This window comes from Toxotes jaculatrix, chromosome 18, assembly GCF_017976425.1.
Source record: "Toxotes jaculatrix isolate fToxJac2 chromosome 18, fToxJac2.pri, whole genome shotgun sequence".
In the NCBI taxonomy this organism is placed as follows: Eukaryota; Metazoa; Chordata; class Actinopteri; family Toxotidae; genus Toxotes; species Toxotes jaculatrix.
Window position 1 is genome coordinate 12,663,635 of NC_054411.1, and position 144,179 is coordinate 12,807,813.

Sequence of the window (144,179 nt, forward strand, 5' to 3'; positions counted from 1 at the left end):
TTTTCTTTTTTTTTGGTAGCTTGGACTGGTTATTTTCAGTGGTTTCACAGCAGCAGTCAAAAAACACTGGGCCATTCCCTTTAACTTTGTACAATTTTATGAAATGCATACTAATGATATAATCATGGTCACTGGCAGCAATGCACACATGCAGATCAAAATACAAAGATATGTACAAATGTGAATTGTACACTCTTAAGGTGTGATCAGACTGAACTCAAAGCAAATTTCAGAGGCAGCGTGATTGCATACAAATTCATTGTGGTTGGTGGACACAGGTTTGCTCATGGCGGCGAGAAGCAAAAAAAAAGCGTCCCCTCGTATTTAAAATGCTGAAACTTGAACAAAAAAATGTGTGCTTATCCCGAGCTGTTGAACTCCATTTCACAAACATATGGAGATGAGGAGGTAAAAAAAACAAAAAACAAAAAAAAACTTGTGGAGACAATTTATAGAAACAACTTGAGTTTCTGGTAAGTTTTGTCAGTGTGAGTCAAAGCTGTAGCACACACATACTGTACAAAGGCACGCTCTGCTCACACACACACACACACAGAGTTGGTGGATCGTTAGCTAGTTTCATCTAACATCTGGTGCATTGCTTGTTTGTAGCGTAGAAACACGGAGCGCAAAAACGCCCCCGCAGTCAAATCTGTGCGAATAAAGCGAGGCGAGAATTCGCTTTGATTTCAGTCTGAGCACACCTTTACAGCTATCTTTAAAATTTTACTAGTGGTTTTTACCCCCCGACCTGAGTTCAATAACCTTATTTGTTCACGTCGTCCAATTGCAGCCCATCTCTCTACTGATTGGTCTCTGAGAGGGCAGAGGTGCTATCTGATTGGTTTGAAGTTCAGACAAGTAGAAGAAAAAACAGACAGTAATGAATACTGTTGTATTCTGAGGAGATAAAAATCACATTGACATCATTTACTCAGGGCATACACATAGAACATTTATTGCTGTGTAGTCAGGCTTTAACCTTTGATGCCATATTCAGTGACACAAGGATTTGTCTCAGAAAGATAGGAGGACGTATCTTTGAAGCTAAAACAGCCCTTGGTTGCTTCGTGTTTTCCCTCTTCAACCTTTAAACTCAGGTAACCTCACTGACAAACAGGACACTTCAGGAAAAGGCAGTCACTTCACCTGAAGTCATAAACACACACACACACACACACACACACACACACCCTCACACACATAACTGTCTTCACTTGCTCATTAATACCCAACACCATATGATAGAACATAGTCATCAAAGTGATTTTGCATGATAAAAAAAAAGATCAAACCCTCGGATTTTCTCACATCACCTCATTCTTTTTGAGAAATTAAAAAAAGCAAGGTAATGATCGAAACACTAGGGGGTACAACAGTCTACCTCTAGAAATCAGGCTTAAAGATGAGCATCTCCTTTTCGGATGGAGTAATTAATCAAGTGGCAGAAGCCAAAATAAGTTTGCATTAAAAGATGCAAAGTTATGTTCATAGTTACAGTGTCAGCTTTTGATATCAAAGTATGGTGTGGTGAAAGGGTTGCTACAACATACTGTATGTGTGTGAAGAGATGGGGAAGAGAAGATGAGTGCATCAAGGTGTCATTTCAAGAAAAAACACACTGTATTGCAATCCCAGAACCATGCTCAAGGAACACTAATGTGTCCATAGTCGATATGTTGTGGTGTAACTCTCAAATTAAAGCTTTCGTAGAGATGGTTTAAGCTATTAGTTTTCTTTTTTTTTTTTTTTTTTTTTTTTTTTTTTTTTAGCATAGGAGGCTAAAAAGCAAACAACGCTCCCTGTGTGCAGCCAGGAATGTCTGTAAGCTATAAAGCGATCCTCATGTGCTGAGTGAATATGGCTGTTCCCATCACTGGTTGTCCTCTGGGACTCCAACATCTGGAAAAAAACAAAAAACAAAACAAAAAGCAAAAAAAAAAAAAAAAAAAAAAAGGAAAAAACATGAGGAACCAGTGTTCCCAAAGAGAAATGTGCTGGAGGGAACAATCACTTCAGCGCACAAAGTCTGTTTGAAATTTTTTGCTTCGTTGTTTTATACACTGTCCTCACCTTTAAAAAATGTTATAAAACTGGAAGCCACTGGCAGACAAAGAGTCCTAGGACAACAAGTCAAAGATACCGGATGGGTTAAATTAAATAGGGACAAAGTAACGGCAACACTTGCACGTGCCTATTCTCTTTTCTACAAAAATAGTGGAATAGAAATCACATGGTTATCACCCAACATTGACATCTTGATACACTTCTTGTATATAGATAAAAATCTTGGTTAAATGCAATTCCGTCATGCAGTCAAGGTTCCTCGCAACTCTTGTGGTTTTGTTCGTTCATCTTAAATCCTTAAGCTCGGTGAGAAGAGATGGTGTCAAAAGGAGTGTGCTTGACGTCACTTTCTTAAGTAGCTGTGAACCATGTTTCTGGTGCACACGAGGCTGCAGCCCCCACTATTCTTTCTTCTGATGGGGTTCGTAAAGCTCCATCCCACCTCGCTCTTTTTTTTTTTTTTCCATAATGCTCACTTCTTCATGTTTGAGTGAGTGAGAGATGCTGGAGATAGGAAAGAAAAATAACCAATTTCACAAATCACTCCATGTACGACTATACCTCAGCAATCTGTCAATTTCTTTTCATCTTTCCGCTGCCACTCAAGACCAAGTTGACAGAGGCACAAAGCTTTGATCAGTCACTACCTGTCTCCTGTTTTGAAAATACAGAGGTAAGGTGAAGTGATGAGAATGATTTAATTCATGCCGTGGATACCTGAGGCAGTGCTCTCACACACAAACGCGCACCACGAGCACACACTCTTGAACTCTCCTCCACCTCACATTTTACTCTGATCTCAGCAGAAGGTCTTGTGCCAGAGTGAGTAGGACCTGTTGTCTCCGTCTGCCAGAGCAGATGGACATTAGATCCGCTTTCTGCTTTCCCAGCCAAACAAATGACCTGCCTTCTCCTTTTCCGGCCCTACTTCCGCCTTGATATATTCCGCCATCTCTGAGCCTCCGCCCACTTACTTGCTGCACTGCCTCTGAGACATAAACGAGTCAAAACAGTCTCTGCTAGCGTGGAAAGCTATTTCAGTTTGGGTGCTTCTAGTTTTGCATTTATAACCTCAGTGAACCCGAGCCGACACGGATACAAGAAAACTACAGTAGAGCAACAACAAGACTCTTTCGTGTGTCTTTGAGTTTAAGCTCTTTTGTCTCTGCTCCTGCTGACTCCCTGATATGAATGAGCCTCCTGGTCTTCCAATGTGAGCAGAACCATCCACGGTCTTCTCTACAGGTACAGCCCCTAAGAGGGTGTAAGGACCTATCTTTAGCTCTGGGGCCTTAACTCTGCAGGCCACTCCCTCAGCAGCAGACCATAACCAAGACCACTCCCCTAGGTAGCACAAAATAGGACATGGGCTTGTCACAAATGTATAGAAAGGGGGTTTAAGGGGAAAGATGAGGGTTTGGTTTTGGAATACAGGACATCATGTGTCATCAAGCCTCTCTCTCACTGATGGGAGCAGAGAGAGTGAGAGGGACAGCAATGGGTTTAGATCCAAGGAATGGAGAGACAAAGCAAGAGTAAACAGTAGGTTTCATCTGTTTTTCCGACAAGGCCCTACTGTTGTTTGGCTTGAGCTCTTCCCTTTGAATCCTTGCTCCCCATCTCCTATTTCCCCTCTTCCGTCTCCTCTTCTTGTATCAACTAATACCCCTGTCCAGGGGTTGGCCAAGAAGCCCTGGGGGTCCATAAGCTCCAGGCCCAGAATCTCCCTGCGGCCCTCCTTGCCCCGGGACGACAGCAACATAGCCCCTTGGTCCAGGCTGCCTGTGCTGTTGCACTTCTTCACTGCTCCTCCCGGGTACACCAGGGAGCTGGGTGACAGCAGCGATGTCAGCGACAAGCTGCTCAGTGTCTCTGACAAGTGTTCACTGTTGCCCGCTTGGCTGGAGCCACAACCACCAATGGACGATCCAATGCCTATACCCAGGTCCTCATCTGAAGGGTCGATTGAGTCGTCTCGCGTGTAGCCCGGGCTGGTGCTCCCTCGACCGCTGCTCTGGCTCCGCTGGTGGCCCCTGGTGGCCTGGAGGGTTAGGGCTGATGAGGGGCTCGGCCTTGGTCTCTGGGCCTGGACCGGGGAGGAAAGGATAGTCCTGTCTTCAGGCAACGGGAGCGGGCAAGCGAGCGGTAAGGGAGCTGTCGGCAGCAGCAGCTCCAAGTTCTGTGGCGGAGAGATGCTGAAGCTCAGTCCTTCTTCCATGGTGGTCTGGAGGCTGCCTTCAGAGCTACCTGTAGCAAGGGATGAGTCACTGTGGGAGGGGTACTGAGGAGAGAGGGGAGGAGCGGGAGTGGAGAAAGAAAGACAAACACATGAATACAACTGTTTTTATTTATTAGGGAAGAACATGTAGCATTATGTACAGAACACAATGGAATTTATATTCATTCATTCATTCTACCGCTTCATCCGTCAGGGTCGCAGGGGAGCTGGAGCCTATCCCAGCTGACTATGGGCGAGAGGCGGGGTACACCCTGGACTGGTCATGGAATTTATATGGTATCTACAATTCTGGTTACAAAACAGTTTTCATAATGATTTCATATATTATCATCTGTTGTCAGAGACCAAACTTCAAGATATTTCTCATTCAGATGAGAAGACAAACACCTCTTTTGCTTATGCTTTAACATCAGTCTAATTACTTATTCAAGCCTACACATCCATAAAACCTTGCAACCATGTATTTGTCGTGCCTCACTTTCCTTTCACTTTTTTTATATTGCCCTTCTCTTCCCCTCCCCGCCTCACCTGTGTGCAGAGCATCTTGCTATGGGCTCCCGGCGAGCGGAGCGAAGCCCAGGAGGCTGGGGAGGTCAGCCTAAGGCCCCTTGTCAACCTCAGGCTCCTACTGCGGGGAGGTGCTGGGATGACTGCTCCTGCAGGGTGGAAGAACTCTGCAGGCAGATGGAAGAGAGGAGAAATGCCACTGGCTCCTCCTTCTCCTTCTTTGTTTCTTTCCTTGTTGCTGCTGCTGCTGGACACACCACCTTGAGGAGGGAATACACGCTTTCCAATTCTATCCTGACGTAAATTCATGTGTTGTTTCCAATTTTCTAGTGAAAAATTCTTTGCGACGGAGAGGGATGTTTTTTTTCATCTCAGCAATGTACATGGATGCATCTAAATTTCCTATATTTATCTGAAGCAATACCAGTTGAGTAGCTAATATGGCAGCAAGCCAAGCACATAAGATGTCGTGAGTGAGTGCCTCTTCCATCGCAGATGAACTGGCATCAGTCCTTTACAATTTACAATATTTTTCTATGTTTAACAAAACCATACTGTATTTTTCTGAAGCAAGTCATCTAAGAATATATATATATATAAATTTATATTATATTAATTTTATACTATTAATTTATCCCATCACTGTATTTGACATACAGTGCGACAAGCAAACAACAGCAAGAAATCAAATTAGAACTGATAGTGTGTGTAACTTTTTGGGATTTACTCACCAGGGCTGCACTGAGGTGAACACATACGTGGTTGGTGTGTTTGCATCTCCATCTCCTGTAGCGTGGCCTCCATCTCAGCACCAGTGCAGAGGGCCCTGCAGGACTGGTCCAGGCCCTGCACCTGGCTCTGCACCACCGTCTGAGTCTGGTAGCCTCCTACATGACTCCCTCCACCTCCTGCCTCCTCAGAGCTGCGGGAGTCACTGCTGCATCTTCCCTGGAAGAGAAAATATGATCTGACATTGAAGAGAAGGTCTTTTAAACAGAAATATCCAGGATGGATGAATGTGTGTCTTTTTCCTCCACATTTAAAAAAGAAATTAGACATGTAGGGGTGGTTAAATTAAAAAAAAAAAAAAGACAATTCCTGGTTCAGACCAAGCCTGAGAGAAAATGAGCACTGAAAAATCAGACCCTCAGGCATACTGCAGCTATCAAACACGGCCTCTAATTCACATCATCCCTCAGGCTTTTTATTTTAGTGCTAGTGAAGGGTTTGGAAGCTGATTATGAGCCAAAAGAGCCAGTTATTGTCATGTTAATGTTACATATTGTAACAATAAACGTTTGGTTATACATTTGTGAATGTGTGTGTGATGGCTGCAACAGCTGAGAGCGAGAAGCCGGCAGCAGACTAAGGCAGGAGTTCAGCTTTATAAGCTTTTACCTCATATGTTTTAATTACCATCATGTAGGGAATGCAGAACCACTGAGTGCGTGTTTGTGCATGTGTGTGTGTATGTGTGGCTGTGTGGGCACACTTTTGTGCTTTCATTAGTGTATTGTACCTCTGAGTCATTGAGTCCTATCCCCTGAACAGTCCCCTTTCAAATAGCCAGCCACCCACACCCATACAAAACCTCAAACAGCCTTGGCATACATGCTTCATGTGATACACGCGCACGCACGCACGCACGCACACACACACACACACACACACACACACACAAACATTTGTTTAACAAACACTGTGCACTGCATTCAGGAAGTATTCAGTCTTCTTCACTTTTTTCACATTTTGTTATGTTGCAGGCTTAGAATTATTTAAATTATTATTTTTTTCCCCCTCATCAATCTACACTCACTGCTCCATTATGATAAACTGAAAACAGAATTCTAGACTTTGGTGCAATTTTTAAAAAAAGGAAAAAGTAAAATATCACATTGACATAAGTTTTCAGTCCCTTTGCTACGACACTTGAAGGTGTCTCGATGGTCACTCTGGCCGGGCTCCTGAGATTCCTGTGTGGCGTCGGAGACGGAGAGATCAGTTCATCTCCTCAGTGAAAGACACATGAAAGCCTGCTTGGAGTGTGCAAAAAGAACCTAAAGGACTCACACTGTGAGAAACAAGATTCTCTGGTCTGATGAAACCAAATGTCATGTCTGGGCGAAACCATGCACTGCTCATTTGCTGCTCAACACCATCCCAACAGTGAAACATGGTGGTGGCAGTATCATGTTGTGGGGGCAGGGACAGGGAGACTGGTCAGGGTTGAGGGAAAGATGAACAGAGCAAAGTGAAAAAGACAGCCTGGTCCAGAGACCTCAAGACCTCAGAAGATTCACCTTCCAACAGGACAATGACCCTAAGCATACACCCAAGACAACACAGGTATGTCTTAGTGGCAACTCTGTTCCAATCCAACCTGACAGAGCTCGAGAGGATCTGCAAAGAAGAATGGCTGAGAATGAATGGCTGCTTCATCTATGTACTGAGTAAGGGGTCTGAATATTTATGTTGATGTCATATTGTAAAAAATTCACTTTGTCATCATAGAGTACGTAGTGTAGATTAAGGAGTGAAAAAAAATTAAATTATGTGAAAAAAGTGAAGGGGTCTGAATACTTCCTGAATGCACTGTAAAATCCCTAACCTTAGATCCCTTCTCACCTTCTCTCTTTCCCTCTTTCTCTTTCCCTTTCCCTCTCTTTTTCCCATCCTCTAATGAGCAGTGGTTCACGGCCATGCTTGGTGACTGCAGGCTTATCTGGCTATCCAGAACCAAGGAGCATTACCCCATTACAGAAGAGGATATCTAGGAAAGACGGATGATAAGGAATGGAGATAGAAGGGCTAGAGGGAGCTGCAGAGAAGGTGTGCAATTACCAGAGGGGTAACAGTGAGAAAGGAGAAGCATGAAAGATAAAGTCGAAAGGGGGAGAGCAAGAGAGGGAGGCACGAGAGCCACCCAGGATAGCAACCGGGGGGGCCTGGTAGAAAGATTTATTCATGAGAAGGTCTATGGTGGATAGAGACTGTGGATTCTTCAAAGACAAGATAGTTACCACTGATACACAGAGAGAAAGAGGGAAAAAAAGGGCTTTTGGAACCTAAGGTTTATATCTGTAACTCACAAGAGAGCCCGCAGCACAGCCATGAAAAAGATTTCATAATGGTCATTTGTTTTGTGCTTCCTGCAATGAATAGAAAAAAATCTCGGTGAGCCTCTGCCATTGTTTGTGCTTACCCTCTTGGGGGGAGTAGGAGTAGCAAGTGCCGGTGAACTGTGCATGTCAAGTACAAAGTAGTGGGCACAGCAGAAGTTAACCTCCGTGAATTTGTGGTGCAATTGGTATTTTTAGTGGTCAGTGTTGTTTTTTTTTTTTTTTCTAAAGCTGTTTTTCAACAAAGAAGTTACACCAGCTGGCTTGAAATTCTGTGTAAAGACAAGCAGTACAAGCTGGTATATAGCCCAACTAAATTAAAGCAGCCGCTTACTCCCTGTTTTTCTGTCTCACACACACACACATAAACAAAGTACACACTACTTCTGTGAAATCACCCATTTTTAAAAAGAAATCTGTTTTAATCTAAAATTGTAATTGTAATGTCCACACACGGTTCATTTCATTTTGACCTCACAGAGAATGAGATCTGCTAAGCAGTTTTCCAAATCTCCTCTCCAAACTTCACTCCACTTGTACCCACCTTGCCCTCTCGCACCAGCAGCTGGTAGGCAGTATGTTCGTCCAGACTGAGGTCGTCTGGCAGGGCAGGGGATGAGGACTTGTCTGACAGTTGCTCCGACTTCAGCGACGCCTGCTCAATCTCTGCCATCCTGATCTGCTGTAAGGAATTGACCTCAGTTATTCACGTCTCAGAAAGATCGGGAATGGGAACAGCTACAGTTTAAAATTTCCCGGAAAGACAGTTCATCATTGCTCAGATTGATGATTTGTGATATTTTCAAGAGTTCATAACAACCATGACTTCAGCATTAGAAATATTTGTATACTTAGATATAAAATTTATTTTAAAAAATCAGTCTGTTTTGAGCACGTCTTGCATGGTTTGTTTCCACAGTGTCTCTCATAGGCCAACATGAGCCACACAGATAAGATAGGTAAAACCTCCACCGAGCTTCGATATGCTTCACCAGATGTTGACAATTCAAAGCGGCCATAATGCCATGGCACCTGTCTGTAAAGAGAGCAGGGTGAGAGATTTCAAGAAGTAATAACATTGCTTTGTCATCATCAACTGAACAAACCTTTCTCAGTGCCACAAAAATATGTAAAGAGCGAGGCTGAATGAGAGGCGGGACGCCGATATCCAAGCAGTGCGTATACAGAAGGCGCATGATTTAATGTTTCTGTGAATGTGTGTGCACCTGCAGTATTTGTATGTATGTGTAAGACAGCGGTGAGATGCTTTTTGTTTCCATTGGGGAGTGGTGTTGCAGTGGCACCAGATCCTCATAATTCTGCCCCTATAGCTAACTGTGTGTGTTTTCAAACACAACTATTCATTAAAATGTTGTTGCTGTGTGTACGGTAATGGTGTCTCATAGTGCTTGTGATACTCTCACAACCGTACAGCAATCCTAAAGAGACAACACCACCGAACACAGGATAATTGGGAAGCGAAGATAATTGCTCCGACTGTTACCACCTCCTGCTCACACTTGTTCTCCCACTCACATTGGCTTCAGCTAAGTTTGTTTCATCAAGACTGCAGGTAACTCAGCCCATATGGCTATTGAACTGCTTTTGAATTACCGCTGCATGAGCCTCCTGTAAGCTCGAGCTTCTCGGCTGATGCTCTCTTCTCTACACCTTCCCCCGTGCAGCACTTTTTTTGTGCACAGTTTCAAAACACACTGCAAACAGTGAGCTGGAGTGGAATTTCAGGGTTCTGGGTGTGCCATGACGCGCTCAAGCAGTGTTTCGTTGAAGAGTCACAGAAACAAATGGCCAGAGAGAGAGAGAGGAATTAAAAAAGGATACTTAAAAAAAAAGGAACAAGTGAAATTCAATGGAGTGAGGCCTGGTAAGGATATATTAACACGTGCCCTTAGATGAGAAAGAGATTCATACAGAAAGATTCATGGCTGATATGCAGCTCAAGCCTCCAAGGAGGGAGAGAGAGAGAGAAGTGGAATGAGGCAAGGCAAAGAAGCAAGGCAGAAGCAGAGCAATGTAATTCTTCAATTTAAAGGAACACTTTACAGTTTTTCTGTTTTATCTCCATATATCAGCCCCTCGCTAATGCTACTATGTCACAAATCCATATTTGCTGACTTGCTGTGTGGCTCAGCAGCAGGTTGTAAATAGCTCTAAAAAGGTCCCTGCGAGTCATCAGTTGATACATTCTTCGGCAGGTAGTGGAAAGCACACGCTTTCTCTTCCTGTTTTCTTGGCTGTGCCTCCAGGGACAATGAAGCAGACACTATGGGTTTAGGAAGAGTTGGTACACAGTTGCTTCCAAGGTATCTGCAGAGATACTGAAGGCTTCGCTAACAAGATAGGGGACTCAGGTGGGAGCCAATTGAAAGTGCCCGCTGCAGCCTGAGCGGTGAGGCAAGGCATTCTTATTCAGCGCCGCTGGGAGGCAACGAGAGGAGAAGATTGTGCGACTGAGCAAGAAAACAAGCGTGACTAATATCTCATGGCCTCATCGCATGACTCATGCTAGTCAGGACATAGTAAGCATATGCAGTATCATTTATGGTAACATTCAAAACACGCACACCAGCAGTCAGATGGTAAAACTCACATGCACATATTGGCACACGTCCTGCTCCTCCTTCTTGCTGTCTGCCACAGGTTTGTTCATACTACCAGAGTCACATGTATTTTAATGCTCCTGTCATAGCTGCATCAAAGCAGTATCAAATGTGTTTGCACAATACATGACATCTGTATAATTCTCCTACTTATTACTCTTCTGTACTGTGCCTTTTGCCTTAAATTCAGGTGAGGTGTAATCATTACTGCCTAGTGACATAGTATTATGTTACATTTGGTTTGAATTTAGCAGTATAAGGTTTTATTTTACAACAGTTTGAAACAGCTTTACCAAGCTGAGTGTGCTTTGCTATAGTTTAGACCAGGGGTCTTCAATGTTTTTCAGGCCAAGGACCCCAAAACTGATGGAGAGATGGAGCAGGGACCCTCAAGGTAGCACCCTTCCAAAAATAGTGTCAGTGGAAATGATGGTCATGCATGCTTGAGGACTGTCTTTCTATGATTGCAAATGAATCCATTGAACTGTTCCCTACTCAGTTGCAGTCAGTCTCAAGCTGTGGCTGAGCCTTAGTCCTGATTAGGCAGTTACTTGATGAATATTTCCACTGGCACACACACTGCACCCAGGTGTCCCCGCTGTATATTCCTGTCCCTTTAAACACAATAACATTGTACATAATTCTCAGCAGTCAAAGACTCATCTGTCTGAAAATGGCACACACCCACACAAGCTCTCTCTCGCACACAAACAAACTAACACACAATGTGCAAGTCTGGTGGTTAAAGAACAAGGGAAATTGAAGGAGAACAACACTGGATCAGATACAGTAAATCGGAAATAGATAGCCAGCGATACCCAGAGGAGCAGAGGGACAGATGGAAAGAGGAAGCATGTAAAAGAGGGAGGAAAGATTGATGCTTTGACAGCATCTGCAGACAGGCAGCTGAGCAAGACTGACAGGTGAGGAGGTGTAGAGCCCAGTTATTGCTTCTTCTGAGCTGACCCGCTGCACTTTGTCATTGTGATGGACAACAACGGCACAGGACAGTAGATTTGTGAGTGCGTGTTTATGCACCTCCTGTGTACAAAATACCCCAAAACAGAAGCACAAATAAGGGTAAGTGTTGGTGCGTGCCTGCATGCATGCATATCAGGGATGGTTGCATGAGTGTACGCATGCAGTGGGCCTCATTAATCCACATTTCTGCACGTATGGAAAGTTATTATCTCAGGCTGATACCGTGTTTAATTAAGGACTGAAATTCCCTGTTATATTGCAACATAATAGCACATCCAGTGGTTGACATGATTTATAAAGCATGAACTTTAACAACACTTTCCATACAGACTGCTTTGTGTGATGAATGAAACCCTGTGTGTGTGTGTGTGTATATGTTCATGAAAGTACATGCAAGTGCATGTTGTTGTGTGTGTTTCTGTTGCAAATCTACAAGCATGCAATATGGTCCCAAACCAGGGTTGTATCGGTGTGTGTGTGTGTGTGTGTGTGTATATATATATATATATATATATATATATATATATATATATATATATATATATACTGTATGTTGGCGTACACTGTTACTTGTATATTTCTGCATGGGCATGAATATGTATGCTAAGGAAGGTCCATGTTTCTCAGTGGTATATTTCTAAATTCACACCTATTTGCATCCAGTATGAATTTATTTCAAACCGTCCCTAAAGTACATTTCCATCAAGCACCTGGGGCCATATTTACCAAGCATCTCAAAGAATCACTCCTAACTTGCCCAGACTTCTCAGAATCATCATCCATCATCCATATTTGCTTCTGCTTTCAAAAAATGTTTGTAGTTTCAAGCACAGGAGTAAAGGCATTTTGTTAGACAATCATCCTATCACAGAGATCAAATGTGTTGCACCTGCAGGTTACTTTGCTTTCACCTTCTGTCCAGTTCATCCCAAACCAGCAGCATGGGGTCTAAGTCTGAAGAGTGTGCCGGTCTTCCATCATGTGAAGCCACCGTCTTCTCCGTGTTCTTCTAATGGGTTGGGTCATTATCTTCCTGTAGGATGAACCAACCAGTCTGTCTTCCTTTGTTACTTTGCTATTTCCCTCCATTCTGAGAGCAATATACAGTCATTGTGGGTAGTTGGGGCATCTATAGGAGTTGTCTGCATTAAATTTCAAGGCTTCATTTACTTGCATTGCAGCAGGAAAATGCTAAGTTAATCAATTTCTTAATCCTTAAAAAAGCTTTTCTATGAAATATACACAGTTTTTAGTATGTGGTGACCTAAACCTTTCTTTTTTCTTACCTTAGGCAGTTTACTGCTTTACATTTGTAGCATTTAAGGTTATTCACTGGACCTGAACTGCTTAAAATCAATAAAAACTGAAAAAGTGGGGGTGTTCTACAACTTTTGATCAGTAGTTTAAATATATTATTTTTAGTATTCACTTTGTCCACAAAGCTGCTCCTACTCTGCAGAAAACAAAATCTGGAAAGTTATTTGACAACATGAAACTGCAGGTGCAACGACAATGACGATTCTGGCCCCTCACTTCTGTTCCCTCTCACTCACTGAGCGCAGCTGTCAATCCAGAAAATAACAGCAACAGCGAGCAGGGAGGACCGCAGAATCACCTGCGACTCTTTTCAATGGAAAGGATTATTTTTGCCCCAAAATTACTAGATTTGTTGCTAGGTTTAGTTTTGCTAAAGGGGTCATAGAAGTGAACAAGTCTGGCGACCTGGGTGCTGAGTTGGCAACACTGAGGTCGTATGAACAGCCATCCTGCTCTGAGTTTAGAATATCTTTGATGCTAGTGAAATATTCTGTGTAATTCATAGAAGCGACTTTGATATGTTTGATAAATATGGACCTCTTTGGGTGCAGCTTGCCACTCACAGTGCTCATTTTAAAAATGTATACAATCTATCCATGACACTGTAAGGTGGTTAGTGTAGAGTTTGGATAGTTGTCAGCCAGATGTTTAACCAAAAAAAAAATGGATGCCTGTGTTTCTCTTATAAATTGAACATCTGGAGCTGTTGTCCTGATCAGGTGTATGTGTGTGTGCTCATGTGTGGTCAGGGTGGTACCTCTTGTGGGTGGCCCTTGTAGTCTTTGCAGATGGGTGGAGGAGAGGAGTAGTGGTGGAAGACAGAACCGGAGAGGTTGTCGATCATCAGCATCTCCCCCTCTAACGTATCCTTGATCAGGAGAGATACACTGTCCAGCCACTGGCTCTCCTGGAACACATACACACGTACACACACGTACACACACACAGACACATACACACAGGACGCAGGCCGGCAGACCAGTATTGCACGCAGGCGCAAACATGTGCACATGCGGACATGCGAGGACAAAGAACACGCAGGGAAATGCATACACCATTGTAAGGGATTTTTTAAAAAAGTCTGTGTGGACACGCAGGTATGCTTTTACACTTTCTTATGTACTCACACACAAATGCACACAGCCACACGTGCATATTCTCCCACACATATGTAAGTTTCAGATTGTGCAGCCTTAATCTATGAGATTCCTCAACAAAAAGAAAAAAAGAAAAAAGCATCTCAAACACTTTCGTCGTGTCGGATATAACGTACAAATAAACCAGAACAAATCCCCCTCTCATACTCTGTTGGCCTTTAGGGCGAAACACTGTTCTCTTTTGGAAAACAGTTCCTCAATAATATGACTCCAAACCCTCATTAGCCAAGTAACACATAATTTTACTATCAAAGCCTTGAGCACTGAGAGTGGTGCAATTACATTTGATATATCACCTCAATTAGGCTGTTCAATACCTTGTTGAAACAATTTAAGATTTAAGCATTCGCTTTGTGCTCTGGGTATTATTAGGTTTAAAGTAATTTAGACTGAATCAGTCAGGGCTTTTTCTGTGACTTAAATGATCCCTACTTGCTTGAATCTCATCTGCCAGATTGGTTTTCCCAGAAACCAATCTGGCAGCAAAAGGAAACTACTGACAGAAAAAGGAAACTACTTTAAAAATGATTTCTGTGGTTCTTGGCAGGGCACTGTATTTCACAATGAACTGGATGCATTGTGCCTGTAGCACATTCATAACAGCCAAAATAACTGTATTACATCAGCAGATATGTCCCAAAAGATACTGTGAAACAAGGTCACTCCCCTTCAATCCCCACACAAGCCTATTTTCAAAACACATTTCAACAACATTGCTTATAGGACTATACTTAGATCAGTTATGCAAACACACACTTCTGACTCACACTCTTATATTACAATCACTCCTGGCTCATATTTTGAAAATGAGGGGGCTAAGAATTCAAGAAGCAGGTTACTGTACTCCCAGCAATATAAATGTACCTACATCATGCTGGTTTATGAAACAGTGTTGCGGTGCCACATTTTGGCTCAAAGACAAACTGACTGTGCCATATCCAGCTCTTTTAATACATGCAAGTATAAAAGCCGCACTACTTCTTCTTTTCTTTCTCTCACATTCTCGCAGGCAGTCCAGTCCCAAGATAGTTCATTCTGTGTAGGTGGAGAGCTTGATATAAAAATAATGTTTGATTGACTGTGGTGGCCTATGTGCTGCCCTCCATTAATAACTGTATTAGTGGACAACAATAGGGCCCGTCTACAGGGAATGGAAGTTGAGAGAGAGAGGAGAGAGCTGAAATTAATTACTGCCTGTATTTGACTGTCACTGGCTCAGCTATTATCTCTCCTCTCTTATTCCCTTACTCTTGCTCCCTCTGTGTGTGTGTGTGTGTGTGGACTTCCTACAATGTCTCCTCTGGTCCCTGCACAATATATTACTAGTTTTTCCCCATACAGTCAAACGTGACTTCTTTATTGTGTAATGTGGCACATTATAGAATATTCCAGGCGTAGCTGCAATCTTTCTTGAACTCAGTCTCTGTACATCATCACACCTTGTCTCTTCTATTAACACTCCCTGAGTATGCAGCCATCAATTTTATGGATGACTAAAGAAATCTGAGATCATAAAACTTGTTTTTATTTGTTTGGGTCTGTTTATAAAAAAATTAAAAGAAAATAAATCTTATTTACTGGAAATTCCAGTAATAGTATCAATGGGCTGAGATATACCAAAAGTTTGGAGCGCAAACCACGACATGTCACAGTGTTTAGGTTTGTACACTTCTTTCACATAAGCCTTGTTCAACTGCACACACTCACTCACACACACACGCACACACACTCAAACCCCAGCACCTGTAATCTGAATAAACTGCACCGGTCTACCAGCATCACTTAAGAGGCAGAGAGAGGGAGATGGAGATAGATGGAGAGAGAGAGAGAGAGAGAGAGAGAGAGAGAGAGAGAGAGAGAGAGAGAGAGAGAGAGAGAGAGAGAGAGAGGGAGGGGCTGCCAGTGTGTTCTCCCTGGTCTGCATTAAGTTCCTCTGTCAGCCAACACTGAGCTAAAAATGGCTCCATGAAGCCAAGTTTAGATCTACAAAGGTGAAGCTCCTCATGACAGCCGATGAGTCACCTTTATGTGTGTTTCTTGGTAGAAATCTCAGACTATCATTAGCGATTTCATAATGGAAGCGCGTGTCTGTGCTGTCTGACTACAAATGAGAGACCATCGACTCTCACACACACCGACGTGGGCAGTGAAATTATCTTTTCGAAAATGTAACCTGTGCATGTGCGTCTACAAGCTCACGTGGTCTCGTGCAAGTGCTTAAAGGTTAATAAAGCCTAAATGAAAAAAGCCTAATTGAGTAGGCGATTACAGTTGCTTGTCTCTCCTTGCTCACAATACGGGTTGCTATGACTACAGTAAAGGAAGGCAAAAACATAATTCAAAAAGGTAAAATGAAAATATATGGCCCAGCCTTGACTTTCATGTGCCTAAAATCACTTTGGTAGTTTGGTTTCATTTTGGAAAATGCCTTTAATTCCAGCCCAGTGTTATTACATTCATATTAATTGGTTTCTTAACACAATTCCACTTGTGCAGTGTTGCCATTAAGGAACAGCTTAGTGTCTCTTTCTGCCTTTCCTTTTTCTTCCCCCTCTTTGAGTAAATGTTTAACCTTCCTTGCCCTATCTTGCTTCTCAAAAAAAATCTGTAAAAGGAAAAGAACAAAAGTACAAATGAATTATACAAAGAGATTGGTAAAATGACCGAGTGTAATCACCCAACGCGGCTGTCAGTCAATTTCTCAAAAAAAAAAAGAAAGAGAGCAATGACTGTCTCCCATGCCAGCACCATTCAAACACTACAGAGAAATCACTGCCATATTGTTTACTCTTTTGTATTCTTCCAGCTTGTGCATCAAATATGTAATTTTCTCTGCTTGACCTAATGCATTTATGCTGTGCAAAGAGAAGCAAACTGACAGAAAACCAGAGACATAGAAAGAATACTTACAAGTAGGGATGTCTCTATTACTTCTTTTGCCCCGAATCCCAATTTGAATCATTTAGTATTTTATAGTATATATATAAAGAGATATATATGTAGATAGTATATATAGTATTTTACCTACTGATGACTGTTTGCAGTCCAAATTTGTATTTACCTAAAAAATAAATATTTTCCTACATACTCAGCCAAAAGTAAGTAAAAAATAAATTGATGAAGCAAATTAGTACAGAAAATTATATACTCTATGTTTGGATATGTTTGAGAGTAAGAGAGCAGCAGACTCACTAAATGACAATCTGGTCTGCATTGTGCTTTCCGTGGTTTCCTACTATATATCGTACAGTGCCCTGAAGTGATTTTTATAATGTTTTTGGAAAGAAAAGTGTCGAAGTGGACGCTGCAGGAAAGTGTTGATAATATTGGCGCAACTTCTCTTTCTCCTGATTGCAGACAAAACACAGAAACTCAATTGCAGATTCCAACCGACAGCAGCACTTTAGAGGCATCAGACACCTGGAAAGTTTTGCTAAAACGGGCACAAACATCTTTTTTAATTAATTTTTTTGGCCCAAGCATTTTAAATCCCTTGCTGGCACATATTGTCATTTTACCAGAAACTGCTGGCCACTGTTGATATCAGTTTGCCGATGACTTGCTTACAGTGCGATGCTTTAGGCAACTGTTGCATAGTTTTAAAAGACGACAAAGAAGAATTACAGCTGAGACACAACTGGGATACAGTAAAAAACAGAGTGGAATGAATGTGGCTTTTCATATGAACCGTCAAGAAAAAACAAAAAAAAAAGCAATGATCGGCCTGATCCTGATGCTGCAGATTGGCTTGAGACATCCCTACTTGCTGAAACAAACATACATGCACACCCTCCACCCACACACACACACACTAAAAGACCGAGCATTCAAAACAGGCCTTTCACCCTGCCAGCAAACAAACATAAGAATACTTGCGCACTCTCTCTCTCCCTTTGCTCTCTGTCTCTTACACACACACAAATACACATACTTACTTGTGCTGGTGAGTACAGGGTCCGGCTGGAGTTGCGGGAGTTGTATTGTCCTTGGTGTGCAGTGGCTGCTGTGTGTCGCATCTTCCTCACTCCTTCTCCCTTCTCTCCTTTGGCATCTCCTCTCTCCCTCCCTCCTGCTGTGCCTCCGGGCCCTGATCCAGCAGCAACTAGTCCTTTCTCTGCCCCCCCACCCCCGCAACTGGGGGCGCCCATGCAACAGAGGGTGCCCTGGGCCAGCTCCAGCTCAATTTCTGCATCCATCTCCGCCTCCTCTTGGGCCTCCTTGTTGGAGTCGTCCAGGTGCTTCATCAGCACGGCCACCACCACGTTGATGAGCACGAACTGGGCGGTGAGCACGAAGGAGACAAAGTACATGGGCGAGATAAACTGAAGGCTTGGATTGCAGGCATAGTCCACATCGGTGCCGTGGTCTGGTGGGCACTCCCGCAATGTGTCCTGGTGTCACAAAGGCAGATCATGAGGAAAGAGATCATGAAACTATAGTTTTGTGTGGTTTGTGAACGATGGCTGTGAGCTCTGCTACACCCCAACTGCACCAAAATTGGTATTTACATAAAAATGATAAAGCACCTTTAAGATAATAATAGAATAGATTTAGCTTCTGTTAACAAGGCTCTCTGTGTGCCTGACAACTTGTATAATAATTCACCATGCACTTAATTATTTTGCTTCTATGCAAAACAACAGCAGGCATTGTTTTTTTCATCTAGAACATTATTCTGTTGGGTTTCCACTCTGGTTAACTTGTTCACAGTGGAGTTCAGTCAGAGCAGAACCAAAGTGACAAGTGTTTTCTGGAGGAAGTACACACATTTCACCCAGGCTGTGACCCCACATAACAATTTCAGCCCTCTGAGCTGAAGCTGGTCTTTTCTATCTAATTTGGCATGACATTTACACACGGTGCTCCTTCAGACAACATCTCCCTTTTCTGCCTTCACTCTCTTGCCATCATATTTCTTTACATATTTTTCTTCTTTCCTCATCCAAATCTGTACTCTCTCACATCGTCTCTCTAATGCTACTTCCCCCCTTTTCCATTTTTTTTTCTGTAATTTTCCCTTCACAGAGGTAAAAGCATAATAACTGGTCAGTACTGCTGACTCCTTTCCCTTCGTCTCATGCACCTCTTCTTACAGTTCGCTCGCTTGTGCCTTCTTTCCTCCCCGCTGCCCTCTTACCTATCATCCTCTGCCTTATTATTTTCTCTCTTCTTTATCGTCACTGCATGACTAATTACCACTCTGACTCACCTGCTTCTTACTAAACCAAAGCAGGTCTACCTCTCTCACAGCCCAGGTAGTAATTTGACGGCTAAAATGACAGAGATTAACTCTGAGAGGTAGCATCTGTGGCCCGCTGGCCCACTACCATCCACACTGCCTGTATCCAGTGTGTGTTTAATGGTCCACGCCCGACACACTCCAGCATAATCTCTATTCCCCTCGCAGCCTAGGTGTGCGGAGGAGTGGTGATAGCTGTTGATGGTAGCGGATGTGTGTTCAGGAGAAATTGGTGCTTTGTGTCTGCGTGTGCAATGAGGCACAGTCACTCCCCTACCCATCAGTAAGGAAATCTGTAACCCTGGTGCTGAGCAAGCACATTTCCTTTTCATCAGCAGCTATCACTAGAGTAAAAGATAAGGTGCATGAGAGAAATAAAGGAAGGGTTTACCTGGTCTCTCTTCAGTGTTTGGTCTACGTTGTAATTTGTTTTCTAATACAAATTCTAATCTGTATGAAGCTTGTCTGAACTGTAAAGTAAACATCAGGCTATGGCTATGAACACTACGCTTTAGAAAACAGAAATGAGAGCTCTATCTAACTGGTTCAAACCTTCCAAATGCATTAAATCTGAGTGAATGAGTATCCAATTGAATGTAACTATGTACCTTCATGATGCCATTCCAGTTGTCGCCCGTGGAGACTTGAAACAAGGTAAGGAAGGCCATGCCAAAGTTCTCAAAGGTAGCGTGACGACTCATTCCTTCACATGGGTAGTCTTCATTGCAAACTGAGGATGAGAGCGGAGGGAGTGGATGAAGGGAGAGTTGAAGTTATTAGGTCCCAGATGAGAAATAGGTGAAAGGATAAGAGAGAGAGGAAATGATGCTGGCTTGTGAATATGAACACTCAACACCTCACGTCATTGCTCCCAAAAACTTGTACCCCTTCTGTCGCTAAGCTGTCTGAATCACTGTCCAAACAAGCCAACACACTGTTATCAAATAAGTAGCGATGTGGCCAAACATTACTTGTCTTTGAGCTTATATCCCAAGATAATCTTTGAAATGGCCTCAAGAAAGCGACATTTGCATTTGCCACTAATCCTTTCTCCTGCCAAGCTCCAATAGGAGGCAATGCTGCCACTGGCTGCAGCTGCAGCACACAAGGGAAATGTGACAATTTGGAAGACATATCTTCCAACTTCAATGTGGATATTTTAGGACAGTACTTATTTATCAGAATACTGCAGAGTGGGTTGATTCCCTAATGGCTGTCTGACTGCAGGAGAGAGAACTGATGAAAAAGAATACGTGATGGAGAGGAAATAGGGAGATTTTCATAGTAAAGTTGGTACAAGTCCTGATGCTTTTATGTGCACAAGCTGAGTGTACGATAATGAGCACACAAAACTCTGAGCTACGATTTTATTTACCTATTAGGACAGACATGTTTATTTTTAACTGCTTTACACTTTCTTCATAGTGATGTGTGGACAATATGCACCTCGGTAAGTTGGTATAATCCTTTCATCATATTACCACAGATATATGATGAAAGGATTAATCCAACTAGTGAAAGAGCTTATGTACATTATCACATATATGGTGTATATTTAGTGTCCTGCCAGAAACAGGATAATATACAGTTTCTCAAAAGTTTTCAGATTAGCACTGAGATCATTTATCCAATCACATTGGATAAATATTCATAAATTGCCAAATATAATAATGCAGTGAGTATATGGATTCTCTATATAGATCTGTACTTTAAAAAAGAATACCATCTTATATAACTTGTTTAACATCATTTATATGAGGTATTTGGATATTTTACACTCACCAAGTTCTCCAAAAAGCTCTACTCCTAAGGCGGCGTAGATGAAAAACAGCAGCATGAAGAGCAGGCCCAGGTTACCCACCTGCAACACGCACGCGCACACACACACACACACGCACGCACACACACACACACACGCATATGTCGTAAACCACCTCACAGCATTCTAGCATCTGAAACGACAAAGTACTCCCTAAACACCATTGTGGCTAGGTTTTATGCTCTGTCTAGCTTGTAAAGTCAATATCTGGTGCACAAGACTTGTTCTTTTTTTTAGTGGGTTAAAGTTATGGTTTCTTTTCTTTTAAGCACTGCTATTGAACACATCAGCAAGAAATATAATACGAGTGTGTGCATGAAACTGGTCACACAGGATCGTGACTTATTTCTAGTCCCCTCCCATATCACTTTGTTTGGTTCTTCAAACTATGACACAACTTCCTCTGAGACTTTAATACAACTGAACCCCTGATGCTGTTGTTAATTTCCAAGTTTGGGGACTTGGCTCAGCTCCACCACAAAAACAACGCTCTGTTACCACAACAACGTAATGATGATGATGATATTGCACGGTAAACAAATCTAATCCCTTTACAGGGATACACAATCCAGTCTCCTATTCACTGTCTTTAACATGCTGCTAACAACACAGCTCTGCTGGGAGTGAGGATATGCAATGACAAGTGGTTAATATGAATGTGTTCTAAGGAGAGGCTTAGATTACTTCACCTGTGTTTCAGGGAAAAACAGACTTTGGAAATCTGCTGTTTACTTTGTAGAGTCTAGGGGTCTAGCAATAGTGCGTCAACATTATGACAATTACAGAGCTTGTTCTAAAGAGATTACACTTAAGCTATTATGCAAATAGAGTTTATTAAAATATATTATGTTGAGATACGCATGGCAGAGGCTTTCTGGCTCTACTTGAAAGTGGACAGGGCTATAAAGATGTCTAGTTGTAGAGGAAGCATCACGGTGAAAAGGAGAGTTTGCAGGGAAAGCTCTCAGTGAATAGGAGCCAAGTTAGACAATTGTGTCTGTGATTGAATTTAGGTTGCATCAAATTGGACTGCAATGAGATTCCAGAGCCAGCAAAAGAAACACGTTGTTGGTATCTCTGCGTGTGTGTCCTGCCCTCATTAAAAACTCACTGAGGAAATCAGTAAGAACTTCAGATTTAAGCCTGTCAAAGGCTTTTACATAAATGGACTAATATGACTAACCTGGTTAGTCATATCAGTGCATGCATATAACACAATGAACATTATAAAAATATTAAAATGCACGACTGATACAGGCAAATATGCCCCATTACATGAGCGACAGTCTGACGAGTCCCTTTGGACTGGAAGTAATGGAGGTAATTGCCATATGAGCTTTCAGTTGGAATGTTGTAGTAATAGCAGGTGTGATTGTTATGGGGTTTGTCTCAAGTCTGTCTCTAGGTTAATAGTAAGGACGAATGCACTTTGAGAAAGACAAGTTTTACTAGGAGGGAATTAATAGTGTATTCTATACAAATGTATCTGACAATAATTCACCCTAAAGGAGGTTTCTCAGCCTTTCCCAGAAATCAAATAAAAGAAATGGCTTGTCTTTAGTGCCAACATAATATAAGTCATTAGTGTTAGTGAAGGCTGTGCTGCAGACATCTTGCATCACATGGGGAGGGGAGGATAACAGAGGATGCTTGTGGGTGAAATGACTTTGTCTCACTTCGTCTTTGTCGAGACAAGCCATGAAAATGCATTTCTCTTACCATTTCAGCAACCTATTAAGCTCACCCATCCGTTTAGTGTCAGTGTATGGATCCCTCATTGCATCTCCATGTCCTGTCATGGCCTATTAGATATATAAACTGCTTGTGGAACTTGTGAAGCACTCACATCATGTTTAATCTTAGAAATTATTATTCTAGCAGACATCTGTCCCTGTGTGTCACGATAGCTCTATTCATATTCCTTGCTTTCTTATATGAGTAGCAGTGTATAGCTTGTTCCTTTGTTCAGTTGTATCCTGAAGCCTTTGTTGAAATGTCAATCCTGTCCTCAATATCCTATGTGATGTAATGAAGAGAAGCTGGCAGCTTGCCATTTCATTTTCACAGTGAAATATAATGCCTCAGGTTAAATCTCTCGCCAGGTGTAAGACTTTCACTCTTTCAGTACCTCAATATGCACATACACTCATACACACAGTTGTAGACCTCCTGGAACTGTTTAATTAGCCCCAGTTTTAATTACCTCCCCTGGTGCCCTTGGGATAGAGCAAAGGGCTCAGTGTTAATGAGAGAGGGATCAATAGAAAAGAAAGACAAGGAATCTGTTCTTCCTCACCTCTGCCTGCCCTCCTTTCACCACACCACCTGTTTCCCTCTGTTTGCCTCGTCTTATTTTTGATGGTCAATGGGTCAGACTGTGTGTGTGTGTGTGTCTGTGTCCCTGCATGTCCATAAATAAGGCTGTACACCTGTCTTTGCACCTAACCTGTCTGTCTGGAAAATTGGCTTTTTTTTACCTGAATATTTTAGCATTTTGGAAAACACACACATTCACTTTCTTGCTTGACATGGATGAAAAGGTTGATAACCCATTCATGACTGTATGGTAAAAGCTGGAGCCACTAGCCAGTTAGTTCAGTTTGGTTTTTATACATACAGTACGTTTTTGTACAGATTAAACCAACAAGGTGATGGCACCCTGGGGCATACCACACAACCACAACATCCAAGGTGTGGAGCAAAGTATGATATATAAACATTGGGACACATAAAAATGACATAGCATTAACCTCATATAAGCCAAACAGCATCATTTAAATATAAATCAAATATTATATACACATAACATAACTTTACCTTTGTTTGGTTTCTAATTCATTAAATTATGCTATATAGCATTCACAGAACATCTCAAGTCAGTTAGAACAATACGCAAAGATGCATTCTGGGAACTTTCTAGGGAGTTGAAGTTTCATTGCGCTGAAATGATTTTGACACTGGCACGGCCTTGAAACTGTCGGACTCTGTGGACAGTTCACCACCAAATGGACTACAGACTGGTTTAAGAAGCTCCTACTGTTTCTAGCACACTGTGGTCTCAGTGGGAGTCTGGGTACTCTCTATGGTACTGAAAGTGAAAACAAGCCAAAGCCTGTGCATGCGTGTATATGTATGTATGTATGTATGTGTGCACATGTGTGTGGCAGTCTACCAGTCTGTTGTATGAATGAGTCATCTATTAGAGCTGCCTACAGGCCAACAGAAAAAGAGAAGGGGACCGGGGGGGGCTCGTATCACCCTGGCTATTGCCTGAGATTGGCCAACTCTCTCTCTGGGAGTGTGGAGTGTGTCTGTGAGGAAAAAAAAGAGGGAAAGACAATGTGTGTGTGTGTGTGTGTGTACCTGAGGCAGGGCTTGGACCACTGTATCCAATAGGGCTCTCATTCCTGTCGCCATCTTCAGCAGCTTCAGCACTGTGTGTGTATGTGAGAGAGAAAGAGAGTGAGAGAGAAATTCTGTGGGCATTTAGGGGGAAATCCCCTCAGGTTCAATTACAGACTAAATGAGAAACAAACTGTGGAAAGGTCACTTCTTAATTTACACCCTGTGTAAAACACACACACACGCACACACACACAACACAACAGCACTTTAGACATTAGCTGCTATGCTACAGCTAACTGATGTGTAAAGGTTACTTACAGTTTAAGCAGTTATCTTTTAACATACCAAGAGAACCCAATTTAAACTGCACTTACATAACACTCAAAGCTCTTTACACTACATGCCATTCACACATATACTTGTACACACACTCACTCAAACACTCACATACTGACAGTACAGCCATCAGGGCAATTTGGGGTTCAGTATCTTTCCCAAGTGCACTTTGACTTGGGGATCGAACCACCGACCTTCCAATTAGTTGACAACATGCTGTACCTCCTGAGCAACTGCCACCAATGAATCAATATTCTAGCTCACTGAAAGGATGTACAGGAAGCACAGGTGGGACAGGACTTGTGTGTGAGTATTTCACAAAAGCATAGTTAATGTACCTCGTGCTATCCTCAGTACTCTCATAATCCTGATGATGGTGGGGTTGATGGGCAGGGCAGCACTGATCTCAATCTCCTCCAAGGTGATGCCCATCACTGACAGAAGCACAATGGCCAGGTCCAACTGGTTCCACCTAGCACAAGCACGCACATACATATACATACGCTCATGTGATGGAGCAAGGTACACAAAGGAATAGGCACCACATGCAGATACAAAGCAAATTTAAACACAAAATGATGACAAGATTAAGTCACACTTACAAAGCTATAGCTGTTCACTTGTTGACTCTGACTGCAAATAATGCAGTAAGGACTCTAATTTCTGAGCCTTTCAATATAATGAGGTATGGAGCAAATTATTAGTTACCTTTCAAAATGTTATTCTCGGCCGTAAAAGCCCTTAATACATCAGGCCTGTAGAAATGACTGTCAAACAATTTCTTTTTAAGGTTTGAGGACAGATGAGAGATAGATGTTGCCAAGTAAGATAAAAATGGTAGAGAATCAAAGAGTCTGAAGCCACCATAGTACATGTGACATCTGACTTAAGACCAAGTATTTTGTCCTGATGAAACTATACCACTTCAGCAAGCTTCCTGAGATGTTAATCCCTTGTCACCTCACTTTGCTTCAGGAGGTCATGTAGTCCTCATTTATGTTCTGACTTAGTGGCAGATGCTCTTTTGTAAAAGTGTCTGTTTTCTCAAAGAAAACTCACACAATTTTCTATGGGAAACAGTAAATCAGGTCAGCTTTTGCCATACATAGGCTCTATTTGGGCAGCCCGCCCATGTACTGAGTGGGCACAAGAGGCTTCTCTGAGCGCAGCCACCTAACTAGCATCTATCAATAGCCTGCATGTGAAGAGTTTAGGGGACATCTGTAAATTGTGGCCACAGAAAATAACCTGGGTTACACTCTCCCCCTTTAAACTGCATGAGTCTCTGCATGCACATCGGTAACACGCGGCGCCACCCACCACCACAAGTAATTTCTCAGCCTGTGGGAAACACTGCAGGTGAACATCTGATCTGAGATCCCATAGCAAGGCACCCTGTGCTAAAACATTTGCCAATTCCTTTTATCAGAATGCTTGCCAAACTCTCTTACTTAAAATCACAATGACAGCAGAGTATCAATCACCACCCATGACTTATTATCATCATGCATATGGTTTCCCTCTATTGTCAGGGCCTGTCTGACTGTGGATCGACTTCTTTTTTTTTCACATTTTTATTCCAGGCAAAAGAAGTTGCATCTCCCTCTGTGGTTGCAGTCTTACAGCCTTTTAAGACTGAGGATGGCTGCTGCCTTTGTTCATGAATACAAAAGCACACAGAATAAGACATCATGTTCCTTAATCACTTAAAACACACCAAAGTCATAGGAGCAATCTAGCTCACCTTATGAAAATGCTCCAGTTACACATTTAAAGGTTGAATTAAATATGTTTTGGACTTTTCTTTATCCTTCCCTGTCAGCCTCAGAACTTTTTGGTCTGGCACACATAAAGGATACACAAACACACATACATCTATGCAAGCAAACTCTGACAAAATGCAGCTCTGCTTGTGGCACATGTGGCAGTGTGTTTGTAAGTTACCTGGTACTCCAATGACCCAGTTGTAAAGTTGGCCTGAGAGCCACCCCAGATTATAAATCACACTATGCACAATGACTGCTCATGGCTGTTGCTGACACGACATAAAAAGAGACAAAGTGCCAGCTGATAACTGTGTGATAAATTCTCTCTATATCCGTCCATCTCTTTCTCATTTCATCATTCATTTGTCCTCTTCCTTTTTTGTCTTTGATCAGTCCAGCTTGCCCTTCGATATATTATCTGTCTCTTCCCTGTGTCTCTCTCCCCATCTCCCACCTTATCTCTCTTGCCCTAACCATTTCTCCTTATCCTCTCTCTCCTTTCTCTTCACTCACTAAAATAGGTCAATGACATTAAACTACCATCAGTGTAATATAAGCTCCTAAATCTGTTTCTGCCTTTAATTAGTCACCACATGTCCCTGAAAAGAATAAGACATCAGTCTCGTCACTGTACACATTTAGGTGAGTGACGAATCAATTAGTCTGGGCTCTGAGTGAATGACTGTGGGAGTGAACAGACCGGTGCTGAGGAGTGTTTCCTGCAGAGGTCACACAAAGGTCTTAACAGTAAGTTGGAAAAATGGAAAGTGCAGTGGTGTCACACCAGCAGAGAACGAACAGACAATTAGGCTTTGTTAAGCAGAATGAGGGTGTAGTTAAACATTTTTTTTTTCCAATTAGACAGACATTATTTCACTCAAACTAATACAATGAAAAACTCTACGCATGAAAGGACTGTCATTTTCAGATGAACGTTTTATTTAATTAATTTTATTAATTGTAAGTGGATTATAGTTTACATTTGCATTATGGAATAACTTGAGAGAATAATGGAACTAAAGGCTGACTTGGTGGTGGCCAAAGAAGCTAATTACTATAAAGAAAACTTTCGCTTCTTACTTAATAAAGAGGACGTTTCTGTTTTCTTTGACAGAAGCGATGATGTGCGATAACTGTCGTGAAATCCGGATTTGCACCACAGTATGGTTTAGTCAACTTAATAACAGAACACATCAGAGCCAGCTCACATACTTAAACATATTTCATAATCCTCTATATCGTTAAAGCTGTGATTCGCTATTCCATTTATAATGATCAAAGCAAAAGGATTTGTACAGCTATTACACTTTGAACTAAATAACTGTTTATTGTGGCACTATTTATATTATATGTTAATTCGCGAGATTTCGACATGTGCCTAGAGCTGTGTTAGTCGCTTGAATGTTTAATTTTTCACATCAAAGATGAGATGTGTGACAAATGAAAGGAAAAACCAACGTAAAGTGTCTTATTAAGGTGTTGGGCCATCATGTGCTGCTGTGCCTTGGCATTGATCCTACAAGTCTTTGGACTCTATTGGAGGGACGGACACCATTCTTCCAAAAGTCCCATTTGGTGTTTTGATGATGATGATGATGATAGAGAGCGCTGTCTAAAACGTTGGTCCAAAATCTCCCATGGGTGTTCAATTGGTTTGAGATCTGGTGACTGCGAAGGCCACAGCATATGACGCACCACATTTTCATACTCATCACACCATTCAGTGACCCCTCAGTCAGAGGGCCACTGTGGGGGTCAAGGATTCAGGCCTGTACCGTCCTCTTGGTGTACGCCACATATGCACTTGTCCATTTTGCAAGAATATGATGAAGGATGACTCATCACATCCAACAGACTATGATTAGATTTTAATTGCTTAATTTTACCATGTAGTGCACAAAAAAGCACCTTCATTCATTGGGTCTCTCCGCTCATTTGTTCAGGTTTTTGATTTAATTTGTCACCTGTCTGTATGTGATAAGTAACTTTGCAAAGTAGACAAAAACATAGAGATACTTTTTTCTTTTAATTTTTAGTGACATTAAATCTCTTCATGTTTTGAAATATAATTCTCATTTTGCAGTATCTAGTGAAAAGGGTGCTTGCATTTTCAGGCTAGACACTAAAAAGGCTGTAAGAAAACAGGTGATTGACAATCATCATGCTGCTTTTCCTACAGGTTCAGTACAGCCGACTGCTGAACAGGAGATTAACCCATCTGCCTGTGTACATAGTGTGACAAATAAGCACAGATACACTTACATGCAGACAGAAAGGGAAACTCTCATACACAATCACACTGCCAACACACAAGGTATAAGTACACACTGTACCTGTCTTTGAAGAAGCGGCGAAAGCCGAAGGCGATGAGTTTCAGTACTGCTTCCAGCACAAAAGTGGAGGTGAAGAAATAGTTGCAGTACTTCAGGGCGAGATCCAGAGACTGGAAAGAGAGAGGAAAAAAAGTGTGTGTGTGTGTGTGTGTGTGTGATGTGGTAGGATGAAGCATCAGCAGCATCAGCAGGGAGAAACTGTAGAACTGCAGTTGGTCCCATTGTTTGCAGAGTAAAATCAAGCATGCCAGAGGCAGAAACAGAGCATCCTCCATTCATAGCACCACAAACACACACATTACGTCCCCTAAAAACACATATTTTTAAGCTAAACTGTATTTGCAGGGTATTAAAATATTCCTGAGGCTAGCATGTTTTAAATGTATTTAAGATCCAGTCCAGCTTCCTGTTACTGCAGAGCCTAGAGATTATTTTGCTTTCTCTTTTCATAAATAGAGCTGTAGCTTCTAACAAGTGGGAGGCTGCCAAATGTCAGGACCAACAGCTGACAAATGCAGCCAAGACCTGTGATATTTATCTGATGCTCGGTCAGTTTGAGAAAGCTCGCTCCATTTTAAAGGTCAAATGGGCATCTTATCTCAAGGATAATCACTTTTCTCTCCCTCACAAAAACGCTATCAGGCTTTTGAAAGTCCATTCATCGCACATGAACGGACAGATACACGTACTGTACGGCTAACAGCAGTCCGACAGCAGCCCATGTCAAATCAGCAGTGCAATCACAGCTCCTTTGTATGGACTGCATCTACTCACAACACATGCTACAGAGCCTGAACACAGTTTCACTGTGGTGGACCAGTCAGTGGTATTACTGTGTCTCTTTAAGATGCTACTGTCTGGAGAAGGGCGAGCTTCATGTAAAAACTGCAGCAACAAAAACGGAGAAGTGAGAGAGAAGTTGCACAGCTCTCTAAATGCTTACATAAATTCAAGAACAATGCACAACTGGGGCTGCGCCCACTGCACTCCCAGAACACACATCTTCGCACACACAGGTACTGTAAACACTCCCTCTTACGTGAGGCTGATTGTAGTGCTCTAAGGACATGGTGATGACGTTGATGCAGATGATGAAGGTGATGATGAGGTCCAGGTAGTGGTTTGTGCACAGTGTGTGGATCATCAGGCGCATGTGACCATAGCTGGCATAGTAGGGCAGCTTGTGGGCTTCTGTTGGTAGAAAATTGTATTAATGAAGCTTTTCAACAAAAGACATTTTTGTTTGTTGCACATAATGAGGGGTGTTTTCTGATGTTCTAGTTAAAGAAAGTATAATTTACTCTCTGCAGTGATTGAAAATACTTCTCATTATATATGTTTAAATCTATATGCTATTACAATTAGGTCCATTACATTTAAGTTAATTCCAAACAACAAACTGCTCTTGTTGCTACTAGATAGGTACAGCAGATCGTATGTATATATCATGTGGAGCAGAGGATTTTTCCATAGAAGTCCTGCTCTACACTGAGCACTTGGACATGCAGCATTTAAAAGCGGTGATCAAGCAGAAATTACTATCAAAAGAAAAAAAAAAAATCTCAAATTGCAGAGCACATTAGTAATTATGACACTTTCTGTTTGTGCGTTTATTATTATCTGTCTGTCTCTGTCTTTCTACAGCACAGATTTTCATCAGTGTTGATCACAACTCCACACGATAATGAAAAATGATTCCCGTGATGTGTCATAGTAACAATAGGGGAAGAGTAAGCTTTTCAAGTCCTTATATTCAGGCACTTTGTGTTTTGTATAATTGTATCTCGTTGTTTAATGAGGGTAATCATTTATCATCTGATCTTACCCATTCTTACTCTATAAAACCTCACGTGCCCCTGTGTTTTTTTCTCTCTCTGTTTTCAGCCACTTCCATACTCTATACCCCTCTCTTCTCAGTCCACTCTCTTACTCCTCCTCTTCTTTTCCATGCGCCGCTGACGCTTCTCCTCACGCCTCTTGGCCTCCTCCACCTCCTGGTGCTGGCGGCATTTGTGGAAGTTTTCCACCACCACGCCAACAAACATGTTAAGGACAAAGAAGCTGACGATGAGAAGGAAGGAGATAAAATACAGCAGCATCCATGGGTTGTTGTTGGTCACCGGCTGGGGTTGAAGTGGTGTGTTTGTTCATGATGTGATTTGATACAAAATGATGTGATGTGAAAGAAGGAGGTACAAAACAAAACAGATGAGAGGGAAGGAGAAAAAGAGTTAGCCAGATAAAAAATGTAAGACTTACATTTTTGGATGGTGAAGATTTTGCCTCAGCATTTTCTTTGTATGAAAAATTGTTGTTGTACAACTTGTACCTGTTGGTCCACACCCACAGCATCCAGGCCGTGATACATGATGTTAACCCAGCCGTCCTTGGAGGCGAGTACAAACAGGGACATCAGAGCCTGGATAAGAGAAGGTAGAGAACAGGGAGAAAATTTTTTATGCTTATTTTATAGAGAAAAATCCTTTTAAAAAAATGTTCTGCTTGGCACTCCTTTAAGAAATATAAAGCACATCAGATGAGCAGGTAACACTCAAATGACACTAACCTGTCCCAGGTTGTCAAAGTTGTACTTATGGTGAACCCACTTGTAGTTGGCTTGCAGACAGTCAGACTTGTTGGTGATGTTTTTGACATCCGGACCGAAGCAGTAGAAGAACTTGCCTTTAAACAGCTGTCAGTGGAAGAACAGTGACACCACACTTTTGTTGCAGTACGAGCACAAAAAAAACTGAGAAATAAGCCTTCACTGCGCACTCCGATGAGATGAAAGGATGCTCTTGAGTGAAATAATGAGCTGGTCAAAGATCCCACCAGCTGAAAATTTTGTGCAGCGATGAAAGAAGCAGGATGACAATGAGAGTTTACCGTACTTAAGAGAGAGAAAAACAGAAATGCATAAGTGCTTCAAAGCTATTAAGAAGGAAAGGAAGGGAGAGAATTAGATTTTTTTTCAAAAATGACAGTAATGGGGAGAAAACCAGACTGCACAAAAATAATAAATTTACAGATTCCATGCAAATTGCATGCTTCCTACCTGTACCCCGAGAATGCCAAAGATGATGAAGAAAGCACAGCAGATGAGGACAATGTTGCCGATGGGTTTGAGAGAAGTGATGAGGGTCTCCACCACCAGCTTCAGACCTGGAGCTCTGCTAATCACCCTGAGGAAGGTAGAGAAGTAACAGGAGAAACAAGTCAGAACAAAAACCAGTACCTGAAACAGAAACAGAGGGAGTAACAAACAGAAAAGTTACAGTTTACTTTGTATAAAATACATTTCTGAAAATATTTGCTTGTATTCTAAGTAACTTTTTAGGTGCTGCTGATTTATTTCATGAAAATTATGTAAATGATGTGTGTTATTGCTCCATTTCGGCTTTTTTAAAACCATTTAACCTCAAAGACTAGAGCATCAGTGGAGAGAAATATATTTACTTTTTGCTTGTTTTCCATATATTTATTCCTAACTGTCTGGCCAGAAGGAAAATTGAAGAGGATATAACTGATTACGTATGGCAAAGTTATTTTCTGCTGCTGAGACTGTTAAACAGTAAAAAAAAATATGGTACATATTAAAAAAAAAAAATCCTGTAGTTCTTTGTCCATACCTGAGGGGACGCAATGTTCTGAGCAACCTGAGTACTCTAAGCACCCCCAGGATCTTGGCCCCACCCGCCATGGACACAACAATGTCAATCAAAGACACAAAAACCAGGAAGCCATCTAGAATGTTCCAGCTGCTCCGGAGGTAAGCTTGTTCCCCCATATACAGACCCATGGAAACCACCTGGAGATGAGAGAGAAAAGAGGTGAAGCAGCATATTAGAATGTGGACTACACTCATCACACTCCAGCTTAAACACAATCTATAAAAGTCTTCCTGCCTCTTCGGTTCTGTTAAATGAACTGTCAAATGTAAAAAAATACAAAAAAAACAAATGTGTTGCACAAAGAATAACAAGGTGAAACTGAAAGAACCAGACGAGGAGAGTCATCAGCAGGTGTAGCACAAAAGTCTGTGTTACACGACACATAAATAACATGTTCTCACCTGGCTGCTGAGACAACAATGTGCCTGACAAGTACACACACTCATTCAGATGTATGTACACACCTCTTCAAGCAACACCTGTTTTGGCTACAGAGCACTCAGAGCAGACTTTATCTCTCACACACACACAGCATGTACACACACACATACACACAACAGCTAATTAGAAAAAGAAAAAAAGAGCACACAGTAAATGGTGTGTGTGACATTATCAACAACAGGTTAATAATGACACACACTTACAGTACAACTGACTCATATATACTGACATACTAATGAGTAAGGAGTACATAGGTACCGGTGTGTTTGATATCCAGGGGTACAGAAATAATGTGAAATCATTTGACATACGATGGTCTTTTCGTCCTCTGTGAGTTCAACAGTGAGAGATGGGTGTTGTACAGACATTATGTTACACACATGCATTCAGCTGGATTCGGTGTTTGGCTGAGCAGCAGTGGGAACATTGCACCAGCCATTTAAAAAAAAAAAAAAAAAAAAAAAAAAAAAAAAATCTGCCACTGACATTTGAAGCTATTTGCCAAGATGCTGTGGGGGTTAGCGGGCAAACATATCAAGATGGTTGAAAGATCAGTGCTTGGCAAACATCTTAGGTCTGAATGCCAAAATGTAAACTGAATGTACAACACTTGCAAACTTGCAGCGCACACTTGTGTTTTGAGTTCACAATTCAATTATCCTGAAAGTGTCTATTTTGTGTTGAGGAATAAAATAGGAAATAGCATTGCTTATTATTTACAACTACAATCATTAGAACTAGTTCATGTACTTTGGAGTATGCTACTTTGTGTTTGAAGCTGCCTCATGAAATAACGCTCTAAAAAGCTGTGCACCATGCTGACCAATTCTTCAGCCCTGCTGTGCTGTGCTGTCTTTTTTTTTTTGGCTACATCTTGTACACAGCACCAAACCTCACGCTGGAGTCCTATGGAGAGATTAATGCTACACAATCACACACACACCAACACACATTGTGGAGATACACACGGCTCAGACAGACAGAGACATGGTGGGAGACATGCACGGCTTGGCCAGGGGGCTGACAAGTCTGTGGCTCATTGACGGGCTGTGATTGGTTAATAATTGATTGCGGGAGTGCATAATTGATGGCCCACTTGTGCTAGAGCCTTTCGCAGAGAGTACAGAGACAGTGGCAGAGGGAGGGAGGGTGAACAAATAAAATAAAGGAAGGCTGGAGAAACAAGAAAGGCAGAGAGTCTGAAAAAGGACTGATGAGAACAGAGGGACCCTAAGGAAGTGGAAACACAGACTTAAAAAAAGAAGCAGTCAACATTGGAGCTGTGTGGGGGAGTGCTGGAGATGGACCGCATCCATAAGAGAAGACTAGCCATTAATTAATGACATTGCTTAATTGCTCTATTCTCCAAAGGAACATGGGAACTGCCATGAAAGACGGGGAGGGAAGGGGCTGGGCTTTGGGAGCACTGAGGCGAAGACAATTCAGTGAGAGAGACAAACAGGGAGACACTGGAAGAGACAGAGAGATTAAAAAAAAAAGATGCCTCTGTGTAGCATGGCCACACACTACACTCCGGACTCATTGGCGGTAATAGAGACACAGGTTGTAAAATGTTACCTTGAGTGTCATCTCGCCCACAAAGATGGCAGTAAAGATGTAGTTGGAGATGGTGAGAAAGACTCTTTCCTGGACAGACAAACAGGAGGGGGAGAGAGAGGGTTGTCAGTCAGAGAGAGAAAGTGGAGATGGGGCAACAGTAGTAAACGCTTACTTACTGCACCTTTTAGATAATAAAACTGAATTCATCCTCTGAGAATACAAAAATCTACCACACAAAAACTGCAGACAGGAGCTGCAGCTTCTAACACAAACAAACACACATGCCCATTTCAGATGGATTTACCAGGCTGCCCTGTAATATCTTGGGCCTCTCCAGAGCTACTGTGATGCAGTTGGAGAAGATGAAGGCCAACACCACATAGTCAAACAGCTTATGGGCGATGATGGACTGGCACATCTGTCTGAATCTGGAGAGGAGGGGAGAAGAATGAAAAGAAGCTGAAAAAAGGGGGAACAATATGTAGACGCAAGGTCACCCTCTGTCCAAATACAATTTAAAACCTTCTTCCATCCAATCAGAACAGGAGCCAAGTTCCCTGACAGTGCACGGGAGTTCCCTTGTATCATGGTGAGTAAATGGCCTCATTCAGCCCCTGTTTACATTGCTCCTAATTCAAAACAAATTACATTAACAACACTCTCAGAAGCAGCAGACTCCTGAGTGGAGTGCTCTGCTGGGAGAACAAAATAGAGAGATAAGACAGAAACAGAAAAAGGGAGAGGGGGAGAGAGGGAGAGAGAGAGAGAGAGAGAGAGAGAGAGAGAGAGAGAGAGAGAAAGAGATGGGACATATAAATACTGAATATGCATTTCAAAACTTAGCATGTGACACTATGTACTGCCAAAAAGCAATTAAATATCTCCGCTGCAGTGTTTATTGGAACGGATGAAAAGAAACAGAATGAATCAACTAGGAGAGGGATCGAATTTATTCTAAACTATTTTGGAACACACATGGAGGCATTTAAATGCCTCTTATTTAAATACTCAACTGTGTCTATTCAAAGCCTTCCTCTGCAGACTGTGACACAACATCAGTACATGTTAATGCCAAATTTAATGAATTGCCTGTGGTATTAAATTTACCCCCCGAGGCCTGTTTCTTTGTCTAACAGGAGGGGACAGGGTATAAAATACCCCTTTGTTATTCGCAAGGTGGCGATCAATACTCTAATATAGTCCTTCTCTGAGGAAGCTTGGCAAACTGTCCTTCCTATTGATGAGGCGGGGAACAGAATCTTCCAATCCATCCTTGATATTGCTTAGGTGAGATATGTCTTGTGGCCAACTGATAATGTATGTGAGAGAGGATGTGGAGACTTGAGCTACAAAACAGCCCACATTTTGAGTCAACACACTTTTTGATGAAATCACCCCAGCACTAAATGCACTGAATACAACAGATCTGATTAAAAAAGGAAAAAAGTGTTAGCGGGGAGGAGACGATGGTGACTCACTTGTTCTGTGGGGAGAATAGGAAGACAGACCAATCCTCTCTGGTCTCACACCAGTCTGGTCTATACGCTTCTAACATCTTCTGGATGCGGAAGCACAAACTCTGCAACAAATACATATATCAACACACATCATGCACACAAGCAGTGCCCATACACCATGCACAATCTGACCATGAAGTAAACACGAACAGACGCACAGAATTGGAAAGAGAAACTTCCTGTTTAGACAACCCTATCTGAATTATTCACGAAAGTGAAGCACTTCTATAGCAACAGCTCGGAGCATCTCCCAACATTACCATCTGTATAGCTCTCTCCCCCGCTGTCTAAATAGTCCTTTCTAATTAACCTTGTTTCTCTCGTACACAGACTTGTTTACAATGAAAACAATGGGACTCCCATGAGGCCCAGGTGATAGGGAGAGCAGGCTTTATACAAAGTACTTGAAGATCCTACACAAGAGAGCAGGAGATTATTGCATGTGTAAAATCTTGTAGTTTAACACGAAAGCTAATGGTTCGGTTATTGAGAATCACAAGGCTAGATTGTATTTCTTTGTTCTTTTTAGACGTTGTTACAACTGCTTTAGTGATACTTATCTGCATCTCTGGATGCAGACTGTGTATCATACAAAAGTAGTATGATTGCATAATCTTACTTCACTTGTTCACCAAGCTTGCCCTAATGCTATTACTGTTTAAAATTCTCCCTCCTACACACTCATTAACGTTAACCTACATAGTCAATGTCATCATCCAGGTCCTCCCGGTCCTTGCTGCGTGCGTTAACCTGGGGGAAGACGTCAGATATCAGTTGACTCTGAGGGTTTGCCCCTCCAGGTTGCTCAGTTTGGTGTCTAGTGGAGGGCTGGAGAAGCTGAGACAGTGGTGTCTTCCCATTACAGTCTTGGTGGACCCCCCCTAAGCCACCCAGACTTTCCAGCCCACCGCCACCACCTCCACTGATTACCATCCCCCCAGAGAAGCTCTTCTTCCTGTGCTGAGCATGGAGCGTCATGGGGGGCAGCGGGTGGTGTGGTGGCGGTGGAGGGTGTGGGGGTCCTGGGACCTGCAGCAGGTGGGGCAGCTCTAGCGATAGAGCTCTGCGGTCTCTCCTGGGCACAAAGTGGCCTGGGAGCATAGGATGGGGAAGGTGAAGAGAGTGAGTAGCAACAGCAGGAGGGGAGAGAAGAGATTCCTCCTCATCTGGGTGTCCATGATGGAGGTGCTGGTGCGGGGATGAGGAAGCACGGGGACCACGGATGCGAAGGCTTCCTCCGACCACGCCTCCCAGACCACCCAGGCCATAGCCATAGAAGGACCTTGCAGAGGTGGGGGTGAAGCCTGGACTAGATGTGGGAGATGAAGAAGAACAGTGGCGGCCGCCTCCAAGGCTGTTCCAGCTGGAACGACGGGCCCACAAGGCCTGAGGCTGGGGAGACAGTGGGCGTCCCCAGTTGTGGTAACCCCGACCTGGATACTGAAGAGAAGAGACAGAGAGGGAGAAGGACAACCACACACATCACATAATGATGGACTAAAGAGGAATGTAATCACATGCTCTCATCCCATACTACATTTTAATCTCTTGCTCAACGTGAAACTTGGAGGAACCTCTATGAGAGCAGCCCATGTTTGAACTCTTCATCAACTAGGTGCAGTAGCATTTAATTAGCTAATCAAACAGTTGAAGTGAAAAATTTGCTGTCGCATATTACTGTCTTTCAAATTAAAGGGCAATGGAAAATGATATGCCACTGATTAAATGCCATTTTGGCATCTATGAACACAGGCATGTGATCTAACACATACGTTTCAAAGAAATTACCCATAATATTCCTTTCACACAGTTTCAATCACACCACAACGCAATGACCACTCAGTCAACCAGCACATAACAAACAACCCAGCAGCTATGTGTTTTCCAGCCTCTGTCATAACAGTTACTTTCACTTACCACAGCCCTCTGCTCCAGGTTGGCCCTGCCAAGAGAAATAACACTGTTCTTCCTGGAGCCAAGAGCAAAGGTCAGCCTCTCTCCTGGAAACAGACCGGCAGGCAGCGAGGACAAGTCCAGGTGTCCGTTTGGGGTCAGTGTACAGATCTTTGGGTCTGTAGGGAAGAGGGAGTGGAAAGAAAAAGATATAAGAAAGGACTGATAAGAAGGAGGAAGAGAGTTAAGATGGATGAGTGGTGAAAACACTCACAACAAGAATGAAAGAAAGAATGAAACAAGACTTTCACTCCCTTTGTTTGCTCCTTCGCAGTTGCGGCCACATAAACAGAACTTTGTATTCTCCATCACTGCACACCATAAATGTCCTGAAACAATGTTACGGCCAGCTCAGAGAGTCAGAGGAAGGTTTAATTTACACTAAATCACCTCAGAGGAGCCAGAGAGGAGCATGTAAAAAGTGTCTGCCAGTGGTTTGCCCATTCGCAAACACGTCTCTCAGTGAACCAGGCTTCAAGGAACATTAACATTCCTAACGTGTTTCATTCAGGTAAACTGACATTTAAAAGGTGCATTTAGTCTCAGGAGAACTGTGATCAGGCACCATCAGAGGCCTCCTTAATGCGCCTCTAAATGTTGCTCTATGCAGCATGACGCTTTGGCTGGTCTTTGGTGAGTTCACTTTTGTTATGTCTACAGGGAGAGGAGGGGAGAGGAGTGGATGGAGAAGTGGCATCAGTCATACATTATTTAAAGTCTGTTCAGCTTACATTTCAGACTGACGCTTAGCAATGTTTGTTGTGGAAATCGGCCAACAGGCAACATTTTTGCTGCCCGAGGCACAACAATACAGCTGGTAACTTTCCAGGTTAGAAGATTGGTTACATGGTGCCCTTTTACTCCATCAGATGTGAGTATTTACAAAGGTAATGGCGTGAGAAATTCATAACTCTAGGATTAACCTAAAAACAATTTTCCATGTTTGCATTGCTTTTATAATTCAGTTGTAAAGCTGTAACTGAAAAGTCATTAATACACATTAGTATACACTGGCCATGCAACAAACCAGATCTAGAGGTGAAATGAATGTGTGAACTTGAGAAGAACGTGAGAAGAAAATAAATCTTTATTAAACCAAAAATTGTTAATTAAACAAAAAAAGTGTAAAGCTGTTAGAGGCATTTAATACCTGAGAGATGCAGAGTGTCTTTCTGCTTATCGTTCTCCTCAAAATTACAGGAAGACCTGTCATCGTCTGAGTAAGAGCGGTTTGCATCACCCTGTAACGGGCACGGTGATGAGGGAGAAAGAGATAGAGAAAGAAGCAGAGAAGGAGGAGGCGAGCATTGCAGGGCATTAGAGGAGGTAAAGAAGCAGAGAGTGGGAGAAAGAGTAAAACAACACTTTCATTCCTATGCATGTATTACTTTAAAGATAAGACTATATATACATGATTCAACCCACAAGAATTGAATAACTAAACAAACAGCTGTGTCAGAGCTAGTTTACCCATTGAGCAGTTGATTAATTTGCTTTTTTCAGAGTCTATACTCTCTAATGCCCTAAACCCAGTTTACTACCTAAGTCTTACCTCAGCTTGGAAACCCTCAACCAAGATGGCAACCAATAAATTGAAGAGCACATAGTTTCCAAATGTCATAAGAGCCACAAAGTAGAGAGCAGCACAGGGCGAAGTGGAGGCCATGCCATTGTAGAGCACCATGTTCCAGTCCTCCTGAGTCAGAATCTACAACAAATACACACACAGAGTGGAGCAGGAAGGCACACCTATGGTATATGAACACACAAATGTGGATACAGGCTAAATGTTGACAAACACATCTGTTTAGGTCATGAAACCAACGTGCTGAAAGTGTGTGTTACCTGAAAGACGGTGACAATGGCCCAGAGCAGGGAGTCAAAGTTCTTCCTGTCAGGCACTGTATCTCCTGCCTCTGTCTTCAGGCTGAACTTACAACCAAATATATGCATTCCCAGGATACTGCAACAAACACACACACACACATACAAAAAATAATTCAATCGCACATGCTGTCGTAGGATAAGAATATAGTGCAATTATGTTGTTGAATTGTAGGCTGAAAAGACTCAGCAGGATTTAATTATGTCATGGTCTATATGTGAAGATTCACAGAGCATGTGTTCAAAAGTGAAATAAAACAGATTTACTATTAACAAAAGCTACAGAGTGAAAGAGAGAAGAGTACCAATTTCCTATCATAGCTTGACAGCAAATCATTAATAAACAAACTTTATGTCTTTTCATGTACAACTATATACACACACATGCATTCAGATGAAGACAGTCATAAGGGTACCCACATACACAAAACATATAACCAATACAATATTCTATTCCCTTTTTCATTCAGCACTTTTTTTTTTCGGTCCTCCTCTATCCCATTTCCCTCTCACTTGTTTCCTTTTACCTTCACCCATTTGTATGTGGTCATGAAACCCAGTCAATACCGTTCATATTCTCATTCATCACTGGTTTCTATAGAGCAATTATGGAGAGGATCTAAAAGTTAAAGTCTTAGCTGAGTGGCACTATACATTAACTGTTCCCTAAAAGCTTCAGTGTCTAGATGTACAGGCCAAATGCCACTTGCTCAGGATGGAATTAGCTGGCTAAAAGCTCTGATGCCATTTGTCTTGTTTTTGATTGCCGTGCTGCAAGGGTAAAGAAGCTGGCTGGCAGGTATGCCTATACACACACATAAGGGGTCACAAACACACATGCACACAAAAAAAAGAAGCAGGTTGGGGTGGAATTGGAGGGAAAACAGAGCACGAGTATGTGTGTGTGTGTATGTAACTATGTATGTATGTACGTACGTGTGTGTGTGTGCGCTGGGGGAGGTTAACAAGAGGAGCAATTAGCCTGAATGATTATGTTCCTGTAAATTATAGATTTCAGAATCCGCATAGCAATATTCACTTAGGCCCAATGTAAATGCTGTATTTCATCTTTAAATGTTACATGTAATTTAGAGGGTAATTTTGAAATTATTAGGACAACTCACCCTCTCCATTATTTTTCAATTTTACGGTCGACACGCTGGAATAAATTGGTGTGATTCTTTACTGAATTCATGCAAAACCATTGCTAATGGTGTACTACTACTACTAACAACATTTACAGTCAAAAGCAAAAATATTCATGCCAGTTTAAAATTAAACCAATTTATCACTCTGCCGGCACAATTTGAGATCAGTCTCTATCTGTCGCTTTATTGTATTCACTGTTCTTTGGCCTGAGGCCTGTCTGTCTTATTTAATGGAATATCAAATGTTTGATGCCGTCAAATACACTGCTGTCACACAACCAAGTTAAGGTACTCATAGCCTTCATAGCAGGAGCAATGCTGGAGAAGGAGGAAGGTCAAAGAGGAAATGCTTAACACAGATGAGACACGGTTCGGGCAAAAATGGGGATGGAGTGGAGGACTCTAACAATTGGAAGTTAATCCTATTATTTTGTACAAACTGTGTTCAGGCTGCCTGCACCATGCTAAACTACTTTACTTTGTCTTAATCTGGTAATATTCTATCATAGCTTTTATTTTTGTATTCAAACTTGTGGAATGGCAACAAAACAACCCGTCTGTTAGACTACCAGGCACAGTACTGCACAGTGCACATATATATGTACATTATGGGCATTTACACAAAGACATACATACATACATATACACCACGGCCTCTCCGACTCCACAGATTCTTATATACACTTTCCAGTTCTCGATTTTTGCTTCTTCTGTTTTTTCTCTGTGCCATATTTCACATAGATGAATGACCCTCTGCCCCTCTGTTACCTGAAGATGAAGATGAAGAGCATGAGCAGCATACAGAAGGTGGCCACATTGTCCATCGTCTTCATCAGCACCACCAGCTGCCGCCTCAGCGCAGGCATGAACCTCACCAGCTTAATGACCCTCAGCAGCCTGAAGGTCCTCAGCACTGACAGACCGCCGTCTGCCTGGCCGATGATCTCACACACACTAGGGTGCGTGTCGAATTGCATGGACGCGTACATGTGTGTATAACAGCGTGAGAGAGAGAGAAAGTGAGAAATTGGAGGATGTGGAGAAATGGAAAGGAAAAAAGAGAGAAAAAAACGTGTATTGGAATAATCAGGGAATGTGGGGAGAGTTAGGTTTAAAAAATAAAAATAAAATCAATAGAAAGGAGGGAAAGACCAGATAAGAGAAGATTAGATAAGAGGACAAGTCAGTCTTTTAGACTAAATAACACTACTGCACATTTTTAGTCTATAACCATACATAATCCATACTGGGGTGATAAGGAATATCGCTGCGTTTTACATAGTTTATCCCCCTGCTTCTAGACAGTTACTATTTTAAACATTTGTTACATAAAAAAATCAGTGTAGTTAAATGCAAAGCTTCATGGGGAATATACCAAAAAAGATGTACTGGAACAGCTACCAGAGTTATTTACTGGACAGTAGGGACATGTCCAGAACAGGCCACACTGTTCTGATGAAACGTGTTTTGTAGTGAACATTGGAGCGATTTGAAGCTCCACATGACAGGATCTGGATATAGTTTTGGGATATACTTTGTTATAAGAGCTGAACTGATTAGCTGATTGACAGAAAATTAATCTGTGACTGTTCTAATAAGCGATTAATTGCTTGCTTTCAAGCAAAAATGCCAATGATTCCCACGTTCCAGCTTCTGTAATGTTGGGATTTTCTGTTTTCTCTCGTTTCATAGCAAATTGAATAACTTTGGGTTTTGTTCTGCTAAATGGACAAAACGGATATTTGAAGACACCATCTTGAAATTATAAAGGGTAATTTTCAATCTTTTCTTATATACATTGTGTGAATATTATTACTGATTTATTAAAGTTTATCATATTTGCTGGCTACATGGCAGCCTAACTTAACAATTAGCAGCCATTTTGTTTATTACAGACCTGATGATGACAATGATGCCATCAAAGATGTTGTAGGGGTTCCTCAGGTACTCAAAGAAGCCAAAAGCAGTCAGCTTGAGGATCATCTCCAGTGTGAACATGCTGGTGAAGACAATGTTGCAGATCTCCAGGACATTGGTCAGCTCTTCAGGCTGGGTGGAGGGGGGGGGGGGGGGGGGGGGGGGTGTCACAGAAAGAGAAAAACAAAGTTAAAAGAGGAAGTAAGATGTGGAAGTGGGAACAGACAAGAGTGGCACAAAGAATGGTCGGGAAAAGATAAGACGGGTGAGAGGTGCAAACCTTCCAAGTTAAAAACAGAGCAGTGATAGACAGAGAGAGGCAGGTACAGACAAAGAGATAAAACGCAGTTGATATTAAACCACTGCTTTGAAATCACAGCTATCGCAACAAAAGATGTGGAAGCCACTGCAAAGAAAACAACTGTGTACGCATCACATTTCTCCACGCGTGTTGAAAACGCTGTCACTCAAACTGTCAGTCACTGGAAAAGAGAAACCTCCCCCACCTGGCAAATAAAATTAACACACACACCTTATCACAGATGCACAACAGATAGAGAGGAAGGGAACAGACTGAAAAACAGGGAAACAAATGTGTTTTTTTCTTTTTGTTTTTTAACCAAAGCCGTTTAAGTGAAACTGTAAAGGAAAAAAAAAATGTCACATGAGCATATATGGAAAGCAAAATGAGAAAGGGGCTGGAGAGTGTGTAGTGTATGTGTAGCACATGGTGTCAAACACTGGCTGAATAGGAAAGCATGTTATCTGGAACTGGCAAAGGAACACACACACACACACACACACACACACACAAAAACCAAATGCACACTCATGCTCCAGTCAATCCTGGGTTTATTTGCATTTGTATGTGCGTGTGCACGAGCAGACTCCCATTATACAAGTGTACTTTGTGTATGTGTGTGTGACTGAATGTCTGTTATGCACGATATGGATCAGATGCTTTCTCTGATACCCCCTGTGAATTTCAGTTTCAAAGCCAGCAGAGAAATAGCCAACTAGCCCCTGCCAAAGTTAGCAAACCATGTCAGAGAAAAAAACACACACTCAGTCCTCCCCTCCTCTAATCCGCTTTTTCTCCCAATCTATCTCCCTCCCCCTAGTTCTCCATCCCTTTTTCTTTCTGTTTTCGGAGTCTCATTATCAGGCAGAGCCATCTCTTCCCAATCAATATCCTCCTGTCGATCACAAGAGGGAGAATGGGAGAGGAAGAACCCAGCTGAAGGAGAGGAAAAAGAGGAGAAAGCAGAGGGATTGTCTGGGAATAGATGAAGACGATGGGTGAGGAGGAGAGAAAGGTGCTTGATTAAAGGTATGGAAGAGCAAGAACAATGAAAGGGATGAAAGGAAAGAAAATAAGCTCACAAAACCAGAGTAAATCTCATGAGCTCGGTTTTAACCACGGCATTTCAGTCTGGAAAACATCTGCTGAGACTCGTCTGAGCTCGGTAGCCAGAAACTGGACCGATCACTGGACTACAGAGCGGTTTAGATGATCGTGAAGCAAATGCTTAATGAGCATGGTGCTAATACAACTTAGGAGGAAGGTAGGGAAGTACATAGGAAGTACATAATGCAGGGATAAATGTACACAGAAGCACAGACACAAACAAGTTTGATCCCTTTTCAGTTAGCTCTAACCTTGACCTATGTCCAGAACTCCCTCTCTAGTCCAAAGTACAAACACAGGATATGAGATTTATTGCTATTGACAGAACCATCACATCCCTTGACATCACAGTTTAATTCAGACAAAATACCATCATCCCTCTCGCTCCTTGCTCTCTCCCTCCTCTCTGCTTTCCTTCTTCTTGCCCCATTACCTTTCATTCCCTAACCATGTTTCTCCTCATTTTCTTGTGCCTGTTCTCTACCATGTTACTTTCCACCCGTTCCTTTACTATCCATCTCCTAAATAATATTTCATATTTTATCCAGCCACACAAACGTCCTCTCTCCGTTTCTCTCTCGAAACGTGCCCTGAGTCAGCGTGTGAATGTCTCTTGAATATGAATGAATGAGCTACAACTTCCAAGCCTGAATTCCAATGTGCCAATTTCTTTTCCTCTCAAAAATATCCAGGCACGCACACACGTAACATGAATGCAAATAGGCAGAGCGTCTTTAAACTTGCTAATGTGTCGCATCATTCGAAGAATTGGTGAGTAGTAATCTAGAATACATATAAAAAAAAATCTGGATCCTCAAAGGTCACAGTCAAAAATTGCAAGGTCATACCTACTCAGAACAATATGCATTTCTTCATGTGACCATCTTTCTTTAACAGGGTGTGGTGCAACTGAGGCAGCTCTGTGGTTAGTCATTTTTCAGGGAGAAGCACATCAGTTTCAGAGTTCCAGTTTTAGAATAAAATTGCATTAGGTAACACTTTTCTACTGCAGAGCAGAAATAGACACTTGTATCACTGCTTTTGCGCCAAGCTGTGGAAATTGTGGAGGGAGAAAGACTCAAAAGACAGACAGACAGAGAGAGAGAGACAAAGCTTCTGTGAGTGTGTGTGCATGAAAATGTGTGCGTGTGTTTCTGGATACACGTCTACTTTGAAACGCACACACTCACTCACGCACAGAATCACACAGGGAGTTGAGCTGAAAACTGCTGTGTAACCGGCGTCTGCCTCGCTCTTCCCCTCTCACTTGTCTCCTCCTCTTCCTTCCCCCCACAACCCTCGTTTATTTTTAGAGTCTTCAGAGATGAGAGAAAGCAGCGACTCTGTACACTGTCAAAGAGTGAGTGGGTGGATGAGAGAGAGAGGGAAGGGAGAGAGAGAAAAGTGGGGAGACGGAGGGTGAAACTAAGGGAGGTAAAACAGAGTCAGAGAGTAGATGAGACACTTGGGGTAAGGCGGGAAGGACGGAAGGAAGGAAGACAGTGAGGAACAAAGGAACAAGCGCGGGAATGTGCAAAGCGTAGCTGCACAGAGGGATTTATAGGGAAAATAGGGGAGAGAGGTGGAAGTAAAATTAGCAAGGGAGAGAGTAGAGGAGAAAGACAGAAAAAAGTGAGGAGAGAAAACAGAATGACGCTAGAGAGAGAGAGATGAAGGAAAAAGAAAAAGCTGTTTTATGTAACAGCTTGTGAGTGTATGTGCCTGCATGTGTTCCTGTCGGTGCATGCGCAATATTTACAAAAAAAAGAAGGTCCTTGTTTATGTGCATGCACACGCCGGACACAAACAAATGTGTACTGTGTATATGTGCCTGTGCTTGTATGTATTTGTGTTGGTATGCATGCGTGCGTGAGTACTCTTGGCAGGCTTCTCCCGCTCTCGCACTCAGACACCTGCCTTGTCTGCCTCTGAGGAGACTGGCCAATGTTAAAAGCCAGCTGGGTTTTGTCTACCGCTAGGCTAAATGTTTACACCTCTGTCAGGAAACTGCATGGCAGCGATGCTCCCCTCCCACACTCATCCTTCTGAATGTCATGTGCTATTATGATATTTCCAGCAGCAATGCTTCATCAGCAGTGATAGTGGTTTATCTACTGAGGCTGTGGTGATTTGTGGGAGTGAGAGGGGAGCGAGAAATGATTACGCTAACACACTCTATTGACACTATGGTATGTCAGTCTAGGCAACGCATATTCCTACAGTGAAAGCAAGGACTATTGTATTTACCAGATTCCAAAATATTCCCTATATTCCCAGTCTCTGATAAAGATCTGGAACCAGAAATGACTAAAAACACTGAATACTGAGTGTACATTCTCAGAAAAATATTTCCATCAATAAAACACCATCCTGCTATACTCACGCAACACTCTCTCTGCAGAAATTTCACAACAAAAGCAAGGAGATCATGGCCTCTGAATCACTAGTATGCTTCTAATGTAAAACACATGGAAGAAGTGTTGAGTTTGCAGCCCACAGCAACAACAGCAAATTAAGACGGCGAATGGAAGCAGGTGTGAAAACACGGAGGCTTCTAACTCAAATTTGATCAAATATATTTGTAAATAGAAATTATCACTGGATAAACAGTAACAATGTTTGTGTGACAGCACTGATGATAACACATGGTTACCTGGTTATGATGCTCGATGCCCATGCTGATGGTGTTGATGAGAATAGCGATCATGATGCCCCTGCTGAAGTACTTGCTCTCCACAATGCCCCAAAGTTTCCTCCTCATATCATTCCAAATGTCCTTACAATGTCCAAAGCATGTCCTCCTCCTCTTCCTCTCCCCATCTCCCCTCTCCTCTAAGTGGTTCTCCTCCTTGCCCGTCTCTTTCACAGCATCCTCCTCATCTTCTTCCTCGTTGGCAGAGTCTCCCACGGCCCTTGCCCCGTCTTTCAGTGACAGTGAACATATAGGGCAGTCCTCGGGACTTTGAGGAACAGACAGACTGATGGAGTTGGCTAGTGGCTGAGAGCCGTGGTCCTGCTTGCTTTGGTGTGGACAATGGGATGCTAGAGAGAGGCAGAGACAGGAGTAAAGAATAGGAGACACTTCAGTTTTAGATTTAAACATTCTTTTGCAAAAAGTTGCATACGCTGACCACAGAAACCAATATTCAGAGTGTGGAATAGCAAGTAAAATCTGAGAAATGAGATGAGAAGATACATTAAATATACACTATGTTTTGGACAGTACAAGCTTGACCTTTCAAAAAATAAACACTGCAAATCACCGTAAAATCACGTCTGTCAAAATGCAGCCATACCTGTAATCATACTCAGTTTGTGGAGAGACCACATTTCATTTCGCCATCCAGCATTCAGATGGTCATGTTTTTTCAAGTGACTAAACCATATTCAGCTCTTACACAATTCCACATGTTGTCTGAAAAAGTCACTGTCAAATGTTACATAAATAAGACAGACAGATGTCATTCTCTGAGCCCCCCTTCTTTCTGCCCACTCACATCTTGGGTGCCTCGAATGATGCCGCTCTCCGTTCACATGCCCTCCACCTCGCCTGTTACTCCTGCCTCCACCAGCTGGTGGGGGCTTGCCCCTCAGCGTGTAGTAGAGAGCTGCTGATCTCCTCTTAGCCTTGCGGAGGACATGGCAGACCAGCTGGAAGATCTCCTCGTAGCAATCTCCCGGCTCAGCCATGCTGGCCAGGGTGGAGGAGGACAGACACTGTGCCCTTTGCTCCTGCATCAGCTGGTGTTCCCGCTGTTTGGTCTCTGAGAACTGGGTGGCGATGACCACCAGGCACAGGTTGATCATGAAGAATGATCCAATCTGGATAGATGTGGAGCAACAAACAGAAAGTTAGATTATGCAGGGATTTAAAACTTGGTGGGTGAGTTGAGATATACAGTACATGAAGTAAGATAAAGCTAGTGCAACTAATGGAAAATTACTGCAGGGAACATGAGCTAATCTAGCATTTATTTTGCCAAGATAATGAACTATTTCTGTGGAAAAGAGAGGGGCTTAGGAGCTAATGCAGAAATCAAGATTAAAAAAAACTTAACCGAGAGGCATTCCTAAATAAAACAATAAGTAGCAGAGCAGTGCTGTATTTAAATAATAAGTCTATGGCTAAAAATGAGCAAGAATGAAATGTGTCGAGAACTGTGATGTTCCATGGTAAATACAGACTTGTTTTTCATTAAGCTCATACACTTAGAGATTCTAATAATGTGTGCCAATCCCCTTGTAGAAATGTTAGCACACATGCTAAAGGTCTCTGAGGGCTGGCTTCCCACCAAACCAGGGCTGATTGGAGCAGACAGACAGAGCCAACACATGCCCAAAGCACAGTTCAGCGTGTGGCTATCTTCCTCTTTTTCTTCTTTTATTTCTCTGACTCTGACTTGACTCAACTTTCCCTTGCACCCCGACTCCAACCCCTAATTTTCTCATGCCCAAGTGCCCATTTCGTACATTTCTTTACCAAATAGTACCCCTATTTTCTCCTGATTTTTTTTTTTTTCTCACAAAAGAGCTTTAATTTTCTTATTATGAGTCAAAATGGGGGTTCAGGAGGGGAAGAGATGGGTGTGCACTGTGAATGGTACGTGTTGGCTGACCCTTTTAGTGGCAGTAATGGGAATCACTACAGGACTGCTGAAATGGCTTTTATTGGACTTCTCCGAGCTGGTTACGGAACAATGATTAGATCAATAACGGCTAATGCTGAACAACTCAAAAACCAGACTGTTGGATGGATAGAGCAGCTTGTAGCTGACTGTCGGTTTTTCTCATTACAAATCTGAACATGTACCACCCCCCCCCCCCCCATTCTCCTCGGACAAAGCCCTCGGACAGACACAGATGGAGAACGTACACAGATGTGCAAATACACCTAGAAGGTGTAAACATTTGGAGCAGGAGCACTCAATAAAACATCCACAAGTACAAAAATCCATACTTAATGACCCTGCACCTATCGACCTCCGCCAATAGTGATCAAAGATGCAGAACAAGGTGAAGGAGAGAGCGAAGAAGCTGGGAGGAATGAGAAGGAAGAGACCCCAGAGATATTCACACAGACAGAAAGAGAGAGAAACTATATATGGGAGGGATGTGTGTGTGTGTGTGTGCGGGGAGAGGGAGGAGAGATACCCATCTGTGGCCCGTGGGTCAAAGCAGGTCTGCAGGTGTGTGGGGCTTTGATTTCCCTCCAGGCTTGCATCTGTGTGAGTGTGTGTGTGTGTCTGTTCTGTGATTCTGATCAGTAGACAGCTTTGCGCATAATCAGGTAGGGCGGCCCAATATCACGCATTCAGATGATCACTGCATTATGCATGCATGCAAACACTCACTGAGCCACACACACACATACACTGACAAAAGTATGTGTGATCACACTCAGATACACAAATTAAGATGGCAGGCTTAGCTTACAACTGATCATATGTGTCTATGTGCCTCCATGCAGCAGCTGTCACATACATTTACGTGTGTACATATTCTTTCTTTCTCTGAAACACACACGCACAAACCCACATAGAAACACAATCACCTAATAATTGCCCTCTTGGCAGCACTTAGCTCTAAGACACTCTAGTCCATTTACTCACACTCTTCAATGTGACACCAATATAGACACTTAGGTTACACACTTGACAGTATATCAAAGTACCAAGCTGATAGAGATGAGACTGTGTTTGACACTGTGGAGGTCAAACTTCTCTTTGTCTCTGACTTTTATATCCAAGAACACAACACTCATAGGATCAACTATCAAGCTTTAAAGAACGGAGTACTGTAACGAAACGACACACATCTACACACACACACACGAGGAAAGAAAGAGACAAGTAAAACAGAAAAAGAGAAAGGACTACAAAGGGAAAATAATGAGCGAGTCAAGGTGACCCTGACTGTGTGAACAGCACCTCAAGGGCCCATGGAAGCGCCTGACCGAAAACTTCTCAAAGTGGCAACAACTCTTCCAAGGACCTCTGACTACAAGTTGCCAAACAAACCGAAGCCTTGCAAGGAGGCTCAAAGGGGGCAACACGTGTGTGTCAATCAATCGTGTACCACAGGGCAAGCAGTGTGTTGCTAGGTTAGGTGTTCTGCAAGCTTCTGAGCTCTGTGTAGTGAACTTGAAAGCAGTTCTTGGTCAGTTCTTAGAGTTTACTTCTTGAGTTGTATTAGAAGCAGTATAACTGTAGTACAGGGTTGTACTATCTAACACGGCATGAGACTGTGATCACTGGAGCAGCATAAACCAGGCAAAAGTGATTGCGCTGTAATGTGACACCATGTCAGCTATCTTCCAAAAGGTGCTTACACCAGCAATGCCAACCTCAGGTCGAATCTGCCAAAAAGGGGATGAAATTTACAGCTGCACTCATGATTCCAATTATCACCTCGGCCAAACAAGGCCCATGCTGTGAGTATGAAGTAGGTGGCAAAGAAATGTTTTGTAAGGCAGGCCTTGCATTCCAAAGTTTTGTTCCCTCTAATTTATAGTGTAGTTCAGAAATTGTAGGATGCCTGATTAGTGTGTTTGTATTCCGTGTTTTCATCTTCTTCACTCGCCTTGCCCTCATTCATTTACTCACACTTGTTTTTCTTCTCCATAATTTTGTAGCTCTCCTCTTTCTCCTCTTTTCACCTGTTGTTTTCTTGATTTCATTTTAAAGCTTTACAAATGGCTGTATGTTTTATAGCCTTCACCTGCTGGTGGGAAAGTGCAACATCTGGGACTTCTATTGTACGCCTGCTGCTACACAGAGTGACTGAAAGCCATTTTACATCAGCTGTCGAACGTGAATGTGAAATTAAACAACGTCTTTTTTTGTGCTGCCATCTGGCACTGGATGCAAAAAAAAACCTGACCTAGCTCTTGCATGCAGTGTGCATATAGTACTTCTTCCTTTTGGACATACATTTTCTGGGCTGTCCTCGCACCTCTTCTCTCCCTCTTTTCATGCTCACCACCACAGATAAATTTACGTAACATCCACCTCCTTCCCTTCCTCCCGCAGACATTGATTGTGGACAGTCCTTTATGCTACTATTGATTTTCACAAGTCTATTAACACTTCAATGTGCCACTCAGGAAATATCCTCATTCAATTTATTGATAGCAGGAGACCACTGATGTCCACATATATTGGAAATGTTATAAGGGACTTTTATCTACAGAGCGTATAACTACAGTTAAATTTCACTTCTCATTTATTCATTGTTTAATCATCAAAACACATTGTACAATGGAGTAGTGATAAATGTTACTTACAATGATGAGTAAGATGAAGTAGATGAAGTTGTAGAAGGAGTGGGCATCCATTACATAGTACATGATCTCTACCCAGCCCTCCAGAGTGATCACCTTGGAGGAAAGATTTGACTGAGTGTTAACATTTACAAGTTAAAGACATAAGAAAAACTTGTGCCAGGGCCCGCTCAGCAGAACTGCAAAACAAGCAAGCGTATTACTTATAAAATATTTATGTACTATTGCAGCATAGTTTATATCACTATTAGATCCATCATACCTGAAAAATTACAATCCAGGCGTAGACAATGTTGTCAAAGTTAATAGCACCCTTGTGAGGGTTACTATTCCCTGTGTGGCATCGAGTGTAATACTGATTCCAGTTGATGCACAGACCCATTGCTTCACCAGCACCACTGCCGTTGGCCAGCGGCTCAGGACTCAGGCCCAGAGCCTGTCTGTGGAGTGCGTCCTCCTTATCCAGGCAGCACGTGCGGCCTCCTTCGCGTCTCGCCGGCACATCAGTACATGACATGATGCCATTATCAGACACCAGGGAGCAGATGAAGGGCCGTTCATCGTCCTCTTCTGGCTGATAGTACGGAGCTGGCAGAGCCATGCCTGAAGACCTGGGGTAAGGACAAGGTAAGAATCTAAGTTAATTAGTCGTGGAATAGAATCTGTATAAATGATGTAGTACATAATAGATTTCAATCATGTTTCATTATTTCATTTGGGGAGTTTCATGAGAATTTCAGTGAAGAGAGAGAGTCAAGAGGGAGTAAGAGCGGGGATATGAAATGAGCGACGCTGTATAGTGCAGTCACTGAAGTAAATTCCCGGAAGTACTCAACCAAGCCTGTGGGATAAATGCATCATTGAAGGCAGACAGGAGAATAAGGAAATGCAAATGATCCTGCATGTATAGGGAGTATATATGCTCTCTATTCTGTTACATGTACACACAAGTATGTCCTTATATTATACACTTCTTCTCCTTTTTTTCCCATCCATCTCTTCAAACCCTTTTTTCTCAAAAAAACATACATACACACTAGAGAGAATGAGATCCATATATATGAAGTACATGTGTGAGTGAGAGAAAAGCCTGACCTAGTAGTGAACTGGCAAACACCGCCCAAAGCTAGTGGTGCGCAGCAGAAGGTGTGCTGATAGGTGTGGTAAACAGGGGTGGGGTCATGAGATGTTCAGGACATGACAAGATGAGCGTCCTGAGGAGAAATCAAGCAGCTTCTAGCTGGTAACATTTAGTCCTTTATTTCTCAGTTTGGAGAAGAAAAGCAGGTGTTAAATTGACTCTGAAGTTTGTTTTTGAAACTACTCTATTAAACTTTGTTAGACTGAGTCAGTGAACCAGAGGATTAGAATTAATTGTGTATTGCTTATTTGCAGTTGGCTTTGCCAAGGAGGAGGATCACTAAAACCTACAGCAACACCGCTCACATTTTTATTTTGTTTGCTCCTGTCTGGTAATGTTAAAACCAATGCATCCATTTTGAACACCCTACGTAACACTGGTGAGTGTGTTCCAAACAGCTAACAGTGCATTATGGGACTTTTTTGCACAATTTATATCCAAACATTTGCCTTCAATGTCTCAGAACTACTCAAACAAGACAGAAAAGGCAGCATTCTTTTGCAGCAATTCTACCAATGTTTTACTCAATGCTCCACCACTTCCCTAAAAAAAAAAAATAATTAAATAAAAGCAGAGATTTGCTACAAGTTGGCATCACTGAACATGATCCAGGTATCCAACAGGGGAATTGGGGTTAGGTTTGTAGCAATAAGCCTATCCCTACAAAGCCGTGCAAATAAATAATTGGTCTGGTCTCGACAAAGCAGTAATAACAAGTGAGCTCCGCCATTTGGAACAGGAACTGCTCCGCGCTGCTGCCCTGATTACCCTGCTCAACACAGGGACCTAAATCGACTGGGACTGTGATAGGTGGAGATAATTCATACATCACTTTCTGAGATGCAAAATTATGTTCAGAAGTGTAGGATTTTAATGAGTTCTTAGAGGTCACTGGAAGAGGAGAGGGGAGCTCTGGAAATGAACAAGTCCGAATTTCTTCTAAATGGAAACAACACATATTATAATTTCATCATCATGTTCTTATTCAGAGCAAAATCAAGCTCTTTCCATGTATACATCAGGATTTTCAGGGGATGTCCTGATACAGGAGTAGCTGTCTAATCTGTCATCACAGACACAGGCAAAACAAAAATGAAAAGGGTATTTACTAAGCCAACTAACCAACTGACAAGCACATCATTGGAGATGAGTATGTTTTATGTTGAGCACCAGATAACAAATTATTTAATCATGTAAACTAAGTCATGTGGAAAGCAGAAAAACAGATTACACTCTGATGCATATACACCTGCTACACACGTACACACACCTTACATGAAGTCATTCACTGCCTTTAAGTGCCCCTCGTGAGTGCGTGAGTTAGTCAGTCAGTGAGTGAGTGTCTTTGGTTGATTCCTGCCAAATTTAATGACACACATCTGAATCTAACTGATTGCCACCATCTGAAGGTCCTCATCATTTCCCGAGATGTCACCCATACCTCTCAGTTTTAATGGCATGCCAAACAGTCTTTCACTTCAGGTCCACCTGGGGACTTGCACTTACCTCCCACTGTGGATTTATTTAAAGGCTGCCATTGGAATAGTTACGTGCTGATTGAACTATTATGAGTATATAAATTTATACATTCAAATATATATATATTTATATTGTGTGTGTGTGTGTATGAAGGCAAAGGCAAACTACTGCTGAAATGATTTAAATACAAATAGTAATATGACAACACAAATGGAATTAAACCAATGCAAAAAAACCCAAACAAACACAAAAACACTGCTGAGAAGAGGAAAAAACCCATTTGTGAGCCAGTCAGTAAGGCCTATTATGTGTGTGTGATCTGACATGACTATGGAGTAAATGAGGGCAGGGTGTGGATGCTCATACCAAGGTCTGGGCCTGGGGTGGACAAAAATAGACCCTCTCCATCAACAGGCCCATTACTGAACACACACATTCAGGGTCACTCGACCTTCAGTATTTACTCATTGCACTGTCTCTGTCTGTCACTTCAGCCCTCCTTTTTCTGGCTCTCTGTTGGTCTTTTTCTCACACCATTTCTCTGTATGTATCAGTCGCCCCTCTCGTTTTCCTCACACTTCCTTTCTTCATGGGGAGTCTTATCAGGAAAAAGCTGGCTTAAAGCAAATAACATATAATGCACACACTGCTTACCCTAATATATTGCATGTACTTCAAGAATGGACACAGTACAACCTGGCCTTATAGAGCATTTAACACCTGAAGTTTTTTTACTCCCTCTTAATGCTCTTGTGCTCTTTCTTTCTTCCCTGCCTTTGTTCTCCTTTTCAAGCTACTTTCTTTGTCCTATAATTCTTCTTCTCCTTTCTTCTCTCTTTATGATTGACCCTACTCCTCACTCCTCTCATTTCCACTCATCTCCCCCTTTCCTCTCCTCTCTAATTCTCTTGATCCTACCCTGTCTCCTCCAGTCAATATCGGGATAGATAGTGCTGACATATATAGCAGTAGAATTTCTCCTTTTTACCTCGGTCACAAGCCGCTCTCGCAACACACACGCATGCACACTAATTCCAGGATCGATAGTTACAGTGGCCATATTGGGCTGTACCACTTTCTATTGAGAGTAGCTTAGAAACAATTTATTGATTTGGTGGCACAACAAAGTTTGCGGGTAAACACTGAGACACACTGAGCTTATACTGACTTACAGTAGAGTTTATGCAATCCAATGGAGGACAGAAAGGACTGACAACAGAGATGGACATAAAGAATATCGAGAGAGGTTTTCAGCGACTTTCAAACTGGTGCTTTGCTAACAGAGCTAAAGTGGCGAAAGGGATAAAGACTTCAGAAACAGAAAGAGGGAAAGAAAAAGTGAACGGGAGAAAAACGGCCCCTGTCAGAGTAGTGGAGCATGAATGAAGGCTGTTGCCCCCCTGCTGGTGACTTGGCATTGCACAGCATGGCACAGCAAAACCTGGCATCACACTGAGAAAACACCTGCCAATGGAGAGCGAGACGGAGGGAAGGATTAAGGCTACAGAGCAGCAGAAAAAAAAAAGAAATAGTTCCCAGCAATGTTATTAAGTGAAACTCTGGGACAGTTGGGAAGGGAAGACTGGTTTGAAAAAGCATGGCAAAAAAAGTAAGATACAACATATTAAAACAGATATAGTGAGGGGGACCGTGTGTAATAGTTTCAAATTGGAAATAAAAAAGAATTAAAAGAAATGAAAGGGGGCCACATATGGTTAAAATTCTGAAAAGGGAAATAGGGGGGTAATTGGAGACTTGGTAGAAAAATAAAAGAAGAAGGAACAAAGGTGAGAACAAGGTGGATTTAGGCATGAAAAGAGAAAGGTAGAGATCAAAAGAAGGAGGGTGTAAAATGGCAAAGTGAATGCTGCACTCGACTGCGACACTTAGCCCACTCTATTATAACCTCTCAGAGAGCTAATGTTAGCCCTTTACTTAGCATAATAGTCCTCAAGCGCTAACTCACTAGGACCTTTCTAATTAAGTACTCAAGCACCCTGACTAACCTGAATAATATGCTAACACAATGCTTTAAAATAGCATGCAAAATAATACTTTGCTTAAATATTAAGCAATCCTGAGTTCAGTGTGAGATCGCTGCTAAAACTCCGCTGTTGCAAAGATGTGGGAGCTCAGAGAGTATCAACCACTACACTGGCAGAAAATTGTTTTCTACAGTTGGCTACAGACCTCCCAATTAAATAAAACATCCTTTTGTTTCAGCCCATCTCAGAAAATCAAAGTGGAGTCCTCAGTTTGTCCTGCTAATCACTATATCAGCCTTTAGCCCACTGAAGATACAGTAAATGTTGGAAACACTGATTAAAGTAACCTCATGAAGTGATTACTGTAGAGATTGTTGAGTAAATGTCGGCTCTCAACTTCAAGGGGACAAAACGGGCAGGACAGTGCTAGCTGGCGGACACGTCGTCCTCTTTCATCTGGCTATTAGATCTGTCATTAGTATACACTGTTTCAGCATAACCAGAGACAGTGCACAGAGGCACAGAGTAGTATACACTGTTTATATACATATTACAACACGCACATCAGGGGTATGCGTCTTCCTAGCGAGATGATGCCAGCATAAAAAAAAAAAAAGAAACAGAGAATGCCATGAAATAAAACACAGAATACTGGTGAATGTCACTCACACACACAGACACAGCAGGTGATGCTGCCATGTAGGGTCATGAATATGGAGGCATGCAGCTGGAATCTAATCATGTTCTTAGTTGCAAACTGGAAAAAATAGTACTGTTACTGTTGGATTGACAGAGGAGTAGGAAGAGTCACTGCAAGGCAGAGTTTGCTAATGCATTTACTAAAGTCAAATACATTAACATAATAGTACATATTAACATATGAAATACATGTGAATGGAATAAATTATCCATCAAGAGAAAATTGAATGCTCACATTCAAACTGCAGACATTTTACAAACGGGTAATACAGATAAAAGATTTATTACTATAATATGGTTTTTCCACAAGTATGACATGATGAAATGGAGAAAAATGGGAAGCATAGTCTATGAGCGCAGTGCCACGGTCTCTGTCCTTCTTCATAAATTTCAATTTTGTGGCACATCAGCTTCTTTTTTATCCACAGACGCATTAGCACAACACATACACACATAAAATGTATATACTGAAGTGTGGAGTTTAACTCACAGGGTGAAGTTCTCCTCAGGATAGCAGCGGTTCCTCAGCAGCCCCGCCCACAGCTGCACGCCGATGATGCCGAAGATGAAGAAGACGAAGAAGCAGAGCAGCAGCACATTGCCCAGCATGGGAAGAGTGTCTAGCAGCAGGTTCACCAGGATTCGCATACCTGTGTATTTTAACAGGTCAATCAATCGATCAATAATAGATTACCACAGGTTTATACTATTGATTAAAAAAATGGGTTTTACCATTTGCATATAGATTGCCTCATCAGTGGCTGATAGTGGTCATATATTTTACCTTATGAATGCAACTAGTGAATGTAGTAGCACTGGTACTAATACATTCAAAGTATCCCTGCCTCCCAGAAATTATACTTGCAAACGAATAAATTGCTGTTTTGAAGGTAACGTGATTGATGTCTGGATTATGTTCATTGCAGTTTTTTTTCATGAGTCCACAAGGATCTTATTTGCTTATTCTGCTGCTCAGAAATCACAGGGAGGTAGTCGGGCTAGACGGTAAGCTCACAAAATGCAGGACTTTGACTCCAGGGACTGTGAACTGAGTCGGGCATTTGTTATGGTTTAAGCTCCTAAAAAACATACTGGTTAAGGGTATGGAAATATTTTGTTAGAGGTTAAATATTAGAAAAGTAAACACATCCTGTAGCTTCATCAGTCCTGAGTTTTTCAGTATTTAACCACAATCTACAATGTTTACTAACCTAAGCCAACTTCTCTCTTCTCTCTTTCAAAAGTATTTGCTGTTGCAATTTAACAGCATTTAAACATCATTTCTAGAGGACAGAGTTGTTTAAAAGCATTCGCCACACTTTTTGTTTTTGGACGGTAGTTCAAATTCTGCTTTTGACAGCAAAGTGACTTGAAAGCACATTTCAAGAACAACAAAGAAGTGGGAAAAAGGCACAGGGATGTATTGCACACACACAGAGGCATGGTGGTTCAGAAGTGGAAGTGAACAGCCTCTCCAGAGGAGGCAGTATGTTAGACAAACACATCTGAGGCAGTACTGGGAGACCAAAATAGGTATGTTGTACAGGAGCTGTTCCCAAACAGAAACAACTTTAAAGGTAGAATATCACACAGTCGACCACACACGCAGACTCACATTTACTAACTACCACCGGCCCCATGAACACAGAATGTGTAATTGGGCTACATGAGGTCTCATTCATGATTAGATGAAACCTAATTGCAGAAACACAAGCATGTCCCCTGTCGAAAAATGATGACCTCATCTCTTGTGGCTGTGTCTGTCCCGCAGTGATGACATATTGAGATGGTGATTAGCGGAACATACTGACAGCTGATTGGACTAACGAGAGAGAGAGAGGTGAGACCCTCTGATGCCACAGCAACAACCCCCTACGGACACCTTACAGAGGTGTGTGTGCGAGCATGGTTTTGTTTTATTACAAGTATGACTATGCGAGTGTGTGTCTCTATTTGTGTGTGCATTTGTGTTTTTCAGTGCCATACTGGGATTTGTGAATGACGACTCAACAGTAGGTTAATGTGTCATAAACATAACAGTGCATCTAAACTGCCAACAGGTTGAATGACAGAAGAGAAGCTGAGAGAGAGAGAGAGAGAGAGAGAGAGAGAGAGAGAGAGAGAGAGAGAGAGAGAGAGAGAGAGAGAGCAATGAGGATGATGTTCCCACAATATTTACAAAGATGCAAATATTTGCAGTTCACTCACTACAAAGACACAAAACCATGTAAACACAAATACTGACAGTAAAAAACCCCCCAAAAAAATATGTATAAACATTAAACCCCATTAAAGAACAGTCTCCCATTCTCTAAGTGCTAATCAATCACTCCCTTTTGATTTTTACTACATCCAGATTAGTGATTAAATTCCCATTTAGAGTGTGTGCTTACATTTAGAGGTTCATTTATCAATGCCGTGTGTATCTGCATGTGTGGAATGAACTGACGGTGAACAGTTTACTTGTCATTCGTGGTCAAACTGCAGTCTGCACCTTCTGCCAAACTTTTGTGATAATGTTTTTTTTATAGACATGAAATTCAGCCCTCAAATTAGCAAAGCTCTTTGTAGAGAAACATGCTGTGAATGACAGTTTGCCAAGGCATTAATGTGTGCATCTAATCTTTCTTGGATGAGAAAAAAAAAAAATCAAACTGAAATTTTGAAATTTATGGAAATTTTATCTCAATGGCGCAGTGGAAAGAATTTTTCTTGAGGTGAGTGTGCGCCCGTCTTCCTCCGCTAATTTGTCTCGTCAACTGGTATTAAATGGAAAGCAGTAGCGTTGCTGGTGTGTATGTGTCTCTGGTGGCGGCTGGAGGCAAGTCTAAATGTGTTTGTTCCCCAGGGTCCTTGTCATTAGGCCACTGTTCCATTAGGGCTAATTGGGTGAAGAGAGGGAGAGATGGATGGCGGGAGAGGCATTGAGAACGAGAATGAGACAGGGCCTGAGGGTGTGCCGAAAAATAGAGAGGGCCAAAATAAGAAAGAAAGAGAGAAAGAAAGAAAGAAAGAAAGAGAGAAAGATCGTAAATATTTAAAAAAAAAAAAGAAAAACAAACCACAGAGAAAAGAAACTGTTGTATTTGCGTAAATCAATCTTTTTCTCATCTTTTTCTGCTTTACCTTGTTTTTTTTTCCTCTTTCTCCCTCGCCTTCTCTACCTTTCGCCATCCCTCTCCCCTCCTGGTGACTGTGCCAGTTTGCCAACTCCTGCTGCTCCCAGATAAAGATGGATGCCTCCTCTTGCGCCACAGTGGAAACACATTTACAGCTACCTGCCTGTGCTATTCACCATAGACCAGGAGAGTTCTCTCCTCTTTTCTTCTTCCTCCTTTAAGTTTCTGCGGTGTTTATTTGTCTTTCCCACTCCTGTTCTGTCTAGCGCTTCCTCTATCTCACACCAATTTCATCAAAAAGCCTAACACAACAGCGCACACACTCACAGACACACATATTACAGGACTATTATCAGCCATTTTGTTTTGAGGGTTACAAATTGAGGTGTGTGAGGGGTCAAGATGTGCTCATGCTCCCTGTGTAACTGTGGGAAAAGTAGCAATCCAACAAAACAAGGAACAAATAGCTTTGTCCCCATGCTTCCTCACCTCTAATGGGGTCACAGATAGGGGACGGAATCAGGCTACCACATACTCATTACGAGTAGCTGACCGATAACAACGTAAACAATAACAGTAAGGCTACATCACACACACACACACACACACACAACACACACACAAGAGTAGGCCCATGCACACACATCTTTACTACACACACATATATATGCATTTATCTGCTGTATCAACTTTGCATATGCTAACAAACCCATGTATCTGGAGAGTAGCGCTATGATGCATAATCATCTCGAGAAAAGCAGATTTGTTTACAATCTGTTCACTTGTCCCTGAAACACTGCACACACTCTGCTGCACACAATATCTTCTAATCACACCACTTGAAGAGTAATGCAGGTAAAATCCATATTTTCTGAGTACTGCTACTGTGGCTGTCTGAAATATTGGGCTGAGCGGGTTCCTTGATGATGGCTCCATCTGAAAGGTAACTTTCAATTACACTAAATACAAAGAATCTGCCATGATTGGACCCTTAGGTGGAGAGAATAAAATGGCTAAGAATTTGCTCAAGGCAGAAGAAAAGCTATAAAATTTGGATTTGTGTGTACATATCTGTCTCAGAAATCTGTATTTAAAAAACACAGAGGTTATTTACAGGGGAGTGTTGAAAACATACTGAAAAAACAAAACAAAAGGATATATACCGGTAAGCTAAAAAAGTTATATTATAAGGTGAAAAAGAATTTAGGAATGTATAGAAATGTTTCACATGTAACAGTCCTGCAGTCAATTAAGCAACAGATCACGTATCTCACATTTAGACATAAAACATATCTACTCTATTTGCTTTCTCTCTGTGCCTCGATGTTCCTACTAATGCCATTATCCAGCTCTGAAATGAACCTTATTAGCTGCTCTGCCCAAATAGATTTATTCACAGTTTCATTGGTGGGGCCACTTTTTCTCTCCTTCCACAGTGTGGTGGGAGAGAATATCTTTATATCTTATATTTTGATAAAAGAAAATTACTGTCCACAGTTACTAGAAAGGTGTCCGTGTCCTACAGTATCTGTCCCCAAGGTCCAAACCGAATTAGGCAACAAGGCTTTCATGCAATCAGCTCCATCTGCTGCGGACTTCATGATTATTTAAAAGTAGAGACAGTCTCTGTGTCACTAGTCACTTAGATCTACCACTTACATCTAAGAAAAAAGTATAAAATTGTTTCAACTTTTTTATAATCATGAGGTGTTTTTGTATATATATATGTGTGTGTGAACAGAAAATTTACCAAATTAATTTACAAAATAAAAAAAAGAATTTCTAACTACTTATCTGAAACTTACCCCTACCATTACCCACAATTAGCATTAGCTGCTAATGCTTGGATAACTGCTAAAGAGCTACACCTAAGAGATGAAACCAGTCTGAACCTGGCTTGGGCAGGCTAATTGGTGCTTACAATGATTAAGAGCTGCCTGTTAGGGCAGCAGGACAAAAAAATCAATAGAAGTTAAAAAGTTTGGCCAAGAACTGAGTTTTAGATGAAAGGAGCAGGGTTATGGTCACGGACTGATCAGTGAAGCAGCATTAATGTGGTGGTTTGTAAATCTGATAAAGCTGTGAGTCAGGGCCTGAATGGGCTGTGTGATTAAGCATAAGATGAATGTTTAATGATCCCCATGGGGAACAGGTGGCAAGTGGATGCACAAAAAAGCCAGAGATGTAATACATATACATGAATTTTCATGCAGATGCATTATGTGGACTGACAGACGCACATAGGCACAAAGAGAAACACAGCACAAACACACAGAAAACAGGCTGCGCAGACACATGAGAGCATACTTACAAGTGTGATTTGCACTCACAAACAAACACACAAAACCTTAAAATGTTCTCACTTGGCACTCTGTTGATGGCTTTGAGCGGCCTTAGGACCCGCACCGTCCGAATGGCTGACAGGTTAATATTCTGCAGGTCCAGTGAGTACTCTACCATCCTGGATAAAAATATAGAGAGAAGGAAAGAGAGGAAAAGAGAGAAAGGATACATCATTTAACCTTTCTGTAGTTACCTGGGTGAGCTGTTCAAAATATGACAAATAAAAAGGATTACAGTGGCTCCAGCTGGACAAGAGGGCCCAGCTCATGATTCAACAACAGTGGTCACTGTTTGATCCAGTCTCACCTGTCTCCTCCCAGAGCTGTGGGAGTATGGAAAATGTACTGCACAGAGTGGAAGGAGGTGGGGGGATAAAGTAACAAAGCATCAAAAGGGGAGAATAACATGAAAGAGAGGTGAGGAAGAGAAAAAGAGAGGGGAAGAAGAAGGATTCATTCTATTCTAAGTGCTGCCTGCAGGATGTTGTGGCTCAGTCAGAGCCTGGCATCTGTTAGCAAGTCATTTCCACAGCATGGCTAAGCTGTTTGTGCCCCGAAACCCAAACCACTTTCACAGGAGAATGGCCACGTTTTGCTGTGCGTGTGTGTATGTGTGTGAAAGAAGTGTGTGTGTATGTTTCAACATGCCACACTTACACTACATGATCATAATCGTCGGCACAGAGATAGCGGAAAACGAGTGACTGAGTTTTACAGTATATGTGTAATAAATGAGATCATAAATGCCATTGAGTGCGTGGATATGTGTGCGCAAATGGTTCACATTGTGCAATAATAGTTAAATGAGCTTGTGTACGTCTGCGCACAGAACTGAGGTGCCAGGGACTACGACAGTGTTGGGACAGCATGACACCAACAGCAGCAGCACCGCCACCACCAACACAAGCTAATAACACCCAAAGCACAGCTACTGGCTTTGACAAAACAAACCAAGCTCACAGTCTCTCACATAGATGGATTTATGAACCATGTCATTTACAATAATGTGATACTTTATTGATCCCACAGGGAAGCTCTTTCCATTTGCCCTTCACCACAGCACAGAGTCATCAACAGAGCAGCACCCCAGCTCACACTTGAGTGGGATTATTTGTTGTAACAAGGGTTTGAACTGCTGTACAGCTGACATGCTCTAATCACAAACAATTTATATAGTACTGAAACCTTTAAAGCCACGATAAATTTGTAGGCACGTGAGGCTGCTAGATCCCTCGTCTTGGACTTGCGGAAATAGCCAAATTCTGCTGTTCTTACAGTAAAGCTCACGAGTCCCACACTTGAAAGGATGCATCTTTGCGAGGGCGTGTGAGCTCGTCGCAGACTAATTTTCTCTTCCCCGCGTAGTCGAAAGTGCAGAAATGCCACACAGCAGCTTGATGAAAATGTCACAGAACAGAGAAGAGCACAACAGCTGTTTTGGGGCCAGGCGTTTTCCGGCTGGGCATAGTGGTGTTATTACAACCTGCCTCCAACACAATAGTATCTGAGCTGGCTCTAATGATTTGATGTGGGATGTCGGGAGACTGAACAGAAGGCTAAAATGTCAAAAGAGAGTTTTGAAACAATTAAAACATTAATGTTCCCCTCTGAGCTTAAGGCACAAACACTTCATGTGTTTTTTTAAGTTGCATGCTCAGGTTAAAGGGTGAGTGATAAACTGTTAGATAGATGACCTACAAAAGCATTAACAGTTGCATGGGATATTGCGCAGACATTGTTTCGTTAGTGATCCAATTGCATCTGGAGGACAGACAGAGCAGTGAATAAAGTGAAAGCGAGAACACAATATCACAGATGTGCCTGCACGTGTCTGTGCACGCACTGTGTGTACGCATGTGTGCGCTCTACACAAGTGACTCTTCCTGTACACATCAATCAGGACGCTGTGTTTGGGAGGGTAATTAGTGGACTGCCGCAAGCATCCTTTTTATGATTGTTCTCTATTTTTCACATTCCCTTTTTGCTTGTGACACCTTCATCTCATTCATGCTTTTATGTGACTACTGAGTGTGTATGTGTGCATGTTTATATCAACATGAAATGCAGAGCTAAAGGAGAAACCTAAGGTAGACCTAGTGAGAAGAGTTCAGAGGCCCCTTTTAACATGAGAGTCTTGAATCTAGACATGTAAAATCTGTAGAGACTTAACTGTCAAATTACCAATGTGCCTTCATCAAAGTTTGGATTGAAGCTCTGTGTCAAGAAATAAGTTTTTCTACATCACTGGCATAAAAAACACCATCCTTACCTTATACAGTTGAAAAAGAAATACGCTCAGCTGTAAAGATCTCCTAAGAACTTCAACTTGAACTACAACTGCAGTGTTGTCTTGCTCCTTAGTATGTTAGATATATACAAACATCAGTCGGTCAGTCTTGCTGGGAGAAAGTCTTTTATCCTTTATTTGACCTGGACACACATAAGGGGACATCCTGCAATTTTTTAGTTATTGTTGCAGATACCAGACGGGCTAGGAAACATAAGCCTTCAGTGCAGTGGGTTAGGCTAAAATCAAATACATAGAATATAAAATAAAACAGACTCCAGGTGGCACTTTGTGTGTGGCAGGGTTATGGAGCAAAAGCATGAGACCCCCTTCAGAGTCTGCTCATCTGAGCATGTGAAAAATAAAGAGAGAGAGAGAGGGCAGAGGAAGGTGACAGAGCAAGGTGGTGCCTGTGGGTAAGAGACGTGGAGCTCTTAGCAGACTGTCGGCTGTGATTTGGCCTGGCAAGGCTGGCACTGCCCTCTGCAATTAGCCTAGACGCTAATCTAATGGATGCTGCCAAGAGGAAAATGTAGACCGAGGCGTTCACACAAACGCATATACAACAAACACAGACGTGCACATACACAGATTAAACAAACTCAAAATGCATAAGCTGACAGACTGTAATCTGTGTGTGTAATTCTGTGCCACAGAAACACTTACACACACACACACACTCACAAACTAGGAACATCCACTGGGCATAAACTGATTCAGCTCAAATGAAGATGAATGTCCCTCCACCTACCCTGGTAAGTCTGTTTCAGTGCTTTTCTTTGTCTGCTATTATACCAGCCACTCTCCCTATCCATCTCTCTCTCACATAAACACACACACACACACACACACACACAAACTTGCTTTATCACATGTCTAAGCCTCTCATCTCACTTCCTTCACAGCAGGTGTTTGGGCAGGTGTGTTTGCTTTTGTTTTGTGCACATGCATCCATCTAGAGTGTGTGTGTGTGTATCCATTTTCTGCAACAACACCATGTGCGATGGACACTTTGCACAATTTGAACTTACGCAACACAACATACGACGATGGATGTGTATGTTTTTGTGGGCCGGTGTTATGAATGTTTCAGCAGGGGGTGTATCTCACAAACCTGCTTTTGAATTCCCTGTTTCCATCTTTTGTTCCTTCACTTCTTTCTCTTCTCCTGTCTGCCTACCAAACAGTTTTACTCCCAAATCAAATCATGTATGCAAGTCCAAAGCACCAAAACAACATCTGTGCCATCTAGTCCCTGGATTCGAGTGTTAAGCAGTGTTCTGGTGTTTATTAACGTGGAGGGATTCTAAAAATTATAATACATTATCTTCTTTACATTTTCACCCAACGTTGGTTTTGTCACCCAACTTTGACACAAATTCCAATTTAGCAAAATATGCAAAAGTTGCCTGTAAGTAAATTAAAAATTATTAAAATTTATAATTTTAGTTAAATTCAGAATCATCTTAACACAGTTTTATGAATGATTATTATTTAATAAACAACTTCATTAACAGCAAAGGTCTAGAATGGTACTGTATGAACTTTACTGACCTGCAAATTAGTGGATGAAGAATGGAATTGAATGACACTGTTTTGCTCAGATCCGTAGTTTCGTTCCGCCAGCGTTTTACTTCTACTCTGTTTAGTGTTCACACTGATGTATTACAAACAAATCAGGAGCTGTAAACGTGAAGTCACATGGGCTGACAGGTTACTCCTACATTAGACAATTTTGGTGACCTGTCATCCTCTATCATCGGCGCTACCCAGACTCGCAAAAAGAAAATGTCTGGAGTGAATGAGCATCATGCTGCATTTAACAACACTTGACAGCTTTATTAATCTTAGCGCTTAAAAAAAAACAATGCCCAAATAGTCAGATATACTGTAAGCTGTAGTTGAGACTGGCTGGGAGTAATATTGTCAGAGTGCTACAATCAGAGCAGGGAAACAATAAATCCTGTCATCACAGACAAGTTCCATACTTACTAAACCCTCAATATATATATATATCAAGATATATTATAGAATTATAGAATTAAAGTACAAATGAACTAATTCAGTCATTAACTTTAATTACATTTACAATATTTGAAGTTTATGGCAGGATAAAGGAAGATGTTGACTTATTTTACTCTCTATTATGCCTTGATTTCAAAAATGAATGCTACAGCAGCAACATTCCCTAAACAACATGACATGCAAACCTTATAATTAATGCTGACACTGATAAAGTTGCTTACCCAGCCATGACGATGAAGAAGTCCAGCCTGTTCCAGGTGTCTCCCAGGTAACAGCGACGGCCAAAGATCCCTAGAGCCACCATCTTTACCACCATCTCCAATGCAAAGAAGATGTAGATGAATGCATCAAAGGCCTACGAGAAGACAGAGGGAGATAGGGTTGGAGGGAAGTGAGGAAAAGAAGGCATAAAAGATGCATTTGAGATATTTTGCTTGAATCATATGAGCCAGACATCTCTTCCCTTTCATGTGTTCATGAAATTAGTAGGCTCAAAATGTTGTCAAAGCTCCCTCTGTTTTTTCCAACTCAGTTTCTTAGAGAAGCACTTTTCATGTCTGGTGAGAACAAACTGTCCAGATTAAAAAAAAAAAAAAACACACACACACACTCCTTAGTTGATAACAGTAAGGCTGCAGAAAAAGAAAGTATGATTTTGTTTGAAAGCACCACACACAATGACTGACTGTGAAACAAAATGGCACACATGGCCTGAAGCACGCGTGCACACTTCTCAAGACTCAAGTGGTTTTTTTTGGTTCTGACCATGTATCTATTCAAACACCTCAAAACAATCCATGACCTGCTATTTTCCACATTTCAAAGACACATTTTAAGTGTTTAAGTTCACACTCCACAGCAGACTCATCCCAAAGCTCACAGGACCTGTCTACTTAGTTATTTTCCATCTAACTGTCCTTTTAAGCACCACAGATTATGATCTAATCGCACACTAACAGAAGGATATGTGGTGCTCAAGACTGATTTGACTATGAAAGCACTGGTGACTACTACAGGACCTAAAATGCAAGAATGTTCATCCATCTAAACTGATTTTCAAACACCTACAGATATGGTAGCAGCTCGAGCCGGCGAGAGTCTCAAAGTAACACAAAATTATAAGGCTGACATACCAATATACCCAAATACAATCTTTAACTGACAGGTTGAAGTAACACAATTTGTAGAGAAAATATGAAGAAGTTTTTCAAAGATCACAAGGACTCTCCAGCTGAATGCCGCTCTAGGCTGCTACAGCGCAGTAAGCACGCCCTGAGAATAGTTTGTGCTCTCAACAAATCACAAGCCACAAACCAATACACAAGGCTGCAATGGGAAAACAATTTTCCACAAGTACTTTAAGGTTATTACCTTTTTCAGGTTTCGGGCAAAAGTTAAATGTCAAACTAGAGACTCAACAATAACCCACAGCAGGCTGGAAAACACTGGTATGTGGTGCATTTGGACAACCAGCAGTAATAAGCTTCAGCTGGAGAAGAGCACTGATGAACTACTGCAGGATATTGTTTTCACATTCAATGAGACAAATGGTGCATGAAGTCTTGTGGATTTATTCATGTTGCAGCACTCGAAGTAGCACTGGATGTTTTGAACAAATGTTTGTTTGGGTTTTTTTTGTTCAAGATAGAAATAGCAAGAGTCAAGAGATGGGATAAACAATGACCTATTCTCTATCTCTGCATGTGTGGTCCATATTATTTGTTATTTATAGGGATCAAATCTCTTAAAGCAGATACAAAATCTCCTCCACTTGTGAGTGTGAATGTATACATGTGTTCTTTTTTTTTTTGCACTGTGTGCGCATGGCTATGTGTGTGTGTGTGTGTGTATGTGTGTGTGTGTATGACACTTGCGTTACAATGCACGTGAAGCCGACATGTGTGTTCCATCCCTGCTCATTCACTCACACATTACACAAAGCCCAACACAAGCATCAGCTCTAACACAGCCAGCATACAGAGCTGGCAGCATGCAATGGGAAAGATGAGAAGATCAGTTTCACATGCTGTTTAAATGATGTTTTGATAAATAATGCAGCCTGCGTGCTTCACATGTAATCCGACATTGGCTGCACCAGTCGGATCCCTGTCGCACTCTGCGCTGAGTGAAAGGGGAATGAATTCATCATTGTTATTTGTCACTACCGCCAGCTTCCTCTTCAGTCAGCCTATCAGGTTTCATCGTCAACATGATTTGTAAGGAGGCTGAGGCTGTCTTGTGATGGGCCCTTTCATGATTTGAAATAGGAGCTGGTGTGGAAACTACTTCATATTCTGTCACGGTGCCGCTTATTTGGCAGGAGGAGAGGACGTGGTAAGTAGGTCATCAGGATTTTAATGGTACCGTTTAAAATAAAATAATGTAGGTGTCTCTTACTCTACTTGTGGAATGAGTGACTGATGAGATTAATCAGGGTATCAAAGCAAAGGCGCCATGAGGACAAATGTTCATTTCACACTGACAGACAAACAGGACAGGAAAAAGAATACCTGACACAGTCATTCTACAAAGTGTCTGTGGGTTTTCTGAACATCAGAAGCTCTATTAAAAAGCTTGAACGGGTGCTGATTTGAAGGTATAATGAGTCCTGTTCCATCCGAATCCATTTTAGGTAGAATAACAACTTTCCATTTGAGAGAAATGACTATGCAAATAAAGACAGGAGTTAATCAGGGCTGACTGGAGAGGACCTCCACTTCCATAGGTACAATTTCCATCATCACTCACAGCTTCTGGCTGTGAGTTTGTTCATTTCTGGTGCTTAAAAATAAAATATCTATTAAACACTAAAAAGGAATTCTTGATATTTTCAACCTGTTTCCACTTATCCCATCCAATGCAAAAAACAATATGCCACTTGCCCAGGATAATCTACAATCCCTGATATTAACAGCTTTCATAGCGACTATTTACTGACTCACCCTTAAGTTTTGACATCTTACTTCTCAGTGTAGTTACTATTTTGAGTAACCTATGTATTAATTTGGTTCATTGAACACAATTATATATCATAGCCCCGTGCCATATAGTCTGGATATGAGTTTTACTGTACTTTTAGGTATTAACCAAGGTGTAGCACATAATGGTGTACCACATGCCCCCTGTCCCCCACCCTACACTGAGGCTCACAATCCTTGAGGCTCTACATTCCAATTTAACCCCTGCAAACAGAACAGATCCTGTGGTAATGTATATGGCTATTGCTGTGTCTCTTTCCTCCAGGAAGTGTGATGGGGATACTGTATTTCACAGAGGGCCAGAGAAGCATGTGAGGGCCACTCTAACTATCCAAGCCTTGTCAGCGAAATCCCTCCTGTTACCATTAGCAACCAAGAGAACAGGACCCAGCACACTACCTGGGGAGTCGTTATGCTTGTTAGAGAGACAAAAGGTGGATGAAGGGAGAGAGAGAGGGTGTGTAGGATGGGAGAATGGGAACACAGGGAGGAGGAAGTTGGTACTAGATGGGGAGTTAGGACGAGGGAGAAGCAGGAAGATGAGTGGCACAGTTTAAAACAGCAGTGAATGCTTATTTGAAATGTCTGCACAATGAAGTGAAAATCCGCTGAGATAAATCAGCCTATTATAGTTTGGTCTGGGGGGTTCTACTGGATATTACAATCCACCCTAACATGTGGTAGGAAAGTGAGATATGACAGTACAATCGGTCAACATAGCAACAGCATGGAAAAAAACCAGCAACAGAAACCTCACATGCAGGTTATCGTAGACAGATTTTCAATGTCAATGGACGTTAAAAATCGCCGACAAAGAGCAGGAGAGGCAGAATTAGGTTGGTCTTGTCACACCTGAAATTGAGCCTGCCAAATTTACTTCAGTGAAAAGCAATTACAATCCCAGAGGTACACACCGAGTCGTCAGCCAGTTGGCAAATCACCCAGTCAGCAACACATAACCCACATCAGCCTAACACGGCTTACAAACAGAAACAAAAAGGGAAACATTAGCAATCTGGCAAAAAAAAAAAAAACCTAATACAATAATCTGTAGTCTAACAAAAGGGTATAAATTATGAGAATAGAGCTCAACCTGTTATTAACACAAAGTCCACAAGCAATAGTAAGGCAAGAACATGAAGACATTTTCTTCATTTTTCAAGGATTTTGCTTCATGACAAGTCATCTTCAGAATGAGGTGCACTGTCTCCTGTTATGCGAAAGCCTTGATAATTTAGAAAATAATATTAAAGTAGTCCCACGGGGGCCGGCTGTGCATAAACTACAGAGGGAAATGTCTGAGGACAGCTGTGGTATAGCAACAATCAAATGGTAAACCAGTTTTGAAATTCCGACACAGATCAAAAGCTTCACCAAGACAGAGCTAAGAGAGTGATTTAAACAATAAATTCCATCAAGACCGGAATAAAAGCCTTGCTGGCTGTAATATTTGTGGCCATCCACTACCATAATTTCAAGCGCTGGCACCTGTCTCCACAAGTATATTCTCATCACGAAGTGACAAAATCACATGCGGCTCCACAAGACTATATTAAAACAAAATAAGTCCCAATTCTCTGCTCAGAGAGCAGGAGAGAATATAAACCTTCCAGGAGGGAAATACTCTAGCTGCACTGTGTCTGCATCAAAGATTGAAGAACAGTGACAAGAAGAGTGGTGAGCTGCTCTGAGTTTATGTCAAATAATTGATCGTTCTGTCCTATCTCTTCATCAGCATGCTGACATGTTGTTGCACACACACACACACACACACACACACACACACAGGGCTCTGCCTTACCTGCAGTATCTGGCAGCGGTCTGAAGTGCAGTCGATGTTCTCACAGGGCTGGTACATGCCCAGTGTCACACAGTTGAGCAGGATCACCATGATGCTAATCCTCTCGAACCACGTATTAACAGGGCATGGGTTAAGGAGCACTGCAGCTGAGGAGGAATACACAGCCATGCACTTACTGTATGTGCTTCAAGTGGTAGAATAAAAGGTGGCTAAACCCATACGTACTTCAGATCCTCTATCGTGAAGGCTGTAATGGATGGGATGATGGACATATCAGTATGGTTTTTATACATCAGTGTTTGGCATAACTGAAATCTGTGATTTTTACAGAAGAGCTTTGACTAATGTAAACATCTATTAAACATTGCAAGTAAACAACCATTTTAAATGAGATGTTGAGTAGTGTTAGTTCCCTTAAATGATCCGTCAGTCATTTAATAGCAGTTTTCAATCCTTCGTTTTGATTTAGTTCCTGTAATGAATTTAAAACACATGTTCATTAATTAGTAAGTGAAAAAACAAAAGCATGCAGTCAGTACAGCTGTTATTTTGCTGGTCAACAATTTAATTTAAGCTGCTCATCCACTATCATTGAGTTAATATGGATAAAATGTTATAATTATCAATTATCGTTCATTACCAATTACTTTAAAAGACATTTTTGTATGCAGTGTAATACAACCACAGAGGTTTCTTTGAAAACAATTCTGAATGTCAAAAAAGAAAAAATATAACATTTATCTGAGACTGTCTTAAAAACACAGTGTCGTACAGTCATCACCATCTTCACCATTTTGTGAATATTTGGCACCTTTACTTCGTTTGACCAAAGAACGAACAAAGTATAGACACAGACAGATTCACTTCACACATTCCGGTCTATGCATACAGTAAGTGACTCATTCACAGAAGCGTGTACGTAACACATCGTGCCAGCTAAAAGGTCACGCAGCTGCCACTTTGCCAATGAGCAATTTATCAATGAAAATGAAGATGAGAGAAATTTTCCAGCCAACCTACATGAGTGCATGAGTCACAAACCCAGACTCATGACAGAGTAAATGCTACTGCCTAAGTCTGCCAAGTGAGAGGACTACTTCTTTTTTTATTTTTAACATGTATTTGAAATGATGAAAGATACAGTAGTATGGACAAAAAAAAATCAAAACAGTGCCAGTGCAATTAAAGCTTAAACCACTGTTTTCCAAGCATATTTCCCCAATGTATTTGATTTATAACCAGCTCCCCTTAAATAAAATAAAATAAAATCTCCCTAAGATACTCAGCATTTGCTAATTTCATTCTGCTCATCAGTGAAGACTCTCTTCAGTAGGAAAAAAAGTCACCATTCAAGGTATTTGTGGTATTTTTACTTAAAAATATAAAGTGCTGAGTGGTATGCATGAAAGTTTTTCCTGAATTTCTTTCAAAATAAAAAAATCTGATGAAATTCTTTAGAACATTATCAACATTTTAAAAGACTTGCCCACAGAAATGATAACACCGGAGAGAGAGGTAACTCTCTGTTGCGTGACATCTTATTTCAGTGGGTAAACTCTATTTGAACCTGCCTCGCACAGAGGCACACTTAATTTCTAATTCAGCTGCTCTCCTAAGGACACAAGATAAAACCTAAAACACAAAAAAAAACAACAGTAATTTGAAGTGATTTTTTGTACAGCTCAAGGATCCTCTACAGAAATCTTACATGCGCTTTTAAGAAAATCTGTGCAACACAAACACACACACGCACACATATTCACTATTTCCTTTCATCCAGGGATTATGTGGTTGCAAACATCTTTGTTATTCATTTTCTTCAATATGTCTCTCTCCTTCACGCAGACTGACACTTGCATACACACACATGCACACGCCCACACATACATACACATCATACTCTCCATTAATCTGTATGTCTCGCCCTCCTGCTAGCTTCTCGCCGCTGTCTCTGCTATCACTTTAGCACTGCTCTCTGGGGTAACACAGTGAAATGGGGAGAAATAATAGCATCATGATGATGTGTGGCAAGAAATACTTATATTCAGTCTCCCTGCCTACTCTTTGGTTTCCTCATCTAACCACAACCCCCTTCTGTGAAAAAAGGATCTATCCCCCTTCGGGTTACAGTGGTTTTTCTTTTCTTTTCAGCAACTTGTCTTCCTCAGTATCATTTCAATTTCCCAGGTGTCACCACTCTTCCCTTTTCTTTCTATATCTGCTTTTTCTCAGCTTTTCATTCACTCCCTGGTGTGTCAGAGAAAACGATGGACAGTTTCGCCCTCCCAGCAAAAACAAACGCAAACACTTTGGGACACATTATACCTCGACAGGCAATGAAAAATCAATCAGGTCTGTGTGTGTATAAATGTGCGTGCATGCGTGAAGATGTGTGTGTGTGTGTGTTTATGCGTGTGTGTAGTACTCCCATAGCGCAACTAAAGAACCTGCCCTGAGGTTCTGTATTAGCAAAGCAAGAGCCAAGAACAGAGGCATGGTATGAATTTGCACAGAAAGAAGGAGTGAGACAGACTGTCTGAGAGAAAAAAGGAAAACAAGAAAAGAAAATAAACACATATACAAAAAGCATGTAAGAAGACTTGTTTGGGACTTAGCTATAAACAAATACAAGACTGGAGACAAAGGACAGAAGCTATGCCGGTGAACAAAACAGTGCATGTTTTGAACTTCCTCAGTGATCCCTTCATAGCTTAGAGTCTACAACACAAACAGTTGCAGAGCAGCTCGGGTGAAAACGCACAACTTCCTCCATGCTACTTCATTACACGCAAAGCACCACCCCTCACACCCCTATGAACTCCTCACCTTCAAAACCATCAAAGCCAACAAAACAAAACAGTATCAGCAGCATCTGCACTGACATGTGAAGTGAATCAGCGCTGGTTGGAGTTCAGTTTCTTCGTCATACTGACCCCAAACCTTTCCCCTCCCCAGGGAGATGAAGCAGCAGCCGACTGACTCACGCCCAGCTGATTCCAGAGCGCTGGTCATGTCACTCCCTAATCATGTTGGGGCGGGCGCTAACTGAGTCTGACAGCAAGGATGCTTTGAGGAGAAAGGAAGGGAGGCGTGCTGTTATGGAGCTTTAGTATTTAATTTGATTGTTCTTTTAGAGCCATTACTTGTGGGATTTTTGCCTTTAAAATGTTCAGGTATCTATGCAGAGACCATCCACGTGTGACTGAGAGGTTCAGCTTGCATCTTTATGTCTCTGTCTATTCCTCTCCTCAGCATCACATCTTCTCTCCGTCTTCCCTTGTTCCTGTGTGTCTAATCTTCTTAGGGTGCGGACAGGACCTCCCCTCTGTCTTTTCTCTCTTTTCATCTTTTCCCTCTTCTTCTTCTCTGCGTCTCTACCTATTTTTATGCCTGTCTCTCTGCATCAATACAGATTTTGTCAGACACTTGCCCTCCTCTTTCATCCTTTTTTTTTCTACTTGGGACTTTCTTACTTTATAAAGCTCTCTGTCTCCCTTTTTTGACAAAACATTTAAGGATCTTCACTTTGTGTCGCTGATTCTCTTTTTGTCTACTTATCTGCCTTTGTGATGCATCCAAATAGTAAGAAAAAGGCAGAGCTAAGGAGCCCCCAGTTTGACCTTATTTTCCACACCTTCAGTAGGAAAACCTCTTCAGAAAAAACACATTATTCTAATAATTGAAATGTAGAAACGGAGGGCTCTGGTGCAAAAACCAATTTATTACCTGAGTGCATTTCTTATTTATTTTGTCCCCACGAAAATGATGTATTCCCTCCTGAGTGCAGCATTTAAACATTTTACAGTAGCAGTCTTAAAACTGAGGTTAATTATAATATGCTAAATATTTAACCTTTTCACCCCAATTTTACCCATTTTCCTCCCTTTTGAGACTCATCAGGCTGACGTGCCAGATATTTATTTTTTGGACCAGCTATACTCTTATATGTTATGTGAGTATGACTAGATATTCTGCAAGGATTCATTCATCATGAACAGGGCATGTTTTGCACAATGCTTTTTTTGTGCCTATAAGCCAAAAGGTTCACCACTGATATTATTATATAAACAGACACAGGGAACATCCATGTTCACAGGATACTGTATTCCTTTATACTGTGAAAGAATGTGTGTGTGTGTGTGTGTGTGTGTGTGTAGTTTAAAAAATAGCAATGTCTTCACATTTGTTTGTATGCTGTTTGTGAATGTTCAACCAGACTGACAAGCCATATAAACACTGTGGCCCATAAAGTTGGAATAAAAAACATTTTACCTCTTCTCATGAAATGTGATTGTGAATTGGGACTATGTGATTTATTCTTTATAGATAAAGTGCATATCTTCTCAAAACTTTATTGATCAATCTGTTCCAGAGTGATTGCTGGTGTGTATAAATAGGAATAAAAAGAGGAATGTGTCTGAAGACAAAACGATTCCAACTTTTTGGGCAACAGTGTATATATACAGTGTAATTGGCATAAATACATGGTGGTTAATAATCCAACTGATTGAGCTTTTAATAGCAAGTGAGAGTGAAGGCAACATTTTTGTGTACTCGAATGACTCAAATGTCTTGCTAAAAACTTACAAAGTGTTAACACTTGAATGAGAACATGAGCACGACATAAAAACAGACAATGAAAACATTTAAATAATCCACAAAAGCCCAGTGTAAAGCATACTGTGCACAGGCCTGATTAAATGACACAAACAATGTTATGTAATCCATGGAACATGTAGGAATGACTCCATTAAATGGATGCACCAAATCAACAGCTGTGTGTGTGTGTGCATGTGCATGTGTGCTTGTTAAGAACAGGATGACTCATGACTGAATGAGATCTCTGTAATTTACAATGAGGCTTTTCGACAGAGCTACCCTCCTTAGTGCCTGCGTGTGTGTGTGTGTGTGTGTGTGTGCGTGTGTGTTCCTGTGAAAACCCTCAGGATCAGTCTCATTCAGAGTGAATCAAAATGACATTCTGCTTCTCACTGTGGCACTGGAGCCTGTGCCTGTCTCTTCTCCCAGTGAGAACACACCATGATAGGTCACACACTGTTACACACACACACACACACACACTCGTGTAGTCCCAGTAAACCAGTGCAGCATTCTTGCCCTTGAGAAAACATACACAAAACAGTCTCACACACACATATCCTCCTACACCACCACGTTTGTGACAATCACTGTCCCATCTTGTTGTATGTGTTTTCAAATTCACTGTCTCCAAAAAAATCCGTAGTTGTGGCGTGTGTCACAACGTCAGCTGCCTGTGTGTGACACAGAGAGAAAGGTCCCAGCTGCTGGAGGAAGGATCCGTCAGTGTGACTGAGTGATGTCCAGGTAAAGCACTGTTCAAGCTGATACAGAGTGTGTTTGTGCGCTGTCCTTGGCACCACAGAGTCACACTTTTTGTTTTGACTCTATAACTGCTGTACTGCGCCCTTCCCTCTCTCCCTGTCACCCCCTTGCTCTGTGTCCCTCTCCATGATGAGGTGCTGAGGCAGACTCCCAGGGATCTCTCCCACCGACTTCTCTGCAGTCATCCCTCTTCTTATCCCACTTAATTTCCTAGCACCTTTTGGGAAAATTGATCAATGAGTCTTTCTATGTTTCTGTCTCAATGGCTTGCATATGGCTTTATTTCAGTCTGACCCCTCTGGTTAAGTGGCCCCATTTTCTCTTGCCTGTTAGTCCACAAGGCTTTTCTGTCCATCCTTTCACAGTGTCTGGCAGCTCTCATTGTTGTGCCTTAATATTTTCTGCTGATTCCTTACTGTATCCACAGAATTTCACCTTTTCCAAAAGTGAGTAGTCATTTGCTAACAAACAACTGAGGAAGACGAAACTTGTGGTCCAACTAAAATTTGCACACCCCTCACTATCTATGCAAACAACTGTGCAAGTGTTTTCGGTTAACCTTTAAGAATGACAGAACATAATGCCAGAGAGTTCATGATGTTCTCAACAAAGTCTTTCCCTCTGCATGCACACAGTGGAGCACCTAGAACAACAAGTAAACCACCATCTTAAAAGCCTCAAGCAAACTGTGTTATACTGTATGTTCTGTAAGTGCTGCTATGCTTGTCTCAGCAAATCTAACTTTCACTTTGCCAGCTCCAGAAAAAGTTTACTTGTGAGGATGTACTCACACTCTCATACACATTTTCTGGCCCTACCATTCAAAACACTATTTAAAATTTGAGGGATTATATTTTTGCATATTTCCACTGCGCTAAAATCCGTCTTTGCTCAATAACAATGTTGGCAGTCTTTAAGATAAGACCTTTTCTCAAAATACAAGGGCTTTTTGAAAAGTGTGTGTCAAGCAGTGGATGGAATTTAGTCACAGATGCCAAAGAACCACATTTGCTTTCCAATGCCATAAAAAAAAATAGCAGGCTATTAAAAGAAGCTTGCATTATAACCTGAGTATCACGTAGTGTTGTAAAACAGGGCTTAGTGCAGAGTGTACGGCATGATGTTAATATCATCTCACTGCTCCTATTCAAGGAAAAGCACACTCTACTTCACTGTGAAGTGCATAATGTAAAGTCAAGGTCTAATGCTTAATGCATGGGTATGTCGGTTATATACGTATTTGTATATGTACATTTTTACACAGTTTAATGTTTTCCCACAGTAATGTAGCTAAAATCTATGATAAGGAATAAAGAGAGGGTATAGATGGGTATAAAGCAAACAAGGTAGGTAAATTGGTAACTTTGATATTAAATTTACCAAAATAAAGGTGATGGAAAAATGACTGAAATCATTTGCTTGTTCTTAAACTGTAACTCAGTTTTGCTGAAAACTGGCTTGATTTCATTATATTGTTCATCAAAGCTCTGTAGTGATGTGCGAGTATTTATTGTTTGCTCTGGCACATGTCAATAATAGCCACGAAATAAAACATCTCAGTAACTTCCTCAAGTCTCCTCTCATGACTAGCCTTGACGCCCAAAGTCATTTGTCACATTTCAGACTGGTGTAATCATTCTCGACTGTTTTTGAGTAAAGCCTGTGTGATTTCGACAAGTACGTGAAGCCGCTCTGTGTAATGGTAAAAGATAAAAGAAAAGTTTTTGCAGCATAAAATTGGTTAGTTTTCTCTAATTACTGTTTTATATCCTGTAGCTGTTAAAACTGAATGAATGGCCAGTGATGAATAGTAAAATAGAAATGTGATGAATAGTAAAAGCTTCAATCAAATCAAGGCTGCTTTTATTAAATTCTGCCTTTATTAACTTAAGTTTGCATTTTATTGAATTACCCATGTCTTTGAAACAAGATAAAAGTTAAGAAATTTAATTAAGTCAATTTACTTTCATCAGTGTTTTCTGTAATTTCTGAGTCACCTCTCACACAAGGGCTTGGAAGTTTAACAGTCAAGATAACTGTAAGCATCACTAGCTGCTGTTTTATTACTCTGTAAACATGCAGTTTAGAGCAAAAGTGCACATAATGTCATGTCAGCATATGCTCAGCAATATGGGGACATGTGGGCTGTGTTTGTGGTTACTTTGAATATAAAAGTAGAATACACAGTCTGTGTTGGCCCTGCGATTGACTGGCGACCAGTCCAGGGTGTACCCCGCCTGTCGCCCATAGTCAGCTGGGATAGGCTCCAGCTACACGCGACCCTGAGGGATCAAGCGGTATAGAAGATGAATGAATGAATGAATACACAGTCTGGTTTATAGCTTGGCTGCCAGCAGAAACGAGTGAAGAAGTTCCTTATCTGTTTCTGTATAATCAGTGAAGGCACGCTCCACTGATAAGCAATGGACATTGAAAAAGACAGCAAATATTGGGTGTTTTAAATGGCTCCAAATGTGGTGTGTAGTGGTGCTCCCCTACCCCTAGTCTCACAGCTGATAAACACTCTGTAAGACAATTTCAGCATCCTCTTCAGAGTTTTACGACAGGAAAATAAGCAAATGCAAAACGGTTCAATGGTTCAACGACTCATTACAGAATCAAAGAATCCTGCAACGTACTTTAATAATTGCAATCTCTTACGCACAAGCACACAGATGCACATACAGACACACATATGGCCAAGACAGAAAGAAACAGAGACAGACGAACACGCAGTGCCAACCACAGAGCCTGACATGGCCTGCAGAGACCTGGAGCACCTCTCAAGACAAGCCTATGGCCTGTAACCAAGGCAACGAGAGCAGACGGGTTGCCTTCAGCCACCGAGACAACACAAACTGCGTGTGTCAATATTCATGTGTGTGTGTGTGTGTGTGTGTATGTCTGAACGTGGTTTTTTTTTGTGTGTGTGTGTGGTGTTTGCACCAACACATCCATGTGGAAAAATGTAAAACATATGAGTTGTTAATTGTGCACAAGTTTGCAGTTATGCACAGTGTCTGCATTTACAGACAGGGATGATTACATTCTCATCCATATATGGGCATCTGAAAGCTCACGGAGTGTGTGTGTGTCCGGTGTGTGTGACTGTGTATCTGTCTTTCTCCTCATATCAGCTCAGCACAGCAGGTGCCTTGCTCCAGTACATTGCTGCCGCTAGTGAAGCTGAATGTATTGCAGACACCATGGGAAATATAAGCCAATACTTTCTGTGCTTGTGTGTGTGTGTGAAGGAGAGAGAGAGAGAGATAGAGAAAGAACAACATGACTCAGTGAGACGGAGAGAGGAGGGAACTGAAAGACAGACAGAAGGAAACCAATATAAACTGAGAGTACAGAGGGGTGAATGTCAGTAAGAGTGCAAAAGCGAGCGAAAAAATTTGACAAAAAGGCGTGCACAGGGAAAAAAGAGCAAGGTGGGAAGAGAAGGAGAAACAGATAGAGGCTAGAGAGTTTGGTGGGTCAATAGATAGCAGCACACGCAATGTACTCACAAGTCATTAGTTTGAATTCAACACAGGGTCAGAGTATTGGAAACAGGCGGAAGGAGAGAGAGAAGAAGAGAAAGAGATGCGATGACAGGGCTATGCTGCTGACATCTGCAGGGACTAGTCAGACTCTGATGTGACAAGCGACCATCCTCACCAGCGCTCAACCTCCCTCCGGCCATCTGTCTTTCTCTCCGTCCATAATATATTCTATCTCTTGTCACAAGTAAAATCCTTGCATTTGCAAAAAAAAAGAAAGAAAAAATCAGCTATTACATACTGAGTGCTCATCAAGGAACACCACTGACAATCATGTACGCCTCCAAATGCAAGAACTATTTGAACCCCTTTAGTTTTTCATAGCAACTTGACTGGTCACATGTGGTGACGCCATCTGCTCTGTGATCTCTCAACCGACTTCCCACCTCCCTGCAGCCACAATGACAGCAAGTGAATGTCAGAGGAGCAGTGCCGGACATTGTTCGCTCCTTACTGGTATCTAGAGATCAGAAGCATCGGTTGTCTTCAACGCTATTAACACTCAGAGACACAACAAACAAGAAAAGCCTTTCAGATGGGTAAATTTGCATCGCAAATTGTTGCTATTAAATAGATTGACAATCCTATTAGAGCCTGGCATGTATCCCTCACCACCTCTCACTCCTCATTCATCCATGGGTCCGCTCTCAACTAGTCTCAGCATGTGGAACATGGAGCTCACAAATCAACTTGAAGCGTGTGTCCCAGATCAGAAGCCAGTTGATACATCTGTGCAGGAATCGATGCAGAACCTACGTCGCACCCTACGCAAGTGGCCTACAATGTTTTGAGCATTTATACTTGTGCACAGTTTCTATGCTACGTTGAGCTTCTCTGTGTACTTCAAACAATGAAAATGAAATTGAGAGGATCATGTTGGAGTTGGAGTTAAATGCTGAGCAACAGTTACTTTTACTGAAATTCCTGCAACACCAAAATACGTCAACTGAGGCAGAAGGAGGGTGAATATTCTGTGCTCGTCTGGCCACTGAGAGACATGCTACCAAGCAGACCAGTCACAGCTGTTGTGGTCTACGTCACTGTGATGTGTAGTTACATTATTTGGGAGGTGCATGTGAGGCCATGGCTTATGGTATTCCGTACCAATGGCATCGAGTCTGTGCAGAAGTATAAACTGTGTTTAACTACGCAACTGCGTCTCAGAGCCTCACGTACAACCTCTGATGGAGAAATTTAACTCAGACCCTCACTGACCTTTGTGGACCCTTGCATACCTGCAGATTTGGAAAATAAGACACTAGCTTTATTCTGCACTTCAACACAACATCATAGAGCGCCACGCTTGTCCCCTCTCTTTTGAACAACCAGTGTATCGCTCAGTATGCCACACATATGAATACCACAAACTATCATAAATCATCTCCATTTGAAGTATTTTGTTGCCTGTAGGAAAATTCCTGATGGAAAAACATCTACTTTTGACAATGGGTGCTCAAATGCACAAACTTTGTTGTCCCTGAGGCTAGACTCATCTCATTTGAGGACAGAGTTGCAAGTTAATGTGCTTCCGTGCACAACATAATTACCCATCCTGTACTTTAAATAAAAAGAGAAAGAGAACAGATTGATAGACCAGATACTAACAGGCAGACAGTCCACAGTCATATATGTCAAGTCGAACATTTGATCTGTGGGCTGCAGGTGCTTTCTTTAAGAGCACAGCCTCCAAACAATTAATCACACCTTTTAAAACTGACAAACCTGCCATGCAAAAGATCACATGCCTAAATTTTGCCATCTGTTCAAACGTGTAATGTTTTCTTTTTCAGTCTGTTCATCAGCCCTTTTTAATGACTTACTTGTCTAACAGCAACCAAGAGAAAAAAGGGGGGAAAAAAAAGAGCAGCATAATCATGACAGTAATTCTGGGGTGAGTCTAACTTGTAGAAAGTCTTTCTGGGAAGCTTGTAGCTTACAGAGTTCCTCAGGGGCCGCATAATGCGACACAAGTCAGTGTGGAAATCTCTCCATATGGCCTCATAATCTGTGCTCTCAGTTTTGAAAACTGTGATTAATTTACTAGTCTGTGTTCTTTCAGTGACTGCCAGCAGCAAAATTTCATTATATTACTCAAGATGGACTGGACTAAGCAGAACTAGAATACTGTATTTAAATAATTCTAGCTAGAATAATACTGTGAATAGGGCGATTCCATTAAATCTGCCACATTTGATAAGAAAACAGGCTATATGTTTTTTATTGATATCTTATTGATATCTTGATAGGACATATACAGTCGACACATTATCAGATTACTTAATTCCTTGGCAGCATGTATATGATGTGTGAACTGTATTAGATTTCCGGTTTTCCCCTCAGCGGTACACAAACAAAACCCTCTGAACTGGCAGAGGGGAGCGAGGATAACAGAGATCAGAAGGAGGAGATGGGGATGAAGAGAATCTGGTTGAGGAGGGAGCTATAAGCCCTCATCTCTCTCATCTCTTCATCCATATTTCAACAGGGGTCTAATGGGCTGACATGATCTCTTGTTACAAACAGAGGGAGAAAAAGGACTGAGGGCTCAGTAAGCGAAGGAAGCAAGAGAGATGGGCTCAGCTGTGGCAGCGACTGAAAGACAATTCTGGTTCCGGTGTGAGTTTCTGCTCTTTTCTTTACAATTTCCATCTTTCTGATATTTACATGCAGTGGGAAGTCCGATTTTTTTTTTATTCCCACAGAGCAGGAAAGCCCAAAAACTGATCTATACTAAATATGAACAAGAAAAAAAGTCAGTCTTTGGATCATTTTTACCAGGCAGCATAAATACAGCCTAAATGATTAGAGTACTGTAGTGTATACACACAAACAGGCCGGCGTGACTTAAAGAAAGAAAGTTCTCTCATTCGTACACAAGCTCAGTTGTCTGCTCTTCAAACCACAGGGGTACAGCTTGAACTTTTAGATTTTTTTTTCTTCACTTTCTTTCTGTCTTTTCATTCTGGCAATCGATTTCCTCATGATTGGTTAGGCTCCCCGAGTATACGCCTCTAATTGCAGGCATGGAGAGTGGATCCCTGAGCTTCACAGGTGTTTCATGAAAGGAGAACAAACAAGCCGAGAGTAGCACGGTAGATGAATGAGGCGACACGGTGTGGGAGCGAGTGTGAGAGTCAGCGAGACAGAGGGAGAGAGAGACACTAAGAACAAAAAGAATTATTAATAAGATGTGATGCAGCCATTTGTGATGCTAATTTTCGAGCAGAAAGGTGAAAGTCTCACTGTCTTTCTTTCTCTCTTAATACTTTCCTGAGTTGACTGTTTTGTGTCTTGGAAGTGTTGAAGTGCAAATAGCTTCTCTTAATCTCAAGTGAGTTTTTTGTGGACCGCAATCAACTTGTGTCCACAGCACACACATGACATGGGTGATGACACCTTTTTTTCACATTCCCTTTCCCTAAGCTAAACTAACCTGTCCACACTCTTCCCTTTATGAACTTGAAGTTTCTATTTTATCAGGGGATCAAATGACTCAAATGAAAGTGAGTTTACCAGACATCTACTGAATCCACCACCATACAAGCCAAGAGTTTCGTCACTGGCATTAAATAATGCAAAGCGTGTCTGGGGATGACGGGAGAATTCATTCTGTCTTTGACGTGGCACGGTTCTTACTGGCACTGAGAAGATGTTCATGATGTGCAAACATGCCCTGCAAAAGCTGCGTAGCAGAGGTAAAGATTAATAATTTAAAAATAAAGGTTTAACAACAGCCAGCATCTTGTATTACTACACGTATGCATATGAAAGTATGAGAATGAGATATTTTAATTAATTGTTTTTAAACAGAATCTTCCTCCTCAGAAAGGCCATTACAACACATGAGAATACTGCACTCTATTGTAGAGTCTCACACAGAAGTGCTATGTGGTTTTTCCTGTACCCCACAAACATTTTATTGTAAACCAGCAGAGGTTACTGTGGACTCTAGGTGATGCCAGAGGAAAGAAGTTCTATTGTGGCCTAAATTTCACCCCAGGCTCAGCAGAGCTGCTGTGATAGCTTCCACTCTGCTCCTGCTCTTGCAGCAGTCTCTCTGCCAGCCCTTCCCCCCTCCAAAAAAAAAATAAAAGAAGTCAAAAAAAGAAGTCAGTTCCATCTCCCCAAGAATAAGCCACCAGGCACAGCAGCTCAGGGATACAGAGTGACTGACAGCTAACATGACTGACAGATTGTACCCCTTCATAGCTGGATGCATATGGAGTAAAGCTCCATAAATCTCCAAAAATATAACATACTGCAGAAGTCGCAGAAGTGAGATGTTACAGTGTTCTTCAAAATGTTCTGATAAGAAATGCCAACATCCATTCAATCATAGGTTCTGTGTTGAAGTTTTTATTGCGCTTTATCATTATTACTGTTAAAAGTGACCACAGTCACTGTAAAATGTTCTTGCCCATTCAAACTGAACACTAAAGCAAGAATCATGCACACACACACGTACTCACATCTATCGTACATCATTTCCATTTTCTCTGTCCTTGTTTTCTTTGACCTCACCTTTCTGCTCTCCACCACCCTCCTCCTCCTTTCTTTCAAGTTATGAAGAGGCGACTTTGTGAGCCTGCCTTTTATCTTTCTGAAGGATTTCTGTCTGATTGATGGGGTAACAAAACTCTGAAACACTATCTCTGTTTTCTTCTTAGTTTTAAACTATGTAAATAAAGTCAAGGTTTATCTTTTTAATTTAAAAAAACTGAATACGGTATTACAGTAGTATAATGAAGAGACTGATTATGCACTGACTCAGTGTTTCATCAAAAAAAAGCCTTTCAATGAGTAAAATGATTTAATAGCCTTTAACTCTTCAGCCCCACAACTAACTGAAAACGAACCTGAATCTTAGTTTGTTTCCTTACTGTGAAATATTATCACTTCTGGGAATTCCTATTTCTTCTATCAACACACTACAAGGATATTTGATCTGTTGAAAGCAGGTACACATACACAAACACACATGCACAACTGGTCATCACCTGTGTCACCACAAACCGGAATTATTCTATTATATTTTCCTCAGTTGGTTCACTTCAGAAAATTATTTTGCAGCGAGCGTGGAAGAAAGTCTGCAGGTCCAGCGGTTAGTTCGCAGGGAGCGCTGAACCCTGCAAGTTCATGTCCCACTAAGCGGTTTTGCCATGACTCGTCTTTGTTATTTGTTTGCAAGTAAACTTTGCTGAGAACTTTGTTTTTTTTTTTTTTATGAAGGGCTCAGAGGGTGAACAAGGTACTCCACCAAGTCTGTGCCCTCTATTCCCTGGCTCTCTCCTCTCCGGTCCCTCATTTTTTGTTCTTATCAGACTACTACAATATTAATTCACATGTGCTGAAAGACTGAAATGAAAGAGAAGAAGGGACTCAATAATGCATAGCACCTTCTTCTGTATCACTATCTTCAGGTGAAGCTTGTATAAAATTAGGACATTGAAATTAAGAACAAGTTTGACTGGCTAAAGTCTAAGTTTACTTTTTTATTGGCTGAGAAAGTTTCTTCCTCGGTGCAGTTGGTTGGAATAAGTTTGTCTTTATCTCCAGTATGTGTGAGTGTTTGGACTGGTGGAAAGTCCCTTGCAGGCATGTCAGCACAGCAGGAGAGCCAATGTTCCTGTCTTTATTAATTACTACCTGACACACACACACACACACACTTGCTCACACATACACACATTTTCCTCCACTGAACTACTCCACAAAACACACGCAATTACACTTTGATTCAAACACACACCTGTCTTCAACAACGTCTCCTTTTTTATTTCTGCAGTAACTGCACACACATACTGTACAGAGAAGCAACAGGAAGCTAGTAATTTGTCCCAAATCCCCTCTGCACTTACTCATGCTTGGTTAGGCCAGAAAGGGGAAGCAGCAGATGAAGCAGAATGACGAGCCAAGGTTCTAGCCTCAGCTAGAGGCTGCTAGCATTACCCGGCAAAAACCTTAGTTTACTAGAAGCATGACATTACATGACATGTTATATTTATAGAGATCACATTTGTTTCTCTGTTTCTCTGTGGGGCCACATAGAACCAAAAGAACAAAGAAACATGTCAAACAGTTGTTTAACTTTGCATTATTCATTCGCCTAGATTAGCAGTGACACTGGCTGCTGTATGTCGCTCCCAGCTCTCATAACTATCATTTGTAATGCTTCCAAGCTTCTCCGCAGGGCTGACCCTTATTCTCATTTTCATTACCATCATATAAGAGTCAAATGGCCATTCCCTCATTTTAATGTGCCTGATAATCACACCACTTGTGAAGGGCACAATGTGACCACAGCTGCCAACTCTCTCTCCGCCAGAATGACAACTCCAACAAAATGATGAAAAAAGTGGGCAGGACAGTGGCCAGTGAATTTACCTACCAAATATTAAGACTAAACATGGTACACTGACAGTGAGGCATTTTAACATCGGCAGTTTGTCAGTAAGTCCTTGGGGCGGTTATGGAAAGCTTGACAGGGAAATCACATGCAAGATGCTCTCCCGTCTCTCAGCCATCAAGGTGCCCTTGTACAAGGCATGTAAACCTTAACAGCTCCAGTGGTCCTGTTAGTTATTGGCACAAGTCTGCGTCTGTACTGGGCAGCTCCAAAGTGTGAGTATGCGGCTGTCAAATTGTAAAGCACAACAATACTGAAAAATGACTGCAGGCTCAGAAAACTGCTCTCTGTGTATTAAAGTTGTAAAATAAGAAATAGACCCACATCATTAATCATTAAACAGAGGCACATTCAACAGCTACAGTGCCCAATAAGACACAGACAGAATACAACTGCTGCAATAATCATTCCACTGATGTCATTATTGACCTGTCTGAACTGAGAACGATAGAAAAATTGAGGAATTGTAAGACGTGACAGGGAATGTGTCCACCCTTTGCCAACCATTTCAATGAAAAATAACAGGGTTCGTCTTTAATCCCATAATCCAACTTCAAATATGGCAGCAGTTGCAAAAAGCCCATTGAAGATCAAGACGCAGTGACACAAAAATGAAGATGAAGACACAAAAGAACTTTTCTCCCCTTCTCCTATCATTCCATTTGTTTAAATAGGAGCAATTTCAGTCATGGTATTGCTTTATCTTTCTTTTTCCTCTCTACCTCTCTCAGGCAGTTTCGTCGTTCTCTGGCTGTGCTGGGGCTAAATCCTCCCCTGAGGCGATGTGAGAGTTCGTGGGGTAACAGGAGAGCACTGAGTGTGTCTCAGTATCTACAAATGACTGAACCACACTGCTAAAAATTTGAAAAGCAGTCATATGTGACCATCACTTCTCAGGGCTCTTTTGGTGCATGAGCAAGGCTTGAAACACAGTCCTGATATTACCTGGGAATTAAAGTTAACTAAATACCACATAAACATGCACATCTAAAGTAAAAACCAAGGTCAAAATACCACAGGTGGTTGTCACGTCATTTACATTCCAAATCACTTATGAAATAAAAAATTAAAATAGAGAAAAGTGCTTGTAAGTCGCAGAAAAGATAGCATTGTAATGCAGCCTACATTAGCTCACCAGTTAGCTAAAGCATAACCAAGGTCAGTCGTTGCAGCTCAACTGGTTCCATTGATATTAATAGGCACTGGCAGTGACTGCACCCTGTGGGATCACATCTCTGCAGGTTGGCAGGCTCAGGTATGAGCAAGCACAATAACACACAAGCTGGCGCACACATTCACACACGTCAACACACACACACACAAAAAAACATACACACACTGGAGCAGACGTGCACGGATATAAACACACACACCGTTCATACATGCTTTCATGTGAACACACAGGAACATAGAGGGGCTGAGGAGATGCAGCCACAAATTAAACGCAGATCGCTGTATCTTTTCATCGCTGAGGCAGTTAGGATCAACTAAAGCCTGGTGGTGTATTGTTTTAGACTTTAACTGCATATAATACACAACATCCCATCATTTGGAGCTTTAAATGGATGAACTGCTGCTTGTCACTGTTAATACTAAATGCAATGTGTATGCGCCAAGTTTCTAATCTTAATAAAGCTTAAATCATACTAATAACCTTTCTAACCTAGTCCTCAAGTGGCCTCACATGACATGATGGACACCAATGGAAATGTAGCAAATTATACCCCACACGATACCAGTGTTGTCCCAATTTACCATGACATCTGCTCACTTCCTTGCCGATGGCTCTGTGAGTGATGTCTGTCACGCTCACACCCGTTGCCCCTTTTTCTGTTACACCTTCTTCCATCTGCTGAACTTTGTCTCACAGATAGCTGAAGCAACTGTAACTCAAAGAAAGAGAGAAATGGAGGATGGAAGAGATGAAGAGTGACAAAACTGGGCAAGCGATAAAGTAAAAGAGAGAGAGAGAGAGATGGAGACCCTATTCATCACATGTGGCAAGGAAGCAAATTCAGCACATTCCTGGGAGTAGCTAGCACATCAGCAGCAACTCTGTCCTCTAATTAATGTCCTACTAAAGAAATATCTCCATTTACTGAACCCTTTGTGTTTAGTGTTTAAGCTATTTTGGTTTAATTTATACTGTGGATTGTACAATTAGACTGAGAGAGACACTGATGGCATTGGAATTCTACCAACATTATTGATTCTCTTGCCTCATTTATAAAATTAGCATGCAATTTGTGTGTGGATAAGAAAAAATGCCAGTATATAATAATAATAATAATAATAATAATAAAGTGTAAAGGCAAACAAAATGAACTGCAATCAATTAGAATGCTATTGGATCAGCCAGATTGTATCTAGAGGTCGTCCGGCTTTCATTGTGATTGGATCCAAGCCAGGTGTGAATGCAATCAGTACAGTGACCACATTCTCAGGAAGAAAACTGGCCTGACACGTTAAAAGATCAGCTAACTCTGCCTCAAAAAGCCATCAAAAAGCTGCAGACAGCTACTTCCTCAAGAAAAGAAAAACAAAGTAGAGTCCATACAGCAGCATCGCTTCCCTCAACCTAGGACACTCCGCTGCCTCTGCCTGTCACACACTTAGATAACAATGTGGACAAAATTCAGATAATGAGAACGCCTATTAACACCAGGCAGAAATGCAAAAGTCAGGAGAAGACCTGTGGAAGTGATCTTTTGATGAAGAGGAAACCAGTTTGGATTAAAGGGTCATTGCAAACAGCATCAAAATTATGTGCACAAACCAAAAGCAGAGGCATACTCAACGGGAACAATTAAAAAACATCCAAGTCCATCAGTTTTTGCGCACTCTGACATACAGTAGATATTAAATGGGAAACCAATACACAGAATGCTCTCTGTCACTTAGGTGTATGAACCAACATAACAGGTACTCACACACTTGTGCTGGCCTTGCGACTGTACAAGGTCTTGTAGTGCTGCAGGCATGTTCTAATCAATAACTTGTTGAAATACTAAATGACGAGAGGCATGGCAAGAAGAGTGTTAGGCACAATGGAGGTGTGTGTGCATGTTTCTGCAGCAAATACAACAACACACACACGCGCTTGTAAAATGAGCATATCCACATAACATTAAATGGGCAGTTCAATGTTAATTGTGACACACAGAGAAAAAAATAATAATGAAAGAGGGTGTGGGATGAGGAGCGGAAGTGGAAAACGCGTGAGTGAAACAGATGGAGTGGAAACAAATGTATTGTGATAACATCATTTAAACAGTGCTTGGCTCTCTGAGGGCCCTGGCTGTCTTTGCACTCCCGCTCACACTCGTTTGACTGGGAAAATGGCCAAAAGGACACACGCTCACACTCGCTCTCACCCCCCTCCCCCCCCCCTCTCTCTCTCCTTCCCCTGCCAAGAGACTAAATTGTACAGAATTGTGCTGTCGAGTCTCATTTGTGAGAGAAATAGCACACCGGGTATTACTTGAAGACAGCGGGTTGTTTGGTGAGTTCTGATGAATCATCTTATTTCTGTGTGTGTAGGTTCAGGTCATAATGTATGACGAAGAAAATGTGTGTGTCTGTGATCGCCTGAAAAAAAGTATGTGTGAAAGAATGTACTGTAAGTTGGAGTGTGGTCAGCACACATGAACTCACGCTCAACCACACACAAGTGACCCTACTACGAACCCTAATTGATGTTATCAGTGGCCTTTATTGCAGTAGGTTTTTAAAAAGAACAGGAAGAGGAGCTGACATGTCAGCCATTTTACCCAAACATGAGTCAGGGCAGGGTTCAGTCCAGTGAACCAAACTGTGGGTGAGAAAACACATATTCTTCCTTTTTTTTCTACGTAACAGGATCAGCTCAGAGGCCAGGGTTGGACCAGCATGCCTGTCTTCATAGTACGTCTTCAGCATCTGATGTCATAAAGACAGTAAAGTGTAAAAAAGAGCGTTGAATGGCAATGTTCATTTTGTTTATCTGCATAAACTGATTTTCAGTTATTTAAATAAAATACTACTTATTTCTGTTTTTCTTGCCAAGTTAGTGGTTCACAGTTTCACATTTGTGTCACAGTCCCTGTCGCTGCCAACACCTCTGTTTGCCTGGGGAGCGTGTAAAATGTCATGTGCCTGCTTCCACACACATGGGGTCACCAGACAAGGAGGATTTTTACTAGGAGAGTGTAACACGCTCAGAAACTCGAGCAGTTTACCTGTTAACCTAAAAACGTGCCCTGGCAGTATAGGAGTCTGGTGTAAACACAATTTAGCATACTTATTTTTTTACTTGTTGACTGACTATTTTACATAAGAAGCATGGAAAAATGCCATTCTTTCTCTCTTCCTCTCTCCCTGAACCATTTACCCCGTCACCACATCACTGCATTTATTACTCCTTTGTACCTCCTTTCACTTTCCCTTTCCTCTTCCTCCCTCCTCCCCCGATTGAGCAGGTTGTGACTCAGGTGCTGATTCTGTTACATGACAGTCTACAGAGTTTTAGAAGAAACTTACCAACTCAGCTGCTTGGGGAAAACATCAAAAGCTGTACAGTTATAGACGTGTGTGTGTGTGTCTGTGTGTATATGTGTGTGTGTTAGTAAGTTTAAAGCTGATATTTAATGACCTAAGCCCCAAGGCTCATTTGAGCTGCAGATACCAGCAGTCAACTTATGTCCAAACATCTGGGTGGTCACACACACACACGGACACACATATGCACACTCTCTCTCTCTCTCTATCACACACACACGGGCTGAGCTTTTATCATTGGCCAGAGGAAGGGTTTTAGTATCCGCCCTGACAGCTGCCGCCTACACATCAACAAACACACCACAGCCAGTGGAAAAACACTGGAGAAGGATTTAGGCCGAGTATGATCCATATGTGTGTAACATATATCTGACAGCTTGGATTATGTGTATATATGAGAGTGAGAAAAGTGAGAGAGAGTTGCACATATTTGTTTGTGTGCGTGAGTGTGTGTGTGTGTGTGTGTGTGCGAGACAGTGACAAAGCAGGGCCATTTCAGCAGGTCCCAAGCGGTCACTAACTCTTTCCCCTCTCTTTCCTCACCTCTCTCTCTCTCTACCTGTCTCTTTTTCTCTCTTTGATACTCCCTCCATCTTAAGCTCCACTCTCTTCTCTCACCCTCTCATCAACCTGTCAACAGCCCACCCTCACCCCCCTTTACCATCCTGTTTCTGTCTTTCTCCTTCCAGAGCTGACAGAGCAATAAGGGAATACGCCCAGGAGAGAGTAAGGGTCACTGGACAGAAGTCAGGTAAATGTCGTGGGTCAGTGTTGAAAGTGTGTGTTGTGGATATATCATCTTTCCACCAGGTCAAAGTGTGCAGATAGAATCACTAAATCACCAAGGTGTGAAGTGAGCCTGCTACACTAATCTGGATCATTCCACTCAGTGTACAAAATATTATATCCAGCTCCCCCTTCCATGAAACGCACATCTCATCTCAATTCAAGGCAGAAATATATTATATTAATATTTTTGTGGCAGTAGTCATTCATGTTTTGACATTGCGCTGCGCCTCCATTTTCTGTTTTGACCCTGTAATGCATTCCTGCAAAGTTTAGTCAGAGACACCTGCGTCAAGAAACTGACCGTTTATAAAACTGTTATATTGTTAGGTTTGGCTGAAAAGGCCTGAGCATATCAGGAAAGTGACAGCGAGAAGTATCAGGTTATAATGGCTGAAATGTGCACCTGCATGAATATGACAGGATGTCACGAACCATAGCTGCTTCAACTGATCCAGTGAGTATGAAGCATGTATGTCAATCAACTAATACAAGTGTGACTTCAGTGCCCTGACTGAACTAATCTCAGTCATTCTAATATTTGTTATATCCTGTGAGCTAGTGTCACAAATTATTGAATAAGTAAATACTGAAATATAAATAACAAACCAGCAACATGGAATTATTTCACTCGGCTGTCATTTTGAAACTAAAATATATTTATACATATTTTATACTGGCTGATCTATGATCTTTCACAGCAGAGCTACAGAAATTTAGATAATAGAAGCAGGAGGATGAATATTAAAATAAGTGAAAAATATTTTTCCTATTTCAGTCCCTGCTCCACACATTTCTTTCAACGTTAAAATCAAATGCACACAGCCATAAAATGTCATCACAGCATATTCTATCACCATCACATGTATTTTGTATTAGCTCCACCAGATTAGACAAAAAAATATGAGCATGGTTTGTAACTGTCCTCTGGAGCGACACATGATCTGATTTGCTCTCTATCAGCAGGAGGACATCATTTTATCTGTCTCTTCCAAAGCTGTCAAACTGATCTGGTTGAGGTCTGATTAGGTTGAGGCACAGGAACAACTTGTTTAGGTTTAGAGAAAGATCACGATTTGGGTTCAAATAAATTTTTGGACATGGTTAGGGGAATCATTATGGTCACTGTAAACAGAGACCAATGTTGACTGTCGGTTTGTCACTCTATAATAACATCACCTTACTGCCGCTTTGCTTTCATCATAATTACTATAGCAGGAAGACGTCTTTGTCACTTACTTGAAGGTGTTGTTTTAGTGGGACTTAAAATGACTCATGTTGTTGTTCTTTGGAGGACAGTCCTATTTCATGCCTTTGGTCCTCCAATCTTTTGTGTAAGATTTCTGTGTGCCGCTCTTTTATAACTTCATTTAGTCCCTCTTCCTGTTACTAAGACCTTTTGTCTTTTTTTGTCCTGATCTCAGTGTTACTCTGCCCTCCCTCCCACTCTCCGTCTCTCTCCCTTTCACTGCGGAAGAGGTCTGAAGTTGCAGTCACCAGAGCAATTAGAGACTTCATGTTCCTCCTCACTGTCAAGAGGAAACAAGGATACACACATACACACGACACTTGCGCGCACACACCCTCCGTCCTCTGCCGTCCTCTGTTCTGACAGGCACTGGGCAAAAGTTCACTCTGCCACCGTGCTAACTATCTCCCTTTCTCTTCTTCTCCTTTTTCCTCCTTCACACTGTCTCCTTCTCACGCTCTGCCTTTTCAAGAAAAGTGCTAACTAGCAATCTCTCACTTCTTCCCCTTCTTTCCCTGCCCGCCTCTCCAAGGGCCATCATCCTTCTCTTTCGTCTCCATCTTTTCCCTTCCTCTTTTATCTGTCTTTCAGAGAGAAGTTACAAGGTTGTCCTTCACTCAGTGTCTTCCTTTTGTGCCTCCCTGTGTTTCTGCACAATAATTACCCCTTCTCATCCACCGACTCCAATTTTCTCTCCCCTCCCTTTTTCCTCATTGGTTTATCTCTTTCCTGCTCATCGCATACTCATTTCTTTCATTTCACATTACAGCGTGTTACATATGTCTGCAGTAAATTTCTAGGCATTTGCCATGCTTACTTGGCCAACACAGAGTTGCTTCAGTGCAAAACGAATATTGCAGAACTTAATTTAGCATCTCCAATGTGTCTATTTCTATTCTGAGGAAAATGAACTGAAAAGAGCATTAACTCAAAAAGGGGAGATGCTGATTGTCAAGAGAAATTCACAATAAGCTTCTTTGCGAAGTCATATTACATCAACACAATAGGCTTTCCAAAAAAAAAAAAAAAAAAAACCCTCCTTGACTTGCATACTCATCTCAGACTTTTCTCCAACTATTAGGCAGTCTTGAAATGATGCCACATTGTAATATCAGAGTGCCTTGAAGAAATTAAATTCCTCCATCTGTCAGCCTGGTGAAACTCGCTTTGATCTCTCCCAGGTGATCGCCGGCTTGGCCATAAGCCTCCTACTCTCTTTTCATCAGCGGAGACTTCAAATGGCAATCTTATATCACAACCATTGTGGTCTTGTGGGCAGTAGCATGTCATTCATCTTCTGTGAACTGCGGTGAGGGCACCATTACACATTACAGCTGGAGGAAAGTGAATCATGGACTACTTTATGCATACTGCATGCTGGAATTTTGTGTGCACTGTTGAAGTGAATGTCAATCACCCACTGAGGCTCTGGTGAGGGAAACGCTGTGCTGTTTGACCATCTGAAATGTGCTGGACGGTTTCCATGACTTTACCTCTAACAGGTAAAGGATGTGTTTGTAGGGCTCTCATCTGAGCTAGGCATAATTGTCACCCATGAATTTGTAACATGACGGTCATATGCCTCATATAGCATGGACACAAAGACAGGTACTCTACTCAAAGGCCCTAAAAGGGCATGTGATCTGCTGGTCTCCTTGATATTATAATGAGTCTTCTTGGTCTGCTAATGTGCTCATAAGTATTCATTACCGAAGGGTAGACCTCAAAGCCTGCACAGCAAGTGGGCAAATGGTTCATGCTGGAACATACTGATGATCAATCAAAACGCAGAATATTCATAAACATCCCTTCTGACTCAAGCGATCATCACACTTCCTACAAACGTACAAAACTGGACTGGAAGTGTTGCCAGGGTTCATAATAGCCATTTGTTCTTCTTTATAAAACATTGTGTTCTTTGACACGATCTCTATGGAGCCCTGTTAGGAATTACCTTAAGTTTATAAATCTCTCATCTAAAGTACAGTGTGCAAAAGTTGCCCGTGCACTTTAAAAAGTACCATTGATTCTTCACGTCGTGAATCATTTGGTGAGAGGCTTTGCTTTCTCTCCACAAATCCTGAATATCATTTAAGAATTAGTCTCCCTCTCTTTGTAATCAAAATATTATGTTTGTGTACAGCAATACTTTTAATGGCCCAAAAGCATGCAACAAGAGTTTCCTATTAATTGTTTTTACAGCATTAGCCACAGGCAAAACAGAGCAGAATGTTTTCTGAAAAGACAAAATTTATTCTACAAAACAAGGACAGACTGTGAGCTGTCACATTTGATTTATTAGTAATTCTGTCTGCTGGCAGTTTTGCTTCCTGGTGTATCAAGACGGGAATATTTGGAGTAGAATAATTATTGCTTTGCTTATCTGTAACTGTCTTTACAGCTGCCTATAAGAACTACAGAATTCAAATTCAGACTCATAGCATGTACACTTTTGTTGCTTTTGTTCATGACCTTCTGTTTTAAGGACAATGCCACCAAGGGTTACTCTTCTGTTCCGAAGGAGTAAAAGAAGCAAAATACAAGTCAGAGTGCTTATTAAATATTTTAAGCTGTGAACTAACTTTAAGCACCGGCCCGTCACTGATTTATCTCCACACTGCAATTGGTAAATTATAGCATTTTTTAACCAGACAAACTTACTAGATGAATTTTCCAGAATGTTTACTTTCTAAAAAAAAAATTTGCAATTCAGGATTCAATACAGTTCTTATGCATAGAGCTAAAATCTTTCTCATTCTGAGTCAGTATGCCAGAATCACCATTTAGAAAGCAGATACAAGGCTACGAGTGGTAGAGGTTAGGTTTTTTGGGGGGGAGTGATTATTATGCAGAGGAAGAAAGATATGATATTTTTTTTGAAAAGTACAACATAAGATAGGAAGCAAATCTGCAGTCATGATTGAAGAGGGAAAAAAAACAGTTGCTGACTGCTTGTCCAGAAGTACTTTCTCATCCAGACTTCATTTTGATCCGTGAAATGTGGGATATGCATGTACTCCATAGCATCATGTAGCTGCAGTCTGATAATTGTCTGTTTGAACTGAGATGGGGAGGTGGGTATGTTGACTTAAATCATCAGAGATATGAACAAGTTGCTGGCCTCACACTGAACTCTGATATCTGCCACTAACATCTTCCTCCTGACTGCAGACTAGTAAAGGTCCGTTCCTCACTTGACCAGGCAGCAATTCAGTCATGATCGCTTCGTTTCAGGCTCCTTACTGTGCTCAATGTAACTTTCCCCAATCATGTATCCATGGATTTGAGGAAAACTGCATCTGAAAATTTCATATCTGTTCAGGAGAGTTTTAAGGAGGTCGGAAGCAAAGAACAGACTCACTGCAGTGCAGAATGACTCATACAATTTAGCACTTTGTGGATAATAGATGAGAAATAGCAAACTACAAAGCACTCACTTGGATAAAATGTACCCTGCAGTTAGTGGTGATGGAGCCATTAAATGACTTATTAAATTCTCTCAAGAGTCCCAGTTTGTGTAAAGCAATACTTCTGAGTTGAGCTAACATAAAAAGGAAGACATGATTCTTTTATAAGTTAAAAAATAAGGCGGCAAGAGTGTGATGATGACAGGCGGAAAACAAAAAGAGAATAAAAAAATAAAATGTATTTCTTCGTGCTTGTGTGCGTGCAAGCATGTGTTTGCGTGTGTGTATGCACGTGATTTTCTGTTTGTGCACCTCTGACATTTATCTGCGCGGTTTATCCAAAAGCAATCTGGCCTGCTGTTGCTGAGTTCAGATAAATAGGCACTGGTGTTTAAAGTATTGCTGCAATACGCAGCATATAGTATAACACAGTGCCAAAACAGTAGGTGGATAATGTCAGGCAGCCATCTGAATGCAATTCTCCTCAAAGAATGTGACATTGAACCAACCCATAACACAATTATGGCTGCAATTCAAGAATACTGTCTACATAATCCATAATCCAATAGCGGTGGAGAGAGATAACGCAACACACACACACACACACACACACACAGAGGCATGTTTGTACACATGTTTTGATACATGCACATAGTGTGCATGTGGATGTAAAGTACACATACACACACAGATACCTGCAAAAGCATTTAACACATGTAAATAACAATCATACACACCTCCATTTCACTGCTAGATAAACAGCATAACAAATACATGTGAGAAATAAAGCACAGAGGGGACAGCTTAGGCTAACTGTTCAGACCACAGGGGGAAGAAGTCAGCATGCACGCACACACACATACACACACAGACACACACACAGACACAGTAATTTACTGTTTCCATGACGGGTGATGTGCAGAGCTGCAGATGGTTGTGAGACTGTTCACAAACATGCTGCATTTCAGTGAAGAGGACACATGACATCTCAGTTCTCATCTCATCATTTCAGTGATGCAAAAAAAAAAAAAACCCTTCTGAGGAGGGCTGCTTAGGCAAATTTTGCTAGTTGTCCAATCTGTCTTTGAAAAAACATGAATTTGATTCAGAGATTCTTGGCAAATGATTGCATTAGTTGTGTGAAATCCTGGTGTCCTTTTAGAGAACAAGGAAATGAAACAAACAAAATGAGATGCGTGAGTAACATAATGTGGCAGTGCACATCCTCTGTTAGCACTCCTCTTTGTCTTTTAACATTTAAAAAAACATGAACTTCGAGCTGCCTTCATATAAAAAGCACATGTTCGGTGCAATCTAACCACTATGAAAGAGTAATGCATGTGAAAGAGGTCACGCAGAGTGTGTATGCACAGAGGCTTGGTACTACAGTAGTCATTAGAGTCACTTTAAGCCCTTCACTTTCCTCTGCTCGTCCCCTCTCATCTTTTTCTTCCTCTCTCAGACAGAACAGGTGTTAATGGAGTTTAGGCTAAACCTGAAGGAGAGGAGGAAAGGGAGCAAGGGAAGGAAAGAAGGAGGGACAAAGTGAGAAAGAGTGACGACAGAGAGGGGATCATTAGAATCAGTATTGGTACTTGTATTAACACGGGGATTTATTTTGGAAGCATAAGCGTTAATATTCTAATACGTTTTATTTATCCTTAACAGAGGTTTGTCTCATTAATGTTTGCACCTCTTTTATAAAGAAGACTTTCCCTGGGGTAAAAGGACAACAGTTCATACTTGAAGCAGAGGCTCATTAAAATAAGTGGAACACTCACATTATTGCACAAGATGAAGGCATAAATGGAAATTTGGGATAAGACGACATCTTAAGGAAGGAGGGAGAGGGATGCGTACAATCATAAATGGAGTGAATGAATCTGTGAGAGAGAAGAAAATAGAAAGTAAAGCAAAGCAAAAAAGAAGAAATGACAGAAAAGAGGCAGGAGAACAAGCTGAAGATAAAAGAACGACACAAAGGCACAATGTCGCTCTGAATTAAAGACAGACTTTTGATGTTCTTTAATAATACATTTGTCAAAACAAGGGGAACAACCATTCAACATCTACACACGCACACATCCATCAAGTGACACACCTCACAGCGAGTATCACTGCGAAAGAAAAGACATAAATCTACCATGTAGCCCCACAGCAACTTTTCCAACTAGAACCACAGAAAGCAGAAAGACAGGAAGCAAAAGTTGAGGGAAAAGAAAAAGAATAAGAAAACCACAGACAGAGAAAGTGAGAAGGTGAGAGAGAGAAGGTGATGTGTCCCAGGTGTGTGCTCTATCCTCAGCAGTAGTTAAGAGCGAGGCACGGCAACGCCTCAGCCATCCGTCACCATGGAGATAACAAGCTGTCAGGGCCAGAGAGGATCATGGGCCACAGAGGCCGGTCACTCTGCTTGAACACCACAGGAGCCAATCAGAGGAGAAGAGGAGAGGGTGAGATAATGCGAAGAGAAGGATAGTTACTGGCATCAAGCCCTTGGGTGGAAAAGAGAAAAAGAAACCAACCGCAAAGAACTGACATTCGGGGGAATAGGATGACAAGAGAGGTGCAAAACACATGAGAGTGGCGGGACAACACTACAGAAAGACATAGACAGGAAGAGGAAAGAAAATATGGTAAAGTGCATGCAAGTGTAATGGTGTTTGGGCGGGTAAAGAAAAAGGACTGTGCCCTGAGCCATATATCAATCAATGCTCTGCTTCTAAACAACTCACGCGCCCATCCCAGCACATTTCCTTTATGAAATGCTGTATACTGAAATAAGGCTAATTACCCTTGCAATTCCTTTTTTGAAAATACAGCTTTAAACCACCACAGTTCAATGTATCTACTTTGCAATTATAACTACAGTTTAGGAATCTGGAGCAAGTAGTGCAGAAAAGGTGCAATGGTAGAAGAAGTCCTAAAAAAAACAAAAAAAATGGTAATTTAAAAACTAAAGACTATTGCTCTTTACAATGTTGAATTTTATCAATGGTTTATACGACATGACAAAACTAAAATATTCAAAAGCTTGAAGCTTTAAACTCCACAGAAAATATCGTACCTTCCAATAAGTCAGCACATGACAAATGCAGTAAACTGCTATCTATCTTTCTCTTTTTGTGTTATGAGTAACTGTTGACAGGTCAGGTTTCACTGAATGCAGTTAATTGAAGAATAAAGCCTTAACAAGTTACTCTTCACCACGAAAGTAAGACACAATGCAGCTGACTGACTGACTGGACCTAATCCACTGTGCACACTGAATTATAGCCTCTTCTATCCATTCGGTACAATGACCGAGTGAATGCTGTGACCCCTTGATTATTTAGCCTATTAAATTCACTGCAGTCCAGAAGAGGAGATGCTGATGAAGTGTGGCGCTGAAGAGGAACAACTTAAAAGCAACTGTAATCAACACATACTCTTCAGAAGGGCGAAGATTTCACATCGAGAAGGTGGAGGAACAACTGACGGCACCCAGGTAGGACTGGCTGTGCCACTGCCTATGTGTATGCATGTATCTGTCAGCAATGGAAGAAGAATTACTCAGTTCCTTTACTTTGGTAAAAAATAAGCAACACCACATTGTAGAGAGACTCTGTTGAAAGTCCTGCATTCAAAACTTTAATTAAATAAAAGTACATAAGAATTGTACCATAAAACTACTCTTTAAGTAAAACAAATAAAAGAACTTGTTATGCAGAATGGCCCATTTCAGAATAATATAATAATATATGATTGTATACACGTACCAGACTAGTACACAGAATTGTGCCCTTGAAGGCACTATAATGAATCCATCAAAGGTGACAGGGACTGCATCCGGACACACATCTGATCTCTAATCAGTATTGACGGGAGTGAAATAACAGCTGTTGAAGTATCTCTGTAAGTACGAATAAAGCCGAGCAGAGAGCAGAACTTTGATTTAAATAAACAGGTAGAAAACTGGAAACTGAGCCTGCAGGGCACATTTAGCACATTTCACTTATCTGTCGTGCCTGACACGACCCGCATACATTAGTTGTGTATACTGCTGTGTACTTCTATGCCAGTACAGACTGCTCTATTACAAAGATGGGGAAGAAGGAGGAAGATCAGAGTAATTACATCAAATTTGTGTTCATGTTTATTTAAAAAAAAGGGGGGGGGGATGAGAAGACATGAATAAAAGAGTTTGAAAACTGAGAGAATGAACAGGGCTTATCTATACTGTATGATATGTACAGAGTGTGCACTCTGAAGAGCAAGAACAATAGTGAGGGAGAAGAAGTGTGTGGGGTGCAATATAGAGAGGTGCTCCAGGTGCTCTGCTGCAGGCAAGCGTGGGTGAACATCATTGTGTGTGTGTGTGTGTGTTGTACTGAAGGCCTTTCACTGCTACTGAGTGGTGGACAGGATTATGAGCATAAGCAAAACACAGATGACGTGAAATGAGGCCATAACAACTGTGAAGTCTTTGAAACAAACAAAAATGTGCTGTGTTCATATCTGGTCAGCACATAAGCGATCCAACGCATCCATATATGCAGCGCTGTCAACAATCAACAGACACACAAACACAAATGGGTACAAATCGCTGCCCCAGTTTAAGTCCCCCACACACAGGAGATGTACACACACATGCTCCCAGTCCTACAAACCATGTGAATACACTGCCATGCCACACACACACACGGGCACTCACACACATGCGCTTCAGGAAGCTTCAAAACTGTCTATACTAACACAGTCACAGTAGGCAACAGTAACACCTCACCACCATGGTGACCAAGGTGTGTGTGTGTGTGTGTGTGTGTGTGTGATTCCACCAGAGGAAACTCACCTCAGCTACAGCATCAACAGCCTTCCCTCAAACCACCACACACACATGCTCAGGCTTTTTCACCTTTCTCACACTCACTTTATATTTTTCTCACACATTCTCCCCCTCCCTTTATCTGTCTCTCTCTGTCTCTCGCTCTCTCTCTCACACACACACACACACAGATGTGTCTCTCTATATTTTAACATGCTTACAGTTTGAGCCACCATGAGTGTCCAGCAACCAATGAGCTGCAACAGAAGCTCAGGCGATGTGAAATAAGATTTGGAGTGTATGTGTGTGTGTGTGTGTGTGTGTGTGCACCAGCATGTTTGTACCCTGTGGCGTGGGGGCCAATTGACAGTAGCAGAGCTCAGCCATTAGGAAGCAGTGTAAAATCCTCCTGAAACCTCTTTTCCCTCAAACATCAAAGACGGAGTCTGAAAGGCAAACAGAAAGTCTCGCTGTCCAGTTTTGCGCGTCCGACTGCCTACACAATCATTAAGATTTTGTCGTCACCCCACCATCATTCTTTCCCTCAGTTTTCTTTTCATAGTTCACTGCAGTCTGTTGTAGTCTGTCATTTGTAGGTCCGAAGATTTCACTCTACCTAAATAGTAGTCTATCTAGTGGCTCTGTTCCCTCTTGCTTTAAGCAGTCCATGGTTCATCCTATGATCAAAAAGCCCAACACTGATGGTGGCTCTAAGCAAGTTGCCATTCTTGTCCAAAATCATGGAAAAAAAATTACTTAATTTCAGCACCTGTCCTTCCTTCCTTCCTTCTGCCTTTTAGTCAGGTTTCAGGGCACGTCACAGCGCAGAGTCAGCTTCACTTAAAGCTTCTAATGACCTGCTGCTGTCTCTTGACTCTGGGAAATGAGCCACACTAATTTTAATAGACCTTAGCTACCGCCATCAGTACTACTGACCACAGTATATTCCCGAACCACCCTTGTGCATCAGGTTGGTATCCAGTGTAGGGCTCTCTAGTGGCTCACCTCCTACCTAACAGGTAGATCTTTTTCTGTCAAATATGGAGACATCTTCTCCTCGTCTGCACCCATCACCTGTGGAGTACACCAGACCGGCTGCTCCTGGCTGTCCCTTGGTCGAGGCTGAGGCATAAGGGTGATCATGCACACGCTGTAGCCGCCCCAAATCTTTGGAACAGTTTATAATTTACAATTAACTGTTCCCCCTCCACTTCTGAGGCTAAACTGAAGAGCCACATGTTTTCTCAGGCTTTTGGGTGTTCTAAATGATTTTTTTCACTTTTTAGCCTTCAGTGTATTTTATTTTTAAACTGTTCCTAGTTTGTGAATTCCTATGGGATAGTTTTGTTAGGTCATTACTGATAAACAAAGTGTGATGAGAAAAGAGAAACCAGATCATTTCCCATTCATGGCTGCATCTTACTGAAACTGTTCTGCAAAACATGCACCAAACCAGCACCAGATTATGTGTTTAATTTGTAAGTATGAGTCAAGTTGCCTGGATGTACCTGTTGGCAGTTAAGTGGAAATACATGTTAGAGAGGAAATAACATAAACTGGCTATTGTCGAATGACCCAAAGCCAAAGACTAACTAAATTAATTTGAAAAGAAACTGTTTGCAGAGCAGAGCACAATTGCAACATCAAGTAGTTGTGCAGTGCTGTTAAAAAGAACATACAATGGCTGCTCCACAATGCCACAATTATTCACAATTTAAAGTGAATAATATCTTTGAAAAATGCACCATTAGCTTAATAGCAGTGAGTGAAAAAAGCTTGAGAACCTGTATGTGAGTAAATAGGGCCATATTGATACTGCACTTGAATGTATACATGTTCACACACACATACACATTTTGCAGCAGTGTGGTCTTGTCTGTCCCTAGTGTGAAAGGATCATCCTTAGTCCCACCGCCACTGTCAGTGCAGTCAGCAAACACACAACTGCTTGTTCTGGACACAGGCAAATACCATACACGTACACACAAGCGCACACATACAAATGTGCACATTCAATTGTTCAAGCAGTGGAATGCTGATCACTGCAGTTGTAGTTGTATAAGGATGTCAAACACACTTACTTCTGGGATGTCTGCTGCACTGTGGTAGCAAATCCACCAGATAAAGGAGTGAGGGTGGATGGGAGAAGAGGGTCAGAGTCAAGATGGATGAAAACATATCAAAAGAACACAAAGCAGAGACAGAAGATCTGACAAAGAAGAGAAATTGTGACTCTGCAAAAGTGGGAGATGGGTGAGCATAAAAAAGCTCTAAAAAAAAAGCAAGGACTGGATATAGAGGGGTGGAAAGCCCCAAGTGTTGGATAAAGAGATGAAGGTGGAGGAGTGAGAGGGACTGAATGTATGAAAGGTGCACTGATGAACAGAAGAATGATGGGAGTGATTTAAAGAAGAGAGGAATTAATGAAGCTTAGGGACTTTAAAAATCCATTGAGGAAAGTGCTGATGTTTTTGATAAAAGATCCCAGGACAGCTTCATCTGTGAGACTGAGCATGTACTTGGACAGGATGTGTGAGGACAGGTGGATAATTGAGATTAGAGAACGATAAAAATTAAAGAGATAAAGTAAAGGTTATCTTTAAAGTTAAAGGGGCAACTTCCGCCCCGTGAATGAAAGGATATGGGCTGGAGACCATACGGATGCACCAGCTGCGAGGACAGGTGGTCTGCTTGAGGCAGAAAAAGACCACGGGCGCCAGCTCTGGGAAGGGCACCACGAGAGTGCTTAGGTCACTGCCGATGCTGACATCATCACTCGGACCCACTTCCTCAATGATGTCATCAGCGTGTGCCGAGCCGTATTCCTCGCTCTGCCCTGGCACTGCTGAGGAAATGCTCCCCAGCGGCACAGGACACTCCTCGCTCGTCATGGCAACCCAGCCGAGATCTGAAAGACAACGTGAGTTGACAAAGGGATTAGAGGAATGAAATAATTATCACATTGCACTGCAGACTTGAGATGAGATGCCTGTTTTGATTTAATTAACAGGCAGCTTTTGCACATGTCGCAAATAAATATTAATTGAATGTGCTTATTTCATCAAAGTTTGATTGGGGAAACAGCTTTTGGCTATGCAGCCACTCCCACAGACCACTAAATCAACGCCATGTCACAACATCACCTCACAACTCACAGATATTTAATGCTTATTGTTTTCCAGCCCCAAAGGCCCATTAGTCTCTTGCTGTCTCTTTGCCCTGCAAAAGCAAACGCTCTTATCGTAAACTCACTTGTCTGCATAACAGAACGCTGTACTTACTGATAACAATTACCTCTCACAATCAAACACACACAGAGGGGTACGACAGCGGAGAGTAAATCAATGTCAACAGTCATTGCGCATTCATTGATGATTCATTTAGCCCCATCACAGTGTTGAGGGAGAGGAAATGGCATTCCATCTCCCACCACTTAGCTCATGAATGGATTCACTTTTATCTATGAATATAGTACACAAAAACAGAATTTACAGACTATATCTCTGGAATCAAATGCCCTAATTTCCTCTCAGAATCTAATTTGGTGTTGGCTTGGAAACGTACAACCCACTACCTACTTCCTCGAGTCTCTACCAGCTATGATAATATTAATATTGTTAATTTATCACTCCCATTTGCCATTGTCCACACCAGTATTAAAAGTGCTGTGGTTGAACAGTTACTTAAGAAACCACACCTTGATCCAGGGTCTCTTAATAATTAAACACCAGTCTCTAACCTCTAACCACGTTACATCATTGGCTCCCTATCCATTTCAGAACCACCTTTAAGGTGCTTTAGATGACTCACACAGTCCTAACTGAGCTTGCCCCTTCATACCTGTCAGATCTCCTTAAACTTTTCACTTGCTGTTTGGTCTCAGAGCATGTGATTCCTATCTGTTCCAAGAGTTAAAAAGAAGTCAGCAGGCCTTTTCCTATTGTGCCCCCTTCCTGTGGAACAACCTCCCTGCTTACTGTAGGAATTTTTTTTTTTAATTTGAGGAATTTAAACTCATCAACCTTAACTCATCTGTGCCTTAACTTTGGGATGCTGGCTTGCTCTTTGATTACTTCAGGCCTGGTACCTGTTACCATGTTCCCGCCAGCAGGTCGAACTCAGTGAATCCATTGAACCTGGTATGTACAGTGTAGTCCACGAGATCCTGCCGCCAAGATTATGGTAAACTTTCTGATAACCACTGCATATCTCTGACTGTGTGCCCCTCGTTCTCTCTCTTCATCCTTGATGTCCTCCCAGATCATATTTCTCATTAATGTTTACCATCTATAATGTTGTCATCCTGATTTGTTCCATACAGTAATTCTACTTTCTGGCTCTATTACAAATGACATCTATTGCGTGTCTGTCCTTCCTGGAAGAGTGATCCCTACTCTGTTGCTCTTCCTGAGGTTTTCCTTTCCTGATTTGAAGGATTGTTAAACCCCTTGCGGCAACTCTGTGATGTGTGATATTGGGATAAATAAACACACAAACAAAAATGTGTATACTTCATTCAGGTTTATACATCTGTATATTTGTTTTTAAAAAAAGCACAAAGCCGCATAAGATTAATTTAATTAAAAAAAAATTCAATAAATCAGCTCGTAAAAGAAAAAAAAAGAGCCAAATATTGTGGAGATTCTGCGGGGAACGTGATATCTGCAAATGTGCGTCTACGCTACAAACTAGAACACAAAACGACAAACATGCATGTGTAGGTGTGGTTTGCTTAATGTGCACGTGTGTGTGGACGAGTTTGTTTGCACTAAATCCTACAGTAGCATTAAGTGCCAGCAGGAGTGCAGACTTTTATTTTTATAGGGTAACGATATTAAAGGCTATTCATTACAAGCTAAGAAAATAGGGCAATGGTGATTTAGTAGCTGGTATCTCTCACCGCTCCAGAGCTAATCCTCTGATGAGATGTTAAATCAGGTGGAGATATCAAAAACATTAGAAAGGGGGAAGTCACCCACCACACACAGCGACACACTGATATGTTAAGTCTCTCTCTCGGCCTAATAATCATCTATTAATGTACCCGTGTATCCATTTATTATCCCAGCACATACAAATAGATACTGTCTCTCAAACTAGGCCATTGTTTTGCCTTTCCATAACTGGCCTTTTAAATTAACTTTACCATGACAACAGCAGCTTCCTGTGGAGGCAGGAAGTTTATTCTTACTCTGCTGTGTTTTATTTCCCATGACAAAGCTTCTTAGAGAGACCCTGCAGCCATTACCGGCGACTACAATTAAACAGGAGACAGCTTTGCAGAAACGGTTGGAAGGAGTCTGCTCTGTGCATTCTGAGCACAGAGCAGACTATTGTCTATGTGTGTGTTAGTGTGTGTGTTTATGTGGTAAAGACAGTAAAAAAATTGCATTACTCTAAATTTTTTGCACGTTACAAAATTCTTTTATCTAACTTCTCTGCCTCATATCAGTGCTCCTTCACTCTGATTCTTTTTACAATATTCCTGTTTGCTGGGTAAGCTTCCTCTCAATGTGTTTCTTGTGTATAATGATGACGACTGATGAATGTGTGTGACTCTGAGACACTGAAAGAGAGAGCGAGAGAGAGAGAGAGAGAGAAAGACTGTGCACAAGGCCCTCATTGCTGTGTTAGCACTGACACACAAGCACATTCACACTTTCTCAACATGCACACTCTCACACATTAACACCCTTAATTGGGGTAGCGGATATACAGTCACCCATTTAGCTGCACTATGAGCTAAAGGCTGTGATGAGCCAAGGAAAAAAAAAAAAAACTTGCTTTGCCCCTCCCACACACGCTCACTGCGACAGTCTGAGACAGACACTGGAAGAGGCTGGATGGAAAACAACAAATGCTAAAAAAGCCAAACAAAAAAAGAGATTTTTGAGACTTCTAAATTCAAGTCCTCCCCTTTTTCCACCTCCCTGTTGGCTTTTTCCACCTCCTGTGGGCTGTACTTAAAAGGCCATCTTTCCCAGGCTTCAGGCCTTTTGCCAGAGGAGCTCGGTAAGATCAAAAACAAAAGTAAGTGCTGCACCCAAATTAGAAAACAAACAGCCATAAATTGAATTGTATCTGTGAAACTATTTCATCTTATTATTAAAATGTCATTGGCTGACCAAGTAATATGAATGTGAATATATTATTGATCTGATGAAGTTGAGCATAAGTGGCACTGTCAATTTGCGCAAGATGTTTTGATCAGGACAGCACAGGGTAAAAAATACAGAAGGCCCCCATCCCATAAACATTAGCCTTAAAGAAAGTAATGCTGGCAGCACATGAAATTCCTGCTGTTCGACTGTTTCATAAAGTAAGAGCTCAGAAGCTCCCTCATTCTGGATATTTGTGACATCAGAAAATCTTGCTAGTAAAACATATTCCTGACAAGGGATATACATCATACATATATCCCTTATACGTTATACAGTATATTAGAACAAAAACATTAAATGACTGGTTTGTTTACAGGCAAAGCTTCACTCACAAGAAACTACAGGACTGTCAATGCAGGATTTAACAAGTATTATTTATGAACCACAAGTGTCTCTGCACAGCTGTTTTAAATTGCAAGTGAAACAACGTGATGCATTCTGCTTTCAAAGCCATCAGTGTGCAGCTCCATCAGGTATCACCAAGCCACACGCTGAAACTCCAAACAAGCATTAGACTGATCACCAAGGTATTGATCATAGAGCCATAAATACACAGCAATGGTGTCTTGCTCTAAAAAGGGTGTTTTTCCTAACCAGGTTCTGTGAAGTACTTTGTATCATACAAAATCTTTGAACAGCTAGAATAGCAAGCTCTGCACTCTGAGCTTAAAGGGAGGTTTTCTACTTGGGAAACAGAATATTTTCCATGCGATGCTTTTGCCATATGTGCAGTTTGTAAGCTTGTTTTCTACCCCTGGTGGTATGTTTGTGGGACACTTGAACAGAACAGAGCTATTGTAATACATGTGCCAATGACAATGAAAGTGTCTGCTGTGACAAAGTCCATGGGACAAAACAACATAATGAAGAATTTTAATTTTTTCAGTTGCAAGGTATGACCAGCATCTAAAGCAACAGTAAATTTAAAAGGTAAATAAAAAACCCAACAGATTTTAGCTTAATTAACAGTTTCAATTCTGCTATATAATCATAGTTAGGCATTTGACTGTTGTTATCTGTAAACTTTTTTATTTTGGTTAGTTTTATAAGTTCATTTGATTTGGAGAATTAGACTACTGTACATATTGCTCTATGGGCTCTATGGAATTATTTAGTCTCCGGAACAATACATTCCTTAGCTTGGATTATATTTCAGGAGAAGAAGATTTTCACCTAATGGCAACAGTTGTTGCATAACTTCATAACAACAATGTAACCAATAAAAAAAGGAAAAAACTGCATCCCATGATACCATCACTGTGTTTAAAGTCATCTGTGCAGATTTGGAAGGGAGCCCATATCTACTGTGAAAAATCAGGACATCTGGAAAAGAACAGATACTGTATCTGACACACTGTAACATGTAATCCTCAGTGTCTACAGGGAAAAGTTATTAAAAAGTGCCTCCCTGTAATGTTGCATTATGAGTTTTGGAAGTTATAAAGATTGGTGTGGAAAGTTGTAGGGGAAGATGAGATTTTTTCTATTTTACTTCAGCAACAACACAGCTGGTTTGGAGGTGTGCATGGTGTGTTTCTGTGAGTGCGCGTGTGTGCATACCTCTGTGTGTCAGGTGATTTGAGACGATGCTGAGCCCAGCACAGCACTCACAGGCAGCCAGGGATCTGACTGTCACACCGACTTAACACAGCAGCACCCTGTCTTAACATCTCTTAAATTCTTTCTCTCACTGTGTCAAAACACAGTGAAGGAAACACAGTATTATCACCTGAGAACACACACACACACGTGTGCACACATTCATGTGTGACTGGGCTGAAAAATGAGCAAGAACAGTGAGCATATTAGAAAACATGGGTGCAGATCCCTGATGATTGGTGCTGTCCCAGATGTGTGTGTGTGTGTCCGAAGAAACATAATGCACCATTGGACCATTCAGACGCAGACAGTGGCTAATGCTATTAGAATCACTTCAGGGCAGGGATCCCTCGAGAACACAACTTAGGCTTACACACCCTATGCACAGACACTACACACACATCCTCACAACACAAACACTCCCGCGCACACACTCCCTGTCTCGTCAGCTATGTCAGGCAGTGCTTTATCCAGTGACCTGAGACAAACCAGCTTTGGCACCTATTGCTGAGTGATCAAAACAACACATTACTTTGTTACAGAGACTATCAATAAATTCAGCGAGAGACTATAATGTATTTATAAACTAGCCACTGACAGGGGAGACAAGGCTGAATAAGATAGCTGGCTTTTTGACAGCACCATTAAAATAGCCTTCTAAAATATGATAAATGTGATTTTTTTGTGCATAATGAAGAAGTGCATAATTCCTACTCTGAAACTTTACCTTGCCAAATAAACCTTAATATGTCTAGTTTACAGCCATTGTAATATTGAAAAATGTCAGCTTAAATGGACTTTCGAGAATGATGAAACACCTTTATTGCACATTCTAAAAAGGTTATGATAAACAAGATATTCACTGCCTTGCTATTTAGGTTCACTGCTCATTAAAAATTCTGCCTCACTGCATCATTGTTGTATTCTCAGTTGTGCCACTTGTCCACTTCCTTCATTACACCAGCCTGGCTCCAAGTCTTCACAGCACCACAAAATAAGGACCCATGTGATTTACTTAGAATAACCCATAAAAGACCTAAAGAGGAGGTGGGAGACAAAATGCAAAAAGAAATCAGTGCAACTGTCTGGCTCAGCCACTGCTGCTGGAGCAGGGCATCTACAGTATATTCCCTAAGAAAGTAAATGAGGCACCGAACATGCTGCATCAACACTATCTGTGACAGGCTGTCACAGGGCAGCATGCATGGGCTTCAGTAATGTAAAAGCTTTGTGGTTTGTCATACTTTAGTCACAATCAGAGTGTGACACGCAGCATCAACAGAGCTGAGAGTCTCACTCTGCTGGTGAACTTTAGCTGCGAGATAAATTAAACAGAGCTGAACTGAACACAAAAGTATATTAATGCTAAAGGATTTTATGGAAAATTCCAAAATCCACTGTATTTTGTTTGAAAACTATGGTAAGACTTAAATGAGCAAAGCTGAGCCCTCCGAAAGCCTCTTATATATTTTGCTGTTCTTCATTGGCTTATTGCAGAATAAAAATTAAGGAGACTTCTGGGAAATGTCGCTCTGAACACTGCTACCACTTAGCTTTACATAATAAGGAAAAAAAAAACAGAGTGCTCTGTGTGCACAAAGCTTCACCTTGGCAAACCTAATGCTGGAGACATCCCAGAATTGCATAAAACAACCCCCACTCTACTTTTATTTGAAGAACATATTTTTTCTTCTTTATTCTCTTTATCTTCTCAATTAATTTACATAAATAAATTAACTTGAATGTAAGACAACATATAGTTCAAGTCAAAAGCAGGATTAGTTCCACTCAGCATACCCTGCAACACCAAACTCTCACATGGCGTATTTTTCATTTATCCAATACAGTGTTCTGTGCAGTTTAAATGGGTTAATATATCTGCAGCCACTGCAGTGAAATGGGTTGTTAACCTGCAGCCACAGCCAGACACTTAAAGGTATTTCAGTTGGTAGGTGACATATGGGTGTCAGACCCATCTCCTGCTTCCAGCAGCATTATTCTGACTCGGCAGAATATCCAGATTGGCCAAGGCATTTGTTATGGATCACAGACCAGCCGAGTGGGCAGATTTACCCCTAACAGCCATATGCTCTGTGAAAATGACACATCATTGGTGCATTTTGAAACCCGGAGTTGGAAAAAAAAGTATCTTAGAATGCATTTTGACAGGATTTTATATTGATAAATTCAATAAAAAGTCATAATAATTTTTTATGCGTTATTTTTCATTTTAACACTAAGTCAAATGGTTGGGCGTTGATTCTGTTGCTGCTGTACTGAGAATCAGCGACCAACTCTCTGCTCCATCAGCCACTTCGAGCACATTTCTCCATAACAAATCCACTTCACATAAAACTGTGGCACAGAATGTCATTCAGCCTAACACTGCCCAGTGCGAATGATGGTGGGAGCAGACAAATGACTGGTTAAAACTGTTAAACATTTATCAAAAGAAAGAACTGTTCATGGTGGAAAGTCTTGACAGGGTTAAAACACGTTGTCCTTTCATAGTCCCTTCACGCTTTAATGTATCAGTAATAAGTAAAACACATGATCCTCTGAGTTAAAACACAGCTGACATGTTTAGGTTGGAACTGACAGCTCTGCTGTGTATGTTGTCTTCACAGCAATTTGCTTTCTGATCTGAGGAATGGATGAAAGATGTCCTTTGAATCTTCTTCAATCTCAAATCTTTCTTTTGGAATTTTAAATTTCCGGTTTTGATTTCAGTTTCTTAATCTGTCTTGATTTCAACCGCTCCTGCTGCAACACTTTTTCTCATCTTTTTTATCCTCTCTGCTGCCTCTTTAACTTGAGTTCCTTTTCTCTCTCCACGTCTCCCTGCAGTTCCTCTATCCCTATACCTCTTTTTCTTTTTCTATTATACTTTCTCTCGATCACTCTGTCTTTCCCTTGCTGTGATGAAGAGGATACTGAGATCTGTGTCAGAAATCATCTTTTGAGAGTGGCTGCCAGTGGATTACACCGAGACAGCGGCCCCATCAGCCTAATCTGTTTTAACAGCATTAGCTCTAGCCAGGCAGCTGAGATGATCATTGTACATGCACAGTTTGTGTGGATACTGAGCACATCTTTGTGTCTTTCAGGCAGCATGAGGGCTCTGTTGTGTAAATTTTTCTCAGCCCTGTGACATGCTGATGCTAATACAATACTCTGTACTGCAAAGGAGCTCAAAACTATTAGCATTAGGATCATGCTAACAGCTTATCGAGTTTGGGTCATGCTAAAGTTAAAGTGCAATAATTTGAATTTAGTGGGTGGCAGGAGGACACATGGATTTGGGAAATGAGCTGGAGAGAAGTAAGTGTGCAAGGACCCACAAATTAGATCAATGCTCACTGTACAGATGGTATATGGAGGCTAGATGTTGATTGAAGACCATAAGAGGAGGACAAGCCATAAAACAATATGATCCTACTTTTCATTCGTCCTTTGACTGTAAAAACCAAGATTCAAATTTTAAACTTGTTGCATTTAACATTTTTCATCTGCTGAACATCTACGCCCACTGCAGTTTCAGCTTTATTTCAGTCTGAAAGAAAAAAAAAGTTAACTGATTAACCTCACTGAATCTCATTGGAAATTAATCTAATTTTGGGAGGGCATACCCAAGATGGTGTGTAGTACTGCAGTATTATTTTGTTGCTTTGTGGCTTGGATACAAGAATGTAATCTCACAATGACGTATCTAACGGCTGTCCACATTGTCACAAACACAATCCTTGATAAGAATAGAGTGGTCCACACTAGAAAAACTCAACTCCTGTCACAGACTGGTTATCAGCACATTTATTATCATCTCTAATGTGCTGATGTGTGTGTGTGTGCACGTGTCATTGTAAGAGACGTAAGGACAAGGGATATGTGCTTCCATGCTTTGTGGAAGTTTGTGTGCACACAATCCCGGGTGTTATTGACTGATTTATAACGGGCTCCCTCTGCTTCCCAACACAAATCCATATTGGCGAGAAAGGAGACGTCCAGTAATGCTGCCAATGATTTACTATTAGACGTCTTGCTGTCATTCTTTCACCCTGATAAATGACGCACGTTTCCCTCAGACGGCCCATGTGTGAGGCAGAGCGAGCTCATACTTGTAGGCGTGCCAAATAAAACAAACGGTCAATCTTATAGGCTGACGTACAAGTGAATCTACTGCAGACTATATGTGTGTGTGAGTGTGTGTGTGTGTGTCTGTGTGTGTGTGTGTGTTTGCGTTTTCAGTTCCAAACCAGATCAAGCAGTTGTCCGCTCTTTGCTGACTAAACTGACAGTGGCAGAGGGACTGAGGACGATCAATTCACATTAGGGACAGACTGCTGCACAGCTGCAGGTGTTCATATAATATGTGTGTAGTTTGTCTGAGTGCATGTGTGTTTGGTGTGTGTCTCTCCGTGTGTGTGTGTGTGTGTGTGTGTGTGTGTGTGTGTGTGTGTGTGTGTGTGTGTGTGTGAGAGAGAGAGAGAGAGAGAGAGTTCCTGCCTTCTATCAGATTTTGTGCTTTGCCACAATGTCCTCTGTCCTCCTATCCTCTAATTCAAACACATAATAACACAAACACACACACACACGCAAAATCAGACTAGGTAGCTAGTAAGTAATGGTAATGAGGACAGCGGGTGCCATCATTGTCACAGGTGTTCCTTAATTGGCAAGAAGCACTATTATCTTCCTAATTCAAAACGCAAGAGAGGCTATGTGATTGCATTTGAGAGGCTTTGAGATTTAGTTCCAGTGTGAAGCCTTCAGCCTCCCTCATTTTAAGCTGAACTTAGACTTCCTTGTTAACATGAGGCAGTTTGAATTTTGCAGCATCACTGCCTGTTCTATTCTGTTCCATTTTGTTGTATTCTATTAAAAAAAAAAAACGTCAGTGCCTTAAGATCAAAGAAACGAAGTCAATTCTGTTTAACGTGGGCTTTACAAGGGAAAACAAGAAGGGGAGGAGAGAAAGAGAGAGTGGAGGGAAGAGGAAGTGATAGAGGAGGAGGAGAAGTAATGACAGATCCATTCCTCTTTCTCTCCTCTGTGGGGCAAAAAGCGTTGAGTTGAACATCTGTCAGCACTCCTTATCTCTTCTCCCCCTGTCTCTTCCTCTCCTTTTAGAAATCTCTTTCCCCCCTTTTGCTTTCATTCCCTGACAGGAAGCTGCCATCCAAAGTTTGAAAACTCAGGGAGAAATGGCGTGAGGTTGACGAGCGTGTGTGCAGGCGTGTGTTTTCCTACAGCTTTGTGTGTGTGTGTGAGAGAGAGCAGGAGATAAAGAGAGCACTGTGAGAACAGAGGGAGAGAGCAGACAAAGCCTTGATATCAGCCCTGAGGAGGCAAGTCTGAGAAATGACGGCTGCCTTGACAGCGCACGTATGTGAGCGCATGTCCATGCGTATGCATGTGAGGTCGCATTATTCATGTTTCCTGTGCTACCACTGAAAAATACAGAACAGTGAATACGGTGTGTGTATGCTGGCAGGTATGAGTGTTTGCGCATTTGTGCAGAGAACATCTGATTAGTGATAACTTTCTGAAGCAAGAGAAGGAAATAGCTATGATAAAAACAAGAAATGTAGATGGAGAAGAGAAGAGGGGAAAAAATGGGAGAAAAAAAAGTGGATGAAAATGGCATGAAATTGACTGTTTTTGCCTGAATTGAATCAGGCAAAAACAGAAGAATGGGACAGGGAGGACAGTGGGGGTAGGGCTGGGGTGGGGGGCATTAGTAAAAAAGAACAGGAAAAATGTGGATGAAAGAAAAAGAAAATAAGTTGGAGAGCCGGGGCGGCTAACGTAGGGGAGAAGCGACTCAGGCGAGCGAGACAGAAAAGACAGAAACAGAGAAAGACAGCATCGCAAGAGGGAAGGCTGTAAGCAAGAGTGACAGAAAGAAGGTAGGATATGAGAGGAGATGAGAGAGCTGAGGAGGAGGAGGAGGAAGAAAACAGACAGCCAAGACAGGAAAAAGGAAAAGAGAGAGACAGAGAAAGAGCTGAAGTGTTTCCGGACAGTTGCGCCTGCACCTCATGCAAAAACAGGGGAAGCATCAGTGATGGAAATATAGGGAAGCATATTAAACTGCACATGCACACACAAGCATATGATACTTTAAGGGGAATATGTGATAATATATGGGTGTGAAATGCTGATACAGACATAAACACTCAAAAATTCTTTCAAACAAACACCAAAGCCTGAATCCTCATCCGTCCACTCCTCTCTTCACTCTCTTCACACCTCTTCTCAAACCTTAAAGCTCGGAGGAAGCCAAGCAGCTTCCTAATTACCTCATTTGCATAAACATGCACATTGTGCAAGAGGGAAGGAGGTGAGCTGTGGTTAGTGGAGGAGAAGGAGGGGGAGAGAGCTTCACCTGGAGAAAAGAGGGGAGAGTAAGGTAGTGAGATGTAATTTTGGAAATGGAAAAGAGATTGCAACAAAAATACAAGGCTTGCTGACAGTGAGAAAAACGTCAAAACTTGTCTTCCTTCTCTGCGCTGATGATATTCTGCTCTCTCATACCCCCTTTTTTCATCCTGCCTCCTTTCTCCATCATCCTATTCTTCCCTTTTTTAGAATTGGCTGTGTGCTATTCATTCTTTGCTCCCTTCCTCCCTCCCTCTCTCTTTCTTGCTCCTTTTGCCATACTGTAGGTAGCTTAATGCCAACAGCCATTATTCTCCTCCTCTCCCAGGTCGTGTCCCTCGCTCTCCTCCTCCACTTTCTGTCTTTACCATCATTTCCCTCCCATCTCTCACACTCCTCCCTTCACTACTCCTCGCATTCTCCTCATCTCTTCCTCTTCCTCTCCTCCTCTTTTCACAGAGTGCTGTGTCAGGTCTTTTCACCCTCAGCAGTGTGAAATGAGATTTGAATATGGCTCTTGGAGCATTTGCGGCTTGCCTGCACCCCCACCCTCATCCACACACACACACAAAGTCACACACACATATAAAGAGAAGGCCACTCGTAAAGATAAAGGATTGTGACGCTACTTGAGTGCATACTCACATGTCAGGAGAAGGGAGAAGGAGAGGAGTGGGGGGGTGATGGGAGGAAGCTGGAGGAGACAGGAAGGATGGCAAGGTGAGGAGAGGACAGGAGAAGAGGGAGATGTGAAGAGCAGAGGAGAAGCAGAACGGGCAAGAACAGAATATAAACGAACGTACCACACATTTGAAGAGCAGGATCAGCAAGAGAGAAAAACTGTGAAATGGATGAAAATGAAATACAGATAGGGATCAAGTGGCGAAAAAAATGGACAGAATAGAGAGATGGAGAGACTTTCATTAAAATGCGCTAACCTTCTTGTTTGCCCCGTTCTTTGCATTTTGAATGGAAACCCTCCACTGAGAGAGCGAGAGAGGGAAGAAGTGAGAAGAGAGCCGAACTGAGCTGAGCATAAAATGGCCTTTAGGTGTCAAGTGCTGGCCTCCTCTCCAGAGAAAAACAAGGGGGAGATAAGCAGGTCCCAGCATGTGTTTCATGTGTGTGAGTGTGTGTGCACGCCTGTGTGTAAGAGTTCACATTTATGCTTTTGTGTAATAGCATATTTTCTACAAAAGATAAAGCCCTTAAACTGAAGCTGGCAGAACGCAAAAAACTGTGTGCAGCCGTGACAGATTTTCGGATGACACGTCACATCTTGAGTGTTTAATTTCCCACAACTGCCCTCCACCCAGGTAGGACCTTGTAATTACAAAATCGTGAAACTGTAAGATCCACAAAAGCGGTGATATACACAGAAACAAACACAGCCACATTTCATTTCAGACATTCATTTTTAAACACCTCTCACACTGGGATTGCAAGTGCCTATGTTATCCATGCAGAGAGATTAACCACGCATGTACAGTATACGTGTGAGGACTTGTTTTTAGTCCTCCTTCTCATTTTGCACATCAGTGATCTGGACCAAAGAACTTAACCCTGCCCTTTCTTTAAGATCCCAGCAGAACAAGGGCCTTTGTGTGTCATGCTGCACTACAAAAATTAGCCATGAAGTGCCATAATAAATACACACGGAGAGTGGGTGTGTGGGTTGTAAGCAGTCTGGCAAGAAAATGAAATCTGGGACACTACAGAAACAACCAGGTGGTGACGGCCGTTGACCCACTCTGCAGTGGGAGGAGGGACGGAGTGATGGAGCAAGAGGTAGAAAGAAGTAGAGAAAAAACAGGGAGGAAGAAAAAGAAAAACCAAATGAAAATGGAACTGTTATTCATCACTTTTCCCCCCCACCTCTCTCCTAACTGTTGTTATCATGCTATACTGTGAGCTGCTTAGACAGGGGATCGAGCAGAAGGAAACGGTTTTAACACTCTCATACATGGTTCAAATGTGCAGACATGAATGGTGATAATTCAAACACAGATTAGCAGAACACCGCAGCTCCTTACACACAGTTACACACACGCACATAGGTCAGAAACATGCTTAACAAAAGGCTGAAATGTATCTCTCAGAAAGGGAAAATCAAAGAGCCATTAAACTGAAGCCGTGTAAGGAGTGCATTAATTTAAAAGGAATAATGCGTTAATTTTTAATTGCATCAATCACATTTCGCTGCATATTTCTCCAAGCACCAGTTCACAGAATGCATTTCAGGACTTCAGCACTGACTTTTTAATTTTGACTTAGCCACACAAGTTCTGCATGAGGCTTTTTAGGGTGACTGCTTGCCACTGCATACAGTTACTATCACTTTTAATACTATTCCTCCGTCTCCCAGTTTTTCTCTAAACGCCTGTTGCCACAATTTTGTTACCACATAATGTACAAAACATGAAAATGTGCAGCTCGGTAAAGACAAGCGTTTGCTGAATGTTGGCACGGTTCCACTGTACGGTTTCGGAAATGAATTGGAGAGTGGGAGTCAGTGGCCACATTGTTTAATGGCATAGTCATTGACACCTCACAAATGAACCATGTTATACTCTACAAGTGGGTCTGATGCATTTAAACTACTCCTCCCCACTTTGAACTTTACTTCATTAAATCTGCATTATCATTTTCTCGTGATTTTCCACTTCCACAGTTTTCCTATTTGTCTGTGCCTCCTTCTGCTGAAAATGCAAGACTGTAAGTCGTCATTGAAGTAACTCAGTTTGCAGCTGGTATTTCTGACACATGAAATCCTTGAACTAACACTGAGAGAATATTTTTTAAACTGATTCAGCTCCCATAATTTGAACACAGTGTACTCATACTTCATATCCGTGTGTTCAGACATTGCTGCCGTCATTCACAGCACATTCTTTTTCAATGCTCCATGGCAACTATTTTGCACTAAGTTCCTAAAGACACAGTTTTCTGTGGAAAATCTTGCCTTTTATAGTTTTACTCTTCTTCTGAGGGTCATTTTATTTTGCTGAATCTTAGTTTGAATTGAATTTTAGATATTTCTTATGAATATGAATATATTTTGCATGTGCTTACCGCAGAAACAGTAATACTTAAACCACTGATTAATCATGTTTAATCACAGACAGTGTGATTAATCACAATTGAAAATAAGTCATCTGACAGCAGTTAAAAAAAATGATATGGCTTGAAATGATGCATGAATAATCTCTCGTCAGAGAAACACAACACTCAAAGCACTGGCAACAAGACTGCAAAGCTACGTACATCTATCAGACTCTACTCTTTCTGAGGCACACACACACACACACACTAACACTCACTTCAAAAATCTCACGTTGTGTTGAGAAAGCAGAAAGTTCTAAGCTATGAATATGCTCCGCATCAGCACTGTGTGTTTGGGTGCATGTGGAAATGCAAATCATCGTACATGCATACTTACAGTGCGTGCTTGTGTGTGTATGTGTGTGTGTATGCGTGTGTGTGGATAGGTGGGAAGGTACTGTATGTGCAGTACAGTTGCGGCTAAGTGTGGAGCTCTGCTAATGGGAATGCAGCTATGGTGGGAACGTCAACTTTCTTTTTTGCTATCGTTAAATATTTAATCGCCTTCCTTATTCCACTGTTTCTCCCTCGCTATTGTTTATCGTGCCCAAGACTCAAGGTTATCCTAAAGGACTCTAGAGGTTTAACTGCTCTTATTATCAGATCAACATGTTCCCATCTAATCTAATGGCAGGCCCCAGTGACACCGACAAAGGGCAAGCAAGTGCTAAACAACACATAGACAACATTTAACAATAAATGTACTAAAATGTATTCTGCTTTTTTAATACCCAAATTAACGATCAATAAAGCTTTACTGAAAAAGCCAGCTTTGCAACAATCAGCAGTGTGCAGTAAATGCAGATTATTTGAAAAAACAAAACAACTAAAGTTCCTGAAATTTTCCCCCAGAAAATATAAATTATCAAGGGGCTTTCTAAGAGTCATTTGCATATTTTAGTACTGAAGAGAAAAAAAAAAAAAACGAACCCAATTGTACCCTCTGCAAAATTCTAAAATCCACCTTATACCTAAATGCTGTCTCTGCCACTGGGAGAACATTGTAGTTCTGCTTGGCTGGTCTTTAATTTGAGTTGACGTTATGTGGTTGTCTGACTTTGGTGTTCAGGTCATGTTGGTGTTAATGTGGTGCGCAGGTGGGACGCAAGAGTAGGATAGTCCTGTCAGCAACAAATTGACTTTAATGCTCCCACCTGCCCCCTAATCCCCACCCCAAATTTAAACACTCGTCTTCACATGCACTAAATTATTTACGTTTGTTCTCCATCTCTTGAATCATTACTGTACACATCTCTTGGTTTTGAACCCCCCCACCCACCACCCTTCAGCGTTTAGCGATCTGTACCTCTCACCTAATTTTCATTCGTCTCTGCCTCTCTCTCACTGCCGTTCCCTTCTCTCATTAAAACTCTTGTTCATCTTTCTCTGCCAAATGTTGCTTCTCAATTAAGAATCTATGAATGGGAAGTTTCCTGGAATCAGCTCTCAGTAGGTATCTAACTTAGTTCCTTCCTTTAAAGTGTGCAGTCTCGGTCATTACTCACCCAATTAATCATGATTAATACCTTTAATAATCATTGCTTTATAAAGTAATAATCTTTACACGGTCTTGTTCCAGTGGTTTCTCCTATGACTCCCAAACCAAAGTGGTTCTTTATGAGTGTCATTTAATTTCTAGTCAAGACAGGTAATAAGAAAGTCAAAAAGGCAGAAACAAATTCTGCAGATCTGAAAGTAATGTTGTCATGACTCTACTGCACTTAAATGAAGGTGCAAGTTGCCATGTGGTAAGTTGCAGACTATAGCTAGGTAGAAAAACAAACTGAATTCACTGTGTGTGTTCAGGTGCGTTCAGGTGCGCTCCAGCAGCACTACACCAATGAGCTTTGACAGTGCTGAACAAAATATCTTCATCTCTTCCAGCGGACAAAAGTTACATTAACTTGCTAATTAGCTGAAGCGGATAAGCTAAAATGCTAATCCTTCTAAATCCACAGTGTTGTTTTCTCTTTCAGCCGCTCACAGAGGTAGGTAACAGGAAGCTGTAGCCTTCCAGGAGGAAACTGAAGGTTAAACTGAGGTGGAGGAGAGAAAGAGAGAGAGAGAGAGAAGAAGAGGACAAGAAAAGCTGAAGAGAGGTGGAGATGAAGGATCCCTAGGACTTACGAGAGAGCAGGATCAAAGGCAGTGTGCCATATCATGGAGTGAAAGAATACTCTACATATAAGAGACAGAAGGAGATTGTGGAAGTGCCAAAGGAGGATGGATGGTGCACAGCTTGAGGGACGTTTGAGTCTTCAAAAACACAGTTATGAGGTGAGCCTATTCAATATGGTTTATGTCACAGACGCTGCCTCAGCTGCAGAGAAGTTAAACAACCTTTATGTAGTCCCAGTTAGCCAGCACAATATGAGGAATCCTTTTGAAATGTTTTAGCACTGATGAAGTCCAATGAAGTCCAATGAAAATAGGCGTCGACTCATCCACAAAATTAATGGGGAGATAACACTGGGTAAAAAGACTCAGCATATAGAATTTGTGTTTTTATGAGTGTATAGCAATCTTTTAAGGGGGAGCCATGAATGAAAGAACATGGGGACAAACATAATGGTACAGTCTGTTGCATTCTTCAGTTCAGTCATTCACTATTGCTCCATTGTTAATTTACAATTATCTACAGCAGAACAAGAAATGCTTTGTGGTGTACTTATTATTATATTAATGGTGTTATTATTATGCGTCTTATGTGAATTTCATCTGTTCGCTTTAACCACTTATACCGCTATCTAACTTTTACTAAGCCACAAGCCTGGATGTGGCTGTTTCATGCTCAGGTACTCATTTAGATGAATCATCCTTGTCCCACTTGCTGTGTGTGTGTGTGTGTGTGTATTACATAACTTCAGTAACAGAAAGACTGCTATGGATATTCAAATAGAAGGACTCAAAGTGAGATTCACAGAGCGTTTCTGCACTGTTGATGAGCTGAACATTTAGAGCCCACACAATTATTCCAGCTCATCGCAGTCCAATTGACCAAACCATAATAATGCGCAAGAGACAAAAAAGCAGACCATCATAAAACATAAAAGTCTAGTGGTAATGAACTGTCTGCTTTTAACTAACAGAAGGAATAGAGGAAGAAAATGCAGCTAGTACGAGACGATCAATCAATCGTTGTCTTTTCTTTTTTTTGTTGCTGGTTTTATTTAAATAAAGCAATTAAGACTATTGTCTGAGTCATAAGCTTTGACTATCTTACAAGGAGAAATGAAAAAAATACACATGCAAACGAGCAGTAAATGATTTATAACTTTCAAACATCAATTATTTAACTTTTCTTAACTCGACTTGTATATATTTTTTATATTGTGCTTGTTCATCCCTTGTTCTTTTTTGACTTGAATAAATCCTTTTGGCTCTCTGCACTTCCTCTTAACATAACACCATAGGCATATTACTCATATGTTCTGTGTTGCATTTGTCACACAATCCAGTTGTTCTATTGTTGTTTACTTTTCCTGTTTTTATATTTATTTAATTATATTTATTATAAGTGTCCTGTTGCTTTCTGTTGCTAAAACAGCTCAATTCACCCCCTGATATCATTTAGATTTAAACTTAAAGTCCTGCAGGAGAGGAGAACAGGGAGAGACAGACTGAGAGACAGTTAAAAGAAATCAAGAAAAAGACAGAGGAAAAAGAAGGGAGGGAGAGTAAGTCAAAGAAAGAAAAGGAAGAGAGAGAGGCAGAGATATTGTGACAGCGGGCAGAGAGGCCGTTCTACACTGTCAGGCATCAGCTCCCCCAGGAGTGGTTAAATGCATTAGGGTTGTCCACCGGGAAGCAGTGAAGTGATTAGCTGTACTTCAGCTCCAGGACGGAAACTAATAAAGATTCAGGGCGCACGGATACACACAAACACCTAATAACACACACACAGACGTGTGAATTAGATAAGTTATTAAACTGATTAGGCCGCACTTGATATTCATGACAATTAGGAATTAATGCACAGAAAAACACACACGTTGTTAGATAGTATTATTTACTATATAATGTGTGATTGTGATAAAACAGCTATTTAATATAAAATTTATGGATATATGAGCTACATGTTTTGGGGATCTGAAACATGTAGTTAAGACTAGTAGTTTCAAAAGAAAAAGAGAAACAGACATGGCAAAGCTACACATCAAAGAGTTGGGGGCCAAACATGTCCCATGCCCAAATACCACTTCAACCCTGTTGAACCTTGGACAAAACAAACAAGCTCCTTCATCCAGCTAAACAAGTCAGATAATTTATGCCAACAGTAAAGACCGCTGAAGACAGCTGAAACTGCATGCAGATATGTGCGTCTGGCTAGAAGAGATCGATAGAAATATCAACTTTAAGAATATGGAGTCGTTCCAAAGGGAGTGAGGCAAAGACAGGAGTAAAAGTATTCAGAATATAGAGTATTTCAGCAATGAAACAACATTATCATAAACACATATGTCATTTATTATTGATTATCTGCATATTGTCTCAGCAAGCACTCAGTTCACATGGTAGTCTGGGGCACCTGGGTCTGTGCCCTGCATGACCTGTGAGCAATCCATGGGTGGCTGTAGGCAAAACAGCATCCAAAATTCAATTTCCCCAGACTTGGCAGAGAAAACTGTTGAGCAATGACCTTACATAAATGTCAGACCAAATGTATGCAGTTTAATTTTACATAATATTGAAATCGCCCGGAAGAGCGAATTCATCATGCAGCCCACTTGTCAAAGAACCTATGCAAGCTAAGTGGACTAAGGATGCACATTATAGATGTGATGTGGTGAGATGACATCCTTTGACATACTGTATGTTGCCGGCCTGCATCGCCCTGCTTGTCAGTGACCACTAGAGTATGAATGAACTCTAAGATGCAGCAGGAATGCACATCTCTTGTCAGGGATTGTGGCTTTGGATATGAAATCTTAATCTAACATTTGCCGGATCCTGTTGTAGTCCTTGCAAGAAAGAAATAATTCAAAAAATATGTATAAAAACACGAAAGTGTTGTTATTCTTAAATTAAAACAATCTATATTTTTAAATATATTCATTATTCTTCTGACGAAGGCCTGGAAGTAAAATCCTGAGCTAGAGCAAGCCTGAGCAAGTGATAATCTCATTCTTTACAGAAACCACATAAGTTTTAATAACAGAGTGTTGTGACTGAATATAAAACTAAATGAGTTCCTCAGGCGTGTCAGAGTGCATCCAAGTGTGAGAATGGAGGAGTTTCTCCAGAGTTTTGGCCAGTCGATGCTTTGGCCTGCAGCCTAGCTTTGTAACCGCGAGCTATCGACTCCGGTCAACCACTAGCCAACACGAGCTGCCAGTGACGGCGGTGGTGTCTGCTCAGCTGATTGATTACTGTAGGTGTCGGGCCATTCCAAGAGCCCCCACGTCAAAGTAGATTTGACCAGATAGGCAACCACATGTGAACACAAACACACACAGGCACAAGGACAGGATTTATGTATATACATGTCAAAAGAAATTCTCAAAGTGCACACACTCCCACACGTAATCTAGCATGACTGTGTCAAATCATCCACAAAGACCAGGGCTGAAATACCAATTGAAGTTTCCCAAAGGCACACATTAGTCCGCTATATGTCACGCTGCTCTTTTTACTTATGAAACATCACGGTGGCAGCAAGACATGCGAAGGAAGACTGAGATACGATGACACATATACTGCACACACGTGCACAACACAGTAAATGCATCTTTTGTGTGTTTGCATACACACCGACATACAATCCATTATGTATTAAATCTGACAAGTGGTTGACATTTCGTGTTACTGTTCCATAAAACGTATTTGTAAGTCACCGTGCGTTCTTCATGTGTGATCAGTTATTGTCAATAGTCTTTGATCTGTGTTTATATCATGTGCTAAACGATGAGTTTCAGTCTTGAACACGTGGTTATAATGTGTCCCAGACTGCAAAAGGAGAAGGAGAAATGCACATGCAGTGTACACACACACACACACACACACACACGCAAACACCATTGCTGAGTGCCACAATGAAAAGCCGACGCAATTATCAAAGGAATGATTCACCTGCTGATCTTCAAAGGTCTCCCTTCATTTCAATACATCTCTCATTTCTCTCCCCCTCTGCATCTCAACCTCTTAATTCATCTGTCATTTCTGATGTTGCTCTCTCTCTCTCTCACACAATCTATCCCATCTTTTTTCTGTCTCCTTTGTCTTTCGCTTGCCACTCTCAGTGTGATAGCTTTTTGCATCTTGGTAGGTTTGCTTTTCAATACATGGCAGACAGATGACATTAATAATGTTGCCAGCGACTGCTTATTCAGAAGAGAGGTACAATGGGGGGAAAAAAAAAACTGATGTCACTTTTCTCTGTCTTTCTCTCTTTGCTTCTTTCTCACTGGTCTGTAGAGTTAAAGTTAGAGCAGCCTCCTACTGCACCTCCCTGCTTCACCCTGTACCACACTTTAATGTTGTCTCTGCCACTCTTTTAGGCTTCTATTCAGCCTGTTCTTTTCTTCTCTTTACTTCGCCTGCGCGGCCTCCTATTGGTGCAGTATCGCTTTTTAAAAATAGAAAATATTTCTTCAGCCAGATTCTTTCCAGAATTTTCTTGTGGACTTGCTGAACGTGAACATCACTTTGAATGTTAGCATCTCCAATGCTGACTGACTCATTGTTGTCAAGATGCAGATGCACAAGGTGAAGCATGCGTCAGAATCACTTAAGAAGTAAACAGACATTTCTGTCTCTCTCTCTCTGTCTCAATTTTTTGTTTTTTTTACGAATCCATGATTTAAAATGGTACTATGACTCAACCATAAATCAGTAGCAAATTTGTGTGTGCTTTTAAAATTTTACAATATATGTAAATGCGTTTCTATTTTTATTTAAGCTGGTATAATCAATATTTTTAGAATAATGTGTATGTGGCGTGTAACAATGAACCACATTGAGAGTTATCGCCCAATTCTTAAGTTCCCATACAAACTCTGCTGCTTTCTGCTTATATTTTTGTTTTTTCACACACAACTTCAGTGTTCGGGTTCCTTCTCACTGCTCTCATAGCGCTGTGTTTGACAGCAGCAGGTAGATATTATTTAGAGAGACAGCTCAAAAAAGTTTGCCACTGGCTGGTGAACACATTAGAGCATTTAGCAGCTAAAGAAACACCACAGCAAATGAATGATAATGCCTGCTCTATCAGCTAGATGTGTGAATATGTTTAAAAAAAAAAACACTCTGTTGGTTTAAAAGGAGTTAATATGTCAATTTGCTTCGGTCGTTAAGTACTCCCTGTGTGTGTGTGTGTGTGTGTGTGTGTGTGTGTGTTTCAGGGTCCTCACTCTCTTCCTCTTCATCCTTTTTGTTCCTTCTCCTTCTGAAGTTTTCTCCTCTCTTCCTGTCGCCCCCCCACCGCCCAGCTCTCCTCACCCTCCTCACCCTCCTCTGCAGTTTTCCCTAACAAGCGGCGCAGACTAAAAGGCAGAGCGGGGGAGAACTTACCATTCACAAAACACCCTGTTTTCTGTGAAGCTAACGGGGCTAAAAATACTAATGCTTCTCCGCTCCATCTCATTACTCAGTAGGTCTCCAGATGCAACCACACACACACACACACACACAGGTTGAGCGGCAGGCTAAAGAAGATGTCGACAGGATAAGTAAAAGGACTCACTTCTTTTTAAGCACATTGCTTCATTGCTTGTTACGTACCAGTTTTTTTTAGAAAAAAAAAAACAAAAGCTTGATGTGACGTCTCACTGCTCTAAAGAATGACCTTTGTCATTTTAAGGGTAAGACCCACGTCAAAACACATTACACCCTCGTCATCATCATATGCACCCACACACACACACACACACACATTTCTCTGTATGTCAAAGGTTGTTCCAGTTGAGCCTCATTGTTGTGTGGGAGCCTTGAACTATGTGGGGTGCATTCAACATAACGTGAAATTTCTTGACTTAACAAATAAGTCACATCAGATTAGGCAACTTGACTGCAAGACCACTTTTGCGTTTGTGGGTGTGTGTGAGTGAATCTGGTGTCGTATTAGACTGAAACATCTTCAAAACACAAAACACTGCATAGTTAAGAAACATCTCTTGAGTGTCAGCCACTATCGCCTGGTGTAGAAACATCCCTGTAGGAGTATATGACTTAAGTAAGTGTTTGTGCCAATGAATTACTGTGTTTACCAGGGCTTGCGTGTGTATTTGCTTACATTCCAGCACAAGCTCTTATTCTGTTTTAACTCAAGCAAAGCTATTTTGACTTGAATATTTTCTATGATTCAGTGATAAAACATCTCGATTGTCTCTCCTAGAAATGTGATTTGCAGCTGATCACTCCTTTTTTTGAAAAATAAATAAGTAAATAAAGGATTCAGTGAACTTAAGGGGATAAGGTCAAACACACTGCACTCATTTTATCTCTACATGTTCCTAAAGCACCTTCAAATACAGACATAACCCTTTATTTATATGCCCTCAAACAACCATGTATAGCCTCCCATGTGCGAGTGTGTGTGTGTGTGTGTGTGGGCAGCAGTGAGAGTGCCCCAGGATGCGAGCTGCCTCTCCAGGGATGTGAGGTGTCGTCAAAAATAGAGGAGTTTCATGGTCTAGTTCACTGCTTGTGTCTGCATCCACAACAGATTAAACTGAATTCCTTAATTGCTTGCTCCAGTTCTTAATGATAAGAATAATTTAGAAATATGACATGTCGACATTACTGGGACACAGCACTGAAACCTATATTGTGGCATTGAATAACTTAAATCACATTATACTGTCTAAATAGACCAGTTTATCTATTTATCTATCTACCTACCATCTATCTATCTAGCCATGCTCAAATGCTTTGTATTTTTCTAGTCGATCCTGCCCTTTCTTCTGTGTGTGTGTGTGTGCGTGTGTGTGTGTGTGTGTGTGTGTGTGTAAGCGAGTGACAGATGGTCTCTGGTCATAGTCCCGGTGGAATATACAGTCTACAGATGCTGCTGCCAAGCAAGGTGTCAGCAGTGCCTTTCTTTCGCTCTCCAGCATTGCCTCAAGATATCACACATTTGGTAATAACCACTGTCCACGACGACCTCATCAGGTCACTCCGCCCAAAGTTACAAACAAACATATGTATTTTCTTACTTACACTCGTCGTATGCCCTGCAGATAATCTAATGATATTCCGCTCCAAACCTGCTGAAACCCCACGATACAGAAGGTGAAAAATTTGTTTTAAGAAACTACTTTTCCAGAAGTAGTGTTCCTCTTATTCAGCAAAATCCACAGACCTTGTAAGACTATTTCTTTGGTAGAAAGTAAAGCAAACCAACCCATGTAAATGTCATTCTTTCCTTACATGCTAATATAACTCATGTGATATCAAAAATTTATCACATGGATAAATATTATATTCAAAATCCTGAATTTAAAAGGAATAGTTCCACATTTCAGAGCCGGGCTAATTGTTTCCCCTTGTTTCCAGGCCTCATGCTAAGCTACGCTAACCAGCTGCTGGTGGTAGCTTCATGTTCACCATAGGGACTTTTGTTGCTGTGATTGCTTACTCCATGCATCCCTCACATTCTGTGTACTGAACACATGCGCCTGATCAACTTCAGTAATTTCACCAAAGTGCCTCTCAGGATTCAGGTGCGCCAGAGCTTTTAACCCTGAAGAAAGCCCTGGGCTGAGATGTCAGTGTCAATCAGTGTCATGCTATTCAGAGAACAGCATGTCGATTTTGATGTGCTTTTTTTTTTTTCCTCCCTACGTCTGCCCTCATACCTCAGGGTGTGCACCCACACGCAGACATTTCGACACGCTCACCTCCACACGGCCCACCCAGCCATGAACACTTAATATGCAGCTCAACTCTGCCATGCCACAAGGATGCTTCACCGAGACTCTTGCGTTTCGTTTTTCCCTCCGTTTTGTCCTGGCGGAACAGGGGCCCGGCTTAATAGAATTCATAAAACAAAGAAGGGATTGATTGCTAAATGAGGCGTGTGAGGGGGGGCCAGCGTAGAAATTAATTATTAGAGCAGCACAGTCCCGACTTGTGATCAACAAGCGTGGACCTGTGGAGCTTTCTCCATATGAGTGTGTGCGTGTCTGTGAGTCTATGTGTGTCTGTGTGTGTTTCCAATTAAATGCAGTGAAATTGAGAGACTTGGCCTGTAGGAATCTAATTACCAGAATCCTTCAGGGGAAAGAGGACAGAGTGCCTTCAATGTGTCAGCACATCTTCGATGGAGAGTTTGCGTGTGTGGAGGAGATGATGTGTGTTTATGTATTTACGCAGGTGTGAGTGTGTATGAATTCATTAAAATATTTCTGCATCGATGGTTATGTAGTTGGTACACAAATGTATTTCTGCATCCTTAACGCGTCAGTCTGTGTCTGTCTGTTCATCCATGTATTTAATTTTATGTGTGTATGTTTCTGAACTCCCTGTTTATGCTTGTGTGTGTTAGTGTTCGGTAGCTTTATGAGTAGCCAGGGGTAATGAATCAGGGAGGTGCTCAAAGGAACCGCGGCGTCATCACCATCAACAACCACAATAGCTCCATATGTCTGTCAGCCCCCGCTCGGGTCCTTAGAAAGCACGGCTGGCATTAGAGGGAGAGATCAGACAGGTAGAGATGGAGAAAGAGAATGATAGATGGAGAGAGGAGAGTCAAAACAAAGCAGGCAGACACACAATTGAGCTCTGTGACGTCATACTACATGCTTTTTACCAGATGCTGGAGAAATACAAGCTATTTACTGCCAAGCCATCTGGCAGATGTTGAGACATTTCACTCAAAAACTACAAATGTGAATCTCATGATGGCACCTGAGGAAAAGTCATGTGATCACAAAACTCATCTAAATTCATCTATAAACTATATGTCTATCTTTAAATTAAAGATAGACATACATAGAACAATGCGTGCTCTAAATGAATGGCTAGTTCTTTGTTTAGGACATCTTTTATTTTTCATAGACGTTAGTACTGTATGTGCTGAAATATTAGATCTAGCAATATTATGCCAAGAAAACTTAATGCAAGTAAATGTGATCAATTTTTGTCCATAGCCTCATTCGAAATGCTGAACTCTGAAGAAATCATTTGAGAAAGTTAAACTGAATGAAAATATATATCAATAAATGGAGGTTAAACTGGGATTTAAGTTTCAGTTAGATTTATTAAATGGAAAATATAAATTTTAGGTATTTTAAGTTTAAAAACACTACTATCTTGTCTTTCTAGATGGGATAAAAAAAACTGTAGTCTGGAGCTAATTATTACCAATCACCATACCACATCATAAGCTTCTTGCTCTCTAACACACAGGAGAAAAAAAAAATCTCTAGGGACTTTTTATCACTTTTTACAATGATTCACTATGTCCTCAGTCTGTATTGTCACTTATCCAATGCAACGTCACATCATTTTTTCTATGGCCTCAAAATGTCAGCACACACACACACATATAGTCAGCCTTTCCTTTCCAAACTCCATCAACGTCCTCTCCAGCTGATGTTATATGTCACGTCGTACGACTGCAGCGATTACTCATAATCCATAACTCCTACCTCACATTATTATGATCCTCGACTAATGTACTGCAACATGCCAGTGACACTTCGGAAGAAGGAGCAGGATTCAAATGTCACGAGAAGGATGACATTGTTTCCCGATGATCTGGCTACATGTGTGATTTGACAAGGTGTTAATCACCACATACTTGCCCTGTGATTGGTGACTGGGGGCATCAGTCTGGATACTCAGCCCTGAGTGATGAAATGGAAATAATCTGAATATAAACCACATATAAAATAAGTACCTAGTGGATATATCTGTTGGATGGAAATTCATGACACCAAAACATCATCTGTGTACCTGTGTCTCTGTGCAGTAATTCATACATATGGACACACATTCATAGACACACACAAACACAAATGAGTACTTCTATCTTTGTGAGAGCACTCTCTGACATATGGATTCACTAGGCCCTAACCGTAACGTTAACCATAACAACCCCAACTCTTACCCTAACCTAAACCTAACTGTAAAATGAAGCGTAAAACCAAGTCTTAACCGCAAACAGCCCTCTAAAAGTGTGTGACAGGGTGTGAGGACCAGCCAAAATGTCCTCACTTTCCCAAAATGTCCTCACTCTGTAAGGTCTATAACTCTCACCGGTCAACACACACACACACAAAACTGAGAGCTGCAGGGCTGTAAATGTCAGCCCTCACTCTGTCTATTTGTTGATAAGTTTGATTGATCGCGGACTGTGTGTATGTGTGTGTATGTGTGTGTATGTGTCCTATGCCACTAAGATGCAGAAAGTGGCCACAACGTACAGACCTTCATCGGAGAAAAAGAGAAAATGTCCACATAATGCGTAAAATATAAATAATGGTTCATTGAGACTGCTTTTATTGAGAGTTTTCTCCTGTCCCTCTGGACTCTGACTGGTGCTTCATGGTGACAGTGAAGCAAAAGGAGTAATGAGGAAAACAATTCTATTTTGCCAAGCTTTTGTTTCTGGGTCATATCCAAAGAGTAGGAGAGGGGATGAACAAAGGAGATGAGATGGTTCTGATTGGATTTATTTCATAATGATGGTAATGATAATTACAATGATGATGATGATGGCAGCAATGCTGACGACACTGCTGCTGAATGTGATGATGACTGAGATGATGATGATGATGACGACGCTGGTGACAAAAGCACATGTGGGGATGATGAGGAGGATGAAAATGCCTATGATCCCGCTGCTGTTTTTAACCATGATGGCAAAGCATGATGACCTTGAAGGTGTTCAAAGTGATTATGTAAACGAAGAAAGCAACATGTGGCCACCACCTCTTCTAACAGGTGACAGGTCAGAGGAGAAAGGAGTTATTGTAGGTGAGTTGAGCAGTACTATTAAAGAGTAGGACAGTGAAGAGGAGGGGAGCATTGTGGAGTGAAAGAGCATAACAAAGAAAGCATGCTTTGTCCTCTCCTCCTCTTAGATGTCTTTCTCATCTGCAGACACACACACACACATACACACAAACAAACACACTCACACAAGCCCTCTGGCAACAGCCAATGTTAATCCCCTTAATTTACAAGCTACTGACAGAAAACGGTAGCGAGAGAGAGAATGGGGGACGTGAGCACACACGTGTGTGTGTGAGTTTGTCCACATTTTTACAGCGCGACTAATACCTAAGAAAGATCAAATCTGATTTTCATTTCTCTGCAGGAAAATGTGGTAGGATATTCATCATTTCAGTCACTGCTGCTGACGTAAGATCAATGTCATGTCTGATCAGAAATCATGTACAACCATTTCAATCAACTATTCGTGCTGTGAAAGGAAAAAGAAAGGAATTGCTGACTGCCACAAATTTGTTGGTGTCTGGTTTGGGTTTTTGTCAAACTATTTCTTTTGACACTGAGAAATAATATGGGAGAGGAAATGGATTTCTTTCGTTTCAGATGTAAACCCTGTGAAATATCTTTGCTCAGCTATAATACCGCTGCCAAGTAACACAACTGTTTTTTTTATACAGCCTTTAATGCCACTTTTAAGTCTAAACAAAATACAGCCACTTTGTGGCAGCCTCTGAAACCAAAGTGCTGACTTCTGCCTCTTGAATCTGTTGCTGCATTTGATTCTATAGCTTGTATGCAGAGCAATCGAACAAGAGATAGAGCAAGTGAGCTGTTTTCCAGTGATAACTTCTATCATCCCGTCAAACGTCTCCCTGACTCCAGTGAGATGTGTCCCTGGGTCTCCACACTGCTCCACACTACTCGCACAAAGCTGTGAAACTGTTTAGCATTAGTCCTGGCATCCTGGTGGATGTGAGTTATGCCTGGACAGTCTATGTTGTTACAAACAATATACAAGGGTGTGCATCTATCCTCAGGAAGAAATCCTAACCTGCAGCTTATCATGTGATGTCTCATGAAATGTAACTGATGCAGGTTTTAAGTGTCACAGTTTTGTCGACCTAAGTCATTTACCATGCTGAACAAAATTACCATAATGTACAACAATTGTTGCTGTCAATCATTTTGTATGAATAATTTCTTTTCAAGTAACAGGTGAGTCATTTTAGAAGAAGTAATCATTGGTGAAAAAAAAAAAAAAAAACTGTCATCGCTCGCTTGATAATAACAATTTGCCAGAAGAATCTAAAAGCTAAATTACTGTACTACAGCATTATTCCATGTATACCTCACAAGTGCTAAATGATCCATTAATCATGCAATCGGCCATGCAGAACAGCGTAAGACAATAATGCCAAGGGAGTGACACTCTGACTCCAAAAGGTCACAAATCTTCATGGCAGGGGTGCTGTTTGTTCACATCACTGAGCAGTGAGCAGAGTGGGTTTGAACGGCGGGATGTGGTGTCCGTCAAAATGACTTAGTGACGGTAGAGCGGTCCTGAGATGGCCTTCTTTACTGGTGTCAGCCCTGACAGGTGACAAAACAGCTGCGGAAGAGGCACGCCAAGGGACCACATGTGTGTCTGTGTGTGTCAGCGAGAGCAAGAAAGGACAGGTATGTGTGAGCCTATCCGTGTGGGTGAGAGACAGTGAGTGAGAGTCTTGTGTTTTCAATACAGAAATACCGTATGGTACAATTTGCCCATGAAACGTGTGTTTTTGGGGTTGTTTAATGTCAGTAAGGTGAGACTTACATGTTGGTCATAGAACACAGATTTGTTGAAAATAAAGGACGTCTGGAAGCTAATAAAAATGGTGCGAATGTGTCAGGGTAGTGTAGCTGATCATTAATGTGGAAAGCAGGTGTGAGGCTGGATGTTTCTGGGACAACAGAACATACTGAGGTGCCTTCTGGGGGCGTTGCAGTCCAAATTCGACCAAACACCTGTGAGGTCTCTGTCTAATACACTCTCCTTTCCTCTAAAACCAACGTTTTTATAAAGCCACTCAGTCTTAATACCTCAAAAGTAAGCTCCTGTGTCAAGCTCAGCACTGTACAGTACAGCTGAAAGAACCTCTGCACATCAAAGTCAACATAATAGGGAAGCCATTACCTGACAGGAAGTTCAGCCTTCAAACTGAGCCTTTGAAAACAGGTTTAAATCACAACTCTGTCAAAAAAAGCACTACTAGCAACCGGTTAGCTTAGCTTAGCACAAAGACTGGAATCAGGGGGAAACAACTAGCCTGGCTCTGTCCAAAGTTAACAAATTCTAATGCCTGTAAGCGCCTTTAAAGCTCAATAATTCACACATCGTACGTGCTTCCTCAGTACCTGCTCTCAGTACCTGTTAGATATTCACAAGACACAAAAACTATGATCTGTATGTGTGTGACCTCGGGTCCAAAGCCAGATCCCTCTCCCACAGCCTGAGTAAAACATTTTCATATAATAAACAATCAGCATAAGATTAATACGCCCATTAACTTTCAAACAAAACTAGAAAATAATTAAAATGCCCGTTGACCCCTGCAGTTTGCATTACATTAATACATAGGAGTTGCTAAAACAAAACTTTTACCCTCGCACATGGCTTAACCTTAATGAGAACAAGGCCAAGTACCCAAACCACGCATAAAGATGAACAGTCAAACACACGTCCACATACACATCTCCGTATCTGTTTAAAAATATTCACAAGACACAAAAAACTGTGAGCTTAGCGTGTGTGACCTCGGGTCCAAAGCCAGCTCCCTTAACAACAAAATTCAGAAAATTAAAGATATTCAGGTCAAACAGTGGGGAAACACGGCGAACTTTAAGCTAGCTAAACTGCCCCTTATACCGCAATCAAATCTTCACCAAGCGCTTACTGAGCGGAGCGGAGTTATTATGAAACAGGGCAACATCATTAAACATCATTCATACACCCGGAGAAAAGTGCGACAAACATGTTTTACAGCTTACCTCCTGCAGTGCCAGAGAAGGACTGAACTCGCATGCGCAACTGCGATGACTGAAACACGTGTGTCTTGACCGGACACAGGTGGAGATGAAGGTAAACTGATCCAAACTGAACTGAACCAAATTGGTGGAATTCAGTATACACAATACAGTATACATAATCATAATAATACATTTTAAGGCGAATGACTTAAAACTGCATTCTGTATTTTGTATTTTAAAAAAGAAAAAAAAATCGTTAGCAGGTGGTGATTTAGGTAAGAGAAGCGGGCCAATATTACGAATTCAAATCTTTCTACTTTACAAAAATCAAACAAGATCACCAGAATTTAATGCACTAAAGTAAATCATAACATCATGGATGGGTTTTAATCTTCTGTTAACTGCACAATAATTTAAGGTGTCAAGGAAAAATCTCTGACATTCTGAAGTACAGAATCAATCTGAAAAACTTTAACCTTCAATTCTGAACCCAACAGCACATTGCATTTACAAAGTGACCTGCAGCTTCACCCACAACTGTCATCTGTCATGAGAATTCAAAAGGATGCACAATAATCTCTGACATGACACATCACTTTAAATGCATACACACCCAGTCGTCATAAATCCACGCCCTCACATGCTGTGCAGCATACAATCATCTATAATTGGGATGTTGTGTGATGGGGCAACTGCTGCTTGTCAACAGAGATTAGCTGCAGATGTGTGTGTGTGTGTGTGTATGTGGGTTTGTATCCATTGTTGCACCTGAGCACCTGGATTAAATGTAATACTGTAAGAACACACCACGTGCGTGCACTCACACAAGCAGAGGTCTGTCTATACGTGAACAAATGCAAAAATAAAGTGATACAAAACACAGACACCCACACAAACACACTATTTTCTCTTTTGGCTCCAGGTGCAAAATCACAGAGGAATACGTGAAAAATTGGGTACATATGCACAAATGTATTTAGTTTAAACTGTCTGATGATTGTCTCTTATGTCTGGCTGCATTAGTGTGATTCATTTTTTCTCCACCGAGCACGACAGCAACCTCTATCAGTCATGGTCTCACCACCTATTCTGAATGCCGGAGTGAGGCAATCATCATATAGACTATGGTAAATATTTACTGTTTGTTTCAGGCTTATTGGACAAAGCTTGGCAAGCTGAAAATAAAACAATGTCACTTCAGGTCCACCAAAGCAACCAGGCTGAAGAACAGATCCTAGATATGTCCTGATGAAGACAACCTGGTCTTTGTTGTCATCTGCTGCTGTCAAGGAAATGGGCAGCTGTTCTTCTATAAGGGCAGGCCCATTAGGGTTGAGTAGTCCTGAGTGGCTGAGCAGGTGCATGCAACTTTGCATCAGACAAAATTTAACAGATTTAAAATTTGCCTTAAAAAAGGTTTCCATCTGCGCATTGTCTTTGCTTGCAGTTCATATATATTTAAAATGTATATTTTGTCCATATTGTAAATCTACTATGTGCTTTTATCCTGTACACACGACATCTGTTGCTCTTCCTGAGGTTTCTTCCATTGTTTTTGTGGGGGAGTTTTCCCTTATCCGACAGAGGGTGTCATATAATCTGCACAGATTGTAAAACCCCCCAAGGCAAATTTGTGATATTGGGCTCTATAAATAAAATGTGATTTTACTTCTACTCCTGCTCCTACTGCTCATTAAAAGGTTCCTTCTTCACAAACTTCCCGTAGAAAAGATGAAGAATGAATTCAACTGTCCTCGCTCTGTGCAAAAATATATTCCAAATCTCGTCCGAAAATATGAAGCTGAAGAAGGTGACGCCTTCAGAGCACTGACACGTTCCTTTGTCACTGAACTGCAGGGAAGTACATGGGCGCACTTAACACAGACATTTGCATGCATATATGTACATGCATATTTAATGAAGTAATAAGCACCACAGTCACCCATTACCTTCTGATTAACTCAAATCTGCGTTAATCTGCGTCAAATCTGATATTATACAAGACCTGAATTTTGTATGGTAAAATGTATTTTGTACTATACACCTCAGATGTTTTCATGCAGGTTCAATGCAACCAACAAATAAATAAAACCCACTATGGATCAAAAGCATCATTTCACTCTCTCTAAACCTGATATGGCAGAAGTATTGCTCTAATTATTATATTTAATTGTCCAGGTTTAACATTTTGTACCAGTTAAGTCATTTCAAAGCTCCTGAGATACTATCCTCGCTAAGCTGACAACACAAAGGTTTTTTTTATGTATATATACAGTGTCAAAGGGGTATTGATTTAGCTTTAATATTTGAGTCTGCAATTTCTTTATCAGCTAGCCAGTTAAGTGTTTGTCTAACCCTGCTGACTTGTGCCAACAGACTGCTATACTGCTATTTGTCTTTGAAAACATATTTTATTCTGTTATCATGGTTAATTGTTTGATGACCCCACACCTCATTAAATATTTGCACTTTTTAATAAACCAAGAGTTTATGTATTTTGTTCATTTGGCCTTTGAACAGTCTGTTAAAAATCTCACTTTCATTGTTTTACTCCTTTTCCAGCTGTAATGTACTGAAACTGACATCCAAGTTAATATGACTCACCTGGGCAGCTGCATGTGTAAGTGTGATCTCGTGCTCACAGTGAAAGAAAACCGCCTCTTTGTGAGGTGTTTTTACAATTCTATTGACCCGTGTATCTTTTTCTTTGAGCTCCCATATTTGTGGTGCTTTGCATGTGATCTGTCGCTCACAGATACACAAACACCCCTTTGGTAACACACACACACACACACCTTTGGCCACAATCACGTTCAGTATGAAACAATAGCAGAGCCTGTGGGTGAGTGTACATGAGTCAACAGCTTTGCCTGTTGGTGGCATTCACAGTGACTCACGTTTCCAGGAAGAGACAGAGAGAGAGACACACAGAGGAAGAGAGACCACCTGATTTATAATACTCATGAAAAGTCTCTCAGTGTTGTTTCAAACTGTTACTCGTGCTTTATATTTGCAGGCCAGATGCATCTAAATCCTGAGCACACCAATGAAGTGAAAGACAAAAAGAAAACTCTTTAGCTACATGCTGTCAGACAATTATGATCTGTTTTCTCTTTGTCATTTTTGCTTTCAGCCGTTTTTCTCTTGCAATTTATTCTTCTCTTGTTTTTGTATCTTGTCTGTGTCTTACTCTCTCTGCTGGTGTTCGTCCCTCCGCCCGTCACATTTCCTCTTTCTTTGTTTTCTATCATGCAATATCGACAGTCGCAGCTACCGAACCTCCTCTCTGCTCTCTCCCTCCCTCTCTCTCGCTCCGTCTTTCTGTCTCGCGCTGCCTCTCACTTCGTCTGGCCTTCACAGGAGGCTCTCAAGGCGCAGTATGTGGCTGCCCTCACCACACAGTTGTCAAGCATAAACCGATCGTTTCACCTAACTGAATAATGCCAGCATTCACTGCGGACCCACTCTCATCCTGCTCTCTGTCCCCCTCTCTGTGCTCCCTCCAGCCTTTTGTCATTTTCTTTTCTTCTTCCTCTCTCTCCCTGTCTCCCCCAACATCTCCCTTGATCTTTACACCTCCTGTACCTTCTCATTTCTCTTTTACCCCCCCTCCTTCACTCCATGTCCTCCCTCTGTCCCTCTGTCTCTCTCTCTCTCTTTCCTTTTTACTGTATTTTCCTCCAATCCTCAACTTTCCATCTCATTTTCTATACACACAACTTTCCTCTCTATTTGTGCCACCCCCTGTTACTTTCAGGTCATTGTGAGCTGCTTCTACAAAAGAACTATAAATGCCCTCTCTCTCCCCCCTACAGTGAACCATAATGGTAGATCTCACACAGGCCAGACCTGACATCCATTTGTGTGTGTGTATGCTCTTATGTGTGAATGTATGCAAAAAAGAATACATGTACGTGAGCACTTTTTTTGTATCCTCCTCATGATCTGGGAAATGGAACAAACTGCAAATGCACCTTGACCCTGGTCCCCTAAAGCCACATCACTGTCATGCTTTGCTCCACCTTGTGTTCATCCTAATGATTTTTGCATTGCTCTCTGCAGTGTTTGTGCTTTTAACAGCAGCAGAGAATTTGTTAACTTCCTGTCTTTGACTGCCAAAGATCCTGACCCTAAAAAAGCAGGCGAGAGAGACTCAAGGACACAAGCTACATCAAATCCTGTGTAACTCAGTGTGTAGAAAGAGGCACTGACATTTCCAGAATAAGACATTTGATCATCACCAGGGTCACTGATGCCAGAGATGTTGTGTTTCATAACAGTTTTGATCTGACATAGGAGTCGTTTTTTGAGTTGACAGAAACTAATATGACTGGATCTTTTCATACCTTTAGTAACACTTGAATTTTGGACGGAAATGCTGTATTTAACCCCAACACTTAACAGCTCCTTTAAGAATAGCATCAATCAACATGAGACATTTGCTCACGCTAGAGCCAGACTGCTCTGAACAGCAGCCCGAGGTTAGACACCACTGTGAAAGCTAACATCAATAGAAGGGAAGGGGAGGAGGGGGGGCAGATAGGAATGATCAGGCTTATTGATGCTTTGTTCCAAGGGTCAGAGTTTACTTCGAACAATTGCCAGTGGCCTCTCACTGTGCATCTCCGGGGGCATTTCATTATTGTAGGACCTCAGCATTAGCAGGAATTCTGCCATTGCCAGCATGAACAAAAATATTCATTCAGGGACGGCAGATTGGAGCTCTATTCCTCTTCAGCTGCGAGCAATACAGGGACAATATGTGTGTCTGTGCGTGCAATCCAATTATACTATGTTATAGACTTTAAGATGGCAGTTTAATGCGGAGTCACTTGCAATCGGTGCAGCAGGGGAGTGAGCTTACATTTCCTGAAATATTACAAGCAACCGCTGGTAGAGAGTGCAAGACTCAAGATAAATATACTCTAAAAATGTTCCTTTAGCCTTAAATGATCAAAGACATATGTAGGTGCCAAGTCAAGACAATGCTGTGCATATGTGTGCATGGAGAGGAGAAAGGAGAGGAGAGAGGGGGCGGCCACTCCAATGAGATCATAGTCTCTGTGATCAGATGTTTGCACCACTGTCTCTGGGCACATTTCTCTTAAAGTATCAGAAAATGTACAGCGGTGGGGTCTCTAACATTGAATTTTGTTAGTGCTGATTCTTGGCTGCATGAGGTCATGTGATTCTTCTTAATGTGTCCTCCAGACATGACACAGGAGGCCCCAAGAACTTTGCGTGCATCAGTGGATGTGACAGAATACTGTTCACTGATCATCTGCAGAGTTGAAAATCTGAGAGGAAAACAAATTTTACTGTATTTTCCCACTGTTTGCAATCTAAACCAGAGTAGGATACGTGTCTTTATGGAGAAAAAAAAGATAATTGAATGAATCATAATCTTTCATAATCTTTATTACAGTGAATCCGTTTAATATTGAACATGCAGACTATCCCTGAAATTCCTGAAACGCAGGGAGGGAAAAGCTGTAGGCACACTGTTAAAATGTTTGCTCAAATTATTGTCTTGTTTCTACAAACGAATAAGGTTAAAAAATCTAGAACTGTGATAGATTAATGAGATGTTTTTTTTGTCTGTTTTTTTTTAAAGACTGTTTGACTCTTTTTGCAGGAATCTGAAGGTAAAAACGACGAAAAGATCAGCAGTGGTCAGATCAGTGAGGCTACAGGTCTAATGAGCAAACAGCACCTCTGGCTCATCTGCGCGCTTTCTTCCAGCTTTTCTTAAAAAGAAAAAATGTAACATTAGAGCCCAAGAGTAACAGCCCCCCCCCACACACACACACCACCACCACCACCACCACCCACCCTCAAGCAACATGCGATACACACCAAGTGGAAATAGGCCAAACTTACCTTGACTGACATTAAAAAAGGTGTGTCCAGGATTTACTGAACAAAACAGACGTTGTTTCGCCTTCTCTGAGACACCTGGCCGGTGAACACCATGGAGAATCAGTATCCACTGGCCATTTGTGATGTGTTCGATGCACCGGGAGGCATTTAGGCGAGGAAAGAAGGCGAGAACGTCGTTGCGATGCTGCGGTGCAAAGCCCGGTTCCCCAATGGAAAATTGGGTTGCGCGTTGCAGCCTTGGCGACTCTGTGTGGTGCGCACTGATCTCCACTGGACTCACATCTCCATGGAAAGCCAAGAACAAAATCAAACGGCAATTCTCACAGTGTTTCTTGTTTCAGACAAGTTTTGTTTGGGGGGTGGGGGGCGGGGGGCTCCTAGGCGACCATTTCGAGCCAGTAAATGTCAAAGATGATCAATATTTTGAGTTCCACGTTAAGCTCTATGCGCTAAGGAATTTGGGAACACTTTTTTTAAAAAACCACGGTCACGTTGAGTGAGCACACTGCAAAAAAAAAAAATCCTACCAAGCAGGAGGAAAATATTTGGCCGAACTAGCGTGTTTCAACAACGTACCCACCTTCTCTATTTCCCAGTTCCCACACAAAACTGACACGGAGAATATTTTACATCTTCTTAGACCATTCCGACACCAATATCAGACCCCAACTTGTTATTCCCAGACGTTGTATCCAAAAGGCATGACTGTTTTCAAAACCAGTTGTAACATTTAATCACATCCAGGCTCTAAAATACGAACAAATAAAAAATAAAAAAAATAAAAAAATCAATTAGACTGTCGGCTTTACTTCATCGTGCGCCCAGTCCTTCTCCCGGTGGACTGGAGGCGACGAAGGGGCGCATTTGTCAAGCCAGCCTCTTCATTCAGCCAAAATATCCCACGAAGGTTTACCCAAATATATGGATAAAGAAAAAAAGCACACATACACAAATGGTTTAAAAATGCCCTCCACTCAGAACGATCAGATGCTCAGAAAAGTGGAGCTTTTCTAATCCCCACACTCCATGGGCTTATTCATTTGGCTCCGGCGCGTCAAAACCTCGTCTTGTGGTTGAAATCTCTGCGAAGAGTTCCGAGTGTAAGAGAGAGAGAGAGAGAGAGGGAGAGGGAGAGAGAGCGAGAAAGTGTCTGTGTGTGTGAGAGAGAGAGTCACATTGTGGCAAACGGGCAACAACAGGCTCCTGAATGAGGAGGGGGGGGGCATGCTCCTGATTTTTTAGGGAGCACACTCATTTATTTAGTCCCCATGTGAAAGCGTTTTTGATCATGGCACTAAATCACTCCCTAAATTGAACAGAACTGAAGTGAGTGTTACACTGTATGGGCAGAGGATGGAGAGGAACTGCACTAGTCGTGTGTGCGCGTGTGTGTTTGTGGCGTGTGGAGACGGCAGTCTGTGGGAAAATGGTATGTGGCGGATTTAATATTTGATGAGGCACGCTCATACCCCTATAACCAGTTCACACCAGCGCCATGATTTGAGAAACAAGTACGCGCACACACACGCGCGCACACACACACACGCACACAGCGGTGGATAATCAGGTTGAGCGTTTCATGTCTTCATGCGATCGGACAAGCGAACGCACCATCGCAGCGTGAACGCGAAAGATTCACGCATGAACAACTTCGATTCAAACACCACGGGGCGGCGGGGGACTGGACCAAGTGCACTGCGGATCATGTTGGTAAGTGGGTGGCGACACCATATGATAAGATAACATACTGTATACATTGCAGCAGCAGAAAGTGGAGTCAACTCTAGGTCCCGAAGTGCGTGGGTATGTGTGTTTGTGTGTGTTTGAGAGAGGGGGGGCAGTCGCGTTTGATGCAGATGAAAAATAATTTGAGAGGGAAAATGATTTGGAAATGCAATGACAAAGACACAAACACACACAGACACGCACACACAGATCATATAGACACTCTTATTCTTTGGCACCATCGTCTTCATCCTTTCAGCACCATGGACAGCTAACAAGCGCAGGGGCCCTTTTCGGCGCTGTCCAGCGTGCTGAAAACTTCTCATTTGGAAAGTCTCACATTAACGTAGGCCATTACTCGCTTGTTCCCTCCATTTATCTGCCTTTGCCTCCTCCACAGAGGGCTCAGAGTGCTTGGTCAACTTTCTCACTAACTCTCTGAGATACTTCCTGGCATGGATTTTTACTGCTGCTTTTAACCACTAGTGTCTCAGCACATTCAAGATGACAAGTGTTTTTTTATTCTGTTTGTTTTTTTTTTTTTTATGTCTAAACTTTTTTCAAAGTAGTCAACGGGTATTAGAATATCACATCTTCCTCCTTCTGACCTCACGGGAGGGATACATCTCAGTTCTTTGTTATATCACCCATCCAAGACTGCATACAATAAAATGCAGTAAAATATATATACATATACATATACATATAAAAAAGAGGCCTGCAGCTGCTAAGTTGATGGTCATTCTTTCAACTCTAGTGAGTAGGTAGGTCATAGTGTCAGATTGAAGTTGAAAATCCAAGAACATACCACATTGTTTCCCAGGTACAGAATGTCTGGGACAACAGCTTAAGTGCTACAGAAGCTAAAAATGTCCGTTATTGTTTGTTGGTCATTAGAAATAATGCTGAACCATACAATCTAAAGAGTGAGGCTGCAGAGATTTTAGATCAATTAAACATGACTACATTCCTTCACGTGCCAGATCAGTCACACTGGAAGCAGAAAGCTGGTCGCTTTGAAGCTTAAGCATAAGGGTTAGTTTTAGACACTCTCTACATGTATTGACAGCAAAATACTTATTATGGCACTTTTATACCCCGCAAAAGAAAAAGGCTGGAGGCATGAAAATTGTATGTTTTGCCATTGTGAGGTTATGACTAATTCAAGGCGCCATGTGCAAAAATACCCCCACTTGCCAGCTTGAGGTAAAGTGCGTTATTCATAAGTTGTGAATAATTGAGGTTTAGGGAACACACTTGGAACTGAGGGGGGGATATTTGCTGACTCTGTGCTTTGTCTGGGTTGGCACTTATGAGGAAATACAATGCTTGGGTCAGGCAATTAGCAAGAAGAACAAAGAAACAAAGCTAGGTACCCTGTGTGTTTTAATGATAAAGAACAAGATACCAAACCAGTCTTTTCCTATCTAGTTTGGATATTATTAACAACAGCCATGTCACTGGCTTGGTGTTACTGCTTGTAGAATTTAAGGAGCTTTTTTTGGTAAGAGCCACTTTGGCATGACAGTTTAACAACACTCATTAGGTTGCATAAGTTACCAAACAGCGTGGGAATGTCTGGAAACAATATGCGAAAGAGAATTGTGGCATCATGTTGCACTGCATCACATCATGGCACATCATGTCAGCCGGTGTCAAATCACATCCCGTCACATCAAGTCACTACATGTCACAGTGCATGGCATCACAACGAAGCAATTCAATAACATAATAGCACAAGACAGAGAAGTAACACAACAGTGCAACATCATGAGTCATGTGTTTTGTTTTTGTTTTTTATTCAGGACTATAACATTTTTTACTGCCAAAGTGAAAATTGGCTCCTTTTTA

At 41.6% G+C, this 144,179-nt stretch overlaps 1 protein-coding gene across 1 annotated transcript; it reads right to left on the reverse strand.

Moving 5' to 3' along the window:
• Nucleotides 1-3,616: 3,616 nt before the first annotated feature.
• LOC121198170 (voltage-dependent T-type calcium channel subunit alpha-1I-like) lies at nt 3,617-104,471 on the reverse strand. Its single transcript, XM_041062094.1, has 36 exons — nt 104,224-104,471; nt 71,481-71,592; nt 66,923-67,056; nt 62,411-62,508; nt 57,419-57,578; nt 51,887-52,235; nt 51,628-51,720; nt 47,843-48,167; nt 46,999-47,387; nt 42,918-43,069; nt 41,789-41,974; nt 39,834-39,951; nt 39,541-39,696; nt 39,139-39,229; nt 37,953-38,107; nt 36,735-37,475; nt 35,997-36,097; nt 34,823-34,946; nt 34,537-34,605; nt 32,476-32,654; nt 31,902-32,028; nt 31,413-31,538; nt 31,176-31,265; nt 30,777-30,969; nt 29,886-30,037; nt 28,847-28,956; nt 25,086-25,219; nt 24,430-24,500; nt 21,030-21,108; nt 19,856-19,977; nt 17,944-18,399; nt 13,609-13,758; nt 8,477-8,614; nt 5,545-5,761; nt 4,835-5,073; nt 3,617-4,348 (listed from the first exon to the last, which is right to left on the reverse strand). Exons 1-36 carry the CDS (start codon nt 104,469-104,471, stop codon nt 3,617-3,619), a joined length of 7,116 nt encoding a protein of 2,371 aa, XP_040918028.1.
• Between the last annotated feature and the right edge of the window lie 39,708 nt (nt 104,472-144,179).

Coding starts and splice junctions, on each gene's coding strand:
- LOC121198170 (XM_041062094.1), bottom strand. CDS start 104,471: ATGACGAGCGAGGAGTGTCCTGTGCCGCTGGGGAGCATTTCCTCAGCA. Junction 24,501..25,085: donor AGTACTGAGGATAGCACGAG/GTACATTAACTA, acceptor ATACACACACAG/TGCTGAAGCTGCTGAAGATG. Junction 5,074..5,544: donor TTCACCTCAGTGCAGCCCTG/GTGAGTAAATCC, acceptor TCCCTCCTCAAG/GTGGTGTGTCCAGCAGCAGC.